The sequence below is a fragment of the Miniopterus natalensis genome, chromosome X (assembly GCF_054644295.1).
Source record: "Miniopterus natalensis isolate mMinNat1 chromosome X, mMinNat1.hap1, whole genome shotgun sequence".
NCBI classification, from domain to species: Eukaryota; Metazoa; Chordata; class Mammalia; order Chiroptera; family Miniopteridae; genus Miniopterus; species Miniopterus natalensis.
In genome coordinates this window covers 68020560-68150912 of record NC_142103.1, presented here as the reverse complement: position 1 = coordinate 68150912, position 130353 = coordinate 68020560, and the positions used below count along the sequence as shown (strand labels likewise).

Here is a 130353-nt window from a genome sequence, read left to right as displayed (position 1 = left end):
TGGCAAAGGGTGGATGAAAGAGGAAGGGCACTCTAGAAGGAGATGAAGGATAAGGATGGGGAAAACATGGGTGAAGAGCAGCAGGAGAAACAGGAGAGGCCCTCCACTGTGCCCCCATCTCCCTCCTTTGTTGCCAGCTGGGGCTGCCTGGCCAGGCTGGAAGATAAGATGGCCAATTTGTCTAATCCGACTACTCCTAAGTGACTGGGAGGGGCCATGATTAGGAGCCCTGGGAGCTGACTGTCACCTTGGTCCAGCTTTGGTTCTGGCCAGCAGTCAGTGGCTGCTACAACTACAAAGCAAGGAAACACTTGCCAATTTGTCTTTGACTTTTTTTATTGTAATAAAATATACATAACATCAAATTTACCATCTGAGCCACTTTTAAATTTTACTTTTCAATTAAAGTTTGCATTCAATATCATTTTATATTTGTTTCAGGTGTACAGCATAATCTTTAGACAATCATATACTTTACAAATTGTTCCCCTTGATAATTCTAGTACCCACCTGGTATTCTTGGCTATATTCCCTATGCTGTTCTTTACATCCCTGTGACTGTTTTTTAACTAGCCATTTGTTCTTCTTAATCTCTTCACCTCTTTTCACCCACTCCGCAATCCCCCTCACCTCTGGGAACCATCACTTTGTTCTCTGTATCTATGAGTCTGTTTCTGTTTTGTTTGTTCATTTATATTGTTTTTCAGGTTTCACATACAAGTGAAATGATATGGTATTTGTCTTTCTCTGACTGACTTATTTCACATAACATAATACCCTCTGAGTCCATCCATGCTGCCACAAACAGTAAGATTTCATTCTTTTTTATGGCCAAGTAATACTGCATTGTCCATATGTACCACAGCTTCTTTAACCACTGGAAATAGATATCCACTATTCATGGCACTTGGGCTGCTTCCATATCTCTGCTATTGTAAATAACACTGCCATGAACATAGGGGTGCATATATTCTTTCAAATTAGTGTTTTGGGTTTCTTCGGAAGTGGAATTGATTTTGAGGAACCACCACACTGTTTTCCATAGTGGCTGCTGCACCAGTCTGCATTCCCACCAGCAGTGCACCAGGGTTCCTCTTTCTCCACCCCTCACCCACGCCTGTTGTTTGTTGATTTATTTATTTATTATTGTTCAAAATATTACAGATGTCCCCTTTTCTCCCCATTGACCCCTTCCACTCCCCACCCACTCCCCTCCCCAGGCCTTCACCACACTATTGTCTGTGTCCATGGATTATGCACATATGCATATAAATTCTTTGGTTACTCTCTCCCCCTCCACCCACCCCCACTGTCCCTCTGAGATTCTTCAGTCTGATCCTTGCTTCCATGTCACTGAATCTATTTTGTTCATCGGTTTATTAAGTTCTTTAGATTCCACATATAAGCGAGATCATGTAATGTTTGTCTTTGTCTGCCTGGCTTATTTCACTTAGCATAATACTCTCCAGGTCCATCCATGCTGTCCCAAAGGGTAAGGGATCCTTCTTCTTTACAGCTGCATAGTATTCCACGGTTTCCATGGTGTAAATGTCCCACAACTTTTTTATCCACTCATCTACTGATGGGCACTTGGGCTGTTTCCAGGTCTTAGCTACTGTAAATAGTACTGCTATGAACATAGGGGTGAATGTGTTCTTTCTGATTGGTGTTTTGGGATTCTTAGAATATATTCTTAGAACTGGGATCACTGAGTCAAATGGCAGTTTTGTTTTTAATTTTTTGAGGAACCTCCATACTGTTTTCCATAGTGGCTGCACTAGTATGCATTCCCACCAGCAGTGTGCCAGGGTTCCCCTTTCTCCACATCTTCGCCAGCACGTGTCAGTCGTTGATTTGTTGACAGGTGTGAAGTGATACCTCATTGTGGGGTTTTTTTTTTGTTTTTTTTTAAATATATCTTTATTGATTTCAGAGAGAGGAAAGGAGATGGAGAGAGAGATATAGAAACATCAATTATGAGAGAGTCATTGATCGGCTGCAGCACGCAACCTGGGCATGTGCCCTGACCAGGAATCGAACCCTGATCGCCTAAATCTTAGGTTGACGCTCAACCGCTGAGCCACGCCCGGTCGGGCTCATTGTGGTTTTAATTTGCATGTCTCTGATGATTAGTGATCTTGAGCATTTTTTCATATGTCTTGGCCATCTGTATGTCCTCTTTGGAGAAGTGTCTATTTAGGTCCTTTGACCATTTTTTAATTGGATTGTTTGTCTTCCTCTTGTTGAGTTGTATGAGTTCTTTGTACACTTTGGAAATTAGCCCCTTATCAAATGCATTGCTGGGAAATATCTTCTCCCATACCGTGGGGTTCCTTTGTATTTTGAGGCTGTTTTCTTTTGCTGTGCAGAGGCATTTTAGTTTGATGTAGTCCCATCTGTTTATTTTTTCTTTTGTTTCTCTTGCCCTAGGAGATGTATTGGTGAAAATCCCACTACCTCAGATGTCTGTGACTTTACTGTCTATGTTTTCTTCCACGATTTTTATGCTTTCTGGGCTTACATTTAAATCTTTTATCCATTTTGAATTTATTCTTGTGTATGGAGTAAGTTGGTGATCTAGTTTCATTTTTTGCATGTACCTGTCCAATTTTCCCAGCGCCATTTATTAAAGAGAATGTCTTTACTCCATCGTATGCTCTTGCCTCCCTTGTCAAATATTAACTGACCATAATGGCGTGGGTCTATTTCTGGGGTCTCTGTTCTGTTTCATTGATCTATATGTCTGTTGTACCAATACCAGGCTGTTTTGATTATAATGGTTTTGTAATACAGTTTGATATTTGGTATAGTGATCCCTCCAACTCTGTTCTTTCTCAAGATGGCTACAGCTATTCAGGGCTTTTTTGGTTCTATATAAATTTTTGGAACAAAACAAATGTTCTCTATCTATGAAATATGTTGTTGGTATTTTAATAGGGATTGCATTGAATCTACAGATTGCTTTGGGTAGTATGGACTTTTTAATATTAATTCTTCTAATCCACAAACATGGTATATTCTTCCATTTTTTTTGTATCTTCCTTTATTTTTTTTTTCAGTGACTTGTAGTTTTTTAAGTACAGGTTTTTTACATCCTTGGTTAGGTTTTTCCAAGGTATCTTACTTTTTTAGTTTGCAAACTAAATGGTATTGTTTTTTAATTTCTCTTTCTGAGTTCATTTTCAGTGTATGAAAATGCTGTCAGTGTTAATTTTGTATCCAGCTACCTTGTTGAATTCATTAATCAAATGTAGTAGTACTCGGCGGAGTCTTTAGGGTTTTCTACGTACAATATCATATTACCTGCAAATAATGACAGTTTTACTTCCTCTTTCCAATTTGGATACCTTTTATGTTTTCTTCCTGTCTGATGGCTGTGGCAAGGACTTCCAGTACTGTGTTGAATAAGAGTGATGAAAGTGGACATCCCTGTCTTGTTCTTGTTTTTAAGGGAAATGGTTTTAGTTTTTGACCATTGAGGATGATGTTGGCTGTAGGTTTGTCATATATGGCCTTTATTATGTTGAGGTGTATTCCCTGTATTCCCACTTTGCTGAGAGTTTTTATCAAAAATGGGTACTGGGTTTTGTCGAATGTTTTTCTGCATCTATTGATATGATATGATTTTTGTCCTTCATTTTGTTTATGTGTTTATTGATTTGTGAATATTATACCAGCTTTACATCCCCGAAATAAATCTGACTTGGTCGTGTTGTATGATCTTTTTAACATATTGCTGGATCCAGTTTGCTACTATTTTGTTGAGAATTTTAGCATCTATGTTCATCAGGGATATTGGCCTGTGATTTTCTTTCTTTGTAGTGTCTTTATCTGGATTTGGGATTAGGATGATGGTGGCCTCATATAAAGAGCTTGGGAGTTTTCTCTCCTCTTGAATTTTCTGGACTAGTTTGAGGAGAATAAGTGTTAATTCTTCTTTGAATGTTTGGTAAAACTCACCTGTAAATCCATGTGCTCCGGGACTTTTGTTTGCTGGGAGTTTTTAAATTACCGCTTCAATTTCATTAGTTGTTATCTGATTTATTGATGGTAGCCATTCTGAGAGGTGTGAAGTGTTATCTCATTGTGGTTTTAATTTGCATTTCTCTGATGATTACTGATGTTGAACGTCTTTTCATTTGCCTATTGGCCATCTGCATGTCTTCTTTGGAGAAGTGTTTATTCAGATCCTTTGTCCATTTTTTAATTGGATTACTTGGTTTTTTTGGTGTTGAGTTGCATGAGTTCTTTATAAATTTTTGATATTAACCCGTTATCAGATGTATCATTGGCGAATATCTTCTCATTCAGTAGGATGCTTTTCATTTTGTTGATGGTTTCCTTTGCTGTGAAAACATTTTTAAATTTGATGTAGTCCCATTTGTTTATTTTTTCTTTTGTTTCCCTTACCCAAGGAGATATGCCATAAAAAATATTGCTAAGATAAATATCAGAAATTTTATTGCCTATGTTTCCTTCTAGTAGTTTTATGGTTTCAAGTCTTACATTTAAGTCTTTAATCCAGTTTGAGTTTATTCTTGTATATGGTGTGAGAAGGTGGTCTAACTTCTTTTTTTTTGCATGGATTTGTTCAAGTTTCCCAACACCATTTATTAAATAGACTCTCTTTACCGTTGTATGTTCCTGAATACTTTGTCAAATATTAAGTGAGCATGTAGGCATGGATTTATTTCTGGGCTCTCTATTCTGTTCTATTGATCTATATATCTGTCTTTATCCCAGTACCATGCTAATTTGATTACAATGGCCTTAATAGTCAAGTTTCATATCAAGTAGCGTGATTCCTCCAACTTTGTTTCTCTTTCTTAAGATTGCTGTGGCTATTTGGGATCTTTTGTGGTTCCATATAAATTTTTGGATTACTTGTTCTGGTTTTGTGAAATATGCCATTGGCATCTTGATAGGAATTGTGTTGAATCTATAGATTGCTTTGGGTAGTATGGACATTTTAATGATGTTAATTTTCCTACCCATGAACACGGTATATGCTTCCATTTATTTGTATCTTCTGAAGAAGATACTCCCAAGCTCTTTATATGAGGCCACCACCATCCTAATCCCAAACCCAGATAAAGACACTACAAAGGAAGAAAATCACAAGCCAATATCCCTGATGAACATAGATGCTAATTTCTTCCTTCAGTGTCTTAAAATTTTCTGAGTACAGGTTTTTTACCTCCTTGGTTAAATTTATTCCTAGGTATTTTAATTTTTTTATGCAATTGTAAATGGGATTATTTTCTTAGTTTCCATTTCAGTACTGGTGTATAATAACGATTTTTAAGTGTACAGTTCAGCAGCATTAAGCACGTTCACATTGTTGCACAACCATCACCACTATACATCTCCAGAACTTTTCATCTTCCCCCAAGGGAAACTCTGTCCCCATTAGACGTTATCTCCCCATTTTCCCTTCCCCAGTCCCTGGCACCAACCATTCCACTTTCTGTCTCTATGAGTTTGCCTATTCCAGGGACCTCATATAAGGGGAATCATATACTATTTGTCATTTTGTGTCTGACTTCTTTCACTTAGCATAATGTTTTAAAAGATCATTCATTGCCTTTGACTTTGTATTTGGAATAAATTTACATACATTGAATTTTAATTTTAATGTGATCAAATATGACTCCATTTCTGGCCTTCTTACCTTATTGGAAAAGTTCTCTCATCCTAAGTTCTTCAGAGATCCATAAATATGCACCATATATATAAAGTCCAAAAACAAGAGTTGGACTGTTTCCCCTTTTTGTGACTGTCCTATCACATCCCAAATGGCTCACCTCAGAACCTGACCACCATCAGATTTTCCTCACCTCTCCAACTGACCACTGTTCCCTCCTCATTATAGTCTCCATATTCCCAGTTTGGTCCCATCATCTCACTTCATCTGTTGCAAGCTTTCTGAAGTTCCACCATGTCTGCACTCTGTGACCTTGAACAAGTCAGTCACCACTCCTAGAACACGTGTCCTCATCAGGAAGATGGGGGTAACTTGCAGTGAGTCAATACTTGCTGTAAGGCTTGAATGAGGTCATCCTTTTAAAAAGTTCTAGCACAGTATTTGGTACAGAAAATCCAGTCAACAATTCATTCCACAGATACTCATTAAGTACCTACTGTGGCCAGAGATTCTTCTAGGCCTCCCTTGAATAAATAGATGGAGATCCCTGCCCTCTTGCAGTTGCCATTCTAATGTGTGTGTGGGGGGGGGGGAGCAACAGGAACACCAGAAAAGTGATATGATGTGACTTAGGTGCTAACAAACTCCCTCTGGGTTGTTCTTCTGAGAATGGTAAGGGTCAGGGGGGAAGCAGGGGACCAGATAAAAGGTACTGTAGTAATCCATGTGAGAGACGGCAACAGCACCCACTAAGGAGGGGCCAGAGGCTGGTGAGGAGTGTCAGATGCTGGGTAGCTTTTGTAGGTAGAGTCAACAGGATTTTTTGGTGGCTTAGGTGGAAGCAGTTAGAGAAAGGGAGGAGTAAAGGTCCACTTCAAGGTTTGGGGCCTGAGCAACTAGAAAGATGAAGTTGTTCTCAGCCAAGAAGTCAGGACTGTGGGCATTGGGTGTTTGGCTGGTGGGGGAGGGTGTGAGCATCAGGAATCCAGGCATAAACAGCCAACATGAGGAATAAAAGGGGCCATCACCTTGACCTACAGACATTCAAAGAGAATTTGCTGAACAACTTTATCTCAATCAATGTGAAATTTTGGATTAAATGGAGAAATTCCTAGAAAAACACAGCTTTACAAAATGCTTCAAGAAGAAATGGAACATTTGAAGAGTTTTGTATCTACTAAAAACCCCACTTTAAACCTTCCCACAAAGAAGGTCTCTGTTCCATTTCTGACCCACACAAGGCTTTAGTTGATTTTTAGACTGGATATACCTTTTTTGTATCATCTTAACTAGGAATTCTCAGACCTTTGCAGCATATCCCCAGAGGTCTTTAGTCTCACAGGAACAAACTGAATCAACAAGTAATAGAGCCGAGCCGGCCTGGCTCAGCAGTTGAGCATCGACCCATGATCCAGGAGATCGAGGTTTGATTCCCCGTCAGGGCACATGCCCGAGTTGCCGGCTCGATCCTCAGTCAGGAGCGTGCGGGGGGCAGCCGATCAGGAACTCTCATCATTGATGTTTCTATCTCTCCCTCTCCCTTTCTCTCTCTGAAATCAATAAAGATACATTTAAAAACAAATAAACAGACAAGTAATAGAAAGTTTGGGTGCAAATATCTGAAATTTGAATGGATTAAAACTCATCATACCTCCACCCCCAATTCTGTTTGCTGTGGTAGCCACCATGATCACCAAAGAAGAACTACAGTTTTGTTCGTTTATGGTATTATGGAATTTTACTCCAGAAAAACCTGTTGGGCTTTTGTTGCTTTGTGTACTTTTTTTGTCTCTTTTTCCTATAATTATAAAATCAATTTTTCTTCTTTTTACTTGAAAAAAAAGTGTCATTGATGAAAGTGGACATCCCTGTCTTGTTCTCGTTTTTAAGGGAAATGGTTTTAGTTTTTGCCCATTGAGTATGATGTTGGCTGCAGGTTTGTCATATATGGCCTTTATTATGTTGAGGTATGATCCCTCTATTCCCACTTTGCTGAGAGTTTTTATCAGAAATGGGTGCTGGATTTTGTCGAATGCTTTTTCGGCGTCTATTGATATGATCATATGATTTTTGGCCTTCATTTTGTTTATGTGATGTATCACATTTATTGATTTGCAGATGTTGTACCAGCCTTGCATCCCCGGAATAAATCCCACTTGGTCGTGATGCATGATCTTTTTAATGTATTGCTGGATCTGGTTTGCTAGTATTTTAGTGAAGATTTTAGCATCTGTGTTCATCAGGGATATTGGCCTGTAATTTTCTTTCTTTGTAGTGTCTTTGTTATACACCAACAATGAACTTTCAGAGAGAGAAACTAAAAAAACAATACCACTTACTACTGCAACTAAAAAAATAAGATACCTAGGAATAAACTTAACCAAGGATGTAAAAGATCTGTACTCAGAAAACTACGTGACACTGAAAAAAGAAATAGAGGAAGATTTAAACAAGTGGAAGAAGATACCATGCTCATGGATTGGAAGAATTAACATCATTAAAATGCCCATACTACCCAAAGCAATTTATAAATTCAATGCAATTCCTATTAAAATACCAGCAGCATATTTCACAGACCTAAAACAAACATTTCGAAAATTTATATGGAACCAAAAAAGACCCCGAATAGCTGCAGCCATCTTGAGAAAAAAGAACATAGTGGGAGGAATCACATTATCGGATTTCAAACTGTATTACAAAGCCACTGTAATCAAAACGGCCTGGTATTAGTACAACAACAGGCTTATAGATCAATGAAACAGAACAGAGTCCCCAGAAATAGACCCAGGCCATTATGGTCAGTTAATATTTGACAAAAGAGGCAAGAGTATCCAATGGAGTAAGAACAGTCTCTTCAATAAGTGGTGCTGGGAAAATTGGACAGATACATGCAAAAAAAATGAGACTAGACTACCAACGTTCACCATACACAAAAATAAACTCAAAATGGATGAAAGACTTAAATGTAAGTCACAAAACCATAAAATCCTGGAAAAAAAACATAGGCAGTAAAGTCACAGACATCCCACGTAGTAGAATTTTCACTGATACATCTCCTAGGGCAAGAGAAATAAAAGAAAAAATAAACATATGGGACTACATCAAACTAAAAAGCTTCTGCACAGCAAAAGAAAACAGCCTCAAAATACAGAGGAACCCCACAGTCTGGGAAAACATGTTTGCCAAGGATGCATCTGATAAGGAGCTAATTTCCAAAGTGTACAAAGAACTCATATTACTCATCAAGAGGAAGACAAACAACCCAATTAAGAAATGGGCAAAGGACCTGAATAGACACTTCTCCAAAGAGGACATAGGGATGACCAAGAGACACATGAGAAAATGCTCAACGTCGCTAATCATCAGAGAGATGCAAATTAAAACCACAATGAGGTATCACTTCACACCTGTCAGAATGGCTGCCATCAACAAATCAACAAACGACATGTGCTGGTGAGGGTGTGGAGAAAGGGGAACCCTAGGACACTGCTGGTGGGAATGCAGACTGGGGCAGCCACTATGGAAAACAGCATGGAGGTTCCTCAAAAAATTAGAAATGGAGCTGCCTTTTGACCCAGTGATCCCACTCCTAGGAATGTATCCTAAGAATCCTGAAACATTAATCAGAAAGGATATATGCACCCCGATGTTCATAGCAGCACAGTTTACAATAGCTAAGATCTGGAAACAGCCCAAGTGCCCATCAGTAGATGAGTGGATAAAAAAGCTGTGGGACATTTATACCATGGAATACTACGCAGCTGTAAAAAAGAAGGATCTCTTGCCCTTTGGGACAGCATGGATGGACCTGGAGAACATTATGCTAAGTGAAATAAGCCAGGCAGAGAAAGACAAACATCACATGATCTCGCTTATATGTGGAATCTAAAGAACTTAAAAAACTGATGAGCAGAATAGATTCAATGACATGGAAGCATAGATGAGACTGATGAATATTAGAAGGATGGAGGAGGGTGGGTGGGTGTAGGGGGAGAGAGTAACCAAAGAATTTATATGCATATATACACAACCCAAGGACATGGACAATGGTGGGGAGAGGGACTGGGGGGGGGATGGGGCGGGGTGGGACGGATCATTGGGGAGAAAAAGAGACATCTGTAATATTTTAAACAAAAATAAAATTTAAAAATTAAAAAAAAAGAAAAAAAAGTGTCTTATTTCCATTCTGACCCATAGTTACAATCTAGTTCAGATCCAAGCCTTAAACTGGGCAGAAATTTGTACTGTAATTAAACTATGTAGTGTTTGCCTCATGCAGGGACACGTGCTCAAGTAGGGGAGGACCAGCTCGGAAGCTGCCATCTCATTCTGCATCTGCCTCCCCACCACAGGCTTTTTTCTTTTCGCATTAGTTATCATTATGTCAAAACTGGCTTCTTTGTATCCTGGGACAAAGACAAAACGAAATTTGCTTCACAAATCCCAATCTTCAAGAGTAAGAGGAAGAAGAGAGTTGTAATACCGCTTGCTAATTGGAAATTTTGATCTCAACTCATTGTTTTAAATACACATGTATAGATTGATATATTTTATGCATATTTCCTGTATTTCCCTGTCTATGAGAAGTACAAAGTGAGACTGGTACATCTGTGTTGCTCCAGAAACTGTGAGGAATGGCAAAAGGACGCGAGAGCCAGCTTGAGGGGGCTCCCACTGGCCAAACTTGTGGCAAACTGAGCAATCAAAAATAATTCCTGACAGGAATGGAGTCTATGCAAACCTCTGACTCCGTACTGGCCTGCAAAATGTTTCGCTGTGTTTGAACGACTTGGGTTTTCCCGCCAGCTTTTTGCCGGCTCTTAGCGCAGGCATCCTTGGGGAGCAGGAAGGGGCCACCGCTAGGCCTGCGCGCTAGCTGTTGGGCGCCCTCTTCTGGCACCGCGGTGCCTCTCGCCCAGCTAGATGACACTGCGTGGCCTCTCCGGGCCGCTTTCGCTTTCTTCGCCTCTTTTATCCCTCCTCCAGCACAGATCTCTGTCCTGATTCTTCTCAGATCCGCCCACAGCTGTCCCCACGCAGGATCCACCTGCGGGGTCATCCTGGTCAGTGCGTTCTGGGTACCGCTGGGACCCTCTGTACCACCCCACCTCCGTGCCACACCCTAGCAGCTTCTGGTCCTACAGACTCTTCTGGTTACCAGTTGTCTGCTTCCTGGTTTCAGAAAACATGTAGATTGGGGTGGGGTGGGAGGTGTCACGCATTCTTCTTGTGTTTTTGTGATTTTAGAAGTGGGGAACTTGGAGGCTTCGCTGCCTTCCTACTCCTACCTGAACCCAGAAATCTCTTCATTATTTGTTTTTTCTTTTAAAAGGTTGATTTTTAAATTGTGGTAAAATACACATAATGTTAAATTCACCATCGCAACCATTTTCAGGTGTGCAACTCAGTGGTCTTAGTACACTCTCATTGTCTTCAATTACATTTGTGGTCCAGGTAATTTTTCTATTTTCTCTCTCACAGATAGTGGAAATTGGACAAAATCGTACACAATATATATGCAACTAACATTATCAACAAGATGTGCACATGCAATAGGATTCCCTTTGACTGTCCACCACTGTCAGGGAAGAAAATCGAAACAGAAGCCCAGGGCGAATCTGTTTTAGCAGTAGTATTTCCTGCAGCTGAGGGCCAGGTGTTTTCATTGTGTGTATTCCCCTTATCTGTTATGTGTGTTCCTTTTATCCGTCCCATCCTTTTTACACAGTGCAACAAGAGATGCGCTTTGTTTCCATTGTTCTAGAAATGCTTTTACTGCCTTTGATTCAGGAACAGAAAGCTTGTCCCCACTGGGTCCAAATGCAGGGTGCCACTCCCTCTCTGGGTGAGTGACTTACTTGCCTCTCTATAAGGCTGTGACCCTCCATGTTAGGGATGGCTCCAGGCCATTTCCTGCGAGGTCCAGCCTTGTTCGGTAAGGCTGGGTGTCTGAATCTGAGCTTTACCTTTTTTACAAGTGACGTTTCTGGTGAGGTTGTGATTACAAATTCAATGTATCCAGTTATAGTCTGGGAGGCAAGAGGACCCGGTTGGGATTGACCAATGCAAGTAACTGCTTTGCTCTGAAGCCCAGCAGCCCCAGGGAAGAGGTACAGCGTACTGTTGCCACCACATTGCTCAGGGACAAGCCAACTGTCTTCAGTCCAGTTCTCCACTGATTTGTTATAAACTGCACCTGAAGTTAGGTATAAATGAACTATGATTTTGCTATAGTCTCAATGTTTGTGTCCCCCCAAATTCATTGTTGAAATCCTGATGCTGGTATAAGGAAGTGAGACCTTTGGGAAGTGGTTAAATCATGAGGGCAGAGCCCTCGTGAATAAGATTATGCTATTATAAAAGAGGCCCGAGAGAGACCCCTTCCCCTTCTGCCACATGAGGATACAATGAGAAGTCCTCAGTGACCCAGAAGAGGGCCCTCACCCAACCATGCTGGCACCCTGATCTTGGACCTCCAGCTTCCAGAACTGTGAGAAATAAATGTCTATTGTTCATAAGCCACCCAGTCTATGGTATTTTGTTACAGTAGCCCAAACAGACTAAGACATTAAACTGGTACCAAATAGTGGGGGTGCTGCTGTAACAAACACCTAAAAACGTGGAAGCGGCTTTGAACCTCGGTAATGAGCAGAGGCTTGGAAGAGTTTGGAGGCATGTTCTAGAAAAAGTGTACATTGCTATGAATGGGCCTTTAAAAGCAATTCTGGTGAGGATCCAGAAGATAAAGAGGAAAGTTGTAGAGAAAGCTTCAATCTTCTTAGGGAATACCTAAGGGGTCATGAGCAGAATGTTAGCAGAAACATGCACTGTAACAGCCATTCTGATGCAGTCTCAGATTGAAATGAGGAGTGTTATTGGAAATTGGAGGAAAGGCCATTCTTGTTATAAAGTGGCAATTCTGAATTTGGCTGAATTTTGTTCATGTGCTAGTGTTTTGTGGTAGAATTTGTGAGCAATGAAATTGGGCATTTGGTTGAGGAACTATTTAAAGTGGTGAAGGTGTGGCTTGGCTTCACTTGAATGCTTGCAGTAAAATGTGAGAAGAGAAAAGTGACTTAAAGATGAAATGGTTAATCAAAAAGGAAACAACTTAAAATTTTGGAAAAATTTCAGCCTATTCATATTGCAAAAAATGAGAAAGCATGTTTTGAAGAGAATACTGAAGGTGTATGTCATCAAGCAACCCTTCAGTAAAGAAAGTAATACCTAAATACCTAAAAACAGCCATCCTAGCAGGAAAACCGCCAATTTGAACTGAAGGGGAAGGAGTGAAGGAAGACTGTGGGACTTAGATTGTACAGAACTGGTCCATAGAACTATTCTTCAAGACAAGGGAAGGACCCCAAAGGCTATTCAGAGATCATCAGCGCTGCTTCCTCAGTTTCAAAGGTGGGGGGGGGGGCATTGCCTGTTTCATCAGGCTAGACAACTCCCACCCAGAGCTGTGGGGAGAGAGTCTCCCAAAGCCCTGGGGGTGGTGCTCCCCAAAGTGTGGGGACCAATTCCTGCCCAGCAGAGTTCAAGGGAATGGCTCCTTCCACCTGGACCTTGAAGGAAGAAGCCACCTGGAGCTGGGACCCAGGTAGAGGGCCTTAGCTACAACAATGCCTAGCAGAGTGTGGGGTAGGGGGAACCCCTGGGGGTCCCAGACTGGTAGAAACACTTGTGTGTGATTCCAGCCTGGGAGCCACAGGCATGCAACTCCAATCCGTGAGAACTGCCACACGGGCTAGACCTAGCAAAGCAATGGGGACAGGGATGCCCTAGTGTGTCCAGAAGGTAGGCCCCCTGCCCCAGTGGGCCTGATGGGCAGAGCATCGAGTTCAAGAAAAGGATTCTCAAGCATTTAGATTTGATGCTGTTTTCCCTGTTGGGACTTGTTGGGACCTGTTAGTCTTTTCTTTCCAATTTCTTCATTTTGGAATGGGAGTGTTTACCCTCTGCCTGTTCCGTCATTGTATTTTGGCAGCACAGAACTTATTTGATTTACAGGTTCACAGCTGGAGAGAAATTTGTCTCACAATGAATCAGACCTTGAGTCTCACTCTGATCTGATTTAGGTGACATTTAAATGAGACTTTAGACTTTTGAGTCAATGCTGGAACTGGTTAAGAAGACTTTGGGGCTTGTTGGGATGGAATGAATTTATTTTGTACATGAGGAGGACATAAATTTTGGGAGTCCAGGGGCAGAATGCTAAGATAAATTTGAATGCATGAAAGTTCAGCTTAATATGGCCTCAACCTGAATTCCTCTATCAAAAGCTAGTTGTGGGTTTTCGAATCATTTGTTATGCAAGCATCTGAATCTTGCTCTGTGCTCATTGTCTTCAGGTTTTCTTAAGCATTTTCTGCATTGCAATACTTCCCTTTCCGATGGTGGCATCTATGAAATCTAATGTGATCCTGATGTCAGTGGACTGTGCAGTCCAGTCTGCAGAGGTATAACCTGTTATAATAGAGAAAAAGAGAAAGAGCAAGGAGAAAAGCTTTCATTGCATGACTATTAGAAAATGGGACGCTAAGGACAATGTCGAGAGTATTGCATTTGTCCTAGGAGTCCTGAGCTTTAGTTCTTTACAGGTTGAGGTAGGTTTTTCAGGTAGTTTCAGGTACTTGTTTACATAGTCTCTGTGATTTTGTCTGGATTCAGTATATCTGCTGTCAGGTGCTGCATAGCAAGCCACTCCAAAAGTTAGTGGACTAAAATTACAAAGATTTGTTATTTTTTATGAGTTTCTGTGTTGACTGAGCTCTGGGGGGTGGTTCCTAGCTCTTCATGGTGTTGGTTGGGGTCTCTCCTGTGACGTCACTGGGAGCTTAGCCAAAGCTGGAACATCAAAGAGACTTTGGCCCCATGTCTAGGCAGTGCCTGCTTTGGCTGGCTTCTGTTACTCTCTTCCACACGGCATCTCACCCTCCAGGGCCTCCGAGCCAGGCCTCTTCTTTCTGTGGTACTGGCTTCCAAGAGGACACATATGGAAACTGGCTTAGGCCTGGCATCTACCCAGTGTAAATTCTGTCACATTCTGTTAGTCACAGCAAATCACAGGGCCAACTCTGATCAACGGAAGGGGAAATAGACTCTACCTCTTGTTGGGAGGAGGAGTGGCCAAGTTATATTATAAAAAGACATGCAGAATGGGAGTGATTGTGATGACTCTCTTTAGAAACAGTCCACCCATTCAGTGAGAAGTGCTGTGTCAGTCCCCAGATCTCAGAGAAAACCCAAGGGACAAGAAAAAGTTGTTAAACAGTTGGCACTGAAGTTTCTGATAGGGGAAACTGTGGCCCCTTCCCAGGTAATGGTGTCCACGTTGCCACCACTTGACAAACCTTGATGTGGGTACAGTAGCCAGGTTGTACACCATGACACTGTGCTACTGAGCCATTTGTTTTAAGCCACCTTGGAACTAACAATCTGTCCATTTTGTGTGTCACTAAAAGCTATTAATAAACAAGGGGATTTCAATCTTGGAATATGACCTTTCAGAAGGTATTAAAGTTATTGTGCTGAGAGTGCATGTGTTAGCTCTCACATAAAATATAAGCATTTTAAAATTCATCCTCAGAAGTTATACAATTATTAAGACATTTTACTTATTAATTTAATTTATTTTACTTTAGTTTAGTTTAAAATATTACAGATGTCCCTTTTTCTCCCCATTGACCCATTCCACCCTGTCCCATCCCCCTCCCCAGTCGTATCCTCACTATTGTCCGTGTCCTTGGGTTGTGCATACATGCATAAATTCTTTGGTTACTCTCTCCCCCTACACCCACCTTCCCCTCCTTCTCTCTGAGATTCGTCAGTCTGATCCATGCTTCCATGTCATTGAATCTATTCTGTTCATCAGTTTATTAAGTTCTTTAGATTCCACATATAAGCGAGATCATGTGATGTTTGTCTTTCGCTGCCTGGCTTATTTCACTCAGCATAATATTCTCCAGGTCCATCCATACTGTCCCAAAGGGTACGAGATTCTTCTTCTTTACAGCTGCGTAGTATTCCATGGTGTAAATGTCCCACAGCTTTTTTTTTTTTTTTAATTTTATTTTTGTTTAAAATATTACAGATGTCCCTTTTTCTCCCCAATGGCCCGTTCCACCCCATCCCATCCCCCTCCCCAGTCCCTCTCCCCACCATTGTCCCTGTCCTTGGGTTGTGCATATATGCATATAAATTCTTTGGTTATTCTCTCCCCCTCCACCCACCCGCCCTCCTCCATCCCTCTGACATTCGTCAGTCTGATCTATGCTTCCATGTCATTGAATCTATTCCGTTCATCAGTTTATTAAGTTCTTTAGATTCCACGTATAAGCGAGGTCATGTGATGTTTGTCTTTCTCTGCCTGGCTTATTTCACTTAGCATAATGTTCTCCAGGTCCATCCATACTGTCCCAAAGGGTACGAGATCCTTCTTCTTTACAGCTGCATAGTATTCCATGGTGTAAATGTCCCACAGCTTTTTTATCCACTCATCTACTGATGGGCACTTGGGCTGTTTCCAGATCTTAGCTACTGTAAACTGTGCTGCTATGAACATCGGGGTACATATATTCTTTCTGATAAGTGTTTCAGGATTCTTAGGATACATTCCTAGGAGTGGGATCACTGGGTCAAAAGGCAGCTCCATTTTTAATTTTTTGAGGAACCTCCATACTGTTTTCCATAGTGGCTACACCAGTCTGCATTCCCACCAGCAGTGTACTAGGGTTCCCCTTTCTCCACGCCCTCTCCAGCACATGTTGTTTGTTGATTTGTTGATGGCAGCCATTCTGACAGGTGTGAAGTGATACCTCATTGTGGTTTTAATCTGCATCTCTCTGATGAGCATTTTCTCATGTGTCTCTTGGCCATCTGTATGTCCTCTTTGGAGAAGTGTCTATTCAGGTCTTTTGCCCATTTCTTAACTGGGTTGTTTGTCTTCTTCTTGCTGAGTAGTATGAGTTCTTTGTGCACTTTGGAAATTAGCCCCTTATCAGATACATCCTTGGCAAACATGTTTTCCCAGACCGTGGGGTTCCTTTGTATTTTTGTTTTTTAGCATGAATATTACAATTTATTCAATAATTTTTCTATTGATACATATTCAGATTGTTTACAGGGTTTTTGTAACTATAAAGAGTGATGCAATAAATAGTTTAATGGAAGTCCAGTTGCTCAAATAGGATCAATTCCCAAATATTATAGGAATCAAAGATATCAAGTAGCTGCCCACCTCTGGTATATCGTCAAATACACTCTTAACACAAGTTTGAGTGAACTGTTTAGCCCTGCACCACTCTGGTCAAAGGCCACTCTGGCCACTCCAGCAAACTCTTACATTATATAATCCTGTTGCCCTTGCCTCTCAGAGATGCCCAACTTTAAAACAACATCAACAAAAACAACAAGACCCACTTTGTTTTTAATCAAAAACTAAAATGATTCCACAGGATACCAGCAGCATAAATACTGACTTTTGTTTTTACCCTCATCTCATTGTCAGCTAGGGTAGAAAATTTAGAAGGGTCATAACAACTGTGGCCATGGCCTCTGCCTCGACTTCCAAGGTTTAATTTATGCAGGTCTGTGGCTGATTTACTAGCATTGTCAGTTCCCTGGTGATGTGATGCTTTCATTGGTTTCACAAATCTAACACCTGTTCGCTTCTCTTAAGCAGTGAGTGGATTCAGCCACAAACCAGTTATTGCTTGACCCTGAATATCCTATCTGTTATTTTCCATCCTGTTTCTTCCCTTCCCCTCTGCCCTCAATTTTAATGCCTTTTCTTTATCATAATCATGTTTTAATTGAAAGAGTTGTATTTTTTTTCTTTCCAAAGATTTAATTCTATGACCTATGCCATCAGTGAATGCCAAATAGCTTCTGTTTTCCACCACCATTAAATTGTTACTAGTGAATAAAAACTAATTTTTTTTTTAATATATCTTTATTGATTTGAGAGGAAAGGAGAGGGAGAGACAGAGATAGAAACATCAATGATGAGAGTCACTGATTGGCTAGCCCGCAACGACCGGGAATCAAACCCTGATCGCCTGGATCCTAGGTCAACGCTCAACCGCTGAGCCACGCCCGGCCGGGCAAAACTAAATTATTAAGACAATAGTAGTAGTATTACTAAGTCTTAAGCACTCGTCTGGCGTGGGTCCTCAGATTGTGCGACAAACCAGTATTTCAGCATCCACATCTCAGAATATTCAAGTAGATGGAAGTTCTGCGACACTGTCTTAGAGTGCAACTTGGCCCCTCGCCAGCACAGGAAGTCCTGTGGAGACCGTGGCAAACTGTGGATTGCTTGGAGCTTCAAACACGTTGCTGAAATTGGGGCGAGAGCTGGAGGGGCAGCTTTCTCCCTGACAGAAGAGCTGTTTGAGGCCGTTGTTCCTTTGGTGAGCCCTCCCCGAGCATAGCCGGCAGGCAGGCACCATATTTGAATCTTCAGCACCTTGTTCCTTTGTATTTTGGGGCTGTTTTCTTTTGCTGTGCAAAAGCTTTTTAATTTGATGTAGTCCCATATGTTTATTTTTTTCTTTTGTTTCTCTTGCCCTAGATGTATCAGTGAAGACATTTTATTTTTTTAATTGAAGTAAAATTCATGTAATATAAAATTAACCATCTTAAAGTGCATAGTTCAATTCAGCGGAGCTTAATACACGAACAGTGCTGTGCAGTCATCACCACTATCTAATGCCAGAGCATTTTCAGCATCCCAAATGGAAACCCCACACCCATTGGCAGTCACTTGCCATCCTCTGTTCCCCTGCCCTGGCAAGCCTTAATCTGTTTTCCATCCATGGATTTGCCTGTTCTGGACATTTCATGTAAATGGAATCATACAATATATGACCTTTTGTGTCTGTGTTCTTTCCTTAGCATAATGTTTTTAAGATTCATCCACAATGTAGCCTGGATCAGTGTTTCATTTCTTTTTACCAAAACAAATTTAAATTAATGACATTTTAATAAATTTATAGGGTAGCTTTTAAAATCCCATTAAGTTGTTTTTAATAGCAGGCACATTCTGATCATACCTCGCTATTTCTGTTACCTCCCCCCGCTTTATTCACATGTGCCTTATAGTGGATCACCCAGGCCAGGCGAAGGGGCAAACCTTGGCACTACCGAGCAGCCATCTACCAAGGACAGTGGCGTGGAGAAGACCCTTTTCAGCACTGTTATTAATTTGAGGACTGATCTTGGAGAAGGCCAGTATCAAAGAGAGTTGTGAGAGAAAAATGGTCAGTTGCTTGATAACTGTTCTACACCCAGAACTGCCCATGGCCTTGACAGTGTAACCAGAGTCACAATATTTGATAACAACCCAGAGGAGAAAGTAACATGATAACCAGTAGGAATTTTAGCTCCTCCACTAGGGACGAACCTTGGCTGCTTGTTTTGTTTGTTTGCTTATTTTCTTATAATTGGCCTCAGTTGTGAAGTAACCATGCCTAGCACCTCTGTTGACAGAAATTTTAAGGGGCCAGTTCCTACCAGGGTGAGAAAAAGTTTCTGCCCTCTGGGTAGAATACCTGTGTTGAAAAGATATTGATTACTTAAAGACCCTTTTTCTTCTGAGCACCCAGGCCTCTACTGTATTATACATAAGCTTTTAAAACATATATTGACTTATTACACCTTCATTTGTATTATGCAAATTTACACTTATATACAGTCACAGCAAAATATATTCAGATGGCAATATTATTTAAAGCTCTAAGACTTTTAGCTCTTAAGGTTTTAAAATATAATTAAAACAATCAGGCAGAGTACAAAACAATGTTATACTACAGTGATTTTCTGAATTTAATTTGAATGTTATGAGGGGCAATTATGTTTATATACAGACAAGGATATATAAGTAAAAAGTAACTATGTACTTCTGTATTCTCTGTCTCTATGAATTGTAATTCCTTCGGAAATTGTTCAGATAGAGCTTACTTGCTAATTACCTCAGTTTATTATTCACCCAAGGTCTCAAAATCAATGGATTAGGAAATCTTGGAAGTTATAGTAGGTCGGCAGTGAAAAACAATATGATCATAGCTCATGAATGAAAATTACTCACTTTACAAAGGGAGTATTTTTGTAGGACTTAATAATTACTGCTATTGTTGGAAATTTAAAGGGATCAATTTTTAAAATAAAGACATTCATTATTTTAACTCAATTTAGTTTGACTCACATGTTTACATTTTCATAATCATAGATATTTAGTGTAAGAAATAATGTATCTGATCTATAGGATAAGTATCACAAGTTTAAAATTTTCCATTTGGTAAAGTTTTTTGTAAGAAATTAATAATAAATAAATCTCAAATCTTGCAAAAACCCAAATGTAGAGTTTGCGTGATATTTTATACTGTGATAAAATTGGGGAGAAGAAAGCTTTTTAAAAAATGAATATTAACAAGACAATTTAATTGTTCAAGGATTTACCTTGCATAGAAATGTTGAAGGAACTTGGAGTTTTAGGATATTTTCTTGGCTTTATTTTACCAAGTAGAGTACAACTAAGGCCGCAACTTGATAAGTGGGGTTCAAAAACTTTATCACAAAAAATGAGTTGTGTGCGTCATTTGGCAATGAATGCAATGACCAGGGCCTTTGCAACCCAAGGCCACCCAGTTCCCAGCTTAAGTGGCCATAGAATCCTGTGACTGGAGGGGATTTGAGGAGTCTCCCAACTGTTGACATTGGATCCTTGGTCCATGGATGCACATAGGGCAGAGTAAACCTCAGGGGTCAGGGTCTTCCTCTCTGTTTTTCCATTCCCATCAGGCTCACTGACTACTTCCTCCTTTGTTTCTTGTATGTTGCTAAAGCCCTTGAAATAGTGTAAGAGTGTGTAATACAGAAAGGGTTCTTGAAGCTTCTTTATAACTGTTAATATTTGGACTAATAGCAAAGTGCCTCTCTTTGTTTCTTATCCTGTAACTTACCAACCAGGACGTCACAGCAATTAAAGAAAAAATTTCCAGTTTTTCATTTTCTCCTCATACAAAAACTTTTTTAGAGAGAAAAGGAGTGTATGAAGGAAACAGGACTACTGTTTAGACTTTTACTAATAGCCTGGTTGGTTTTATATGGTTATTTACACATATTTTATTTTTACTTATTAGAACAGCAATTTTCAACCAGTGTGCTGCAAGAATTTTTAAAACATGCAATACCTGACTATTTAGTCAGGGGCACTGATCTCTTTTCCCTTAGATTGTCAAATAAAAAAATGACAACAGTCAACACAACAATAGCCATCTGGTGTGGATGAATCAAAATTATACCCTTTTTTTTTTCAGACTGGCAAAAAATATAACATATTTTTTGGTGTGCTGCAGAATTTTAGTAGTTTATGTGCCATGAGATGAAAAAGGTTGAAAATCATTGTATTAGAGTGTAATAACCAAAAATTCTATGATTTTATTGATTTTTTTCTTTTCCTTTTTGAGTATTTAGAAATTACCTTTGTGCACAGAAGATATTGTCCCCACAAGATTAATTTTTAAAATTCATCTAATATCTAAACACATACACCAGAGAGCAGAACCATATTGTATGGGGACTGAAGTTTACACAATTTAAGTTGATCTTTAAGAAAAAGAATACAAAGTTCCAAAAGTGTATATTGATTTAAAAAAAGAAAATAAATCACAACAAATTACAAATTTTAAAAAGCTGACAAATACCACAAAAATAACAAAAATCAACAAAACACTATTGTTGTTATATTTTCTACTTGACATACTTGTATTCTCTTTTTCTTCCAACATTTTGGATGCATACTCTGATCACACCATCATATGACAATGATTTTGAAACATAGTTTCTATAGAAGGATAAAGCAGCCTTTCTTTCAGCATGCTTGGTTGAAATGTCTTACTGTTGATGCTTTAAAACAGTCTCTTTCTGTTTCACAAGTCCTTATCAGAAAAGCTACCTCAGGAACTTCCTCGGCAGTTTCTTGCTCAGACCCACCTCCTTGCTCTGAGATCAGCCCTTTGGATGTGGCCTGGGGCATGGGTGTAGAAGGCCCATTTCCCTCCATATGGTGGCTGTCACTCAGCTTGGCCAGATTCTTCCTGTCCCAACTCTCACCACCCTAAGACCATCCTGATGACTTTGAAGTCTGGTTGCAGCCTCCCTTATCCACCTGCCCTTAACAGAGCAGAGCTCCTGAGGCTCCCTCTCTTCAAGGTCAAAGAGAAGTCATGTTTTTTGATCAGGCCTTCCAGCCCTGGGATCTCCTCCAACCAGGATGTGCGAGTAGCCCAGGGCTCTGGTGCCAGCTCCAAGTCGCTGGGGAAAGCCCCCTGAGATAGAAGGAGACTGGGAATGAGGGCTTTGCTGAAGAAACCTGCCTGGGCTCTGACCCAGCCTGTGGTTTCTTCTGTTTCCTAACCCTGAGGGATGAGCACTTTACAGGACCAAAGATGAGGGCTTAAAATTTTTTAATGTTTTCCTCCTGGGAGTCTTTGGAACCAATCAAAGTAGGAGTTTCATCAGCTCTGAGAATCTCAGTGTGTGCATTTTTTCATTTGCTCCAGAAGTGTGCAAAGATAATTTGCAAGGAAAATTCCTCCAACTGATATGCATACAGAGAAAAAAAGTCTTGCCATCACCCCACAGAAGAAACTTCTCTAAGTCTCCTGCATGCTGGAAACTGTCAAAGAAACCTCCTGTGAGGACAGAAGTCCCCTCCACCACTGTGACTGTGCCCAAACTGAAGATCTTTGTTGGGCATAGAGTTTTAGGGTCTCTTTGGCTGTGTTTTGATAAGCTTTGAGATCTCCTGGGTGTGGATTGACAGGTGGGTGGAGACTGCTCCTGTTTCCTGCAACACTACAAAAAGTCTGTACTTTGTTGTGAAACTGAACAACAGTGGGTCAGGGCTGCTTGTCACCACTTGAATCAACTAAGCAGAGATAGAGTTCAATCATATATGTGCATTTATTCCAATGTTGCTGACAATATGAGAGAGCAGTAAGGGTCATCCAGGAAAATCTGCTCTGTTGCCCCACATAAGCTAGCTTAGAAAAAGATTACATGGGAAAGTAGGAATTACAAGCATGAGGAAGTAGGCAAGGTGGGCTGAGGGTGACAAAGGGCAGGCATCTCTAGAGCTCCAGGATTTCATTGTTTTGGGGAACAAGGTTGTTTTTTTTGTTTGTTTTGTTTTTGTTTTTGTTTTAAAGAAGCTTATATATCTTTTTTTATTGATTTCAGAGAGAGGAAGGGAGAGAGAGAGAAACATCAATGATGAGAGCCTCATCATTGATCAGCTGCCTCCTGCATGCTCCCGACTGGGTATCTAGCCTGCAACCCGAGCATGTGCCCTGACCGGGAATAGAACCACGATCTCCTGGATCCTAGGTCAATGCTCAACCACTGAGCCACACCCGGCCGGTTGGGAACAAGGTTGTTAATCTTTCCGTGATAATAGGCAGTTCCTTGAAAATAAGAATGGACCAAATTTCAAGGGTAATTCCCATGTCCTGGGATGTACAACTCCCAGGCAGGTTAGAAAGTGCTCTTTCTAATTAGAACAGAACAATCACAGTTAACAGAACATAATATTTCTTATAATTACAGCTAACCATCATGGTCAACAGAGCATGATCAACATTTCGGCAGCCAATCAATGTGTCTCTCTCACATCCATGTTTCTCTCTCTCTCTCTCTCTCTCTGACTGTCTCTCTCCCTTCCACTCTCTCTGAAAAGCAATGGAAAGAATATCTTCAGGTGAGGATAAAAAAAAGAATAATAAGAAGAAAGATAGAGAGTAAGAAACATAGACATAAAGGGGAAAAATGTTAAATAAGCACATATCAATAATAACCTTAAATGTAAACGGATGAAATGCTCCAAACAAAAGACATAGTGTAGCTGAATGGATAATAAAACGTGACCCATATATATGCTATCTATAAGAAACCCACCTCAGAACAAAAGATTCACACAGACTGAAAGTGAAGGGATAGAAAAAATATTCCATGAAAATGTCAACAGAAAAAAAAGCTGGGGTAGCAATACTTATTTCTGACAAAAAAGACTTCAAAAGAAAAGACCATAAGAGACAAAGAAGGTCACTACATAATACTAAAGGGATCAATCCAACAGAAGGAAATAACTCTTATAAACATATATGCACCCAACATAGGAGCACCTAAATATATTTTTTTAAATTGTGGTGGACTTTAAGGGTGAGATCGACAGCAACACAATCATAGCAGGAGACTTTAACACCCCACTGTCATCTTTGGATAGATCATGAAGACAAAAAGTCAACAGGGAAACAGACATTAAATGATACACTAGATCTAATGGATTTCAATGGCATTTACAGAACGTTTCATTCCAAAGCAGCACAATATACATTCTTCTCAAGTGCAAATGGGACATTCTCAAAGATAGACCACATGTTAGGGCATAAAACAAGTCTCTACAAGTTCAAGAAGACTGAAATCATATCAAGCATCTTCTCAGATCACAATGGCATGGCACTAGAAATCAACCACTATATAAAAAAAAACTCCAAAGTATTCAAACACATGGAGGCTAAATAGCATGTTATTAAACAATGCATAGGTTACCAATGAGATCAAGGAAGAAATAAATAACTTTCTGGAAACAAACAAAAATGAACAGACAACAAGCCAAAATCTCTAGGACACAGTGAAAGCAGTCCTGAGAGGAAAGTTCATAGCATTACAGGCCTATCTCAAAGAAAAAGAAAAAACTCTAATAAACTAACACTACAACTAAAAGAATTAGAAAGAGAACAGCAAGAAAAGCCCCAAGGAAGGAGAAGGAAGGAAATAATAAAGATCAGAGCACAAATTAGTGACATAGAGACTAAAAAAAATACAAAAAAATCAATGAAACCAAGAGCTGGTACTTTGAAAAGATAAATAAGATTGATGAGCCTTTAGCCAGATTCACCAAAAAACAAAGAGAGAGGAGCCAAATAAATAAAATTAGAAGTGAAAGAGAGGACATAACAACCTACCCAACAGAAATACAAAGGATATCAAGAAAATACTATGTGCAACTATATGCCAAAAAACTGGGCAACATGGGTGAAATGGACAAATTCCTAGAAGCATACAATCTTCCAAAGCTGAATCAGGAAGAGTCAGAAAACCTGAATAGGCTGATAACAATTAATGAAATTGAAGCATTAATCATAAAATTCTCATCATACAAAAGTCCTGGATGAGATGGATTTACAGGCAAGTTTTACCAAACATTCAAAGAAGAATTAACACCTATTCTCCTCAAACTATTCCAGAAAATCCAAGAGGAGGGAAAACTCCCAAGCTCTTTTTATGAGGCCAGCATCATTCTAACCCCAAAACCAGACAAAGACACTACAAAAAAAGAAAATTACAGGCTAATACCCCTGATGAGCATAGATGCTAAAATCCTCAACAAAATATTAGCAAATCAGATCCAGCAATTCATTAAAAAGATCATACAACTTGACCAAGTGGGATTTATACTGGGGATGCAAGGATGGTATAATATTTGCAAATCAATAAATAAATGTGACACATCACATAAATAAATGAAAGACAAAAATCATATGATCATATCAATAGATGCAGAAAAAGCATTTGACAAAATCCAGTACCCATTTTTTGATAAAAACTCTCAGCAAAGTGGGAATAGAGGGATCATACCTCAACATAATAAAGGCCATATACGACCCACCTACAGCCAACATCACTCAGTGGTCAAAAACTAAAACCATTTCCCTTAAAAACAGGAACAAAACAGGGATGTCCGCTTTCACCACTCTTATTCAACATAGTATTGGAAGTCCTTGCCACAGCCATCAGACAGGAAGAAAACATAAAAGGCATCTAAATTGGAAAGGAGGAAGTAAAACTGTCATTATTTGCAGGTGACATGATATTGTACATAGAAAACCCTAAAGACTCCATCAAAATACGACTAGATTTGATAAACAAATTTGGCAAAGTAGCAGGATACAAAATTAACATCCAAAAATCAGTGGTGCCTGGCTGGACGTGGCTCAGTGGTTGAGCATTGACCTAGGATCCGCAGCTGAGATATCCATCTAGACCTTCAGCTGTTGCCTGTGGGAGCCTAGCCAGCACTTCTCAGCGGTCTCTATGTGGTCTCCACTTTTTCTCCTTGGTTATGAGGGTGCTCTCCAGCTAGTCTTCAGTTGATTATTCAGGATGTTTTTTCTTTATTTTAGTTGTAATTCCAGTTTTGTCCTGGGAGAGTGTTAGTGTAGCTTCCACTCAATATGCCTCCATTTTGGAATTCCCTGCAATAACATTTAAAAAAACACAAAGTACCTAGAAATAAATTTACAAAAGATTTGCAAGCTTATTGTGGAGGAATTTGTAAAACTTTAATGAGAGATCTGAAGAAAGACCTAAATCAATGAGATACATTCATGTCCATGAATTGGAAGACTCAGTATTGTAAAGGTGTCAATTTTCCCCAAGTTGATTTTTCAATTCAATGCGATACTTATCAAAATCATAACACAACAAGCTGATTCTAAAATTAATATGGAAATGCATAGCTCCAAGAATAGAATTGGCACTCGTAAAGATGAAGGACAAGGGGGAAGAGTTGCTCTCCCAGATATGGAGCATATTCTAGAGCTATGGCAGTTAGTACAGGGTAGTCTGGGACCAGGAACAGACAAATGGACCAGTGGGTTTGAATAGAGAGCCTAGAAATAGCCTCCTTGCTTATGTGGACTCTTGAATTCATGACAGAGGTGGTACTTAGGGCAATGGGAAAAGGATGAACCTTTAAATAAATTGTGCCAGAACAACTGTATTCATATGCCGATACAAATGAAACTATAAAAATAAGGAAAAAAAAGAGAGCAAACAAAAGAAGAAATTGTACCTCTACCTTACATCCTATACAAAAATTAATTTCTCATAGATTAGAAACCCAAATATGAAGGACAAACCATAAGTCTTTTAGAAAAAACATATCAAAGTATATTCATTACTAGAAGTAAGCAAGGGTTCTTTACACAAGATGAGAGAAGCACTAACCACAAAGGAAAAAACTGGCAAACATTAAAATCACGTACTTGGATTCATCAGAAATCTCATAAAATGAATGAAAAAACAAGCTACATGGTGAGATGATTGCCACGTATGTACCCAACCAAGGACTCATATACAGAATAAAAAATTCCAATTCAATAACAAAAGACCAACAACTCCATTTAAAAATAAGCAAGAGACTTGAATAGGCACCTCAAAGAGCAGAACTTTTTATAAATATACAAAAAGGTGCTTAACTGCTATAGTAATCACGGAAGTGAAATAACTAACCCACAATAAGATACTACTGCACATCCACCAGATAGGTAATAATTAAAAATCTCAGCTCTGACAATACCAAGTGTTGGCAAGGACATGAAGTAAGTAACAGGAATGCTCAGACATTGCTGGTGAAACTGTAACTTGGTGCAATCACTTTAAGAAACTGTTTGATGCTGGGCCAGGCATGGCTCAGGGGTTGAACATTGACCTAGGATCCAGGAGATCAAGGTTTGGTTCCCAGTCAGGGCACATGCCCAGGTTGCAGGCTCGATCCCCAGTAGGGGGTTGCAGGGGGCAGCCGATCAATGACGACTCTCTCATCATTGATGTTTCAACGCTCTCTCTCCTTCTCCCTTCCTTTCTCTGAAATCAATAAAGATATTTTTTTAAAAAAAGGAAATTGTTTGGTATTACCTACTTAAGTTGAATATACACATACCCTGTGGCCCAGTAATTTCCCTCCTGGGTGTATGGATATGCCCAACAGAAAGGTGGGCACACAGGCTCAAGAGGAGCCAAATGTTTGGCTCTTCAGAATGAGCAAAAACTGGAAAGCACCTACATGCCCATCAATAGTGGAATGGATAAATAAACTGTGGTATATTCACACATTGAAATATCAAACAGGAATGAAAATGAATTAACTCTAGCTATATTTAATAACAGAGGTAAATCTCATAAACATAACGGTGAACAGTAAAAGAGAGACACACCCCAAGTAGCCGCAGCCATCTTGAGAAAGAACAAAGTTGGAGGGATTACAATACCTAATATGAAGCTATACTACAAAGCCACTGCAATCAAAACAGCCTGGTTCTGGTACAAGAACAGGCATATAGATCAGTGGAACAGAACAGAGACCCCAGAAATAGACCCAAGCCATCACACTCAATTAATATTTGACAAAGAAGGCAAGAACATACAATGGAGTAAAAACAGTCTCTTCAATAGATGGTGTTGGGAAAATTGACAAGTACATACAAAAAAATGAAACTAGATCACCAACTTACACCATACACAAGAATAAACTCAAAACTGGTAAAAGACTTAAATATAAGACCTGAAACCATAAAAATCCTAGAAGAAAACGTAGGCAGCAAAATCTCAGACATCTTTTGTAGCAATACGTTTGCTGATACATCTCCTAGGGCAAGAGAAACAAAGGAGAAAATAAACAAATGGGACTACATAGAAATCAAAAGCTTCTGCACAACAAAAGAAACCATCAACAAAACAAAAGGAAGTCTACTGTATGGGAGAACATACTTGCCAATGACACATCTGATAAAGGGTTAATATCCAAAATATATAAGGAACTCATACAATTTAACAAAAGGAAGACAAACAATCTAATTAAAAAATGGCCAAAGGACCTAAATAGACACTTCTCCAAAGAGGACATACAGATGGCCTATGGATATATGAAAAAATGCTCAAAGTCACTAATCATCAGAGAGATGGGAGTTAAAACCACAATGAGGTATCACTTCACACCTGTCAGAATGGCTACCATCAACAAATCAACAAATGACATGTGCTGGCGAGGATGTGGAGAAAGGGGACCCTAGTACACTGCTGGTGGGAATGCAGACTGGTGCAGCCACTATGGAAAACAGTGTGGAGGTTCCTCAAAAAATTAAATATGGAGCTCCCTTTTAACCCAGTGAACCCACTTCTAGGAATATATCCTAAGAAACCTGAAACACCAATCAGAAAGAATTTTGCCTTGCCAGGCGTGTCTCAGAGGTTGAGCGTCGCCCTAGGATCCAGGCGATTGGGGTTCGATTCCCAGTCAGGGCACATGCCCGGGTTGTGGGCTTGATCAATGACTCTCTCATCATTGATGTTTCTATCTCTTTCTCTCCCTCTCCTTTCCTCTCTCTGAAATCAATAAAGATATAATAAATAAATAAATAAATAAATAAATAAATAAATAAATAAATAAATAAAAAGAAAGAAAGAAAGAATTTATGCACCCCTATGTTCATAGCAGCACAATTACAATAGCTAAGATCTGGAAACAGTTCAAGTGCCCATGAATAGATGAGTGGATAAAATAGCTGTGGTACATTTACACCATGGAATACTATGCTACTATAAAAAAGAAGGATCTCTTACCCTTTGGGACAGCATGGAGGGAACTGGAGAGTATTATGCTAAGAGAAATAAGCCAGGCAGAGAAAGACAAGTACCACATGATCTCACTCATATGTGGAACATAATGAACAAAATAAACTAATGAACAAAATAGATCCAGAGACATAGAAGCATGGAACAGATTGAGGGATCTCAGAGGGAAGGTGGGGGTGGGGGTGGGGGAGTGAGTGGGCAGAGATTATTCAAAGAACTTATATGTTTATAATCATAACCCATGGACACAGACATTGGTATAGAGAAGGCCTGAGGGGTGGTAGATTCCAGGTGGAGGGGATCAGTGGGGGAAAAAAGGGAACATCTGTAACACTTTCAACAATAAAGATAAATTTAAAGAGAGAGAGAGAGAGAGAGAGAGAGAGAGAGAGAGAGCCTTAGCCAGTTTTGCTCAGTGGTTAGAGCATCGGCCTGTGGACTGAAAGGTCCTAGGTTCAATTCTGGCCAAGGGCATGTACCTCGGTTTCAGGCTCAATCTCCGGCTCTGGTGGGGGCGCGTGCAGGAGGCAACCAGTCGATATGTCTCTCTCACATTGATGATTCTCTCTCTCTCTCTCTCTCCCCCTTCCACTCTCTCTGAAAAGCAATGGAAAAAATATCCTCAAGTGAGGATTTTTAAAAAACAGACACACACACACAAACTGATATATACTGCATTATTCCATTTATATAAAGTTCAAATATCAGAGAAACTAAACTCTTGTTTGGGGACTCTTCTGTAGGAGGTAAAATGCTATAGAAAAATGAGGATAAGATGATCACAAAAATGGAGACAGGAGTGACAGCTGGTTTTGGGAAGAGGACTGTGCCTGAGGAAGGGCACTTGGCCTGGCAATGTTGATTTATTGAGCTGTGAAGTGGTTACACAGTGTTTCTTTCAGAATTATTCTATAAACTGTACAATAAAGTATTTGATGTGCTTTATTTGAAACAGCTTTATAGAGGTATAACTTACATACAACAAAGTGTATTGTTTAAAGTATACAATTTGGAACATTTTAGCACATGTGATATACACCTATAAAACTACCACATCAAGATAATGAACATAGCCATCACCCCCCAAAGTTTCTTATGCCCCTCTATAAATCCTCCCTTCCACCACTCCCCGTAGTCCAATCCCTTGGCAACCCCTGATCTGCTTTCTATCACCATGTGTTAGTTTGCGTTCCTAGAGTTCTATATAAATGGAATCACGCAGTATGTACTATTTTTGCGTCTGGCTGCTTTCACTCAGAATGATTACTTTGAGATTCATCCAAGTTGTTGCATTTTTTGATATTTCCTTCCTTTTCGTCATTGAGTAGTATTCCTTTGCATGGATGTACCACAGTGCATTTCTCATTCATCCTCTGAAAGACATTTGAATTTTTTCCAGGTAAAACTATTACAAATAAAGCTGCCCTGAATATTAAAAATGCACAGAGAGGTTCATTTCAGGTTGAATAGCAGATTGAACATCTGTATCTAATTCTGTGCCTCAGTAAAGCTATAGTAAAGCAACTCTTGGGAGAAAAATCTATTACACAAAAGGGGACAGCAGAGGGTGAGATCACAGCAACAAAGATTTGGGAGCTGGGAAAACAGGTGGCTGAATGGAAACTGACTTCACTAACCAGAAAGTCAGATTGCAGGCTGGCAGGGAGGGAGCTGAGGATGCAGGGACTGGAGTTGGGGGAAATTAGGAGCTATATTTTCTGGAGAGGGAAAAACAAGGGGTCAGTGGACTGTGAGACACCAGGTGCAACTGAGGGCAGTGAAATTCTATCTGGAACAGGGTGATCCTGTAAATGTCTGCAGTTTGCATGCTTAGATCCCTTCCTCTGCACCTTGATCCAGGCCCCCAGACAGGGTGTCAGAAGTGTCTTTTCTGTGGGATCAGGGTGAGACTGTGCCTCCCCAGAACTGAAGGACAGGAGCTGCCAAACTGAGAAGGACCACCAAATGCCTAGAACATGGGTGAAACAGACCCTAATATTTTAGAGCACTGAGGACAAAGGGAAGATTCAACAAGCTTCCAGATAGAGGAGCCAGAGTTCAGTATAAAGAGCCTGGAATCAGAATGGCCAACCTTGGAACAAGAAGCTAATGCAGTAATTCCTTCTAGTTGCTGGAAGAAAATCATTTCCAACCTAGAATTCTATAAGTAGCCAAATTATCACTGATATCTAAAGGCAGAATGGAGACTTTATCAGACATACAAGTTCTCAAAAATTTCCCTCACATGCTTTCTCTGGGAGAGGCTGGAAAATATGTCCCCCTCCTCTGAACTGTGAGGTAAGCTTAATAGAGGAAGACGAGGGCCACAGGGCCACAAGCTCCAAGAGAGGAGAGAGGGGAGGGCTCCCAAAAGGAGGGTCAGGCCTGACTGCAGGTCCCAGGCTTGGGGGCAGCCAGTCTGGATTGGAAAAGTGTGACGCAAAGGACAGACACATGTGGTCCCTGGTCCCCATCCCAGCCCTGCCAGATACCCCACTGGGGAGCCCTGTTTCCCAACAGCCTTGCAACCTTGTCCACTGGTTTCCCCAGAAGGGAAGTCCCTAAGGCCAGACTATGACCCAGAAATTCTGTCTAAGCTTCTTTTCTCTGGGGACTCTATAGTGCTGAGGTCACCCTCTCCTTACGAACCACTGTGGTTGTATGTTCATCTTTCTTGTGCATTTCTATGAATTGGGCCACCTGTCACCCTGTTTAAAATTACAACCGTCCTACTGCCTGTCATTCTAGATTTGATCTATAACAGTGAAGAAATCTGACAAAGACACTATTTCCTTCTTGACACTGATAACAAAGGCAGTAGAGGTGCAAGTGTGGTTTGGGAATTTATTCATTAAATCAACTGACATTTGAGTGCTGACAATAGGCCAAGCACTTTTCAAGCACTGGATAGAGCAGAGGACAAGGTATATCCCTGCCCTCATGGCGCTCACCTTTCAGCGGAAGAGACAAAAGCTAACACGCCCCTAGAATCTGTAACGTTGGAGAGAGGTACCCTGAAGGGAGGCAGAGTCAAAGTGTAGAGTGGCACAGTGCAGCAGTGCCAGCTGTTATTTTAGGTGCAGTAAATAGGGAGGGCTTCTCTGAGTCTGGGACACTTGAGCAATTGATTGATTCCAGTTTCCTTTGCAGTGTAATCTATTATCAGTTTTTGTTGTTGTTGTTTTTGTTTTACTAGAAACTTAACTGTTTACTTGCCAAATAGTTGGAAAGAATTATCAGTTTATGGAAAAAAAAAAAAAACCCAAATCAATACAAGGCTTTTATTGCATCTTTAAAACATCACAAAAAGTGTGACAAATCATTTGGCATCTTCGTGTTTCTATAGCTGGACAACTTAGATCTTATTGGTCAGCCTGCTGAACTGTTCCTTTTTCAGAAACATAGGCACCATTCCAAAATGTTCCGATATACTTGTTTTAACTACTGTGGCTTGTTGAATCAAAGCAGCTGAATTGGATACAAGATCAATGTCGTTTCCCTCAAGAATCAACTCATCTTTCTCGGCTTGAGATACTGAACAAGCAACGTCTGTTCTCATCTGAACTCTGTGGATGTATTTTTCACCCAAGAAATTTCTGATTTCAACAAGAACCATTCTCCTGAATAATGACGTTGATGGGAAGTGAGCGTACACAGACTTCATCTTGTAACGGAAGCCCCGTGTAACATCCTTGATCATGTTCTGTACATGACTGCAGATAGTGCAAACCGTGGCCAGTTCCTTTCTATTTCCCCACCATTTGTCATCATGGAGCCTCTTCTTTTTCTTTCCAGGGAGACTGAGTTCTACATTGATGTGGTTGAAATCCCTCCGCAGGGTGCCTCTGAGGCCCTTCACAGTAAGTGTGCGTCCCTTCAGAGTGATGTCAACATTTTCCAGGATGTCAACAGTCTGATTGCTGAGAATGGTCTTTATCCTCTCAGTAGATGCAGCAAAGAGCCATTAGCAGGTGTGTGTTTTTTAAATTTATCTTTATTGTTGAAAGTATTACAGGTGTCCCATTTTTCCCCCCAATTGACCCCCTCCACCTTGCTCCCACCCCCTCCCCAGGCCTTCACCCCTTTATTGACTGTACCCAGGGGTTATGCTTATATGCATATAACTTCTTTGGTTAATCTCTTCCCACTCACCACCCTCCTTTCCTCTTTCCTCTGAAGTATGATGGTCTGTTGCATGCGTCAATGTCTCTGGATCTATTTAGTTCGTCAGATTCTTTTGTTCATTAGCTTCTTCTTAAAGAAGACCCTTCAACATTTCCTGTAGTGCTGGTCTGGTGGTGATGAACTCCTTTAGCTTTTCCTTGTCTGAGAAGCTCTTTATCTGACCTTCAATCCTAAATGATAGCTTTGCTGGGTAGAGCAATCTTGGTTGTAGTTCCATGTTTTTCATCACTTTGAATATTTCTTGCTACTCTCTTCTGGCCTACAAAATTTCTGTTGAGAAATCAGCTGACAGTGGTATGGGTGCTCCCTTGTAGGTAATGAACTGCTTTTCTCTTGCTGCTTTTAAGATTCTCTCTTTGTCTTTAACCTTTGGCATTTTAATTATGATGTGTCTTGCTGTGGGCCACTTTGGGTTCTCTTGTTTGGGACCTTCTGTGCTTCCTGGACTTGTAAGTCTATTTCTTTCCCCAGGCAGGGGAAGTTTTCTGTAATTATTTTTTCAAATAGGTTTTCAATTCCTTGGTCTCTTTCTTCCCCTTCTGGCACCCCAATAATATGAATGTTGGGCCTCTTGAAGTAGTCCCAGAGGCTCCTTATACTATCTTCATATTTCTGGATTTTTTCTTTTTGCTCTTCTAGTTGGTGTTTTTTGTTTCCTCATGTTCCAAATTGCTGATTTGATTCTCAGTGTCCTCTACTCTACTGTTGATTCCCTGTAAATTATTCTTCATTTCAGTTCGTGTAGCCTTCATTTCAAATTGGTACTTTATCATGTCATCAATTTTCTGTTATTTTCATAAAACTCTTACTAATATGGTTGAGCATCCTTATAAACAAAATTCTGAACTCTGTATCTGTTAGCTTGCTTGGATATATTTCATTTAGTTTCTCTTCTAGAGATTTCTTCTGTTCTTTCCTTTGTGACATGTTTCTTTGCCTCTACATTTTGGCTGCTTCCAGGTGTTTGTTTCTGTGTATTAGGTAGAGTTGCTATGTCTCCTGTAATTTGTAGAGTGGCTTTGTGTAGTAGGTGTCCTGTAGGGTCCAGTGGTTCAGCCTCCCCAGTCACCTGAACTGGGCCTTCTAGGTGCTCCCCTGTGTGGGCTGTGTGTACTGTCCTGTTGTAGTTGAGCCTTGGTTGCTGTTGGCATCACTGGGAGGAATTGACCCCCCAGGCCAGTCGGCTGTGAGGGCCAGCTAGCAGCAGCTACAGCCAAAGAGCTGCTGTGCTGGAGACACCCCTATGGAGCAGGATTTACTTCAGTGAGGCTTTGGTGTTCACCAAGTGTGCCCCTTGAGTGTGTCACTCGTGGATGTGGTAGGGTTGTAATCCAGTGTGGTTGAGTCTGACCACCGGGTGCACTGTCTCTGGGGCCTCCCAGGAGGTGCAAAGTCAGCCTCTGCCAGCGTCTTGCCCAGGGACACCCAGCATGAGCTACACAGCAAACCGTAGTTTGCTGCTACTTGTGCTGGGCTTGGAGGTGTCCAGGAGAGGCCAAGCTATGAACCAATGCAGGCTGCTGCTAGTGCCAGGCCTGGGGCCACTTATCAAGCCATATGGGGTACGCTGCTGCTTGTTTGTGAGATTTTAGGAAAGTCCTAAGCATGAGGCTCGAGAGGCCACTTGCACAGAAAAGCCACTGGAAATGGCCTGGATGAGCTTGCAGGTGGGGCGGGGCGGGGCCTCCGGGAATCATGGGGTGGGGCCAAAGGTGTGAGTCAGGTGGTAGAGATTCAAATATGGTGCCTGCCTTCTGGCTGTGTGTGGGGAGGGCTTACCAAAGGAGCAATGGCCTCTGCCAGCTCTTCTGCTTGGGAGAAAGCTGCCCCTATAGCGCTCGCCCCAACTTCAGGCAGGTTAGTTCCTCCCCAAGTGTCCCAGGTTTCTTTCAAGCTGCTGCTCGGCGCTGGGGCTCAGAGGGAGTGGGTCTGAGTGAGTCCGGCAGGGGCCTTTTAAGAGGAGCTCCTGGGGCTCCCGCACCCTCCTCAACCCTCAGAAACAGTCCCCGCTGGTTTCACAGCCCAAAGGTGTGGGGATTTCTCTTCCCAGCCCTGGGCTGGGGGCCTGCTGTGGGGCTGGGACCCCTCCCTCCTCTGGGAAACCTCCAGAGCTGAGATTCCCTCCTGGGTTTAAACTGAGGCACCGGGTGTGGGCCCGAGGCCAAGTCTCCAGGATTCAGCCCCAATCTGCCCGCATCTGCACCCCTCCTACTGGTCTCAGTGCTTCTTCAGCTCCCTGGTTGTAGGGCTTCTGTTCAGCCAGATTTCAGGAGGTTCTGAGTGATGGTGGTTCTGTATTTTAGTTGTAATTTTGGTGTGGTTGTGGGAGGCAGCGGGTGCAGCTGTTACCTAAGCCGTCATATTGTTTCCCCCCATTATCAGTTTTTTAAAAATATGTTTTTATTGATTTTTTTTAGAGAGACAGAGTAAGGGAGGGGGTTAGAAAGACAGAAACATGGATGAGAGAGAACCTGTCTGCCTCTTGCACACCCACTATAGGGAATGGAACACACAACTCAGGCTTGTGCCCTGACCAGGACTTGAACTATGATCTCTAGGTTTATGGGTTGAGGCTCACCCACTGAGCCACATCGACTGGGCTATTATCACTTTTTGTAAATTTCTCATTGGAACTAAAAAACATGTCTTCTCTGTAGTGTACACAGTTTGATAGTTAGAAAACCAATGTCATAGATTATAGTTTTAGCCAACTGTATTGTAAATATTTTTATGTTTTCTGTATATTATGATGTTTGACATCCTAAAAATACTTTTCTGGCTGAGGTGAAATTGTCCTTCCCAGGGCTAGCCAATTCTCCAAGATAACAGACAGCAAAGGGGCAGCCTAGGAGCATGTCTTTGATATGCTAACTGATCAGTCCAGTGCCATACATCCTCTAGCAGGCCCCCACAACCCAGAAGGCAATATTCTTCTGCCTTAATCATCAAACTGCCAAGTGTCATGCCACTAGAGACACCCCTATAGCCCAGAGCCTGCAGAGACTATTTAAACTAGCCAATCTCAGACTGTTCTCCCTGTCATGCATGCCTTTCCCATGGAAACTCCAGTAAAGGTTCTGGCCTAAATCTTCTCCTTGTTCTTCACCTCCTGACCACCCTGGAACTTCCCTGTGTAGCCCTGCATGGTGTGCTTCCTGTCTCTAGGACTCATGAGTGTAATAAACTTTCTTTTCTTGAGCCTGTGCTCTGTCTCCTCTGGTGGCTGCACCTGACTGGTCATCCCATAAAAGAATACAAAACACCAACTTGTGTCCTCTTCATTTTGGCCCAAGAATAAGACTGTTAAATCTCTGCCCATTTCTTCTTCACACATTTCTAGCAAATTGTGCTTTCTGTGTTTCAATGAAATACTGCTCAATTCATAAAGATTCATTATAGTGACTTCTTTATTGTAAGGTGCTCTCCTTATTGACATAAAATGATACTTTGGATTACCATTTAATATTCTGTTAATTCTCTTTTGGCACACAATAGCATTATTTTTTCCATGAATTTAGGAAGGAGACTGCTGAGAGCAGATATGTCTCTGAAGAGTTCAGCCAGTGCATAGGATGTTCAAATTAACTGGCACATCTAAGGGACAAACCAGTGAGCCTTAGCTTGGGGTGGCAGGCCCATAGGGTATAAGTAGGCCGAGGGTTGTCTTCAGTAACTGGTTCAAATGGAATCATCCCATTTTGGAAATGAGTAATTCTCTGAAAGGAAACATTCTGAAACCTGAAACCTATGCCAAAATACTTGATGACAAAGTCTAGTAAACCCAGACACAAGATGCAACAATGTTCTGAAGAATGACGGTGAGCATTAAATCTATGAACATTGAGAACTGTAAGAAAGCCAAGCATCTGTGGAGCATTTCCAAAATGGAATGGAAATATCCAGAACTGCGAGGATTCAGAAATAATTCAAAGAATGAAATCAGGGATAGAGGGAAAAAAGGTGAAAGTTCAAGTGGGATGATTTCCTTATCTTTGAATAAAAATTGGTCTTATCAATAGGTATTGTCTGATGTTGATCAATCAAGTAATAAAGCTTTAAATATATTATTTAAAGGTTTAAATAAAACCACTAAAAGAGGAGCAGAGGTCAGGGAAGGAGGGGAGGTGGCAAGGAGGATGAGCCTACTAATTTCCTAGTCTTTTAAGTAGAGAGTTCACCAATGGGCTTGCTCCAGGCCTGTTTGTCCTCAGATCCATTCCTCACCTTTCCCTCACCCTGCAGAGTGAGGCTTTGCTACCTGCCTTTCCCAGGCTCCTGGCTCAGCTGGTTTCAGGCTGGGATTGACAGTGAGAGGCAAGCACAAGAGATAGAGGTTGGAGGAAGGAACAGCCAGGGTATTGCTTCTCTTCCTCTCTGCCCCAGGGACAGAAGCTGCAGCTCCCACTGAGAGGCCCTCGATGATTCTAGGTCTTCTCCCTGTGTCCCTCCAGCCTAGGGGTGGCAGCAACTTCCTGCTGATGATCTCTTAGCTGTCTCACTATCCCCATCAACCTCCCAGTGGTCTTAGGTGCCCTGTTCCTGGCATTCAATGCCTTTAGTTGAACTGTTTTCTGTTTTCCTGGGAGGATTCTAATGGATAAAAGAGTCATTTTGAGGACACAATAAGGAACATCCCATACTGGGCACCATGGCAGAGGCCAGTGTTGAATGAACCACTGACCATATATTAACCTGGAAAGGGTCCTCAAGAAATTTCAAAAAATAGAAAAGAAAATAATACAGAATGCATTCTTGGATTAAAATATTAACAACAAAAATGGAAAAGAGAAGAAAGCAAAAGCCTAGCTTTAAAATTTAGAACTTCCTTTAAAAAAATCTTTGATTTGGCTCAGTGGTTAGAGCATTGGCCCATAGACTGAAGGATCTTGGGTTCGATTCAAGCCAAGGGCATGTACCTCAGTTGCAGGCTCACTCCTTAGCCCCAGTTGGTGCGTGAGCAGGAAGCAACCAATCGATGTCTCTCTCTCACATCCCTCTCTCTCTCTCTCTCTCCCCCTCTTCCACTCTCTCTGAAGAGCAATGGAAAAAATCCAGTGAAGATTAAAAAAATTTTTTTTAATATTTGGTAAGAAAAAGTCAAAGAAAATTTCAGAACATCTAGAAAACAGGAACAATGAGAACAGAAAGCAACTAGTTGGAACACAGAGAAACCAGAGAACTAAGTCAATCCTGAAACTCATTCTTTGAGAACCCCAAAACAAGACAAGAAGACAAAACAGTAGCCAACCTAAGAAAAGGAAAAAATAACACAAAATTAAAACCCCAATCTGGGAAATAACAATGAATACTGATGAAGTCTCTAATCTCCCAAGACCTCATAGAAGTGGCCTTAAGCACACATGCACACACCCCGGGGGATCACAAGCAACTTGTGATCAACAGAAAAAGTAGTTATGGCAGGGGAACCCTTAACCACAGAGAGAGTTCTCATAAAGAGAGCCCTGATGCCTGATTGAGCTACTGCCACTATTTTCAAATGTCACCTTCAGACCCAACCCAGTTTGGAGGAATAGAAGGGCTGCGGCTTCCCAGAAGCCCTTGGAGGATTTGCCTGAACTTCTCATTGGTCAAAACTATGTCACCAGTCATCACAGTTCACCACAGCAGGATTTCTTCCTAAATCACACACAAAAAAACAATGGGAGCCAAAATATAACCAGGGCTCTACAGACAAGGCAGAAGGGAGATCTACCCCGACTGTATTTGGGTCTCTTCAAGACCACTCAGTTTCATTGATCATTTGTCTCTTTTGAAATCAAAGTTGCACTATTTCCATCAATGTCATTTCAGAGTTTCTTTTGATGTCTGGTAAAGCAAGTCTTCCCTTGAGTCAACATATTCTTAACCCATCTTGTGTATTTTTACTCTGATGAAACAGAATCATATTGTCAAGTTCCATGACATTCAGGGAGAAAATGGATATTATTTATTGGGCCCCTTCAAACCCCAATATGCTTTTGTTCCCCCTTTCTCCACTCTCCCACCTCTCCCTTGATGATTATCTTTTAATCTTTATCAGGATGGGATATAAATGATAACTCTGACAATATAAAAGTAAAGTGTAGCTGATATCAAGTTGTCAAAGATATGTTACTATTGAAAGTTAATGGAACAAGAGGTTTGAGTGTGTTATTTAAACTTACAAAGAACTAAAGATAGTATGAATACCCAATATGGTGTATCAGGGGTCCCCAAGACCACCCTCAGGAACACCCAGATCTGCTGAGTTAACCCTTTACTACATATAAGGGGAAGAGGGTTATGTTCCAAAAACCTATCCCTCCATGTTTTGTGCATAGGTTGACTCTAAAAGTTGAAAATCAAAGACAAAAATTAACATTATGATGTTCATGTAAATATTTTGTAATGCAAGATCAAGAAGAGGTGTGTTAGGATTACATTTCCTTCTTATAAGGCTAATTTGATGATCTCTGGGCCGTTTGAAAAGGAGAATTTTCTTAACATCAAGATCCAATGGATTCTCTTTTCTTACACATCATCAGTTGGTAAAATTATAATATATTTTATACTTTGCTTATTTTTATCATAACTTTCTTGTCCAGTTCTTTTCCCTCTGCTGTTTCTAATTTCTCCCCTTATTTTCTTGTACTAATTACCATAATATTCAGTTTTCTTCAAACTCATAATCACATCATCTAATGTTTAGTTCACATACACTCAGACTTTTTTTTTAATCCTCACCCTAGGATATTTTTTCCATTGCTTTTCAGAGAGAGTGGGAGAGAGAGACAGAGAGAGACAGAGAGAGACAGAGACAGAGAGAAATACCGATCTGAGAGAGACACGTCGACTGGTTGCCTCCTGCTCACTCTCGGACCAGGCCGAGGATTGAGTCTGCAACCAAGGTACATGCCCTTGGTCTGAATTGAACCCAGGACCTTTCAGTCAGCCAGCCAATGCTCTAACCACTGAACCAAACTGGCTAGAGCAGACTTTTTTTTTTTAATTCTTGGAGTCTTCCTTCTCAGATCCTGCCTTTCTCCTACTCCAATCAGGACTGATTGCCAATCAGGCCTTCTGCCCAGTTGGCATTCTTGTTATTTCCTGTCATTACTCTCCTGGATTAGATCCACTGTGTTGTGGATCCCATATCTTCTTTTTTCTTGGCTTACACCCTTATTTTGCTGGAGAACACCCTCAAGTAGCTTCCTAAGAAAGTATATTTGAGTTGTAAAATTTCTTAGTTCTTGTATATCTAAAAATATCTTTATTCCATTGTCACACTTGATGAGAATTTTGGCTGGTATAGAATTCTAAATTGAAAGTCATTGTCTCTTGGAAGTTTGAAAGCATTGTCGTATTATCTTTTTTTTAATTGTTGTTGTATTATCTTTTATCATCCAATGTGGTTATGAAGTCTGATGTTATTTATTCTGATTCTTATTCACTTTTCTGGGTTTTATTTCTCAAGAACTCTTCTTAGTTGCATTCTGGATTTCCTAGATCACTCTTTAAAGTCCTAATATTTTCTTTCATATTTTTGTCTATATTGTTTAGTTCTGTTTTCTAGGAGACTTCTTCAGTTTTATCTTTCAATATTTCTATGGAAATTTGAACTTCAATAGTCACATTTAATTTCCAATAATTCTTTCTTGTTCTCCACTCTTTTTACATAATATTCTGTTCTTGTCTTGTGGATGCAATATTATTTCTTAGTTCTCTGAATAAGCTAATTAAATTAAAATTTGCTTTCCCATATGTTCCCTGCATTTTCTGGGATTTCTTCTAGTTCATTTTCCCCCTATAGGTTATACTTGATATTTTTTTTAATCCTCATCTGAAAATATTTTCCCCCCATTGCTCTTCAGAGAGAGTGGAAGGGAGAGAGAGAGAGAGACCGGCCAGACATGGCTCAGTTGTTGAGCATCAACCTAGGATCCAGGAGATCGGGGTTTGATTCCCTGTCAGGGCACATGTCTGGGTTGCGGGCTAGGCAGCCGATCAATGACTCTCTCATCATTGATGTTTCTGTCTCTCTCTCTCCCCTTCTTTTCCTCTCTCTGAAATCAATAAAGATATGTTAAAAAAAAAAAAAAAAAAAAAAAAAAGGAGAGAGAGAGAGACATTGATGTGAGAGAGACACATCGATTGGCTGCCTCCTGCACTCATCTGGACCAGGGCCGGGGATCGAGCCTGCAGCAGAGGCACATGCCCTTGACCTGAATCAAACCCGGGACCCTTCAGTCCGTGGGCCGATGTTCTAACCACTGAGCTGAACTGGCTAGGGCAATATAATTGACTATTTTTAATGTTGAGGGCCTTATTCAAATTTCTGGTGATACTTAGTGGTTGTTTTATATTTAATAAAGGACTGGGAACTATTATGGATTTAATCTGCTTTAGGGCAAATAGGTCCATTTTCCTGCTTTAACTTTTCTTTGTAGGGCAGAGAGCTGAGGAACAGAGTCTACATTCCACGAATGCTAGAATGAGGAGAAAATTGTTCAGGGGTTGCCAACATCCATGCTGGAAGCCCTAGCCCTCTACAGACATTTCATTCAATTTCTTTAGAGAATTGTCAGGTATTTTCACTGCAGGCCTGCACCAGCTGCCAGCTCAGCTGTCTGTTGGAGGAGAGGAGGTTCCAACTGGTGCAGTCATTCTGCATTGGGGCCTTCGATCAATCCCAAGTGTTCAGTCCCATTTAATTCTATTTCCTTCCACCATATGCCTGCTGATTCTGAGCTTACTCTCTGGTGTTATATCTGGCAAACTGGCTCCCACCTTCTCTGTAGCTCCCTTGTCAAATATTCTAGGCTGGATTTTTCCTGCCTATTTTGTTCAAGTAATTCCCATCTGTTTTCCAAAAACAGTGCTGAAATCTGTCCATTAAGGATAACCTCCCATTCTTGCCACATTCTCTTCACTTTGATGGGTTTATTCCTTTCTTTTCCTCAATACTTTTCTTGTAGTGAGCTTCTAAGGGTAAAGAAGGAAAACCCTTTTTCTATGTTTGTGTGTAAGCATATCAGAATCAATTCATTTTTCATCTATCTTCTTATTTCTAATAAATGTATTTAAGGCTATTACTTTTCCTAGATGACTTCTTTGGCCACATAGCATAGGTTTTAATATGTACGGCTCTCATTGTCAGTCATTAATGAAGTGTTTATAATTTAAGTTTTTGTTTCCTCTTTAACCAAAAAGTTATTTTGAAGTCTGTTTTAAAACTTCCAAATGGAGAGTGGTGTTTTTGTTTGCTTTGTTTTATTTTTGCCCATTCTTTTGTTCCTAAGTTTTAATTTCATTGTATTGCTGCCGGAGACTGAACTGCAGAATTTCTACATTCTGGAGAATACTGAGATTGTTTTTGGTTTCTTTTGAGCCTACATGCAGATTAATTTTTTTCTCTAACAAGTTTACATCAGTGTATAACAGTTACAGACATTTATTTCATAATAAGTACAAGCATATTTATTAAACTTGAGATGAGGACAGTAGGGAAGAGGGAGGAAAGAACATTCAGGAATGAGTTCTCAAACTAAAGCTCAGAACTGGTGTCCAAAATGACACAGACACCACCTTCCCAAATGGCAGAGCCTTTCCTTTCCTTAGGATGAGTGGTAGAGGGAGCAGTGGTCACAGCAGTGCTCCTGTTAACTTCTTCTCTAGTCTCACTTTCTGTTTCCATTCTTGGCTGTCAGATGGCATTCTGGGAACCAGGAGTTATTACTATCACCTATAAGTTATTTATAGAGTTGAGAGTTATATCTATAAGCAAAAAAGATGAATATGAGGAGTAGTTACTCACATTGTAGGGCAGGAAGATGGGATCAAGGGCTGCAGAACAACACAAATCCATGGTAAGGAATCTCACTCTTGTACCCAGATAATTTCTTCATAAGTCAACCACTATTTCTGTCTTTTTTTTTTTTTTTTTAATCCTCACCCGAGGATATTTTTTCCTTGCTTTTCAGAGAGAGCGGAAGGGAGGGAGGGGGCGAGAGAGAGAGAGAGAAACATCGATGTGTAAGAGACACATCGATTGGTTGCTTCCTACATGTGCCCCAACCGGGGACGGGGATAAAACCTGCAAAGGAGGTACATGCCCTTGGCCAGAGTCGAACCCGGGACCCTTCAGTCTATGGGCCGATGCTTTAACCACTGAGCCAAACCGGTTAGGGCTTAACCATTATTTATTTATTTATTTTTAATTTATATTTACTGCCCGGCCGGGCGTGGCTCAGCGGTTGAGCCTTGACCTAGGATCCAGGCGATCAGGGTTCGATTCCCGGTCAGGGCACATGCCCAAGTTGCGGGCTGCAGCCGATCAATGACTCTCTCGTCGTTGATGTTTCTATCCCTCTCTCTCCCTCTCCTTTCCTCTCTCTGAAATCAATAAAGATATATTTTTTTAAAAAAATTATATTTACTGTTGAAAGTATTACAAATGTCCTCTTTTTCCCCCCATTGATCTCCTCCCCCCTGCATCCCTCCCCCCAGGCCTTCACTACATTATTGTCTGTGTCCATGAGCTTATGCTTATTTAACCATTCTTTCTTTTTTTTTCTTTTTTTTTTAATATATCTTTATTGATTTCAGAGAGAGGAAAGGAGAGGGAGAGAGAGAGATAGAAACATCAATGATGAGATTCATTGATCGGCTGCCTCCTGCACGCCCCCGACTTGGGATCAAGCCGGCAACCAGAGCATGTGCCCTGACCGGGAATCGAACCCCAATCGCCTGGATCCTAGGCCGATGCTCAACCGCTGAGCCACGCCCGGCCGGGCTTAACCATTTTTTCTTAACTTAAAAATATGGGCAGCCTTGGCCAGTGTGGCTTAGTTGGTTGGAGCATCGTCCCGTGCTCCAAAGGGTCACAAGTTCAATTCCCTGTCAGGGCACAAACCCAGGTTTTGGGTTTGATCCCTCGTCGGGGCATGTATGGGAGGCAACCGATCCATGTGTCTCTCTCACATTGGCGTTTCTCTCTCTCTTCCTCTCCCTTCCACTCTCCCTCTCTCTCCCTCTCCCTTCCACTCTCTCTAAAATCAATTAAAAAATTTTAAATAAGGGTAAAATTATGATGGGAAGGTATGTAAGACTAGTCCTTGAAAATTAAATAGAAAAACCCAAGGGATGTGTTTTATCTTTCATTTTCTCCTTTACCTTCATTCTTTCCTCTTTCAAGATATACATAAAAATCTCCACCACCATTAAGGTATTGATTTATACTATTAAACTGATTCTGTCTTTATTCTTTTGGGTTCTAAGATATCAGGGGTTTTTTTAGTCCAACAATTCTTGCGCTTCATACTGCAGGTAAAGGGAAAGGAGGGGAAACACCAATTTTTTTTTAAAAAAAGCTTGGAATGCAGGCTCAAGCTGACACTGAGCAAGTTCCTTCATAGTACAAGTAACAACATTATAACTATTAAATGATATTTTAGTAACTGTGGCATTTCTGGTTTCCATGCACTTATTCTGCCTTTTTCTTTGCAATTCCAGGTAGGTTTGCTTGGATTTTTTCAACAGTTGACTTGAACTGATCATGGGCGATGCCAACATTAGTGATCAGTCTGGGTCTTGTACATCTCATAGACAATGGGAACACTGAAATGAGCAGTTCAGCATGAATCAGAAGGGTGAATTCATTGAAAATGGCACCAACATTTCAGTCACATGAAGACAGCCAGCTTCAAGAAGTCAATGAAATCTTCTACCAGAAAGACAGGATAATGAGTTTCAGGGCCCTGCTGGTGTGCACCATAGCAGCATTCACGCAATTATGGAAAGCTTCTGAGGACAGAGTAATATCTACATTCCGGTAGGTTGTGAATGGATGGCCTTCTTCTGACTTCTGTACAGCTTGGATGACAGACTTATATACCCTGAAGCTGACGGTGACAGAGAGAAGATCCAAGATGAGATAAGAAACCACACTGATGACACTGAAAGCTGCCAGGGAAAGCAGCATGATCAGCGTGGTGCCAAAGACAGATAAACCCAGTCTTCTTCACATCCCGCCAGAAAATCGTATCATGCACTTAATAATGTTATATTGAGACAGATGTAATATCAATGTTTGTTGGTCACTTCCTGACAGGGTGGATTTCAGTGGATCTCTGTTGGTAGCCCTATGGCCCTGGCCAGCTTTAAATACCAAAACCACCTCAACCACAGCTGGTAAAGGTTTGAAGCTGCTTATCCCAAGGGCTCGATTCCAGGCCAGGTCTCAAGGCCAGGCTCCAGGTAGAACCTGAGACTGTTTTTGAGGGTCATAATTCATAATCAATTTTAGGAAATGTTCCATAGTGTTTGAAATAAATGTGTGTTTTTTCTTGTGTGTGGTATCATTGGGGATGTTCTAAAAACTTGGGCCATCTGTTTTAGCCTTCTCATTTTACATTGTCATATTGGATTTGCTCTTCTAAAAAATGTATATCTTTGCCTGGCCAGTGTGGCTCAGCAGTTGAGCATTGACCTATGATCCAGGAGATCGCAGTTTGATTCCTGGTCAGGGCACATTCCCGGGTTGTGGGTTCGATCCCCCGCAGGGAGCGGGCAGGAGGCAGCCGATCAATGACTCTCATCATTGATGTTTCTATCTCTCCCTCTCCCATCCTCTCTCTGAAATCAATAAAAATATATATATTTTTTAAATGTCTTAACTTCTAGTCTTGTACACTTACTCTTCCCGATCTAGCATTAACTTGTTACAGTCTATAAAAACTCCTGGATTTTAACTCAGGCAAAGAATTTCCAGATTAATTTATGAAGAATTGACATCTTTATTATGTTGACTTTTCCCTTGGTAGTTTCTCTCTCTTTTTTTCAGCTCTTCTTCTTTTTTTTTTTTTTTTTTTAATATATCTTTATTGATTTCAGAGAGAGGAAAGGAGAGGGAGAGAGAGAGACAGAAACATCAATGATGAGAGAGTCATTGATCGAGCCCACAACCCGGGCATGTGCCCTGACTGGGAATCGAACCTTGATCGCCTGGATCCTAGGTTGATGCTCAACCGCTGAGCCACGCCCGGCTGGGCTCAGCTTTTCTTTTGTTTTCAGTAAAGTTTTATAGTTTTTTAATAGAGATCTTTAGCTTTTCTTATTAAATTTATTCCCACTGTTTTATAATTTTTGTAGCTAGTTTGAGTTGAATCTTTTTTCCCCTCATTACTTTTTCCAGCTTTTCATTACTAGCTGGATTTCCATGTCTGCATCCTAACAACAAGGGAATCGACTTGGGATTAATGGGCCTTTCTCCTCACCGTGAAACTCCAAGGATGAAGTTTAAAAGAAAGTGGGAGCAAAACACACATGTGCTTTATTTTACATGAATGATATTGGACTGTAGATCTTGTTCTGTTTCTTGCTTTATTTCCACTTAATGCCATTAAATATGATGTTTGCTCTAAGTCTTTTATAGATACCTTTGATTAGATTAAGAAAGTTCCCTTCTATTCAGTTCTCTAAGTTGCTGGGTTTTTTAAAAAATCATAAGTAGGTGTTGAATTTTATCAAATATTTTTTCTGCATCTATTGGAATAATCATGTAATTTGTTACCCTTAAATCTCTTAAGGTTGACTTTCTACTTTTAAATCATTCTTGCCCAGCCGAGTGGCTCAGTGGTTGAGCGTTGACCTATAGACCAGGAGGTCATGGTTCTATTCCTGGTCAGGGAATGGGCCCCGGTTGCAGGCTCAGATCCCCAGTAGGGGGCATGTGGGAGGCAGTTGATCAATGACTCTCTCATCATTGATGTTTCTATCTATCTTTCTCTCTCTCCCTTCCTCTCTCTGAAATCAATTAAAAAAACACATCTTTAAACCATCCTTGCATTCTTAGGGTAAAATTCAATTTGGTTATGATATATCATTATATACTGCTGGATTCAGTTTGTCTAGGATTTTTACCCCTATTTCCATATCCTGTGTTATACCTTCATTGCCTTGTTAGTTATTTAGTCTCATAAAAGTTTGGAGAGGTTTATTTCTTTTCTGCCTATGATTGGAATTACCCATTCATTAAAGATCTGGTAGAACTCATCATAAAGCTCTCTGAATTTTCTTTTGGTGGGGTAAATTTTTAAAATACGGAGTCAATTTCTTTGTGGTTATAGAGGGCCTATCCAGGTTTTCTGTTTCTAGAGTCAGTTTTGGTAAGCTGGTAAGCTGTGCTTTTCTAAGAATTTATTCCTTGTGCTTATATTTTCCAATTTACTGACATACAGTTGTTCATAATATCCTTTAAAAATGTGTCTGTGTTATCTGTCATCTATTGTATAATCTAGTGTATCTGTAGGCTATGTCTCCTTTTCATTTCTAATATAATTGACTTGTCTTTTCTCTCCTTATATCTAGCTTTTGAGGGTTCGTTTTTGTTTTTCAGCTTTTCAAAGAATCAGCTTTTGATGTTCTCAATCCTCTCTGTCACTTGTTTCTGCTCCATCAATGTCTGCTCATCCTATTTTTCTTCTACTTTTTCTAGGTTTACTATGCTGTTCTTTTATAGCTTCTTGACTTGGATGTTCAGTTTGCTGACTTGTTGACTGCTTGTTGACCCAACCACCTACTCAACATCTCCACTTGCACATTTAATAGGTATCCCAAGCTTAACATGGCCAAAACAAAATTCTTGATCTGTACCTCCAAAAATGTGCTTTCCCTACAGTTTTCCCAATCGTGGTGAAAGGCATCCCTTTACTCAGTTGTTCAGGCCCAAAACTCAGGAACTATCCTGTTTCTTCTCTTTCTTTATACCCTACAGCCAATCCTTTCTGCTTGATTTTGAACATATAGCTTGAATCTCACAACTTCTCAGAACCTTCACTACTACCACCCTAGTTAAAGCCACTATCACCTTTCCTAGACCATGTCAGAGTCTCCTGATTGGGCTCTTGCTCAGTTCTGTCCTAGCATGGATAGTTTTCCACACTGCACTTACAACATAGATCTTATGATGTCAGTTCTCAGTTCAAAATTCTCCAAGGGTTTCTCATCTCAGAATAAGCTCCCAGTTCCCATGGTGGCTCCAGCTTCCTCTCCAACTGCACACCCCACCCCTCTCTAGCCACATAAGCTTCCTTGTTAGTCCCCAGCATGTCAGGCATAGTCTTTCCTCAGGACTGTTGAACTTGCCTGAAATGTTCTCTCCCCAGATATTCATATGGGGACTAAAATGAGGACAAAAACCTGTGGATATCTAAATAGCATCCCCTTCACCCTTGTTTTATCTATGTCAAAGCCCTTAGCACTATGTAACATTATATTATACACTTATTTGTATGTTTAGTATGAATCTTCCACATAATGTTAGTTTCCTGTCTTGTTCAGTACTGTGCATCCAGAGCCTGGAACAGTGCCTGGCACATAGTAGCTGTTTAATAAATGAATGGGTTGGAGCTAAATCAGAATCAGAAGGTTCCTTATTAATCATAGAACTAGCATAAAGAGCATTGGATGAATTGGATAATGGCTGGAATCAGAGTAAGGTGGCCTTGACAAGCAGTCTTGTCCTGAACACCCCATTGGCTAAAACTTTTCTCATACTCAAGTATTTTTCCAAAACAGAATTGCTGGATCTTAGCTCCCAAATCTCTTAGACCTCTTCTAGGAAGTCTTCCCTCTCCCCTCCAGGCAGAGTTTAGTGCTGTTCCTTTGTGCTTTCACTGTCCCTTCTTCACAGCTCCACCAAACCATCTGATCCAACAATGACAGGTCTCATGCAGCTTTGGCATGTACCCTCTTCCCCCACGAGAGTTTCACCAAGGCCAAGGCTGTGATTTGCTGTCAGTTTATTCCCTGCCTCTATGAAAGTGTGACTCATGGCAAGCTCAGATCAAAGAAGCAATGGGCCTATTAAATCAAGGTCCCTCGGCTGGAACAACGTCAGGGTCCAGAGCAGGCAACTTTGCTGCTTCTATTGAAGGTGGTGGTACTGAGAAAACGTAGGTGCAGAGGAACACTTATTGCAGCGTACTTGGAGCATTTGTGGACAGCACGTCAACAGCCGAGGAAGGCCGCGCAACCAGGAGTCTGGAGCCTAGGCCCTCACTTGCCCAGCATCCGCAAGGGCCCATTAATCCTTAATATTCAAATACCGCCCACTAAACCAGCCCCTTCAAGCCGAAGCCTCCTCTTTTCCCCAAATGACGGCCAACGGCAGCCAATCGGCAGCGGGACAGGGTACCCGCCCCCTTTTCCCTGGCCAAAATAGACACAAACTCCCGCCAATTGGCTGCTCGGCCTCCGAGGCCCCGCCCTACCCCGGCTATAGCACCCAATTGCTGGCGGGCTCGCTGCGGCACCGTGGGCGGGACGCGAGCGCGCAGGTGCAGCTGCGCGCCTGCCGGCTGGGAGGGCGGGGCGCGACGTCCGCCGTGCGGGGTCCCGGCGTCGGAGGCGCGCGCTCCCTCCTATCGGAGAGAGGGCTGTGGTAAAAGCCGTGCGGAAAATGGCCGCCACCGCTGCTGCCGCGCCAAGCGGAGGAGGAGGAGGAGGCGAGGAGGAGAGACTGTGAGTGGGACCGCCGCAGCCGCGGGCGGGGACCCTTGCCGAGGGGCGGGGGGTAGGGGCGGGACGTGGCGCGGGAGGGGCCCGCGGGGTCGGCGACACGGCTGGCGGATGGCGTCCCTCCTCTCTACCCCCCCCCCCCGCCGCCGGTGACGGCTCCCCCCGGCCCGTCACCCACACTTGCGGGTGCCAGTTCTCTACACGGCCTCGGAGGGCCGCCTTCGCCTGGCGCCCCGCTTCCTCCCGCCTTCGGCGCGCATCCTGGCCCCCAGGCCCGCGGGCGCCTCTTTCGCCGGGGCTTCACTTGTCCGGGCTGCGCGCGCGTCGTGCCCTTCTAGGGGCTTCGGGCTCGCGGCGCCGTCGCGCGCCCGCGGCCCCGGCCTCTCCCTGGATCGCGCTCTCCCCTCTCCCTTCCTCGCGCGCCCCCTCTCCCGTTACTCGGCACCCCCATCGGCGCGCGTGCGCAGTCCGCCTCCTGTCGGGAGAGTGCGCCACAAGGGCTCTTGCGCTCTCACCCCCATCTCCAGGCTTTTCCTCCCCCTCCTTCTCGCCCATTTCATGAATTTCTGCCCCCCATTGTGAGCAAGTCGTCCACCATCTCCTTTCCTGTCTAGCAGGAACAAGTAGGTGGGAATTATTGTCCACCCACAAAAGGGACTAGATATTGTACCCCTGGTCCCACAACTCATCCTAAAGAGGTTGTTCTAGTTCCCATCAGGATTGTGTGTCCGACAGCACCTGAGGCTCTTCAGTGGAAACGCGCCCCCGGGGTCTTTGGAGGTGCTCTGGCCCCAGAATATGAGCGCCCTCCCATCCTCCCCCCTTCGCCGGCGATCTTCCAGTTACATAAGTGGAGTGGGACATAGTATGTAACGGGCTCCCATAGTCCTGGAGCACGAAGATCACCAGTACCAGATGGGGCAAGTTCATCGCATCGCTGTGGTTTCTGTCACTTGTCCCTGAAAGTTTATTTTCTTTTTAGTTAGTTTGGTTATGACTGAATCACCCAAACTGAAACTCAGGTGACTTTTACGTGGGGTGGCAATGTGTCTGTGGTTTTGCACTGAAGACTTAAGGTCATTGTGAAGTCTAAAAAGAGTGCTCTCACAGAGGAGACCGTTTATGACATTGCTAAGTATGGACCCGAGAGGGGAACGCTCTGTGTGTTGGGTGTGGATTGGTCACAGCAGAAATGGGCTCCACCACAAAATTGATATTCCTGACTCATGGTCAGGCAGATGTGTGCTTCTGATCATTTTTCCAGGAACAGGAATGGGCTTTGCAGAGCCATTCACATGTTGTGTCTGCTGTGTGGGATCAGTATCCTAAATTGTGAGGTGATAGGGTCAAATTCAGGGGGTGGTTGGTGATCTTGAAGCCAAACCAACCGTGTGTGATGCTAAGTGGCTTAGACTTTGTAGGACTCACAAGTTGTAGGCATTTTGGTTATATTAGAAAAATGAAGCATGTTCTGATCTTGGTAGTAAAATTCGCTGTTAAATTCGCTGTTAATAGGCAGTTACTACTCTAGAGGAGAAAATTGGGTTTTGTAGCTGGAATTTTCATCTGGATCTCAGTGATTGCAGTTAATAACAAAATTGAGCTGACCTCTTGGGTCTTTTGAAATATGCTGGATCCTTATAAAAAATACAGGGTCTGGATTTTTAGGTCTTTTGGGAATTTCCCTCGGAATTCAGAGAAATGGGCTTTTTTTCAGACTTCTACTTCAAATCCCAGTCAGGAAGCCTAGGAAACACTTCTTTTTATTTTCTTACTTACACTTGTCAGAACCTTAAAGGGCACAATCAATCTAGTAGAAGTACAGTTGCTTAAGTAAGTCGCCACAGAGCACCCATTTGTGGCACGTCAGCTAGGTGGCTGATCACTGAGGTACATCCTGTCCACACGCACAGACACACAAGCCTCACTTGACAAAGATTCGAAGGTATGCACTTCTGAACTTGAGATGTGACAGGACAGGGGCTCTGCTTTGTTTTGCCATTGTTGGCAATGTGTTTGCTTCCTCAGATGCCCTCCAGCTAGCTGTTTGTTATACCCCAGCCCTTAAACAGCACAGGCAGCTTCCAGAATATAGTTTCTGTGCAAAATTCCTGGTGGCATCTGAAGTCAGCATGTCCTGACAGCTTGAAGAAACCTAAGGCTTTCTTGCTCATACTGGCTTATCACACTGTCCTATTTCTTGTTGTTACAAATTTGCCTGGAATGCTTTAAACCTAGAGTACTTTGTTTCACCTGACAGAGCATGATGCAGTCAAACCCTGCTCCGACTTTTGTGCTGTTCTGTGTATTGGTGGGGTTAGAATACAGTTTTTGCATTCTATTTGCAATTCCCAGCCAGAGTCATTGTTTGCCTTGCCTGCCAGGCTGAATCTAGTGGGATGGGGAAGCAAGCTGTGGAGTTTGACAAAAAACTAGCTAGATGACTGCAGTATGATGTTTCCCCCACCCAAATACTCCTTCTCCCACATAGATACGGAATGAGAATCTCACTTCTTTAACTTACAATAAAGAGCAGAGGTAAAATTGTTAGTTCCTGTCTCAAGGCCAGTTTCCACCACTAATGTACCTGCCTGGAACTATTTGCATGATAAATGATGTGTCCTGGAACCAGTAATCTTTTATAAAGGTGAATATCAGTGGAAATCTTTTAATTGGCTAAGAGCAGTTTGTTGGCAGGCTGCCTGAGTATCTGTGAGGAGGGGAGAATCACAGAAAATGTTTGATGTTTTAGTTTGATGTTTGTAGTAACTAGTGTTTTAAATGCACAGGGGTAAAGAACAGTCCTAGACTGAGGACGAGTTCCAGACACTTAGGCAGAACACTTGCTTGTATTCACTGCCCTCTGTTATGGCGACATGAGACCAGTCTCCTGTGGCTGAGGGACACAACATTTTTTTCTTGGGTAGAGCATTATTGCCACTTCAACAGAAGGACCTTGTCCTCAATGCTTCTGTACCAGCCCTGTTCAGGCAAACTGCCATTGTCACCACTGTGCTTCTACCTTGTTTTGGATAGGACAGATATAAATGCGTTCCTCTTATTTGGGTTCACTTACACGAAGATTGGGCTCCTCTGCCTTTGCTTGTTCTCTTCTGCCTTTTTCTTGCAAGAAACCTTTACCTATGAAAACTTGATTTGCATGCCATTGCTTAAAAACTTGGTTCCACCACTCTGATGGTGTGTAGGGGACCTGAGTGGAAATGAGAATTTGGGGATGGGTAGGGCATCCCCACTCAAAGGGTGAAGTGGCCATTCTGTTAGAGAATAAAGCCTTGGCCTTTATAGCTTTTTCAAGGCACGTTTGTGTTGGGTCTGCTGGCATATGGATGTATTCTCACTATAGCTGTTTTGCTGTTACTGCAGAAGTCTGGACTCTCAGGAGCAAGCCTGAGGAAGCGGTCACTTGTCTTCTTGCCTAAGAGCTGGGGGTGTTATATATATGGACCTGCAAATCACTGATTTATTGGGTTTTCACCTAACTTCTCTCATTTGCTGGCTCTTTTATTTCCCCCATGAAATCTTGGATTAATTAAAGATCTTAAACTTTCAGAGCTAGAAGGGACCTTAGTCCAGCTCCCTCAGTTTATAAGTAAAAAACATTTGTGGCTGTGAGAAGTTGTGGCTTTTCCAGGGCCTCCCAGCCAAGATACCAGTTTGATTTTTATTATATAGCTAACTAGTAATACTGTTACCTTGACTTTGGGGATTTCAGAGCATTCTATGACTCGACTGCTTAAGGGAATTGTAAGGCCTCACTGCACCTCAATAGATAATTTTAGGTACCGTCCTGGTAGTTACAGACCAGCCATAGGTAAAAGACTTGGTTGGTGTTGCCCTTCCTCTGCGTTATTTGAATAGTCTCTAAGTTGTACATGCTAGGCTTTTTTAGTCTAAAGAAGAAAATGCTACTTTTGGGCCAGCGAGGTATCAGAGATTAGCTAATATGGGCCAGTTTAGGTTTTAACAGGGAACGATAGTTATCTTAATGATGAAAAGTTTGATGACAAAAGTCCTTTTTTGAACATGTGTTCAAAAGCAAAAGAAAAACTGTCAAACTAATAACTCAGTTTGTTGAACGTTCGAACATTACAATTTACTGATCTGAGAGGCTTTTAAGAAGTGATTGCTCTGAGTCAGACTTGTGTATTTTGGAGGATGGCTTTGAATCTCCCAGGATACATGGTTTCTGTTGGTACTGCTTTTTTCTCTTAGGGTTAAAGCCCCTTTATGTGACGTTACAGCAGCTTGTTGTAGCTTCAGCTTGAAAAAGAAGAGAGACTTTGCCTCTGGATTTTATGTGTTCTTTTGGGGATGAGATATTAATGTTGCATGTTCTCTTGAACATGCATTCTATCCCTGAGTATTTCTGTATGATATAGTACAAGAAATACTTACCAGAGATCACCACTAACGATATGCTTTATAGTGTCTAAGTGTGCTTCAGAGGTGACAAGACCTGTGATAGTGTTGATTCTAACATGCATGAATCTTTTCTTTATTTTAGCACTGTGTGTTATGTGCCAGTAATTTGCAGTTTATCCTTTGTTTCTAGCTAGGTAAGCCGGGAAATAGCATAGTACTTTGTCTATATGTTTATCTTCAAAATGTCCCAAATAGCCCTGGGAAAAAGGTCGTGCAGCACAATGGGGGCTTTCAACTTACAATTTTCTTTGTTTTAGGCTCCATAAAAATACAGACTCACCAGTTCCTGCTTTGATGTGACATGTGACTCCCCAGAATACATCTTGCTTCTGTAGACCAGCTCCAACAGGATTCCATGGTAGCTGGAATGTTAGGGCTCAGGTAAGTAACCTTCCCTTTTTTTTTTTTAGTATATGTCCTGGTTTGGCCATCTGTTTTTAAAGAAAAAAGGAAAAAAAAACAAGATATACTACTCTTGGACAGTATAAAAGTACCCCAAAGACTAAAGACATAACTGTGCCAAACTGTGCCATATAATAAAAAAAAGTCACTTCCCTGAGCCCTGAAAGGTCAGTTTGGGTAGGATTACTTGGTAGCCACAGCGTGATCTGGGGGCGGGCGTCAGATTAGAGCCGGAACTGGTGATCTGCAACTTCAGTTCACCTTGAAGCAGGTCAGCTGAGCTGAAAGCGCTTTGGCTGAGCTTTTCACCTGCTGCTGCTGCTGTTGCCCAGTGGTCTTCAGCATGGTGCTTTGTTTGCTTTGGTTTTGGGTAAATGACTTCCTGGTTAACATTAGTGAGCAGTGGTGATGTATTTTCAGATATGGGAACTGCTGTGTGGTCCCCTGGAAGGATAGCCTTCTGAAAGCTGTCACAGAACAGTGGAGTCCATGGCTAATGGCATGTACTTGCCGCACTCCTTCTGTGGGAACTAAAGAGAACACACAGACACACGTCTGGCTCTTGATACTCTAGAGCAGAATGTATGCCTTTTGAAAAGCTGGGGCTCCAAGCTGTTGGAGGTCTGACACTCAGGTGCTCAGTCAGCCACACTTTTGGCTACTTTGTTACCGTTGTGTGTAAAAATGAGTTGCTCCTTAATTTCTCAGTTGTCAGGCTCAATATCTCAAGCTTTTAAAAAATCAGTGGCTACTCCACATTTGATGTTTTGACACCTGGATTTCAAACATTCCGTGTGGTAAGGCAAAACATTCTAATTGATTTTTTTCCATTTCTTAAGAAAAAAATGTGAGTTTACACATATGCTACCACTGTGATTCCAGATGAGACTCCCAAGTAGCACTTTGTTGTATCTCTAGTGGTTTCTGACATCTCAGTATAGAGCTGTTTGGACATCCATAGTACATGGCCTGTTTAGAGACTATGTGATGGGCAGTGTTTGGGCAGAGGAGAATAGATGGTGTGGAAGGGAAGGGAAGAGCATCACACTGCCGCCAAGTCCCAAATTTGGTTTCACTCCTGATCCTATGACTCAAATCGTCATTTCCCTTTGCTGTGGGGTGTGCCCTGGGCCCTGCTGACAGGACATTCTTTGTACTCTGCGTATTTATGCTGGTGGGAGTTGTGTGGCTGGCGCTTTGTGCATTGTCTCAGAAATTGTGTGGACTAAATGTAATATGGGCAATAAATGGGTTTTTTCTGGTAGATGGTAGGCCAGGGAGGTGGTTTATGTTTTTGTTGTTGTTGTTAATCCTCACCCAAGGATGTTTTTTCCATTGATTTTTTTTTTTTTTTTTTTTAGAGAGAGTGGAAGTGGGGGGAGACAGAGAAAGAGAGAAAAACATCAGTGTGAGAGACACATTGATTGGTTGCCTCCTGCACATGCCCCAACCGGGCTAGGGCTCAAACCTGCAACTGAGGAATGTGCCCTTGACCAGACTTGAGCCCGAGACCCTTCAGTCCTTGGGCGGACGCTCTAACCACTGAGCAAAACCAGCTAGGGTGTGGTTTATGGTTTCAATAAAGTCTTTTTCTAAGATTACAAATGGGTTCTATAAAACAGGCAGTGGTGACTCTCTACAATTTCTCCTAAAAAATATAGAAAGGAAGGAGATGTTTTAAAAATATCTCTCATTACTTATGAATGGGAAAGATATGGCCATTTGAGCAACAAGGAACGTTGAAGGGAATACATGTACTCAAAGGACAGAACCTGTCTTTAGTAGATGAGTGCTTGTATCTTACTAGTTTTCTTTTTTAAGAAACTATAAAAATAATACATATTATTACAGAAAATTCAAGCATTTTAAAGTATATCAAGTAAAAAAGTGAAAGTTTTCTGTTACTATCTGTGTCCACTACCCAGAGTAACCACATTAATAGCTTAGCATACATCCTTCAAAATCTTCTCAGGCTATACAAATATGCTCCTTTTGTGTTTTTAACAAAACGAGGTCTGTATTATACATATTTAGTATCTATCTCTGTGATACGTTTCTCTCTGTCTCATCTTTGTTAAATAAGCACCATGGTCTGGTACTAACTTACTATCAAGCATTGTCCCCCTATTGGTTTTCCCAATGGTTCCCTATTAAAGATACTAGTGGGTTGAACTTCCTCATGTGTCAGTCTTTTTGAAGAACAACTGCTTAGACTTGAAGTTGCTGGTAGGTACTACCACATTGCCTTCTTAAGTGGCTATTCCAGTTTCCATGACAATCTGAGAAAGTACCACTTCCCCTACCCTCCCAGAATTGGCTAGCCATTATTTAAATTTGTGCTCCTTGGGCTGAACCTCAGTGATCACTGGCCATTTTTATTGGGTCCTTCTATATTTTCTTTCTTCATAAAACACTTGAGCCCTGACCGATGTGGCTCTGTTGGTTGAGCATCGTCCTGTGCACCAGAAGGTCACTGGTTCGATTCCCAGTCAGGGCACATGCCCAGGGTTATGGGCTCGGTCCCTGGTGGGGGAGGGGGCGGTGTGCGGGAGACAGCCAATCGATGATTCTCTCTCATCATTGATGTTTTTCTCTCACTCCCTCTCTGAAATCAGTAAAAACATATTTTTTAAAAAAAAATAACTGTAGTCTGGCTGGCATGGCTCAGTGGTTGAGCATCAACCCATGGACCGGGCAATCACAGTTTGATTCCCAGTCAGGGCACACGCCTGGGTTTCGGGCTGGGTCCCCAGTAGGAGCGTGCAGGAGGCTGCTGATCGATGATTCTCTCTCATCATTGATGTTTCTCTCTCTCTCTCTCTCCCTTTCTCTCTCTGAAATCAATAAAAAAACACACCTGTATTTGTAATTAACTTCAGAATAGGATGAGGTCTAGAGCCCACTTAGCCTGTTGTGTCATAGCTATTTGGTGAACCAGTGATATGGTCTTCACCTTATCATGTGCTGACTTCAAGTAAACAAGGCATCTCTTTTTTCTTTCTGAATTTTTTCTTTGTGAGGCTTGGTGGCAAGCCTGTCAGCAGATAATCATTTATTCATTCACCCAACAAATATTTGAGCCCCTGCTTTGAGCCAGGGGTGGTACTGGATCCTGCAAGTGCTGCCTTCTTCTTGACTGGGGGCAGGGTTACAGAAGTTGTGATGCCAGTGGCATAGCTGCAGCGCTCATTCTGGAAGATTCAAGAAAATAGTGGATCTTCACAAAAGTAGGTTTTAGATAATATAGGAGGAATTCAGAGGCGGTGTTTGTGTGTGTGTTTAATTCTAATATGTAAGTTTTAGCTTTAGGATAGACTGCAACATAAAGCATAGTTTGTTTTATAACTCATGTAATTGCAGACTGATTTTTGTCTTGAATTATGATGAGGGCTTTTTGCTGTTTAAATAGTTCTATATTCAGCCAGCTTGATTGTTATGATAGAATAAAAGTTACATACTGATAAAAATGGTAATTTTCTTCTATGATGATTTTGAAGCTTTTCTGTAAAGGCTGATAAATATAAAGACAGGCTTTGGGTGAATATAATCTTAGGGGGAACAAGTGTAATTTTTTATAACTTGCATCATTTAAATCTAATAAATACCCACAAAACTGAAATGGAATCCTGATTTGGATTGAAAATATTTTTTATTTAAAAAGGGATATAGCCCAGCCGGGCGTAGCTCAGCAGTTGAGCGTCAACCTAGGATCCAGGTGATCGGGGGTTCAATTCCCAGTCAGGGCACATGCCTGGGTTGCGGGCTCGATCCCCAGGAGGCAGCCAATCAATAACTCTCTCATCATTGATGTTTCTATCTCTCTCTCTCCCTCTCCTTTCCTCTCTCTAAAATCAATAAAGATATATTTAAAAAATAAAACAAAAAGGAATATAAATGACTAAGGAAAAGGCTTCTTGTATAAGACTGTGTTTTTTTAAATGATTTTTGGATAGTTGGGTATATAGTACAGAATGAAAAACGAGGTATTAAAGGTTATATGATAAAAGATCTCCTTGCCACCCTGTCCCCAGATATCCATTTCTCTCCCTGGAGGCAGCCATCATTACCAGTTTCTTCTTAGTCTGTGTGTGTGTGTAATTTTTAAATTATGGTATAATACATAATGTCAAATTTACCATTTTATACATTTTCAGTATACCATTATACACTTAATTGTACACATTTTAAGTGTACAATTTAGTGACCTTAAGTACATTCTCATTGTTGTGCAGCCATCACCACTATGCATCTCCAGAATCCTTTTCATCTTTCAGAAGTGAAACTGTCTCCATTAAACCATTACTCCCCGTTTCTCCCTCCCTCTCCCAGCCCCTGACAATCACCCTTATACTTTCTGTCTCTAGGAAATTGGATACCTCATATTGGAAACACATATATAATATATGTGTTTATGTACATATTTTGTTTGTGTATTTTTACACTGTAAATACTATGCACATTTGCGATTGCTCTTTATCAGTTCCTATAGACCTGTATCATTCTTATTTTTTTTAATCCTCACCCGGGGATATTTTTTTCCATTGATTTTTAGAGAGAGTGGAAGAGAGGGAGAGAGGAAGAAAGAGAGAGAGACAGAGACAGAGAGACAGAGAACAACCCATGTGAGAGAGACACATCCATTGGTCGCTTCCCACATGCACCCGTACTGGGCCCAGGGATCAAACCTGGGACCCTTCAGTGCTTGGTCCAATGCCCGTATCATTCTTTTTAAGGGTTGGGTTAGTGGTCCATTATATGGATGGGCTATAATTTATTTAAGTAGTTTTCTATTGTTGGATATTTATGTTTCCAGTGTTTTTAACTTCATTAATGCCGTAATGAATAGTCTTTTACATATACCATTTTGCTTCCAGCCGTGTGTGTGTGTCTGTATGAGAAATTCCTAGAGATGGGACTTGCTGGATCAAAGGGTATATGCTTTTTGTAAAATCCTCACCTTAGGATATTTTTTTCCATTGCTTTTCAGAGAGAATGGAAGGGGGGGAGAGATTGAACCTGGGACCCTTCGGTCTGTGGACCGATGTTCTAACCACTGAGCAAAACTAGCTAGGGCAAGGGTATATGCATTTTAAACTTAGATAGATATTGCTAAATCAAGGGTAGCCTTTTTTATCTTTTCTAAAGATTTATTTTATTATCAGTATTGCAGATGTCCCCATCCTCCCCTCCCCCCAAGGGTAGCCTTTTAATTGTACAATTTTAAAGAAAAGACTATATATAAGGAGATAAGCATTCAAATTTATGACTGCATGGCTATTTGTAGAGATTAGAGAGCTATTAATTAGTCTAGGGTGACAGTTTTTAACAGCCCTAGAAAACAAAAGTTCAGAAGCTTCCATTTCATCAAATGTGAGCAGAACCTGTGAGGCAGGACTCTTTTGTTGGCAAGAGAAGCTTCAGCCAGTTCTCGTTTGTGAATCTTGAAGAAAATGGAGCATTTTAATTTTGGTACTGTTCTAAGTTGCAGTGGCTCTTTGGGGCTCAGGGTTGAAGAGTCTTCGTGGCTGCTGGACCAGATTGCTGTTGCTTCGTTTCTCTTTCACTATTGTACTCTATATAACAACACTGTATTCATTTAGCCTATACTAATCGAGCATATATTAGGTGTCAGTTACTCTCCTAGATGCTAGGGGCCGTCTCTAACCTTAAGTAAACTTAATGGTCTAAAGGAATATCCAGACAGGCAAACAGGCCACTGCTTTACAAGGGGCTAAATGCCACAATGGAGAAGTACTGGCCATGGAGTGAGCACATAAACTTGAGGGGTCCCACCTGGACATGGGGGTGGAGTGGAGGAAGTGACTTCTTTGAAAAGTGACCCCCAAGACATTAGCTAGTTCTGGAGAAAGTAGGAATGGAGGAGAGACCAGCATACATGGAGGCTTGGGCAAGAGATAACTGTTTGGTCGGGTCTGAGGAGTTTGGAGTGTGGAGGTGAGTGAGAAAGGCAGAGCAAGTCAGGCTGCAGGACTGGGAGTGGTTCTGTTTGCAGTGAGCTGGTAGGAAATCAGACACAGCCTTACCAGCTATGCTGAATAGTCTCAGCTTTCCTCCAAGCTGCATCATACTCGAAGATGTTCCCGAGCCTCAGAAGGTAATGCAAGGTGCTCTGGCCATCCATCGTGTCCCCTTTCCACCCCTCACTGCTCTGGAGGCCGTCTGCCCTGAGCTGATACTCCACCCATCCATCAGGCCCTGAGGGCTTCCACTCCAGGTCCCTTCATGGAACCTTCCTTCCCTCTACTTTTGCCCCAGGAGACCCTGGAAGACCCTTGAAAGAGGCCTTCCCCTTCTCCAACACACTTTATTCTCTCATACTCAGTACTGACAGGAGGGCAGGAGCTTGCATGGTGTGTGCGAGTCAACTGTGGTACCAAACTCACTGCTTAGTTTTTCGGTTTTCTAAATTTTTTATTTTTTATTTTACCAAGACTTTTATTGTGAAGGAAGCAGTGCATAAGCAGGCTTGCTCCTGGCTTGTCGAGGATCAGGTTCACCCTAACAAGCCACTGTGGATGGCCCACTGTAATCCCTGCAAGCCTGGGCTAAGGAGGAGAGCCTTCCTCGTTGCCTCTTCATGTGCATGCCTTTGAAGTCCTGCTTTCCTGCAGTCCTCCCTGGCCTCTGTACTCTGCTCGTGTGGTAGCTACTCGGGTGCTTTCCACTTGGACTTCTGAAATATTAACAGTTTGTCCAATTTACATCAGCCTCCTTTTACAAAACTCAAATGTGACAGCTCCAGTGAAATCCCAGCCTGTGGTTGCACTTGCTGCCCTGCCTCCCCAAGGTAGCCTGCTCCCCAAAGGTAATGGGGATAATCTCCCTACTCCATGCAAGCTTTATGCTGTGTTACACATGACCAATACATAACATTCAAAAGTATTTTTGCAAATTTACAGGGTGGTATTGTGAATGTAACGTTCTGCAACTTACTCTTTTCACTCAGTACTTGCCTTTTGAGCCTGGTCCATGTTGCTCTATGCACACCTTCATTCATTCAGTATGTCTCCTTGCTATAGAAACATCTTTACAGCAGAAGCCCCACCAGAGCCCTGAGGGAGAATGGAATTGTAGAGAAATGAAGATTGACATCTGGTTTGTTTACATCCTTTGGTCCTATTAACCAAGAAGATATTTTTATTTCTGTGTTTGTTAAAGCTTTCCTCAAAAAAGGCATCCATTTTCTAGACTTATTAATAGGGCAGTTTGAAGGTTTTATTTTTAGATTTGAAAGAAAGCAAAGCTGCTTCTAAGATATAAACATTTCTCTGTTTCTATCTCCTTTGCAACATTTCACATCACTACTAAAATATGAATTGAGCACTTTTAAGCATGATCTGACTTCTGTGTGTAAGTGGGTTTTTTTAAAATATTAGGGTATTTTTGGTTTTTGGGGCTTCTAGTAGTGTTTAAGTTTTTGTTTTATTTTAAAATACACTTTTATTGATTTTGAGAGAGAGAGAAACATCAATGTCAGAGAGAAACATCGATCGGTGGCCTTCCGCATACACCCCAAACAGGGATTGAACCCACAACCTGGCCCTGTGCCCTGACCTGGAATCTAACCGGCAACCTTTCAATGCACGGGATGATGCTGAACCAACTTAGCCACACCAGCCATGGCAAGTTTTGACATTACTTTGATAAGTTGTATTTTAAATTTGTCCACACATATTTACTAACTTATTTTTTAAATATAAATTTTCATGTGCTTCTGGTTTTTGTGTTTTTTGTAAACAACAGAAGGTATCAGTCCATATTTAAGTACTAATTTGCTCTAATATTTTCAGCTGTTTTTGGAATTACACTTGGCAAAAAAAAAATAGACAAATGTCTGCAGTTGTGACAGTTTGCCTTTTTGTTCCTTTTTAACTCCAGAGTAAATAATTCTAGTGAATTTTTTTCTAGAATTGTAAGAATATGGGAAGGATTAAAGTCGTCAATACTTAAGTGGTTAAGGAAGGTTGAAAGTCTTTTTTCAGTTGTATCACCCTATAAAAAAAGTTAATGTAGTCCTTGCTGGTTTGGCTCAGTAGTGAGAGCATCAGTCTGCAGACTGAAGGGTCTCAGGTTCAATTCCAGCCAAGGGCACATACCTCAGTTGCAGGCTCAATCCCCAGCCCCTGTTAGGGCATGTGCAGGTGGCAACCAATTGATGTGTCTCTCTCACATCAATGTTTCTTCCCCCCCCCCCCCCGAAAAGCAGTGGAGAAAATATCCTCGGGTGAGGGTTAAAAATAAAAAGAGAATTTGGGGATTCTGTGACCTTGGATGAGGATAACACTCCATCTTTATTTTCACCAACCTCTCACTGAGGTACATGCCCTTGGCCGGAATTGAACCTGGGACTCTTCAGTCCGTGGGCTGATGCTCTAACCACTGAGCAACACAGGTTAGGGCTAGATCTGATTATTTAATGGTTTACCAAAGAAGCACATATTACTCTAGCTCCAATATTCAAAGTATGTTGTTACTCAATTTCTCTACATTTTGTTTAATGCATTTCAAAACATTCTTCTGGGGGTGACATTCCAGAGGGCCAAAAGGGTCTATGGCAGAAAAAGATTAATGCCTGTTGTATACATTATACCATGCAACTACAAATAGAACAGCCAGCACTAAGTATGTGGGGAAAAGCGACCAAGGAAAGCCCTAAAGCACAGGTGCAATAAAGGGAGATAAGATGACATTTAAAGCTTAGTTCAAATTATTGTATCAAATATTTTTATGACCACATTTATTGTTTTACAGATACCATGTAAAGTGTAATGCAACTAGAATTGTTTAAGGATTCTTAATATGCATACATATGTTTTAGATTAATGGGATCATATATGTGGTTGTAACTTGGCTTCTTTACTCAATGATATGTTGTAGATATCTGTCCATGTCAGTAAAAATAGGCTTATATTATCATTTTTCCTAAAAGGAAAATAACTTAATTGTATTTTCTAATTACAATAGTAATATCTGTTCAATGAAAAAAAATTAGAAAATACAGGAAGAAGAAAAGTAAGAATTGCTCATAAGCCCAGCCAGTGTGGCTAAGCGGTTAAGCATTGACCTATGATCCAGGAGATCACAGTTTGATTCCCAGTTGGGTCACATGCCTGGGTTTCAGGCTTATCCCCAGCAGGGGGTGTGTAGGAGGCAGCCAATCAGTGACTCACTATCATCATTGATATTTCTATCTCTCTCTCCCTCTCCCTTCCTCTCTCTGAAATCAATGAAGATATATTTTTTTAAAAACAAGAATTGCTCATAAATCTGCTACCTACATACAGATAGATAACATCTGGATAATGTCTTTACACCGTCATTTTTAATGACCACATGACATTTCATTGATGGTTATGCCTTGATTTAATTAGAAGCTTTTTCATTGCTCTGAATGACAGGTACAATTGTGTGCTGACGATTTCACTTTGTGCCTGCATCTCTCACCTCCCTCTTAAGCCCCACGTGACATTGGATGGCCTCTTCAGTATTTCTGCTTGAATTGCTCATAGACATCTCAGACTTAACAAGTCCCAAACAGAACTCTTGCTTTTTTCCCATTTAAATCTGCTTCCTCTCCTGTGTCTTTTCTATCTCAGTAAACATCGACATCCACCCAGTTACCAATAAAAAAATTCTAGTTGTCCTTGATTCTGCTCTTTCCTTTACATTCCTCTAATTCACCGGCAAACCCTGTGGGGCTTTACCTTCAAAAGGTACTCCAGAACCATCTCCACTGCTAAGACCTCCATCCAAGCCACCTCTCAGATGGATGCAGCAGGACTTTGGGTGATATACATTTCCTAAGACTATTTGTAAAATGACAATTCCAAATAATGGGATTGTTCCACATTTAGCAACTTGTCATCTGGCCAATACAGTTTAGTTTGAGTACTGAATTCCTTGCTGTTCCATGCCAAAGGATCTGCAGTTTATCAGGCTGTCATTCAGGCGTTCATTCCATGATAAAGTCAGGTGCCTGTGGTACCCCAGGCCCTGAGGCAGATTGGTGGTACCTTTCCTCTTGGGGCATAAGTTTGGCAGAAGCAACAGACTTTGAATAAGTAATTATGTAATTACAGTGGGTTAAGTGCTCTAAAGGATAAATCTGGGGTGCTCGCTGTGATCATGTGTAATTGGGAACAGCCCAGCCTTGGGAGGAATGAGGCAATGCCAAAGCTGGAAACCAGGGGGTGACCAGAAGTGTTGGGCAAGGTGCAGAGTGGATGAGGGGGTTTTCCCAAAGGAGAAAAGCATGTATGAAGTGCCCTCTCCCCCAACTCTGACAGGAGCTTAGCCATCTGAGGCAATTAAGAAGCCCTATCTGGCCCTAGCTGGTTTTGCTCAGTGGTTAGAGCACTAGCCCACGGACTGAAGGGTCCAGGGTTCAGTTCCAGCCAAGGGCACATTCATGGTTGCAGGCTCGATCCCTGGCCCTGGTCAGGAAGTGTGCAGTAGGCAACCAATCGATGTGCCTCTCTCACATTGATGTCTGTCTGTATGTCTCTCTCTCTGAAAAAGCAATGGAAAAATATCCTCAGGTGAGGATTTTAAAAAAAAAGCACTGGATGGCTGGAACAGAGCAGGCTTTGGGGTGGGGGTGACATGCAGGCAGTGGTTAACAGTCTGGGTGCAGGATTTTTAATGTTAATGTCAGAGCAGTAGGAAACTATTGAGGGTTAGATTTGGATTTTGAGTTTTTATCAAAATACTACAGTCACTCAGTAGCAACAGAATCTCTCTCAAAAGAGGTTGTGGTGAAAACAACAGTCTACCCCTTCCCCTTCCTGTTCCATGACCCAGAGATGACAGCTTTTAACCGTTTTCTACTTTTAGTTTCTTTTATGGTTACCTTCAAAACTAAATCATATGCATATACGTTTTTCTTGATTTGCCAACTTTGGGGCATTATGTTAACTCCCTGAAACAAAAGAGGGTGATTTAGCTTACATCACCTCCCATGTTGAGATTCATAATTACATTTTCTTTATAACTTTAAACAGTGGCTCCTGTTCCATAAATTTTAGTCCATATGGCACTTCCCCTCTGTATAAGATGAGGATATTAATGACCCTGCTTTTCCTTCCCCAAACCCCCATTTCTAAAGTTGAAAGCCAGTCAACATCATTGACATTATTACAAATATGTAAACACTGTTCACCACAAGGCCTAGTAACGAATGCAAGGATTACATTTCCTTTTTTATATATCTAGAATCATAATTGCTCAACCACTCATAGGAGAATGACCAAGTTCAAAAGGATTATCTTTTCTTAGACTCTACCACCTGCTTAAAATTCTTGCCAGAATTTAACCTGCTTTATATTTGAACCTTAGCTTTCTTGTACAGCTCTTTGTTTTTTCCATTGTTTCTGGTTGCTTTTCACTTTTGTTTAATACTATTTCCTGGTCTCGTAAAATCCTCTCAGCCATGTTCTTTCTTTCCTGCTGTTCTGCATTTCTCACCTTTAAAGGCCTTCCTCTTAGAGCTCTCTGTTATCCTGCAATCTGGACTAGTACTTGGTCTCTAAGGTTGTATACACTGCCATCTGGATCTTCCCTTCACTGAGCTCTTGGGTTTAAGCTACTGTTTCACAGAATCCATATCTTTTACTTGGTGTACTCCTTGTTTTCTGGAATACATCTTTAAATTACTTGCTAAGAGGGTGTGTGGGTAGCAGACTGTAGTGGACACTGTCGTTGCTTACCCGTACCCAGTGTCTATAGAACCCTGGAACTACTCCCCTTTCTACATTATTCCCAACTCCAGCAAGGATCTTGCAGTCATTCCACACATTGCATTCCCTTGGCAAGGAAGTGTTTACTGATCAAAGCTGGACCTATGATCTCAGTCGGTCCACTCAGACAAGGGAAGGGCTTGAGTGGCATGTTCAGGGGAGACAGTCTTTCTTTCCCTCACTGTATGTAAATAAGGAAGGTGCTGCTGGCAGCTCTGGTGTAACCTCAGACTGAGGAACCAACCCTAAGGACAGCACTTCTCACCAAGGATGGTGGAGAAGGGAGAAGCCTGGGGCCTGCCCCAGCTCTCAGCTTCTAGTAATGTGAGAGAATACACTTTTTTTTTTTTTTTTTTTTTGTAAGCCAGTTTGAATTGGCTTTTCTCTTACTTTCGGTGAAGAGCATTATAACAGACATGCCTTCTGAGTAACTGCATGTCTGAAATGCCTTTCTTTTGCTCTTCTACTTGATTGGCTAAAAATAGGATTCCAAGGTTAATTGTTATTTTCCCTAACTTTGAAGGCATTGCTCCCATTGTCTTCTAGCATGCAGAGTCACTAATGAAACAAACTAATGCCAATCTAGTTGTGGTAGGTGGTTTTCTTTACTCTCTTCTTCCCTGCAAAATTTTTAGAATTTTTTCTTTTTCTTTAGTGTCCTGAAATTTCATGAGAATGTGTCTAGAGTTGTGTCTTTTTCATTCACTATGCTGGGGTCATTCAATCAGAATATTTTTGTCTATCGTCAAGTCTTCTTAAAAATATGTTAGCTCTCATTCTTTCATTTTCTTTCTTATGGAGACCCTGCTCACTTAATTTTGGACTTCTTATATTGGTCCTCTGTCTTGATCCTCCCTCATATTTTCCATTATTTTTTTGCTTTGAATTTTGTAATATCTCCTAGAGTTTCTTTTTATTTTTTAATAATAATGCTCTGTTCATTCTTTTTTAAAAATATGTTTTTATTGATTTTAGAGAGAGAGGAAGGGAGAAGGATAGAGAGATAGAAACATCAATGAGAGAAATGCTGCCTCCTGCATGCCACCTACTGGGGATGAGCCCCCATCCTGGGCATGTCCCCTGACCGGGAATCGAGCCAGTGACTTCTTGGTTCATGGTTCGATGCTCAACCACTGAGCCACAGTGGCTGGGCTAGACTTTATTTTCTATCCTTTCTGTTAAATTCTTTTCAGTAAAATCTTTTTCTCTAACTTACTATAAATCCTGTTTGTCCACTACGTAGATTCAGCAATTGTTGACATTTTGACATATTTGCTTGGTCTGCATTGCTATGTGCATTTTTATATCCTTTTACTGGACCATTTGAAAGAAATTCGCAGACAGCATGACATTTCATCCCTGAGTACTTCAGCAAACATCTAAAAATCAGGACCTTTTCCAATATAAGCACAATGTCCCGAGCACATCTCGAAAAATTAACAATAATTCTCTAATGTTATCAAACAGCCATTCAAAATTGTGATTTCCCCCAAATGTCTTTTATAGCTGTTGGGGGGGGGGGCAGGTAGTAAGCAATTAAGATTTATACTTTGTATTTGCATTTGCTTCCTTTGTCTATTTTAACATGAACAGCCTCCTCACCTCCAGTCCACCTGTAACACTGACTTTTTGAAGCAACCAGTCCCAGTTGTCTTATAGAAGGCCCACATTCTAGATATGTCTCTCTTCCTGTTTATCCCTTAGATCAGTTGTAAATGAGAGGTTATATATGTGGGCTTGTTAGGTAAACATTTGGGGTAAGAATATTTTGTATTAGCATCAGACTGGCTAGTTCTCCTATGGTTCCTGGTGCTACATTTTACCACTTGATTGAAGAAGGATGTGACTGCCAAGTCTCTCCATTGCGGATGTACAGTTTTCCTGTTGTAATTGATAAGTAATCTGTGGTGTGATGCTTTGGCACCATATTAAGATCCTGTTGCCCAACCACCATTTACCTAATGATTTAAGCATTCATTGATGATCCTTGTCCGCATCTGTGATTACATTGGGGGTTACAAAATGATGGGTTTTCTAATTCTGTCATCTCTTCTACTTTTAATACTGGTATTCAGTAAAGAACTTTCCTTCATCATGTGAGGAGGAACTGTATTTCCTTCTAAAAAGTATAAATGCTAAACCTTTGCCTTTAATTACTAAATTAATTACCAGATTATATAAGGAGTTGGTATAATGAACACCTCAGATGGTGGCAAAGTATTTGCTCTTGTGTTTTCTCTTTCATGTCAATATGGACTTATGGAGTTTTATTAAATGTTTTACAATTCAGCTACAGTCACTATTTTTTGATCAAATTATTCCAGATTTGGTCAGTGAGAGTTGCTTCATGCTGGCACCTGTGTCTCTTCTTGGCATACTCATAAATTAGTATTTGAGTGATTCTTTGCTTTTTGGCATAAGGCATTTCATTTGGCTTTTCCTGCTTCAGAACTGGTTCCAAGAGCTCTGGTTCCTTTTAGTGGGAAATGCTGTTTAGAATCCAAGAATTAGTTAGATGTGCTCATCCTTAGTGGGGTGACATTGAGTCTAGACCCTTTCAGCGGACAAAGCTAGAAAATATATTGAAAAAAACTTTCTAAAGTCATGGATACGTAATGATATTTTCGATGGAAATTTAACATTAGACGGTTTGTCTTTAACTTTTATTTTATCCTTATATATCTTGCACTGAAAATGTTGACTCTTAATTAACATACTTCCTTTGTCTTGTAATATACATAAAATAGTTATAAGATAATAATACCAGTGTTACTACTAGCAATAAAAATACTGAATGAAGCTTAATATTTCTTTTTGTCCTTAGGATGTATCTCACTAAGAATGTAAAATCAAGATTATTGTGTTCAAAAGTTACCTGGGTAATTTGCTTCTGGTAGTAGTGAAGTAGCTCATGTTGGATTACCCCTCTTGCAGATAACAGCTAAAAACTCTAGACAAAAATTTTTAAAAATAAGTATTTAAAGGTATTAGAGAGTGACCAAAAGCAGGCAGTAACTGGAGGGAAGTTGATATTTGGAAGAAGGGAATTTCATTAGGTGAATTTCCTGTCTGTCAAGGCTTTTTTTTGCCTGAGGGCAGTCCTAGTCAGGGAGGCTAAGACTTACTTGGAGATCCTGCCTCTGGAGTTGAGGAATCAGAGGACAGAGTTCAGAGCAACCACGACAATGGGAAACTGAGGGCAAAAATCCTGGAAAGCAGATAGCCACAGGCAGAGGGCCCAGATTCTTTATGTAAGCTCTGCTAAACACCAGCTAAGGCAAAAGAAATGAACAGAGGTTTCAGCTGCCCAGCATAAGGAAGACAGTTTGGAGTTTGAGTTATACCATGTTTACTGCCTTCTAAAAATTAAAAAAAAAAAAAAAATCAGTATTCTTCATTGGAACATAACAGAATACAAAGTCTGACAGTGTATCATTCATAATGTCTAGGCATTTGTAGAAATAAAATGTGACTCTTACTCAAGAGCAAGGTTAAATAAATTTTTTCTTAACACATCATTTTTTTAAAATATATCTTTATTGATTGCAGAGAGAGGAAAGGAGAGCGAGAGAGAGAGAGAGAGAGAGAGAGAGAGAGAAACATCAATGATGAGAGAGTCATTGATCGAGCCCACAACCCGGGCATGTGCCCTGACCGGGAATCGAACCCCAATTGCCTGGATCCCAAGTCGACGCTCAACCGCTGAGCCACGCCCAGCCGGCAATAAATTTTTTCTTAAAGAGTAAGTATTTTAGGCCTTGCAGGCTGTACAGTTTCTGTCACAACTGCTGCACAACTCTGTTGTTGTAGTGAGAAAGCAGCCATAGACAGTACATAAACAAATGGGCATGGCTGTATTCCAGTAAAATTTTACATGCAAAAACAGGCAAGCCTTGGCTGAGTACCTCAGTTGGTTAGAGCATCGTCCCAATATGCCAAGGTTGCTGGTTTGATCCCTAGTCAGGGCACATACAAGAATCAACCAGCGAGTGCATGAATGAGTAGAACAACAAAATCAATATTTCTCTCTCCCTCTCCCACCTTCCCTCCCTCCCTCTCTCTCTCCCTAAAAACAAACAAACAAACAAAAAATTAAAAAATAATAATAAAGCAATTAGTGGGTCAGATTGGGCCTGCAGGTTGCCCACCCCCATTCAAGAGAAAAGGTAATCGATGGCAGTCTACCTCAAGATGTCCCATATGTTGGAATTAGCAAAAGATTGTAAAGTAGCTGTTGTAACTATGCTCAGGGACATAAAAGAAGATGTGGTCATAATGAAAGAGCAAATCATTAGTCCTAAATTTAATAATGTCAATAATTACATTAAATATAAATAGACTAAACATTTCAGTTAATTGGAAGAAATTATAGGCTAATGAAAAAGCAAGACCTTACTATATGTTGTCTATAAAATAGACAGTTTAAATATAAAGACACAGCTAGGTTGGAAATTAAAGGATGGGAAAAGATATACCCTGAAAACAGTAAGCATAGGAAAGCTGGAGTGGCAATATTAACGTCTAAAAAAGCAGACTTCAAAGCAAAGCATATTGCCAGAGATAAAGAGACACATTTCCTAATAATAAAAGAGTCTTTTCATCGCAAAGGCATTATCAGTCATAAATGTATATGTGCCTAATTACAGACCTTCAAAATACATTAAGAAAAATTGGCAAAATTAGAGAAATAGATAAATTCATAATCATATTTGGCAATTTTAATACTCTTCTCTCAATAATTGATAGAACTAGACCAAAAAAAAAATCAGTAAGTATGTAGAAGATCTGAACATTACTAGCCACATTGACCTACTTGACATTTGCAGAATAATACACTTAACAATTGCAGAACACACATTCTTTTCAAGTGTACATGATACAGTTTAACAGCCTATCATTTGCTGGACCATAAAACAAGTCTCAGTAAATGTCAGAAGCTTGAAATCTTACAGATTATGTTCTATGATTAGACTGGAATTAAGTTAGAAATCATAACAATAAGATCTAGGGAAAAATGTTTGAACATTAAACAACAGATTTCTAAATAACTCATGGGTCAAAAAAGAAATCAAGAAAAATCAGAAACAATCTCAAGCAATAATGAATTATAATGAAAATACAACATAATTAAGATTTATAGAATGCAGCTAAAGGAGTACTTAAAGGGAAACTTACACCTTCAAATGCATTGATTAGAAAAGAAGAAAAGTATAAAAGTATTGTTCTGAGATTCCGCCTTAAGAAATTGGAAAAAGAAGAGCAAAGTAATCCCAAAGTAAGTGGAAGAAAGGAATTGATAAAGGTAAGTGCAGAAAACCATGAGCTGGAAAACAAAGAATAGAGAAAACAAAGCCAAAGTTGGATCATTAAATATATCAACAAAATTGATAATCTCCTGCCCACACTAATGATAAGAGAAGGATGTAAGTTACCAATATCAGCATAAAAGGGGGCTATTACTAAAGCTTCTTCAGACATAAAAGGATTACAGTGAATGCTATTAATGAATGTTAGGATTATACTGAAGTTGACAACTTGGATGAAATGGGCAAATTTGTTGAAAAACAGTACATGTCAAAGCTGACATCATATGAAATAGAAAATATTAATTGCCCTTTAGTAAAAATACTTAATTCATTATAAAAAAAATTTTCACAAATTTTTCCACAAAGAATACTCTAGGCCTAGATGGTTTTACTGGTTATTTTTATCAGACATTTAAGAAATAATACCAGTCTGCCCGGCCGGGCATGGCTCAGCGGTTGAGCATCGACCTGGGATCCAGGCAATCGGGGTTCGATTCCCAGTCAGGGCACATGCCTGGGTTGCAGGCTCGATCCCCAGTGGGAGGTGTGCAGGAGGCAGCCAATGACTCTCTCATCATTGATGTTTCTATCTCTCTCTCCTCTCCCTTCCTCTCTCTGAAATCAATAAAGATATATTAATAAAGAAAAAAAAAGAAATAACACCAATCTTACATAAACATAAGCTTTTAGACCATGGAGGAGGAAGAAGAAACACTTCATAGCTTGTTTTATGAGTCCAGCATAACCCTGATACCAAATCTTACAAAGACATTACATAAAAAGAAAATTGTGCACCAGTATCCCTAGTGGACATAAATGTAAAAATTTTAATATAACACAATTATACCACATAACCTTTTGGTCAGTGATGGGCCACATATATGGTATGCCATATAGCCTAGGTTTGTCTAAGTGTACTCTATGATGTTTGCATAATGATGAAATTGCTTAAGGATACATTTCTTGTTCAGTAGCACATGACTGTATTAGCAAATCAGATCTAACTATATAAAAAAGATGATATATCACAACTAAAAGAGGCTTTTCACAGTAATACAAATGTGGTTTCACTTTCAAAAACGAGTCATAATTCACCATATATATTTTTTTAAACAAGATTTTGGCAGTTTATTTTTTGACAAAAAGTTGAAACATTCTTAAGTCACCTTGCAGGTAAGCTTGTGTATGCCAAAGTTGACTCCCTTTGAAGTAGGTTCCTTTATTTAACTCTGGGTTGATACTCTGCTATCTATACCAGTATGGTGAATTACTAACCCAGCTGTGTTCTGGGTTAATAATTCAACATATTAAGAGAATAAAGAAGAAAAACCATACAATTATCTCAATAAATATAGGAAAAACATTTGATAAAATTCAGTGCTAATTCATAATAGAAACTTGGCAGATTAGGAATAGAAGGGGGAACTTCCTCATCTGAGAAAGTACATTATAACAGAGCTACAGATGAATTGTTTTTAATAGTAAAATATTAAACATGTTATCCCTAAAATCAGGAAAAAGGCAAAGATGTCCACTCTTAGTACTTATATTCAACATTATACTCAAGGTTCTAGTCAGTATGATAAGGCAAGAAAAAAGGTACTAGGCATTAGTATTAAAAGGAAGTAAGACTGTTTCTTTTTGGAGGTAATGTGGAAAATTTGCAAGAATCTATTATAAAGAAGGAATGAAAGAGAAAGAAAATACCTTACTAGAACTAAAAAGTGAATTCAGCAAGGTCTCAGGATACAAGGTCAACTATACAAAAATTAATTGGATAAGAAATTTACACTGCAGTATCATTAGGAATAATTTAATGAAAAATGTACAAGGTCTATACACTGAAACTGAAAACATTGCTGAAAGAAATTAAAGACCTAAATAAACAGAAAGATGACCATGTTCATGTATTGGAAGACTAAATAACCGTTACAGTGTCAGGTTTTATATTATTAGTTGTAGATTAAACATATAATAACCCCAAACATAACTACAGGCTTTTTTATGGAAGTTGACATGCTGGTTCTAAAATGTATAGAAAAAAATAAAAGCAACCAAAAAATTGAAGGAATATCACCAATAAATAAATAAAATGTCTATGGATATGCAAAGTACGTCAAATATCTAAAGCAATCTTGAAAGAAAACAAAATTGGAACACTTACACTACCTGACTGACTTACTGTAAATCTACAGTAATCAAAACCACCTAGTACTTGTATAAGGATAAACACACAGTTCAGTGGAATAGAATAGAGAGCCCAAAAATTGATGTAATTTCTGTGATTGTTTGATTTTTGACAGAGATGCCAGAGCAATTCAGTGGGAGAAGGGAAAGCCTTTTCAGCAAATGGTTCTGGATGATAGCAAATGATGTCCATACTAGACAAAAATGAACCTTGACCCTACCATATCAGTTTCCTAGGGCTGCCATAACAGAACCACAAACTGGGTGGCTTAAAACTCAAGGTGCCTGTCTGCAGGGCTTTGCTCCCTCTAAAACCTGCAGGGAAATCCTTTCTTAACTCTTCCTAGCTTCTGGTGGTTTGCTAGCAATCTTGATGTTCCTTGACTTGCAGCTGCATCATTCGTCTTCTCGTATCTGCCTTCCTCATCATGTGGCATTCTCTGTGTCTGTCTTCACATAGCTATCTTTTTATAAGGACACCAGTCGTATTGGAATATGGGCCCACCCTACTCCAGGATAACCTAATCTTAACTGATTATCTTCAAGGACCTTATTTCCAAATAAGCTCACATTCTTAGGCATGTACTAGGGATTAAGACTTCAACATATCTTTTTTGAGGAAGACACAATTTAACATATAACACTATTTCATACCATACATAAAAATTAATTCAAGTCCTGGCTGGTGTGGCTCTATTGTTTGGGTGTCATTCTCTGCACAGGAAGGTTACCAGTTCCATTCCTTTCCCAATCAAGGGCACATGCCCAGGTTTCAGGTTCAATCCCCAGTAGAGGGCATGCAGGAGACAGCTGATAGATATTGCACTCTCACATTGATGTTTCTCTCTCCCCCTCTCCCTTTCTTGCTCTCTAAAAAAGTCAATGCACTATTCTTTTGTTGTTGTTAATCCTCACCTGAGGATATTTTTTCCATTGCTTTTTCGGGGGGGGGGGGACAGAGGAAGGGAGGGAAATATCGATGTGAGAGGGACACATCTATTGGTTGCCTCCTACACATGCCCCAACCAGGGGAGGGGAGAACTGCAACCCAGGTACATGTCCTTGACTGGTAATCGAACCTGTGACTCTTCAGTCTGTGGGCCGACACTCTAACCACTGAGCCAAACCAGCCAGGACAATACAGTATTCTTTTTAAAAATGAAAAATTCAAAGTGGATTATAGACCTAAATGTGTGTTTTTTAATGTTTTTTTATTTATTTCAGGGAGGAAGGGAGAGGGAAAGAGAGAGAAACATCAATGATGAGGGAGAGTCATTGATCAGCTGTCTCCAGCATGCCCCCTGCTGAGGATTGAGCCCACAACCCTGGCCATGTGCCCTGAAGGGGAATTGAACTGTGACCTCCTGTGTCATAGATCGATGCTCAACCACTTAGCCACACCAGCCAGGCTAGACCTAAATATTTTAAAAGCTAAAATGTAAAGCTTCTGGAAGCAAACATAGGAGAATATCTTTACAATCTGAAGATTACAGATTCTTAGGCTGCAGAAAGCAATAAGTATGAAAGGGAAAATGGGTAAATTGAACTTAATTAAAATTTAAAACTTTTGTTCTTCAAAAGAGATCATTAAGAAAATGAAAAGACAGCCCTGGATGGTGTGGCTCAGTTGGTTGAGCATCGTCCCGTGCACCAAAAGGTCACTGATTCGATTCCCAATCCAGGCACATGCCCAGGTTACAGGCTCAATCCCCGGTAGGGATGTGTGCAGAAGGCAAATGATTGATGTTCCTCTCTCAGAACAATGTTTCTCTCTCCATTCCTCTCTCTCTAAGAAGTAAATAAAAACATATAAAAAAATAAAATGAAAAGACAAGTCACTGAGAAGATAGTTGAGATAAGTCAAAGAGAAAATAGAAAGTCATATCTGGCAAAGGACTTCTATCAGAATAAAGAACTCATGTAAGTCAATAGTAAAAAGACAACCTATTTTTAAAAAGTGAAAAGATTTTAATAGATACTGTAGTCATGAGAAAGTATTCAACATTAGTCATCAAAGAAATACAAATTAAAACCACAATGAAATACCAGTATACACCTACCATATTGGCCAAAACTGACAACACCAAATGTTGGGGATATGGAGTGGGGCTTACTGGGAAGTGGTACCAGGGAACTTTCTGTGGCCATGGTGACATCTATCTGGATAGGAGTTTAGCCTATACAGGTGCATGCAGTTGGCAGAACTCATCAGATTATACACTTAAGATTTGTCATTTCACTGGATGTAAATTTCACCTAAAAAAAAAAAAGGGAAATGAGTTTTCAACTCTAGTTAATGATTATGCATGCCTAAGTGTTTAGGAATGAAATGTACTGGTGTGTGAACTTTGAAACATCAAAAATAAGATGAATTCATGGAGGGATGTCAACAATGGTAGAATCTAGGTGATGAGTATGTGTGTGTTCTTTATACAGTTCGTTCAATTTTTCTGGGTGTTTGAATTTTTCTTTACAATATGTTGGGGAAAAGTCACCTGGAATAATTCTTTTCTGTATTGTTATGTTATTGATTTGATATATTGTTAAGTTTATTACTTTGTGGTTTGCTTTTTTCCCCTCTATTTTAGGAATACATAAAGTATTTAATGGTTCAAAAGTAAAGCCTAATTTAATACAGGGGAATTGCTATTTCAATTATCTTTGTTTAGTTTGACTGTGGAATAACAAAGTTAAGATTCTGGTAGTGATTCTTTATATTAATGAAATAATAAAAAGTTACGATTGTGGTATTGATTCTTTATAATAATGGCCTATATGCAAATTTTACATACACATAAACATGTATGCTTTTGTAATTATCTTTTGTTACACTTGTTCTGATTATATTTATTGAAATGCAATTTGATGTCTTAGTATAATTGTCCTGAATTATTTTTAAAAAACCAAGCCTAGAAAACACACCCAGCCCCAGAAGAGGGAACCACAAGCTGTGGAGTGTGAAAAACTTCAAACAGGGTACTCAAGGCCAGTCAAAAACAGTGTCTGACATTGGCCTGCACCAGAGACCATCCAAAAGACTGGGATCCTAGCAGATCTACCTAATACATAGAAACAAATTCAAACAGGCAGCTAAAATGGGGAGGAAAAAAATCAAGCCTCAAATGAAAGAACAAAAGTATTCTCCAGAAGAGCTAAATGAAATGGAGATAAGCAATCTATCAGATACAGATGATAAGGATGCTCAACAGCATGGGAAGAGAAATGGAAACTGTGAAGGAAATTAAGAATGACATAGTAAAAATTTAAAAAAAAAAAAAACACAAAACAGTGGAAAGACTAAATAGCAGATTAGAGGAAGCTGAGAATCAGATCAGCGAATTAGAAGACAGGGTAGGAAAAAATTACTCAGAGAACCAAAAAGAAAAAACAATTAAAAAACAGGACAGTCTAAGGGAGCTATGGGACAATATGAAATGTAACAATATTTGCATCATAGGAGTACCAGAAGGAGAAGATAATAAGCAAGGATAGAGAATCTGTCTGAAGAAATAATGGCAGAAAACTTCCCTAACCTGGTGAAGGAAAAAGTCACACAAGTTCAAGAGACACAGAGAGTCCAAAGCAAGAACACAAAGAGGCTCATACCCAGACCCATGTCGTAATTGAAATGCCAAAAATTCAAGACAAAGAGAGAATATTAAAGGCAGCTAGAGAAAAGCAATCTGTTACTTACAAAGGAGCTCCCATAAGTCTTCCAGCTGACTTCTCATCAGAAACTCTACAGGCCAGAAGGGAATGGCACGAAGTTTTCAAGCTAGTGCAAAACGAGGATCTGAAACCAAGACTATTCTATCCAGCAAGGCTACCATTCAAAACAGATGGTGAAATAAGCTTCCCAGGCAAAAAAAAAAAAAAAAAGGCCAAAGGAGTTTATCACCACCAAACCAGCACTGCAGGAAATGTTAAAGGGACTGCTGTAAAAAGAAGTTGAAATAGAAGGAGAAACATAGGCATAAAGAAATAAAATGGCAATAGATAAGTTCCTATCAATAATAACCTTAAATGTAAATGAATTAAATACTCCAATCAAAGAGCATAGGGTAGCTGAATGGATAAGAAAATAAGACCCAAATATATGCTGTCTGCAAGAGATCCACCTCAGAACAAAAGACTCACACAGGCTAAAAAAACAAACAAACAAACAAAAAAACAACTTCATGAGGACTTTAAAGAAGAGATAGACAGCAATACAGTCATAGTAGAGTACTTTTAGTACCCCACTGACTTTACTGGTTAGGTCTTACAGACAGAAAATCAACAAGGTAAACAGACTCTAAATGACACACTAGATCAGATGGATGTAATTGACATTTCCAGAACATTTCACCCCAAAACTGTAGAATATGCTTTCTCCTCAAATGCACATGGGACATTCTCAAAGATAGGCCACATGTTAGGACACAAAACAAGTCTCTACAAGTTCAAGAAGATTGAAATCATATCAAGCATCTTTTCGGGCATTTACATCATGGAATACTATGCAGCTGTAAAAACGAAGGATCCCTTACCCTATAAGACATCGTGGTGGGACCTGGAGAGTATTATGCTAAGTGAAAAAGTCAGAGAAAGACAAGTATCAAATGATCTTACTCATGTAGAATCTAAAGAACAAAGAAAACCGATGAACAAAATAGATCCAGTGACATAGAAGCATGGAACAGACTGACAAATCTCAGAGGGAGGGCAGGGGTGGGTGGGTGGGGAGAAATTAACCTAAGAACTTATGCATGTATGTATAACCCATTGACACGGACAGTAGTGTGGTGAAGGCCTGGGGGGTTGGGTGCAGAGTGGAAGGGATCAATGGGGAGAAAAAGAGGACATTTGTAATATTCAACAATAAAGATACATTTTGAAAAAATTAAAAACCAAGCCTAGCCCTGGCCAGTGTAGTTCAGTGGTTAGAGCATTGGCCCATGCACCAAAGGGTCACAGATTCTATTACTGGTCAAGGGCACATACCTGGGTTGCAGGTTTGATCCCTGACCCTGGTCAGGGTGCATGCAGGAGGCTACCAATGTTCCTCCCATCGATATTTCTCTCCCTTCCCCTTCCACTCTCTAAAATAAAATCAATAGGCCTGGCCGGGCGTGGTTCAGCGATTGAGCGTCAACCTGGGATCCAGGGGATCGGGGTTCAATTCCCGGTCAGGGCACATACCCGGGTTGCGGGCTCGATCAATGACTCTCTCATCATTGATGTTTCTCTCTCTCTCTCTCCCTCTCCTTTCCTTTCTCTGATAAATAAATAAATAAATAAATAAATAAATAAATAAATAAATAAATAAATAAATAAATAAAATCAATAGGAAAAATTAAAAAACCAAGCCTATATGGAAAGGTATACTCAGAAGTCACATTTCCACTTCTCTCCACTTGATCCTGTTTCCCTTACCCCTTATAGGTGACTATTATTGGTTTCTTGCTCATCCTTCTAATGTTTCTTCTTGCAAAGATAAGCCAATAGAGGTATGTGGTTTTTAAAAAATATGTTTTTATTGATTTCAGAGAGGGTGAGGGAGAGGGAGAGAGAGAAACATCAATGAGAATCATGGATCAGCTGCCTCCTGCACGCCCGCTACTGTGAATCTAGCCCGAAACCCTGACATGTGCCCTGACTGGGAATGGAACCATGACCTCCTGGTTCATAGGTCGATGCTCAACCAGTTAGCCACACTGGCTGGGCTAAATGTATGTATTTTTATTTCTCCTTTCTTACACAAAAAGTTAGCATGCTGGATATACTGTTTCGCGTCTTGTTTTTAGTTTATTCTCACTTCATCTATGCTGAAGGTCACTCCCTGATGACATTGATACACTCATTATGGCAGTGTAGAGCTTTCCCTTCTGTAATTCTTTTTGTTCCTGCTGCACAGACTCTGTTGTGTAGATGAACCGTGCTTTAGTCAAGCAGCTCCCTGTGGATGGACATTTGGGTCCTTTTCAGCCTTTTCCTATTGTAAATAGTACCCCACAGTTTCTTTGTATTTGTAGCTAACCCGTTTTTAGTTACTGACCTTCTTTATCATTTGTCTGTTTCTTGTGGACTTTTTTTTTTTTTTTCCTGGTTTTATGGCTGTATTCTAGAATTTCTCCTCCAGGGACAGAATTGGTGTGTCTTCCATGTTGCTGGGTCTCTTCTTCTGATCCTGAAGAGCCATTTGGGTTGGAGAGAAGAAGCCTGGGTATCTGGCATGCTGCCCCTGATGGAGTTGCCCGTTTCTTGCACAGTCCCTTCCCTGTGTTATGAGGGGAGCAGGGCAGGGCAGGTTGACCAACAGACTTGACTTTGAGGTGTAGCAGACGGGTTAGCTCTCGTGCCGTGGACCCTCAAAGGCCAGAAAGGGGTGAGCTTCACCTGGGCTGCTGCCAGCCACATCAGGAGTCTTGGGAGGAAGGGAAGGTTCCAGCCATTGATTTAGAAAAGACCCTTTGGTTTCTTGCCTGTGGGAGGAAGTGGCACATTACCACTCAAAGTGCGCTCCACTGACTAGCGCCAGTACCATCAGCCTCACCTGGGAGCTTGCTGGAAGTGCCCCCTGCCAAGCCTACTGGGTCAGAATCTGATGGTCAACAGAGCTTTCCAGGTAACTAGTATGCACATGAGAGAGTCTGAGGGGCACTGCTTACCCCTGTTCTGCTCTGCTGTGATCTGAGAACCTCTTTGGGGTTCTCATCTCCTTTGTAGCTCCCTTGTAGTACATTCTGCTCTGCTTGTAGTACATTCTGCTCTGTTTGGTTAGTCAACATGTTCTTCTTACTTCCAGCATCTAGAAATTTGTGAAATATCTCATCTGTTCACAAGTCCCCTCCTGCTATCTCTATGGGATGTTTCTTCCTCTTTATACATCTGTACTTTGTTTCTTTGATGTTTGAAGATTAAGGTCGTAAATGCATATATACAGTTGATCATCCTCTAGTGAAAGATTTTAAGCAGGGAATTAGCTGTAATGTGGTGAACTTTATCAGAGGTGATGGGGACAGAAGCCAGCTTGAAGTGGGTAAGTGGGAGTTGAGGAAATGAGACTGGGTGTAGACAACTCTTTTTGAAAAGTTTTGCTGTGATGAGGACCAGAGAAATGGGAGTGGGGTTGAGGGCAATGTAGGGTTGCAGAGAATCTTCAGGTGGGTGGCTGTGAGAGCATGTTTGGATAAGGAGGAGGAAAAAGAGGAAGAGATGGGGCCCTGTGAAGGAGTAGATTTCTTGCATGGAGAGTGACCACCTGAGGGTGGGTTTGGGGCAGGCACTTCGTCTTTGGTAAAAGCAAGAGAGTAGAAGGCGCATGGATCCTTAAAGCTCAGGGTTCTAATGAGAATTAGAGCTCAAGTAGAAGCTGATGAGTTTATGGGACAGCTTACAACAAAGTATCCCAAACTCAGTGGCTTACATCGATAGCAAACATATTCTTGCACATGCTGGATGCCAGATGTCCAAAATCAAGGTGTCACAGGGCCCACTCACTCCTAAGGCTCTAGCGGAGAATCCTTCCTTGACACTTTTAGCAGCTGGCAGCTGTCTGGCAATCCTAGACATTCCTTGGCTTGTGGTTGCATCACTCCAATCTTTGCTTCCCTCTTCACTTAGCCTTCTCTTATGTGTGTTTTCTCACCCTAAATTTAAGGTGGTCTTCACTTAATTGCATCTGCAAAGACCCTTTTTCCAAATAAGGTAGCATTCATAGGTCTGAGGATTAAGACATTACATACCTTTTTGGGTATACCATAGAAGCCTGTCTATCTGCAGGATAGAAGGGCCAGGGAAGGCCAGGATCCCCACCGAATGGTTGTTTTCAGTGGAATCCAGGCTATAAGTTGATGGGCAGTGGCATGTAGCATGACCACAGTAGTTCAGCTAAAGGAGTTCACAGTAGACTTAATGAGATGCTCATCTTGTCTTAAGTAGCACCCACATAACTTCTGTCTGGTTGCCACGGTTTGGCAGCTGTAATAAGGACACCCCTTGTCATTCACTGGAAAGTTTGTGTAGTTAAAATTAAGTGTTGCCTTACTCAGCCATTAAAAAAAAAAAAAAAAGAAGGAGAAGGAAATCTTACCTTTTGCGACAGCATCGATGGGCCTTGGGGTTATTATGCTAAGTGAAACAAGCCAGTCAGAGAAAAACGAATATCATATGATCTCACTTATATGTGGAATCTAATGAACAAAATAAACTGACAGACAAAATAATAACAAAGTTATGGATACATGGACAGACTGGCAGCTAGCTGTCAGAGGGGAGAGTGGTTGGAGGGCTACATGAAAGAAGGTGAAGGGATTAAGCAGAAAAAAGAAAATGTGTATAAAACACATAGCCACAAACAACAGTGTAGTGATAGCCAGAAGGAAAAGGGGGTGGGGTAGGTGGAGGTGGGCAAAGGGAGGATAAATGGGGACAGAAAGAGACTTTGCTTTATGGGATGGACGCATGATGCAGTGTGCAGATATGTTTTGTTGAGTTGTACACTTGAAATCTGTATAGTTCTGTGAACCAGTGTTACCCCAATAAATTCAATTTAAAAAAATTTAGCCTGGCCGGGCATGGCTCAGCGGTTGAGTGTCGACCTAGGATCCAGGCAATCGGGGTTCAGTTCCCAGTCAGGGCACATGCCCGGGTTGTGGGCTCAATCTCCAGTCGGGGGACTTGCAGGAGGCAGCCAATCAATGACTCATCATTGATGTTTCTATCTCTCTCTCTTCCTCTCTTTTCCTCTCTCTGAAATCAATAAAAGATTTTTTTTTTTAATTTTTTAAAGTAAAAAAGGGGAGAAGAAATTCAATGTTCCCTTAAGTTCATTCTGTACTTCTGTACCTTGTTCTATGACTAGACATGGAAGTGAAACATTTTTAAAAGTTAAAGTACTTAAAACTGCGCTCTTCAGGACTTTTTTTTTTAATCCTCACCCAAGGATATTTTTTCCATTGTTTTTCAGAGAGAGTGGAAGGGAGAGAGAGAGAAAGAGAAACATCGATGTGAGAGAGACACATTAATTGGTCACCTCCCGCACTCTCCCCGACCGGTGCCAGGGATCAGGGTACGTGCCCTTGGCTGAAATCAAACCCAGGACCCTTCAGTCCGAGGGCCAATTCTCTAACCTCTGAGCCAAACAGACTAGGGTTTCAAGACAACTTTTTAAAGATGCACGTGCTCTGGCGACTAGTCACATCTTATTCATTCTTCCTCAAAGTCAAACAACTTTTACAATGGCTGGTGCTGGTGCCAGAAAATTTAGCCCTAGTCATTTTTATCATCTGCAAAAGAAGAGATTCTCCTGTATGTTCAGCTCACAGCCTCTATACCCAACTCCATAATCCTTTCCCTTCACTGGCACTCAAACGCCATTGATGGTTCCATCTTCTCTCTGGCCCTTGCCGCCCTTATACCCTCACTCATCTCCTTCCCAGGCAATCATGAGTACTCCCTGGCATACCACCTCCACAGCCTCGCCGCATTCTTACTTTGTCATATTCAACCGGCAAAGCCCCAACCCTGGTGAAATTCAGTCATCTGTGTGCCCCATTCCTGCTCTGCCATACAGCTGAATGTTGCCCCCTGACTGCTCTCATTTCAAGTTCACATCCACTTCAGGAGAAATTCACACTTCTCAGCCATCCTACTGCAATTCCCCAGTCTCTCCTTGCTTCTCCCACCCTCCTCATCAGTTGTCACACCATCTTGCAGCTGATATCTCATTTCCTAGTTCCCAAAAAGCAGGAAAGCAATCTGAAGAGAACATCTGCAGGCCCCGCATCTCCTTACCAGCATCTGCCCCCACTCTGTCTCCCCAGTCCTCTCCTGGGCCCTCACTCCTGCTCCTGTTCTGGACCATCTCTCCAGCCCTCACCTGCATCAGAAATTCCTCCCTCAAAGTAGGTCCTTCCTATCCCCCCAAAAGCCTGCTGTTTCTCCCACCTTGACAGAAGCTTCTCTTTGCCCCCCAACCCTTCTAGCTTCTCTGCTTCCCTTTTCCAGCAAGGCTCCACTCTTTCTCTCCATATGCTCTCTTGAGCCCTTTCCAGTCAGTCCTTTGCTGACACAAATGATGACCTTTTGTATTGTTACACCTGGAGGCCAGTTGTCACTTTTCCTCTTCCCCAGCCTGTCAGCATCAGTGATCTCAGTATCCATATGAGTCCGTCCCTTCTCTCCCATGAGGCTTTGCACCAATGTGCATATTCTCAGTAGGGCCTACCCAGAATGCCCTGTTTTTTTCCAAACCACAGCTTTGGTCCCTTTCTAACAGATCATGTTTATCTTAACCGTCTTGTCCCTGCTGGGGCAGAACTCTATAGGGAATGGTTGTTCACTGTATTCACAGAGGTAGCTCAGGCACGTAGAACGGTGCCTGGATCTTCCTCAGTGCCCCACATGGTGTTGGAGGGCCTCAGGCTGAGACTTCTCCACCCTCACTTCCAAGGTGATCTTATCCAGCCTCATAGCTTTCTATTCTATCTGCAAGCCACTGGCAGTTGTCTTCATGCTGACCAGGTACCCTGAACTCCAGACCTGTACTCCCAGTGCCAACTTAACATCTCTGCTCAGCTTCTCACAAGCTTCTCCAACTGTACCTGTTTAAACCTGAGCTCCTGCCCAGCCGGGCAGGGCTCAGCGGTTGAGCGTCGACCTAGGATCCAGGTGATTGGGGTTTGATTCCCAGTTGGGGCACATGACTGGGTTGCAGGCTCGATCCCCAGTCAGAGGCATGCGGGAGGCAGCTGATCAATGACTCTCTCATCATTGATGTTTCTATCTCTCCCTCTCCCTTCCTCTCTCTGAAATCAATAAAGATATATATATATATATATATATATATATATATATATATATATATATATATATATATATATAAATAAATAAATAAAAATAAACCTGAGCTCCCAACCCCCCACACCTTCTCTTTCCCTGGTCTTCCCCTTCCCATTAAACAGCAACTCTATCTTCCTACTACTTAGGCCAGAAACCTGTTGCTGGTTATCTAGAATGCTTTGTCGCACACCACATCCATTTATCCACAAACCCTGTTCATTCTCCCTAATGAGTTCTCCCCATCTTCATTGGTCTCATCCTGGTCTGAGCACCCAGCCTCACCACCTGCCGCCTGCCTCTGCCCTTGCCCCCTGCGTCTCTGTTCAGTCCTGCAACATTTGGGCTGGAACGTGGTGCTTTTCTGTTCAGAACCGTCCAGCGGGCTCCCCTCTCAGTCAGAGTCAAAGCCAAAGTCCTTACCTCTCCTGTTGCTGCTCTCCTGTCACTCATCCATTGAGGTTTCCCTGGCCTCCTTGCTTTTCCCTGGACCCTCCAGGTACACCCCTGCCTCAGGGTCTTGGCCTCGGGGTCCTTCCCTCTGTTAGGGACATTCTTGCCCTGCTTCAAGTCTGCTGAAGTGTGGCCCTCCCTGAAGATTGATGCTGGCTTCTACCCCACCACTTCCCCCTGCCTGGCCTAGCACTTGTCATCATATGCTGTATGCTATTTTACTCAGTTTGATTTGTGTTCCCTCCCTCCCTTTCCCCCTCTCTCTTCCACTTGAATCTAAGCCCTATGAAGGAAGAAATTTTTTTTCACCTCTTGTCTGCTGTATCTCCAGTTCCTAAAATTGGCATGGTGGATGGATGGATGGATGGATGGATGGATGGATGGATGGATGGATGGATGGATGGATGGATGAATTCTGAAGTGGGACCTTGCCCTAAGATTTTGTCGTATGCTAATAGGGGCAGAGTAGACTGCAGCCTGCTCTGCTGTTGATCCATTAGCTTTTATGTGGCCAAGAGGAACAATATTGTTTATGGGTTAATCAAACCTGCAGTCAAGTCAGAAGGTACACATAAGGACCAGATATGTGAGGTTAAAGTTTGTGTTACTTTTTGGGGATTTGCAGTTAATCAGAGAACACGGAATAAATTGATAAGAGTCTAAATAGCACCTACACAGTTGCCCTACTTTTTAAACACAAATCCTTTATGAGTTATAATTGAACAACATGATTTCCCAATGCAGCTTTGCAAAACAGGAGAAATGAATTTTAAAGGCTGTCAGGTGCCTTTGCAAGCTGTGGCTTGGTATTTGTGTAACAACATTTGTGTTTTGCCAACAGATGTGTTGCTTAAAGTACCCATGAGAATGGCCTTTGTGGTTTTCCGCCTGACTGGATGAAACCTCAGGAACTGATTCCTGAGAAGAGGCTGATACTGCCCATCCCAGCTCCCAGGCCTGAGGGACCTGACCACTCTGCCCTTGGGCCTTTAGTGATCCTTGCAGACATCTGGTGCAGCTCCTGTAGCCAGAAAGGACAATAGTTTTCTCACATGTTGTTCTTTCCCTAGTGGTAAAGAGCTTCTGGAACAGAGACCCCATGCAACTTCTGAGGGCCTTCCCCTGCATAGTACAGCACCTGGCATGAGTGGCTGATGGAGTCTCTCCTGGGAGCAGTAAGGGGCAGGGTTTCTGGCTCACCACCTGGCTTGCGCTCATGCCTCCACTATCTGGACCTGATGTTCCAGGATCATTCAGAAGGCTTGGACCACTTGTCTCCCTGCTTGGAGGCTGTAGTTTAGGGAGAGCAAAATTCTCTGGCTAATTTACTGAACTTTCTGAGTCTCAGCAGTTCAAACAATGTTTTGTTTTGTTCTGGTCAGGTTATCACACCCATACTATGAAGGAAAGGAAAGCAATCTGGTATTTTAGGAGGTGGTGTGTTGTGTCATTGTTTTGCTTTTAAGTTTTGTTTTTTTTATATTTTTGTAGTGAGGCAAGTTTTCTTTGAATAAAAAATCCTGGGAGCTTATCACATAGAAGGCATATGTGTTGTCCTCAGTACATTCTGAATTATGTGGGTTTACTTTTGTCTCTTGAATTAATTTATAAACAACTCAAAGGCTGCATTTTTAGCCAACAGAAATAGGAAGAAGCTCAGAATTTATTTTGTCATTTTTCAGTAGCTTGAGTTACAGTGATTGTGATAACTTAATGAAAAAGCTGTATAGCGAGTAAACCTCATATATGCTTTATCATGAACTTTTTTTTTTTTTTTTTTTTGCTTTTTTTTGCTTCTAAGCACCTTGGTACTTTTTCTGTGTTAAAAGAATCCCACAGATTTACTCCAGGGATGCAAGACTGGTACAATATTCACAAATCAATAAATGTGATACATCACATAAACAAAATGAAGGATAAAAATCTTATGATCATATCAATAGACACCAAAAAAGCATTCATCAAAATCCAGCACCCATTTTTGATAAAAAGCAAAGTGAGAATAGAGGGATCATACCTCAACTTAATAAAGGCCATATATGGCAAACCTACAGCCAGCACCATACTCAGTGGGCAAAAAGTAAAAGTGTTTCCCTTAAGAACAGAAACGAGACAGGGATGTCCGCTTTCAGCACTCTTATTCAGCATAGTACTGGAAGTCCTGGCCACAGTGATCAGACAAGAAGAAAACATAAAAGTCACCCAAATTGGAAAGGAGGAAGTAAAACTCATTATCCACAGGTGACATAATAGTGTACATAGAAAACCCTAAAGACTCCACCAAAAACTGCTAGATTTAATAAATGAATTTGGCACAGTAGCAGGATACAAAATTAACATCCAGAAATGAATGGCATTTTTATACACCAATAATGAACTCTCAGAGAAACTAAAAAACAATCCCATTTACCATTGCAACTAAAAAAATAAGATACCTAGGAATAAAATTAACCAAGGAGGTAAAAGACCTATACTCGGAAAATTATAGGACATTGAAAAAAGAAATAGAAGAAGATACAAACAAGTGGAAGCATATACTGTGTTCATGATTTGAAAGCATTGACATCATTAAAATGTACCATTTTGGGGGGTGGGAGGTGAGCCTAATATATGGTGACGGAAGATGATTTGACTTTGGGTGGTGAGCATACAGTGCAATATATAGGTCTTGTAACCTAGAAATCCACACCTGAAACCTATGTGATCCTATTAACCAATGTCACCCCAGTAAATTTAATGATAAAATGTCCATACTATCCAAAGCAGTCTATAGACTCAACATAATCCCTATTAAAATACCAATGGCATATTTCACAGATCTAGAACAAATATTCCAAAATTTTATATGGAACCAAAAAAGACCCTGAATAGCCACAGCCATCTTGAGAACAAAGAACAAAGTTGGAGCGATCACAATACCCCATATCAAGTTATACTACAAAGCCATTGTAATCAAAACAGCCTGGTACTGGCACAAGAACAGGCATATAGTTCAGTGGAACAGAACAGAGACCCCAGAAATCAACCCAAGCCATTATGGTCAGTTAATATTTGACAAAGGAGGTAAGAGCATACATTGGAGAAAAGATAGTCTTCTTCAATAAATGGTGTTGGGTCCGGCCGGGTGTGGCTCAGCGGTTGAGCATCGACCTAGGATTCAGGCGATTGGGGTTCAATTCCCAGTCAGGGACATGCCCGGGTTGTGGGCGCGATCAATGACTCTCTCATCATTGATGTTTCTGTCTCTCTCCCTCTCCTTTCCTCTCTCTGAAATCAATAAAGATATATTTAAAAAAAACAAAACGGTGTTGGGAAAATTGGACAGGTAAATGCAAAAAAAATGAAACTAGACCACCAACTTAAACCACACACAAGAGTAAACTCAAAATGCATAAAAGATTTAAATAATTAAGTCTCAAAACCATAAAAATCCTAGAAGAAAACATAGGCAGTAAAGTCACAGACATCTTGTGTAGCAGAATTTTCACCAGTACATCTACGGCAAGAGAAACAAAGGAAAAAATAAATGGGACTAAGTCAAAGTAAAAAACTTCTGCACAGCAAAAGAAACCATCATCAAAATGCAAAGGGACCCTCACCGGTATGGCTCAGAGGTTTGAGCATCGACCTATGATCCAAGATATTGCGGTTCGATTTCTGGTCAGGGTACATGCCTGGGTTGCAGGCTTGACCCCCGGTGGGGGGACGTGCAGGAGGCAGCTGATCAGTGACTCTAATCATTGATGTTTCTATATCTCTCTCTCCCTTCCTCTCTCTGAAATCAATAGTAATTTAAAAAAAAGGTCTAAATACAGGTTGGAGACTTGTGGTGTCTTTTTTTCTCATGTGCCCTGAAGTCTGGAGGCAGGCTATCCATGGCCACTGCAGTGGTTCTGTAAGTAACAGGGAGCCAGAACCCCTCAATCTTTTTCCTCCATCACCCTGAGCAAGAGACTTCCATTCTCAAGGTTGTCTGTGGTCACAAGATGACAGTTGCAGCTCTAAGGATTGTATCCTCCTCTCCAGGTAGAAAAAAGAAGGACATGGGGAAAGGGCAAAGGGGCACTTGCCAGCTTACCCTATAGTCCCATTCAATAATTTCCATTTCCATCTCCATGTCTGTTGTTTTTTTTATACTGAGAAACAAATAGTGGCTATAACAAGCAGTTACTTTTCACTAATGGGTCTGGATCACTGCAAGATGGGGTTCAGATTTCTTCTCAAGCCTACGGTTCTAGGACCCAGGAAGAGAACGCAACTGCCAGGGACAGTCTCTTCTTAGATGAACAGTTTATTCTCAGGAGCCCAAGAGGAGTGAGCAGAGACACAGAGGCCTTTTAAAGTCTTATCCTCCTTAATCTCACCAGAGAAAACCAGAGCAAGTGTGAGCAAGTGCAGAGCCAGTGGGCAGGAAGGTGTGCTCTGTCCACAGCCCATGGGGCAAGAGCCAGCCAGAAGAAGAATGGAAGGGGCAGCACACTCTGCCTCTGTCTCATTGGCCAGAGCATTGTTCCAGCTCTGCTGGGAAGCTGGGAAATATCTTTCCTCAGCTGAGCACAGGGTCCTGTTAGGAAGGCAGATGGAGAAATCTGGGTGTCGGGGGCAGCTGGTAGTGCCTACCACAGGGGACAGTATCCCCTCCCCTTGTTCCCTATACGAGCTAGGTGATAGTGATGAGACTAAGTCTTGATGAAACCCATTTTGCCTTCAGGGACTTTGACTCTTGAGGGATGGTGAAATATAAGTCATGGTAGTGGCATATGCATCAGAAAGCAAGCAGTGGTGGCTAATGTCCAGTGATGAGGTGATAGTGATGCCCAGGATGGGTTTCCCAACTAGATGGTCCCTTTAGTACACCTCAGCTGTGTTTTCAGTTGTGCGGCTGCTTTTCTGAGCTTAGTTCTTTTAGTTTTCAGTTATGTGACCATTTTTCTGGTCTTGACTCTTTAGTCTTCTTTCCATTTCCAGATCTGCCAAAAACACACACACAAAAAAAACTCCTTTGTAATTGCAGTTAGCTAGAGTTGGTTTCTGTTGCTTGTAGCCCAGGTCCTTGATATATGGGCAAGGAAAAAACATGCTTTCATAATTTTATCTCAAGATAGTAGGGGAGCTTAGGCTTTTTGAGCCATTTTGCCTTAGGATTAAATCTCAGCTTTTATGCCTACTAGTTGTCAAGTCCCTTTTCTGTCCTTGAGCCTGTGTTGCCTTTGGTTAAATGCTGCTTTGGTGTCTTGTCGAGCATTCAGTGAGACTATGTAAAGCAGTGGTTGTGAAAGTATTGGGAAGTTGTCTTTGTCTGAGCTTTTGGATTGATTATATATCATTTGAGTAATGGGTTGGTAACTTAGGAGTACTGATAGCAGCTAAAAGGGCCCTCTGGAAAAGGGGTAAAGAAGGATGAGAAGTGCTGCTGGTGCCCACTGAGCAAGACTCTCCAGTAAACCTTGGCCTCCATCAAAGCACAGTGCTTGACAAACAGAGACTGTTCAGTGAATGAATGAATAAATGAATGCTTGGGTGTAATACCATGGGATTTAGGTGAGTCTGAAGTGTTTGAATTGGGGAAAATAATTTGAGCTACATACCACCATCCAACAAATTATCCTAGGCTTAATGCCTCTGACCTGGCATTGAGACAGTTATCTTGGACTATTCAAAGGTCACTTATTGTGAGTGTACTTGGGAAGATTCTTTTATTTCCTTTTTAGTCTAGATTTGAATGCAAGTCTTTATTGCTGACTTTACCGCTAGTCACCACTAATGAACTAAGAATACGAACAAGAAATTCATTAAAAAAAAAGAGAGATACAGGTGGCTAAGAAAGATAGGAAAAGAGTTCTGTCTCAGTGATAATCAAAGAGACACAAATGAAAACAAACTAGATGCAGTTATCACATTCCAAATTTGTAAAGATTAAAAGGACAAAAAGAAATACCTAGTGCCAGCTAATACTGGGATCTGCTCCTGCTGCACAGCTTGCTCCCCACCTACTGAACCAGCCTACACACGCAGCTAGGTGAGACCTTTCCTTGTCTATGGGCACATATGGATCCACTGTTGAGCAGGTGACTCGCCCACACGGTTCACAATTCGGGAAGTGCAAACTTATTTTTTCAGAGACAGTGGAAGGGGGAGAGACGGAGACAGAGACATTGATGTGAGGGAGAGACATCAGTTGGTTGCCTCCCACACGTGCCCTGACCGGACTGGGGAGCAAGCCCACAACCAAGGTGCGTGCCCTTGACCGGAATCGAACCCAGGACCTTTCAGTCCATGGGCCAATGTTCTAATCACTAAACCAAACCTGCTAGGGCAGGAAGTGCAAACTCTCGAGTGATTCTTGGTCTGTGAGTGTCCCTGCTACCACCCAGGCCCTTCTGTAGGGAACGACTGCTTTCAGGGTCCTGTATATGTTCTTTGATGTGGTCTGTGCACATACATACACTTGGAAACCTATTTTTATTTTCCCTGCACCTGCTCGGGTCAGGTATATTTCTGTCCATTTTGTCTAGGTTACTAAATTCATTAGCATGAAGTTGTGCGTACCTTTTTATAAACCTCTGCAATATCTGTATTTATGTCTACTTTTTCATTCTAGAATTGTTTGCTTGTACCTTCTCCCTTTTTCCTTGTCTTGGTAGAACTTTGCTGATTTTATTAGTCTTTCAAAGAGCGACCTTTTGGGCATTGTCCTGTATTACTGTATTTCTGCTTTCTAGTTCATTAAGTTCTGCTTTTATCTGTATTATATCTTGTACTTTCTTGGGGTATGTTCTCTGGTTTTCTTTTTCTCACTTCTTAAATTGTAAACTTAGCTCATTGATTTCCAACCTTCTTTTCAAAGATAAGCATTTAAAGCTGACCCTCAAACTATTTCAGCTGCATCCAGCAAGTTTTTGATGTATAGTACTACCACTTTAAGTCACCTTGAAGGGTTTTAAAAATGTTCATGATTCTTCCTTTGAACCACAAATTATTTAGAAATGCATTTTTTAAATTTCTTAGCACATGGCTTTGTGGTCTTTTCCTAGTTACTGTTTTAAAAACTCAAGTTCTAGCTAAACTGCACTGTGGTCCAAGAACTTGGTATTTGTGACACCAGCCCTCCCAGCTTGTTGAGAAGTATGTGACTGCTTGAATAGAGCATGCAGCTGTCAGGCAGGGATGCAGAAGCTAATCACCTCAGTCTTGTCCACTGGGTTATGAAAGAGAGTTCACTGTTATTTTGTCCGCTTGAGTTACCCACTGCTGGGGAACCTTTGTTTCCTGCCATGCTGGTGGTCACGTCATTTTCTCCGTAGGCTCTTGTTAATTTTGGTGTTATTTATTTTGAAGCCTTTTAGAAGGTATTTTATTTTCCTGGTAAATTGAACTTTTGGCATTATGAAGTGATCCTCTTTATAATTAACAGTGCTTTTGCTTTGAATTTTACTTTGTTTGATAGCAATGGCACTGTACCACCTGTGTTTTGGTCAGTACTGCCACTTTTCATTTTCCTCCCTTTTGTGTCTTTATGGGTTGGATGTAACTCTTGAAAAGTGGCAAATAGCTAGGTTTTTTAAAAAATCCATTCTGTCTGTTTCATCCATTAACATCTATTTAATTACTGATGCATTTAGATTTGTTTATACCATTTTACTTTGTGTGTTCCAGTTTTTCTACATTTTCTGTTCCTCCTTTCTTGCCTTAGATTGATTTTTAAAAATTTTGGTAAGATACACATAACATAAAATTTACCTTCTTAAACATTTTTAAGTATACAGTTTAGTGGCATTAAATAAATTCAAATTGTTATACTACCATCTTTTGGATTGAGTTTTAATTTGTTTCACGTAGTATATGTAGTGCCCTACCCTTCGTTTATATTTTTCATTTGCCAGTAGAACATTGTTATGGACTAAAGTGTTCGTGTTCCCCCAAAATTCACATGTTGATGCCCTAACCCCCAATGGGACGATATTTGGGGATGAGGCCTTTGGGAGATTATTAGGGCTATATGAGCTCACTCACTGTCTGTCATGTGCCATGAGTACATGGTAAGAAGGCAGCTGTCTGCAAGCCAGGAAGAGGGCCCTCACCAAACAGCGAATCTGTCAGCACCTTGATCTTGGACTTCCTGCCGCTAGAACTGTGAGAAATAAATTTATAATGTTTAATCCACTCAGCCTGTGGTATTTAGTTATGGCAACCCAAGAAGACTAATACATCCGTGTTATGAAAAACATACACCTTTTAAATATACCTTACTTTGCATTGCAAACTTAGCATATCTTCTATCTTGGCCTTCTATTGGCTCCCTACCCCTTGCCTCTGGACACCCTGCATCTTCTCTGTGCCAAGCTTTCCAAAAGAGTAGTTTATATTCACGATCTCCACCTCCCCATTGGTCAGCCCATAGGATCGCTTCTCTACTCTGTCCTTCCACGTGCAGTGGTTCTGGACGAGCTGCTGTCTGCCTGATCAGGATCCACTCATGGAATCCACACCAGCTCAAGAGGCAGTCTCGTCCTTACCCACACTCTACAGGTGAGAACTTACCAGACTCAAGCATTTACCTTAGTGGCCTTTCCATGGCATGTGAAAATGTTGATTTCCTTCTTGCAGCTCTTCACTGGCAAAAAAGGGGAGTTAAACCAGGTCATGCTTTTTGACCCTCAGCTCTTTGTCCCCTCCCCTGCACTGGGCTCTGTGTCCTGCATTGAGGCTCCTGTGAACTTCTCTCCAAGCAGTGCCAGATGACGGTGAAGTTACCTATTGCTGCATGCGCCCTCTGCTCTGCTGAAGCCACTGAGAGCAGTGACTGCCTCTGCTCACCCACCACAGCTTCCCCTTGTTACCTATGGTATGGCACTTGTTACACCTCTTGTTCAGTGTATAACATTTGTAGGTATGCTGGAACTGTGGAAGGAAGACAGCAGCCAAGGAGTAAGTCCGCCTAGATCTAGAGGTGGCACATTAAATACTAGAACCAAAAACTGAGCTCAACTAGGTTCGTGTCCCAGAGTTTTTGTCCCACCAAATAACAGTGGTGGATCCCTGAGCATGACTTAGTTTGATGGTTGGTCCTAGGAGTACAGAGAAGTAAAGGTTGAAGTATGTCTGCAGAAAATGATCTTAAGTTGAATGAGAGATTAATGAATGAATGTCTCTGTTAGCTCCAGGAGCCTCTGATCTTCCAGAAGATGCTCCCGTGGACCCTAGAGGTGTTATCAGATGTCTGAAGTCAGCAGGACAGGTCCTTCTCCACCCAGGCATTGTCCCATTCCCCCACTACCACCTGGGTGGCTGCTCTGTCAGGAGTGTTCCATTGCCCACCTGACAGTCCATGGATGAGTCTTCAGGTTTAAGCTGGCATCCCATTAGGTGGCGCCAGCACTAAAATGAAGTATGAACTTGTTTTGCTTCGTGTTAGAAAAAGGCTCATGGGGTGTATGTACAACTTAGTCAGATTTTACTGTGCAAAGCATTTGAAGGTTTTTGCCCTTTTCTCTCCTTCTCATCCTCCTTAACTCACTGTTTGCCTTTCCACATCCCTGCTTCCCCCCATATAAGGTACTTAGATCAAAAGACCAATCACCCAAACCCCATGTCCTCTGGTCTATGTCACACTTGATAGCAGCACCAGTCATGCAAGCTGGGAACCCTAGAGTCTCTTGCCCTGCCTATCACTGCCCACATACCAGGAGCCAGCCAGCCCTGCCCTATGTTTCCTTTATTTCTCCAACCTCTCTCTTCATCCCTCCTCCACTAACCTGGTTCAAGGCCTCATCTCTCTCTCTAGGACTTCTACAATAACTTGCTAACTCTCCTGCACATTTCTATCGTCCATGCATTCCCTAGAGTCAAATATCACTCCCCTGCTTTAAACCTGAGAATGGTACCCCTGTCTTCAAATGGTGTTGAGGCCCCTAATGTGACCCCTGCCTCTTTATGGCTTCTGTTGCCACCCCTTTTCTCGTAGGTGTACCCCTCAGCCATACAGTACTGCTCTCTCTCTGTGTTTCCCCTGCTGCATTTCCTTCTCCTATTTATTCTTGAAAACTCAGCTCAGGTATTCCTTCCTGTGGAAAGCCCTCCCTAAGCCCCCAGGGCCCATCTGGGTTAGATCCCTCCTCTTGCTCCCACTTCATACCAAGAGAGCAGCCTGTTAACTGTCATGCCCATGTATCCCAGGCAAGAGGAGGAGCTGTGTCTTCCACATTCATGATCCACGCTCTCAAAAAAGCATGCTGAGCTCTGGCCAGGTGGCTCAGTTGATTGGAGCATCGTCCTGTGTACCAGAAGGTCACTGGTTCCATTCCCAGTCAGGGCACATACCTAGGTTGCAGGTTCAATTCCAAGTTGGGCGAGTACAGAAGGCAACTGCTGTGATGTGATGTTTCTCTCACATCGCTGTTTCTCTCTCTTTCTGTCCCCTTCCTCCTTCCTCCCTCTCTAAAATCAATAAAATTTTAAAAAGCATGCTGAGATGCTCGTTCCACTCAGCTTTCCAAGCCCACACACTCCCTGTCTTAGGCTTGCTCACCACCCCAAACAGTCCCCCTCCGTTGAGGATTCATTGGCAGGCCCACAGTCTTTGTCTCTCTGACCCAGTTTTTCCATTCCACAGGTGACTTAAGTGTGCACATAGATGACCCTCCTAGTGCCTGTCTGTCATCTCCTTAACCACCTCTCCTCCAGTGACCTCAGCCACCCACTGCCACGGTCACAGCCTGGACTTTGTCATCACTGGAAACTGCTCCACCCACGGAGCCGTAACAGCTCTGCTGGTGACAAAGACTTCCTGTGCTCCTAGCTCGCAGGTTCCACGTTCCCCGGGACTCTGTCAGTATTCCCTCCTATCATGAATCATGCCCATCACCCTACAAACATTTTAGAATTTCCTGCCTTCACTGAGCACTCCCTCCTCCACTCCTGCCCTATTCTCTGTTCCCCCTTTGGCCAAGCTCTTCAAGAGTTGTCTACTCACCATCCCATCTCCTCACTTCCCACTGTTGCTCAGCCCACTCCACAGAGGCTTTCTTCCCCACATTCCACGGAACAGTCACAGCCCTCAGTGGATGTCCACATTGCCATGGCCATTGGCAAGTCCTCCTTTTGACATGGTTATTCCCTCCTGGAAACTTTGTATCTCCTCTGGGACCTCACCCTCTCCCTGTACAGCATCACTGGCATAGTCAATTTTCTTTTCCTTGGCCACCTTATCTCATCTCTGAGCCCCCTTCTGTGTTTGGAGGAATTCTCATCCCACCTTATGAGTTTGATGAGAGGCCAAATGACCTCTGACTGTAGTCTCTGATGCTTCTTTTCCTAGGTTCTCTTTCAGCTGGGGCAGCTGTTGGCAAACTACATCCCAAGGCCAAATCTGGCCCACTGCCTGTTTTTGTAAACAAAATTTTATTGCAGTCCAGTCCCACCCCTTCCTTTATGCATTGTCTGTGGCTGCTCTTCCACTACACCGGCAAGTTGAGTGGTTGTGACAAAGACCATGTGATCCACAAAGCAGAAAATATTTGCTGTCTGGTCCTTTACCCAAAAAATGGCCTGAGTCCTGTCAGGAGGGTATGGGCATGTGTTCGGGCTCCACCACTCAGACCTGCCTGGGGAGAGGGGGGTGGGCAGCAGGAGAAGCCCTTGCTCAGTGCCAGGGCTGCCAGTAGGACCCCAGTGGCCTGTGGCCAGTGCTGCCTCCTGCAGGGTGGCAGAGGCAGTGCTGGCTGCCCTATGCCAACCTGGCAACAGGATTTGGAATATTGTTCCTGGCCAACTAAACTCAAAACCTTTTCCTCCAACCCTCTAGGGATTCTCTGGCAACCCAGTGAGCCGTTTTCCCCAGTTTTTGTTATTATGGTAAAATTTTACACATGACATAAAATTTACCATTTCTAAGTGTACAGTTTTGTAGTATTAAGTACATTCATATTGTGCAAACATCACCACCTTCTATCTTCCAGTAGCCTTTTAATCAAGTCCTTGTCTGTGTAGATCAGTTAGAGTTGGTCTCCTTTGCTTGCCACCAATGATCTGAACAGATATACCTGGATTGTCCTGCTACCACCTCACTCCTCTTCCTCTTTCTCCTTTGCTGACTCTTCTCACCAGGACTCCAGATAGTGAAGGCACGGTTGTTCACACTCACATCTGAGGTGCCCTCACTCACTCGCCTGGCTCTTCAGACCTCTGTGCTGAGAACTGAATATCTGGCTCTAGCCCAGACCTCTCCCCTGAACTCTAGGCTCATATATCTGACTGCCCTTTAGACTTCTAGAAGGCAAAATATCTCAACATTAAAAACATAAAATATGGAAATCATAACCCTTGATCGGCATCACTCCTGCCCTCAGCAAATTGCCCTCCACTGACAGCAGCACCTAGACCAGCCACCGCATCATCCATCTAGACTATGCAATAGCTCGTACAGCATAGAGGTCACCGGCAGATCCCCAGCTGGAGGTATGGTCAGCAGAAAGCCTCCAACTGCCTGTTCCTTTGAGTGAGAGCCTTCTCACCTGGTCACACTGTTTCCAGGACAGCGCCTAGGTGACTGAGTGAGGGGGTGTATAAAAACCCTTGCCTTGTCATCTCTGCCCAAGGTAGGCCAAAGCTTTGTTGGGCCTACATTACACTTTGGCTCCTTCCTCTACCCAGATCTACTTCCTCCCCCATTCACGGTGTCAATCTCTAATAAACATTTAACACCCCAAATTGTGAGCCTGCCCTGCAGCACCTTGAGTCTCCCTGTCCCCTCACCCACACACACTCTACATCTTCACATAGTGAGCTTTTTAAAACTGTTTATCTGATTATGTCACTACTCTGAGAAGAAACCCTCTGGGAACCGCTCATCCCTCTCAGAATAAAATCTAAAGTCTACTGCCTGGAAGCAGGACTGGCTTCTTGAGCATGTAACCTATATAATGCCCAGGGCTTAGAAGAACTGTGCTTGGCGTAATGCTCTACTGTGGCCATCTCAAAATTCTCCATTTTTAAAAAAATATATGTGTTTATTGATTTTAGAGAGAGAGAGGAAAGGAGAGGGAGAGAGAGAAACATCAATGAGAGAGAACCATCAATTTGCTGCCTCCTGCACTCACCCCCACCCCCAGCCCCACTGGGGATCAAGCCCACAACCCAGGCATGTGCCCTGACCGGGAATTGAACTGGCAACTTCTCAGTGCACAGGACAATGCTCAACCAACTGAGCCACACCAGCCAGGGCTCAAAACTCTCCATTTTTAAACAAGGGTCCCTGCTTTTTCATGTTGCACTGGGCCCTGAAAATTGTGTAGTCAGCTCCGCCTTATTTTGAGCTCATTTTCTCTGCCTTGCTCATGTGGCTCCAGCCCATCGCTCTTGCTTTTCCTGGAACATGCCAGATTGTACCTGGGGTCAGGGCCTTGGCTCTTGCTTCTCCTTATGCCTAGGCCCCTCTTTATAAACCCAGGCATAGGGCCTCCCTCCATCTCTTAGACCTCACCTCTGACCTCGTGTGTGCGGACGCACGGAGACCCATAATGGCTATGCCAGAATTTGAGCTCATGGCTTGCTGGCTTTAGAGCTTATGCCCCTTACCACTGCACTAAACTGTCTTCTGATGTTCTCCCCCACCCCCCTGGAAATCATTTGCTTTTTCCTCCCTCAGGGTGCCTGAAGAATTCTTTTTTTATTCTTAAAGTTGGGGAGGTTGACCAGAGTCTTACTGTTGAGTGTTTTTTATTACATTTTCATGGGAACACAGTGTATTCTTTCAAGCTACATATGTAGTTTGTCTTCATTTCAGGTCAGTTCTCTTACAATATATCTTTGATGACATATTTTCCATTTTGGGGGTTCCCTACTATGGCGGCACAAGTTCTCCTGTTAGATTGGCTTTGTCTCATTTCCAGTGCTATTAGTTTTGCTCTAATTGCTTTAGCTTTTGTCTTTTTCATTTGCATTCAATTTGTTTAATTTGATTTTCAGTTATGTATATGCTGTTTTGGGCTCTTTTTAAATATATTTATGAGTTTCATAATGATGTGGTTTCGTCTGCAGTTTATTTCTCTAGATTGGGAATTTGCCCTTTCACCTTACTATTTTATCATTTCTTCTTTGAACTTCTATTGAGAACGTGTTCTTATAAAGTTGTGAGGGCTTTCCTTCTTGTGCTTGTGGTATATTCTCTTCTTGGTGGAGGACTTTGCCTTTCCTGAGCCATCTCCTTCCCTGTCTTCTTTTTTTTCCTTTTGGCCATAATGTTTGCAGTTACCATGTCATTTCTTGTCATCTTGGCTCAGGCTTGGATGGCTCCATGCAGTCATTCTGTTTGCTTTGGTACAGTGGGGGAATTCTTGGCCCTTTCTTCCCAGTCTCTTGGCATCCACTCTCACTGCTTTCCCCTCTGGGCTATGATGAGCTCTTCATCCTATGGTCAGAGAGAAGTTGCACACTAGGGAGGCTGTAGCGGGGAATAGTCTTTGGCAGTATCTAGATTCTTCTCTCTGTCCTAAGAATTGTGTTAAATATCTTATACCAAGGCTCACGCCAACTGCTTGAAGAACATGTATGCCACTCCTTTAAGGATGCAGAAGGGGAACTGGCACCTCGGGCTCCAGGTGGTTCCCTGAGTCCATGTGTACCCCAGAGTAGTTTTTTCCCACAGAGCCAACCTGGCTCACTGGCACTTTACCTGTTTGTCCTGCATCTCCCAGCAGGAACTTCTATAGCTTCTGGACCTAAAAGGAAAAAGTTACTGATTCCCACCCAGTTGCTTCTTTCCACCTTGTTGGCTGAGAGGCCTTGGGGTATTGTTGACTCCCCAACATTGCTTCTGGGGATGAGGCAAGGACAGGAGCTCATTCTTGTTGCTGCTTTGTCCTCTGGACTGCTGGGTTTTAAAATGTACTGCATTTGATTTTATGTGCCTTTCCTATGTGTGATGAATTCTTCCCTTCACATTCCTCCTCCCCACCTTTGTTTTGTTTCTTATTTTATTAGGGATTGGGAGAGAGCAATTCTGTGGGAAGTTGTAAAACTGCCATTTGATTCTAATTCTCTGATCCATGTGAAATCAAGTTTGTTGTGTGGTGTGTGATGCAGTGGCCACAAGAAGCAATTCACGCCCCCCCACAATATGTTCTTTGGCTGTTCGCAGATGCTTACTCTAGGTAAATGTCAAGTTCCAAAGCGAATTCCATTGGGATTTTTATTGGAAGGACAGTATTCAATCTTCTTATTGTATTTTCTACCCAATTACTCTTTGTACACAGGGAAGTGACCGATTTGTTGGTATTTGTCTTGTCGCCAGCCTTGTTACTTATTTTTTAGTCAGTCCCCAGAGTTGTGGGATAGAGACCTAGTCCCTCCTTCTTGCCTACTGCTTCCTGATGGCTTTGAACCCCTGTTGTCAGAAGCTGGGTTGGGAGTAGGGTAGATTCCCAGGGAGTTTGCTAAGTGGGATCTCCATTCATATCTGTGTATCTCTTTCTGGGTGTTCCAGTAGTGCAGAGTCACTGGAGCACCATAGCTCTTCTCTGCCCCTCCCCTGCTCTCAGCAGTGCTCAAGGGAATCCTTCAGCCTGTCACCAACCTTTCCATGTATGGTACTATTGGACTCCAGGCCCTTCTTTTGTCACCAGCAAATTGCATTTCAACCAGCCTAGCTCCAAGGTCCTGTTGTTCTGACCTTGAAGATTTCCTAGGGCTCTGATAGGAATCCTGTCCCTAGACCTCCCTGATGGGTCCACCCCCGCCCCCCATATTTGAGTGTGGTAGAACTGTTGGGGCAGAACTTTTCTCACAGTGACTCCAACTGCACCACATCTACGGCAGTTTCTCAAAAGTGCCTCAGCCAGCCCTGGCTGGCAGGGCTCAGTTGTTAGAGCGTCAGCCTGTGGACCAAAGGGTCTCAAATTGGATTCCCAGTCAGGAGCATGTACCTGGGTTGCAGGTTCATCCCCTGGCCCTGGTTGGGGCGCATGCAGGAGGCAATCAATCTATGTGTCTCTCTCACATTGATGTTTCTGTCTGTCCCTCCCTCCCTCCCTCCCTCTCTCCCTCCCTCCCTCCCTCCCTCCCTTCTTTCCACTCTCTCTAAAAAATAATCAATGCAAAAATGTCTTTGGGTGAGGATTAACAACAACAACAAAAAAGTGCCTCAGCCATTGGTGGCACCCTTCTTGTTTGCCAACACTGATAGAGATTTCCTCTTTTTTCTATTTTGTTGGTCATTTCAGTGGGCTCAGATGTCATCATTAGAAAACAAAAGTTTGTCAGGCATGCAGATGTAGGGTGACCTACACTAGTTAGAGGCACAGTAATGAGAACAAGGCCATTCACTTCCAATTAGTTATGAGATATTCAGACAGAGTGAGTTAACTCTTATGCAGAGTTCTCTCTTCTGTTACTAGAGATCTCCTTTCTGCCCCTTCCCTCCCCCACCCCCCCAAATATGTTGCCTCTGTGTTAAAATTTGATTTTGACAAATATTCTGTTCTTCAGTAAAAGCAGCTGATATTTGATAAAAGTCTGTGAAACTGACTTTTACATAAAAGAATACAAAGGTAAGAAGAAAACAGTATCAACAGAAAACGGTAGGAGGGAGAAGCAGCTGTGGTAATGTATTGCTGGGGACCAAAAAGGCAGGCATAATGTAAGTGCCTATGGAGACCTGCTGTTGGGACCTTGAAGACTAGATATTTATCATGGGGGCACTGGAGGCCGACTTTGCCCTGGCGAGTGTCCAACCACTCATGCAAAGAATCTCCATGAGCATGCTGAAGGATGTTGGAGCAAAGGCACTGAGGAACATGATGGAAGAGAAATTTCCGGGTGGGAGGCTAGAGAATGGAGAGTGAATTCTGACAATACAGGCCTTCCAGGGGGAGAGATGAAATAACACAGAAATCAGTAATAAGGATTGGGTTCTTGATTTCTTTCCATTTGGCCAGCTCCCTTTAACAGTCACCTTCATGAGGATAGCTGGTGAAGCCACTCTGCTTGGGTTTTGGTTGTGGTCCACAAATTTATCAGCTTTACCACTTTGGGCCTGATCCTTTTCCCACCCCCAGTGGCCCCACATCCTCTGGTCGCAGTGTCACCATCGCATTCATATTCTGGGGCCCTGGCTCGGCTCCTTGTTGGGTCTCCTCTAGCTCTTAGTATCTCCCCTTTCACAACATTCATCAAAATAGCTATGATTTCATTATTGACTGTCTGCCTTAGAAGAGTGACCACACCAGGAGAAAGAAGAAATGGATGCAGGTAGAAAGCATGCCTTGTTGCTGTAGCACCCCTGGCCCTAGCACATCTCTTGCATGGTACCTAGAAGGTACTTGAGGAATGTTAGCTACTAAATGAATGAGTAGGTGAAGTGAAACACTCTGCACTGTTCCCAGCATTCTTGCTGTGATAACTTCTGTTTAAAGCTTTCCCCTATCTACTAAGCATTCCAGAGTGAAAGCAGTTTCTGCCACCCCACTTTACTCCTGTCTAGTTCCAGAACATTTTCATCACCCCCAAAGGAAGCCCCATGGGAAACAATCTGGCAGTTCCTCAAAAAGTTAAAGGGTTCCCATATGACCCAGCAATTCCACTCCCAGGTATATACCCAAGAGAATTGAAAACATACATCTGTGCAAAATCTTGTGCACAAATTTCCATAGGAAACAACCCAGATGTTGTTCATCAGCAGATGACTGGATAAAAAAGTGTGGTGTTTCCATACAGTGGAATGTTATTCAGCCATAAAAAGGGATAATGTTCTGCCCGGCCGGTGTGGCTCAGCAGTTGAGCATCAACCCATGAACCAAGAGGTCTCAGGTTCAGTTCCTGGTCAGGGCACATGCCCGGGTTGGGCCTCGATCCCCAGTATTGGGGGTGTGCAGGAGGCAGCTGATAGATGTTTCTCTCATTGATATTTCTCTCATTGATGTTCCTCCCCCCCATCCCTTCCACTCTCTCTAAAAATCAATGGAAATTAGTACAACTATCACCTCTATCTAGTTCTAGGACATTTTCATCACCCCTAAAAAAAAAAGTCCTGTACCCCGCTAGCAGTCACTCCCTGTTATCTACTATCCCTAACCCTTGGCAATGACTAATCTATTTTTCTGTGTGGATTTGCCTATTCTAGATAAATGGAATCATTCAATGCCTGGCCGTCATGGCTCGGTGGTTAAGCATCGACCTATGAACCAGGAGGTCATGGTTTGATTCCTGGTCAGGGCACATGCCCGGGTTGCAGGCTCCATCCCGGGGGGGGGGGGGGGGGGCATGCAGGAGGCAGCCAATCAATGACTGTCTCTCATCATTCATGTTTCTATCTCTCCCTGTCCCTTCCTCTCTCTGAAATCAATAAAAAAATATATATTTAAAAATAATAATAAATGGAATCATTCAGTATGCCTTTTTGTGAGGGGTTTATTTCACTGAGCATAATGTCTCCCAAGATTCATCCATGTTGTAGCATGTGTCAGAATTTCCTTTTGTATGGCTGAATTACATTCCATTGCATGGATAGACCACATTTGTTCCTCCATTTATCTGTCAATGTGCACTTGGGTTGTTTCCACCATTTAGCTACTGTAAATCATTCCTTTCTGAACATTGGCATGCAAGTATCTATCTGTTCCAGTCCCTGTTTTCAATTCTCTTGGGTCTGTAGGTAGGAGTGAAATTACTTGTTCATATGGAAACTCTGTGTTTAACCTTTTGAGGAACTGTCTGACTATTCTCCACATCAACAATGTTTGTTTAAACCTGCTTTTCTTTCCCTGTGTGTGGTGGACTCGTGCTATAAAGATAAGGCTTACTATATGGCGCTGGTTGCCTTCATTTGGGGAGGGACCTACCTTTGGGTGGCAAAAACTGTGTTTTATTTAGCTTTTTAAAATGTAGACAGTTTCTTGCATCTTCTTAAAACTGGGGTATTAAAAAATACACTGAATTCAGAGCAGGGCCACTGAATTTCAGGTTCTATCACTAGCCTTTGAGCTGAAACCCCATCTCCTCTTTTACTTCCAAGAGACCACTGAGACTCTGTCAGTGCAGTTTGATTTCTCTCAGATCTTTAAAGGGGCCAAAGCTGGCATCTCAAAGTGCTGCCGCCTTTATTGATATGTGCAGAGAAGCTTCCTTGATTCTGAGATTCTGCAGTTCATACTGGAGGTAGAAAGAATTGGAAGCACTAAGTGAATGACACTTCAGGATGGAAGTAGCCACTGTAAGGAGGCCATTTCTCTCCTCTGGTCCCTGACCATTGACCTGGGGAAGTAGCCACCGACCTGCCCTTGCATTTCATTACCTTGTTGTGGTACTTGGGCTCCTGATGCAGCTCTGTGGGATGGATGACTGGATATGAAAGGTGCTGAGAAATAACATTTGGAATTGGCATGATGCAAACATGAGTGGAATTGGGAAAGGTCAGCATATTGCTGGGACTGTGGAAGGTTCTCTGAAGCTCACTCTGGGAGGGGCTAGATTCCAATTCAAGTGAAAAACTTTCAGCTGCTGCTTTCACCTGCCTTTGTAGCCTTTTTATTTTTTTAATCTGAAGATCTTTGGGATTGAGTGGTCCCTCCTCCCACACTTGTCTGGACAGCTGTACCTGCCAGCTGTTGGTTGCCTGCTCCCCTGTAATGTACAGTAGCCTTGGGTCTAATGAGCACCAGGTACAGCCTCCCATGACCGCCTTCTACAGGATTACTGTAGGTTACTTTCATTATTAAAATACAGGCAGTTCTCACATCAAACCCCTTGAGATAAAATTATTTGGCCCAAAAACAAGCTTCCTGCAACTCTAATTTTTCCCTGCTAGATCAAAGGAAAGATTTGGTCTAATGTTTGCGGTCTAGCAGCAGAATCACTGAATGATGTTTTATTACCAAGAGCCTTTTCTCATGCTTCGTAGATGTTTAAGATTTGTGAATACCTTTCTGCTTGAATGCAATATGTACATTCCGGGGGGGGGAAGGGGGATCTTGTGTCCTAGGAATCACACAATAAAATACAGGAGTTGTTAAAGGAAAAATAGGTGGAGTAGACCGTGCCAAATATATGTGATTTGGTAACCAGAGCTCACTAACAAAACCCGTGACAATTCTATTTAAAAAATAGAACACCAGGCCACTGAAATCTCTCTTGGCATTTGCACCCAGCATCTCCATCAGCCAGCCATTTTTCACCATAACCCCTATTTGTGCTTCCTCCCACATAATGCAGAGATGAGTTGTTCCATTGACATTAAAAGTCAGGTCCCAGGCAAGGCTTCCTTCAGCAATGATTGTATTTTAAACACAGGAAAATATCTGGACACCTTAATTCACACTCACAACTTCACCATATAGAACATTGTGGAAGATAATTATGGTTCTTTGAGCCACTAAAGAAGGCACTTCTGCAAGGTTTCCAGCTTTTTCTCTTAATATAGTTGTGTAAGGTAAAGATGCTCTCTTTAATTGTTAGAAAGCTTTCCTGAAACTGCTTCAAAATATTACTGTCAACTAGCACAGCTTCCAGTTATATTGATGTCATCTTCCCCCTTTTAAACATATGTTTCCCATGAACCCTTTACCATTGGAGGGTTAGTTGCAGTCACTGGAAGGAACATTGCATTGCTAAGAGCACGGGATGCAGTTATAACATTCAGAGAGTTTAACGTTGAGCTAACGTGGAACCATATTTACATTCCCCAAATGCCCCATTACTGCCTCTTTTAGCACCTTCGAACCCGGGAGCCAGTCCGGGATTGCATGTTGCTTTTGGTGATTCTGTCTCTTTGGTCTCCGCTAACCAGAAGCAGTCCCCAGCCCTTTTTTTCTTTAATCCTCACCCAAGGATATTTTTTTCCATTGCTTTTCAGAGAGAATGGAAGGGGATGGGGAGAGAAACATCAATGTGAGAGAGACACATGGACTGGTTGCCTCCCACACAAGCCCCAACCTGGGCCTGCAACCAAGGTACATGCCCTTGGCTGGACTTGAACCTGTGACCCTTCAGTCTGCAGGCCAGTGCTCTTAACCACTGAGCCAAACCGGCCAGGACACAGCAGACCATTTTGAAGAGTCCAGGACCATTGTTATGTGGAAAGGAGCCTCTCTTTGAACTCTTCCAGTTGTTTCCTCATGGCCTCAGTTACCCCTTCCTGCAAGATGGGGTGGTGCTGATGCTCCTGCTCCTCCACAGCACTTCTGCAGGCTGGCCACAGTCAGTAGTGCTCAGTTTGATCTCTTGTTAAGGGGACACTTGCCAGATTTCTTCACCAAACAGAACACCTTCCCTTATTAACTTTAACCTATGTATGCCTTAATTTCTTGCTAGCTTGTCCGTGTAGGTAGAGGTTTTAAACAGTCTTCTATAGCATCTTCTAGAAGATGTTCAGTCCAGCCTTTTTAGTAGTGTTAGCAGGAGGAGTATCTATGGACCTGACCATCTCATTGCTGGAATCCAATCTGTGGAAGCCTAGAACCAATCCTCCCAGTGTAACCATCCCTCATACTGCTGCCCTCGTGACCCCTCCCTCCTTCCCCATCACCGTAGATATCGCTGTCTGTACTTCTGGGCGAGCATGACACCAAGGCCCTCAGTGACGGCCCCAGCCTCATCTCCTGCCAATCCCAAACCACCACTGACCGCCAGACTCCTGGTAGCACCCAAACTCGTTATTTAGTCACTCAGAGCCTGCTTGCTTTAGGTGCTAAGCTAGAGTCTGCTCCTTGAAGCTAATGGCCACAGGGATACAGCCATCAAAAGAAGGAAAGGTAGCACAGTATCTGAGCTGTAATTGCCACTTGGCACATGATTATTAAGCACTGTTCCTGTACGTGGCACTGTGTGTTGAGCAGGGAGGTGACAGTAAAGAAGTGATACAACATCTGGGGGAAGTTGCCCATGATGGTGGTATATTCAAAGTACACTGTTGGGCTCCTGCTCATGGAAAGTGGGAGGCAAGTGTAGGGAAGGCTTCTCAGAAGCACCATCTTAACCCAAATGAAGATGGGAGAGGCGGCTGGCCCAGAGCCTCTGGTCTCTCAGGAAGGGCATCATAGTGGGGACAGGATGGGGCTATTGATGTTGCTGCCTCTGCTCACCTGGCCTTGCCTGCCTTGAGCCCTCCTGACCAGCCTGTGAAACATCTCGAGTCTTAAAAACCAAACTTAGGACTTCCTCCAGGGAATCTCCATCTCTGGGTTTCCTCTCTGCCTGGAACAAGGAAAGTTGTCACTATTTCTTTGTTACCTCTTTGTGTCACACACACACACACACACACACACACTAAAGTGGGAGCTCTTTGTGTCACACACACACACACACACACACACACACACAAAAGTGGGAGCTCTAAAAGACCAAAAAATGATGCCAATTCTGCCCTTAGCAGAGTCTGATTCAGGGCAAGGGCATCAATGAAAACATTGGCTCAACCATGACCTCAGACAAGTTCCCCTGTCTGGTTGTACTTCCTTTTCTTTTCATATGTGACACTGAAAAATTGAATAGGTGGTTTTTCTGAGGGTGATCCCAACTCTAAAATACACAAACTTGTGAACTAGGTGCTCAGTTCTCCTCATACTCAGGATTATGTATGTGTGCACACGCATGCACACGTACACATATATGTGCTGTGATCAGAGGGAGGATCAAGAGGACTGTTTGGCAAACCCCATAACCTCCGTGGGGGGGGGCTTCTTAGGGAGTTGCCAGACCTCCTTCAAGGTCACCCTGGGACTGAGCAGGCACCAGGGCCCGGGGTAAATTCATTTGGATTACCTATTTTGCATCATTTTTACCTCCACACCCAGCAGAATGGCTTCCAGGCTTTGGGGCTTTTGTTATTTAAGTAACAAACACCTGTGTATCCATTGATGCACAGAATTGAAATCACCATATTGTCATAGTAGTTTCGAGTAATTTCAATTTAAAGAACTAGAATATTACAGATAGAATTAAAGGTCCTTTTATTCCCCATCATCTTTAGTGCTATTGAAAGTTCATTTATTGCCCTGGCTGGTGTGGCTCAGTTGGTTGGGCATCATCTCGTGTACCAAGAGGTTGCCAGTTCAGCTCCCAGTCAGGGCACATGCCCCAGTTGCCGGCTGGATCCCCGGTAGGGGGTATACAGGAGGCAGCCGATCGATGTCTCTCTCATCGATGTTTCTCTTTCCCCCTCTCCCTCTCTCTCTAAAAATCAATTAAAAATATTTAACAACAACAAAAAAAGTTCATTTATTGTACACTTAGGAACAATTAAAAGGCTATATTTTATGTTATGTACATTTTATCACAATCAAAAACTTTTTTAAAACAAACAGTTCATTTAGGCCCAAGTCGGAGTTTGGGTACAGCTGGATATCCCACCTTTATAGTTAGTAGCCAAAGATCTATTTTCTCCTCTCCTTGAACTCTATCCTCTCAGGCTTTGGCTGAGGTCCTTAACTCATCCCTGCCTCTCACCCCAACACCAGTCCATCAGCCAGCAGTGTCGCTTCACCTCCTGGTCATGTCCCCAATCGTCTGCTGTCCCCATCCTGGGCCACACCAAGGCTACTGCAAGAGGCTTCTAATGGGTCCTCCCTGCTTTCCTCTTGGGTTTCCTGCAGTTCGTTTAGACTAAGGTTGGGGAACCTCTTTTCTGACAAGGGCCATTTGGATATTTATAACATCATTCGTGGGCCATACAAAAGGTAATTTTCATAGCTTAAAAATTAGCTATGAAAAAAGCTCCTAGATTTATTGAATTTCGAGTCCCGCCTGTGGTTGCCTTGGCAGGGCCAGACCTATACAGCCCGCAGGCCGGACACTCCCTACCCCTGCTTTAGGGTGATCCTTTGAAGATAAGAGCCCTTGTCCCTGCCTCCTGCTCAAAGCTTCCCATCACACTTCCAATAAAACCCGACAAAGCCCTCCATGTTCCCCCTTGAGGCCTCTCTGCTGTCCTGAACCTTTTTCCCCTTCAACAGCCACATGGCTTGCCCCTTCACTTCATTTAGGTCTTTCTCTCTTTTCTCCTCTAATATCACCATGTGGATTTTTTTCTTCATTGTGTTCTAATCAGTTCTTTCTTTTGAACACTCACCTGGTCACAGCATTCGCCAATGAGAGGAACCCTTTCAGCCAGCGCCGGTGTCCTTTTGACTCTCCCTATTAACCTCTACATGCTCCCACTTTCTGCCTCCGCAGGCGACCCCAGAACCAAAACCACCCACTTCTCCCAGGGGCCAGCCTGGTTCCCTTCCATGGACACTAGGCATGTTCCCTGCCCCTGGGGTGCCATCATTGGCCTTAGAATATGTCCCACCAAGGGTGTACAGAGCACTGTGGTCAGACGTATTTGAAATAAATCTTTTCTCTATGGTATGTTATCAATTTGATATAATTATTCATTTGTTTCTGTTTACATTCAATGTAATGAGGTTTTGTTACGTTCTGTTCCCATTTTATTTGGGGTTATGTAAACTTTTACCTGATTTAGAAGTTGAAATTATGCTCTGGTGTACCCAGAGAGACCTCAGTAGTTCTATTAGTTTCTCCTTTGTGCTTCCTAAAGTCTGCTCCTTTTTCACACAAAAGACAGCGTACGATATACATTTTTTACCTTACAGTAGATCCTGGGGATCTCTTTCCATGGTGTGGGAGTGCTGTCATCTAGTCAGCAGTTCCCTGGTGGCAGCTGAGTTGTCCACAGTCCTGGGCTAGTAAAAACAGTGGTGTTGTAAATAACATCATCCTCTGTTGTTTTGCATTTCTGGAGGTGTCTCTTCAGGGTAGATCTATAGAATGGATTGCCCTAGATTGCAAAAACACCCTTGATTGTATCCTGGGTCATATGGCTTATGCTTGACCTCATGATGGTGAAAGTATTTGGAGAATGCAAATGAGAGTTCTGAAGAAGCCAGACCTTTTCCATTGGTGCAGTATTTTTCTCTGCCTCCAGGAGCAGCCCTTGACTTCAGCAGTGCCACTGTGGACTGTTTGGAAATGGTGATTCCAGTCTGTCCACCACTTTGCTGCTGGCAGAGCTCCCCTTCTCCCTCTGTGATGGTGGGCCTTGGGCCACACCCAACTTCCCAGGGTTCTTCCTCATTTCCTGCTGAGAAGCTAAGACTGGGAGAATTGAAAAGTAAGCTCTGCTGGAACAGGTTAGGGACCCCAACTTTTACAGCAAGAAAAGGTCTCCTTTGAGCCAAGGGCTGAATCTGGGTGACACTGGCAGCCATGCTCAGGGCCCTAAATTTCCGGAGAAGATCCAGGAAACCTAGGGTAAGCCCGAGGAGGGCTGGGACACACCCTCACCACAATCTTTTACCGCACGCCTGACCTGAGCTGTTTAGGAAAGCCGTGTCTTCATGGCACCAAGTGAGTCCTGGTACTAACCTGCTTTCAGTGACTTACCCATGTCATTTGAGTCATTTCTAGTGCACACCACAGTGCCTTCATTGAAGTCGCCACAGTGTGGACAGAAAAGGAAGTCACTTGGGATATACCAACCACAGGACAGTGATCGATGTGGACAAGAGCTATATAAGATAGGACAGCTCTAGGGCTGAGGTATAGACGACAGGAATAGTCTATATCCCTTCCATAATGAGCTATGCCCTTTCATTATGGAAAAGGGCATAGACATCTGAGGGTCTAGCAGATGGCTAATTCTGAGCCCACAGTTCTTTCTAAGCCTCCCCTGGCCCCAGTTGTTTTCTTGTCCTCTTAGCCCAGCCATAAGAGCATTATGGTCAGATTCTGATCCCAGGGTCCAGGGCCTGACAGTGAGCATTTCTGAAGTATACAAGGAAGGGACCCTACCAGATGTAACTGATGTATAGGGAAGCAGCTGCTCTGTCAGTGTGAAAGAATGGGCAAGTGCCCACCCTGGACCAGTGTCGAGGGTGCTCCTCTGTGCCTTTCTCCTTCCTCTTTCCTTCCACCAGCAAGGCCGTGTCCTTGCCTTGTGTTGTAAGGGAGTTGTAAGGGAGCATCTGGTGATAAAAGCTTACCCGACCTGGGATCGCTTTTCTTCTTATGTGAGAACCCTGCGCAGCGGTTTCTGGTTGCCCAAGTTAGCCAGGATTTATATAGTGCCGTTGTGACTTTTCTTCCTCTGGGGTGTTGGTACCCATTGTTGAGATGAGGAAACAGGCATGAGATGTTGCTGTCACTTGCTCGGGTCCGTGTTTGGAAATGGCAAAGTCAGGATTTGAACTCAGGTTGGCTGGCTCCAAACCTATGTGCTCTTTCTACAGTGCTGCGCTGTGTGCCACCTCCCAAGGGAGTAGTGCAGGGCTGTGTTCCTGTCAGCAAGTTGTACTGTGCCCCATAGCAGCTCTTTGTCCAGTACACATATGAGAAAACCCAAAATACAGAAGCTATAGTAACACCCAAGTCAAGCCATTGTGAAAAGGAGTTTCACCCTCGTTTTGGGTGGACAGCTCCCTCTCCAGCAGTCAAGTCAGCCCTCGGGTGCAGCTTATACGTAAAGTGGCCTCTGCCAAGGCAGCATGCTGAGAAGCCACATAGTGTTTCTACTCAGAAAAAATGCCACCTATACAGGCCACTTCTTTCTCCTGCACACTAGGAATGGGACTTGAGGTGGTCACAGTGCAGGCAGAGTTCGGTTGGCTACCACCATCAGCACCCCAAAGCCCCTAAAGAAATCTGTGAAGGGAAGAATATCAAGCCTGGGTGAGCATCAGTGGGGTAACCCTGGCTCCCAGAGCCCTGCCTGTGCTGGGTGACCTGAAGCCTGCCAATTCTCACTTTTTCTGCAAACCAGTGTGTCCTCTGTGATACTTACATACTTGTTTAACACTTCAGGGAAGAAAAGTCAGAAGACCAGGATCTCCAGGGCCTCAAGGACAAACCCCTGAAGTTTAAAAAGGTGAAGAAAGATAAGAAAGAAGACAAAGAGGGCAAGCATGAGCCCCTGCAGCCACCAGCCCACCACTCTGCTGAGCCAGCAGAGGCAGGCAAAGCGGAGACCTCGGAAGGGTCAGGCTCAGCCCCAGCCGTCCCAGAAGCTTCTGCCTCCCCCAAACAGCGGCGCTCCATCATTCGTGACCGGGGACCCATGTATGATGACCCCACTTTGCCTGAAGGTTGGACCCGGAAGCTTAAGCAAAGGAAATCTGGCCGCTCCGCTGGGAAGTATGATGTGTATTTGATCAAGTAAGTAAGGGCAACTCCTGTCTCTCTCGAGCTGGGAGGCCTGGGTAGGCAGGAAGTCAGGGATAGGCACTGAAAACTAATAAGGCTCCCTTGGAGTAGGAGCTCCTTGCTGCTAATCAAGAAAATGTGTGTGCATAACCCAACCTGGGGCCAAGGTGGCTTCAGTAATGAGTATCGCTTGCAAGCATGAGTAGGTATGCTTAGAATGACTGTGTATGGAAGTCACTGCCCTAAGTGAGACATGCACAGGGTAACAGTGTGCTTTACCCTACCAGCCCTTGAGGCCTCGTTTAGAGATGGAATAGCAGTAGGGCCTACCCAGGGTCACAATGAGAATGCCAGGAGAGGTCACCTGGGAAGCACTGAGGCCACAGGGCCTGCCATGTGCAGTGGCCTGGGCTCGGGAGGCAAGTGGATCTCCCTGGGGTTCCTGCCATTCCTCAGCTGGAGAATATCCAGCTGAGTGGCTCTTCTCAGAACCTGTTAACCTCATCTTCTTTCTGGGAGAGTTGTTTTGTGACATTGCTTTATGAACCAGAAAAAATAAAACAGGAGTTCATAGAGCTCAGTCCACTCTTTGAATTGTGCTGGGAAAGGTGAGGTCTCGGACAAGGCCTCTGGGGAAAGACACGAATAGGCCTCATGTGCCTTTCCAACTGTCCCTTTTGCATTTGTCCAGCCTTGGGAGAGGGTCACTGGGAGTTTTTTTTTAAAAATGATTTTTTAATTGATTATAGAGAGAGGAAGGGAGGGAGAAATAGCGATGTGAGAAAGAAACATCGATCGGTTGCCTCCTGCACACGCCTGACTGGGGATCAAACTGGAAACCTGGGTATGTGCCTTGTCTGGGAATCGAACCCACCATCTTTCAGTGTAATGGGACAATGCTCCAACCAACTGAACCACACCGGTCAGGGCATGAGTGTTTTCTATTGAAACAGTAACTTCCAAGCCTGAGCTTCAGAGGAGGAATGAATAAGTACATTTCAGTTCGGCCCCTTAGACAATGCCTAAAAGGTGAGCAGTTTTCAAAGGACATTTGCAGCCTCGTTTGGTCCCAGCAAGTCTGAGAAGGGTGAGCAAAGCATTATCTTATATACATATGAGGAACCCAGTTCCCAGAGATGCTAAACTGCACAGGTTCAGACAGAGGGTGCTCTACTGGTGGATCAGGCCCAGGCGCTAAGCAGCAGAATGGGCCTGATGGCTAGACAGGGTCCCCAGGTCATACCCCTTCAGGGGCCAGAGGGGGCTTCAGTGGCAGGCAGGTCCTCGGGGGCATCCAGGTGACAGCTGTGGAGCAGCTAGCACCAAACTATTCTGGTATAGTAGCAGGCCATATAGATGCCCACCACTGCCTGGCGACCTGATTACTTCATGTATAACTGGCTGTGCCCCTCAAGTTTTAGCTCATGTTGGCTTTTCTTAAATGTGACTCTGGTTCACTATCAGCTGCAGAACATCTTGTGTCAAAGTTCATCATCACCTGTTCTGCCCCGTCTCCAACATTGCTGTGGAAGCTTCTAATCATTTTTTTATGTCTCTCCATTTGTTCCCACAGTCCCCAGGGAAAAGCCTTTCGATCTAAAGTGGAGTTGATTGCGTACTTCGAAAAGGTAGGCGACACCTCCCTGGACCCTAATGATTTTGACTTCACGGTAACTGGGAGAGGGAGCCCCTCCCGGCGAGAGCAGAAACCACCTAAGAAGCCCAAATCTCCCAAAGCTCCAGGAACTGGCAGAGGTCGGGGACGCCCCAAAGGGAGCGGCACCGCGAGACCCAAGGCATCAGAGGGCGTGCAGGTGAAAAGGGTCCTGGAGAAAAGTCCTGGGAAGCTGCTCGTCAAGATGCCTTTTCAAACTTCACCAGGGAGCAAGGCCGAAGGGGCTGGGGCCACCACATCAGCCCAGGTCATGGTTATCAAACGTCCCGGCAGGAAGCGAAAAGCCGAGGCCGACCCCCAGGCCATTCCCAAGAAACGGGGCCGAAAGCCAGGCAGTGTGGTGGCAGCTGCTGCCACTGAGGCCAAGAAGAAAGCCGTGAAGGAGTCATCCATCCGGTCTGTGCAAGAGACCGTGCTCCCCATCAAGAAGCGTAAGACCCGAGAGACAGTCAGCATTGAGGTGAAGGAGGTGGTGAAGCCTCTGCTGGTGTCCACCCTCGGTGAGAAGAGTGGGAAGGGACTGAAGACCTGCAAGAGCCCTGGGCGGAAAAGCAAGGAGAGCAGCCCTAAAGGGCGCAGCAGCAGTGCCTCCTCACCCCCCAAGAAGGAGCACCACCACCACCACCACCACTCAGAGTCCCCAAAGGCACCTGCACCACTGCTCCCGCCCCCACCCCCACCCCCGCCTGAGCCCCAGAGCTCTGAGGACCCCGCCAGCCCCCCTGAGCCCCAGGACTTGAGCAGCAGCATCTGCAAAGAGGAGAAGATGCCGAGAGGAGGCTCGCTGGAGAGCGATGGCTGCACCAAGGAGCCAGCTAAGACTCAGCCCACGGTCGCAACCGCCACCACAGCCGCAGAAAAGTACAAACACCGAGGGGAGGGAGAGCGGAAAGACATTGTTTCATCCTCCATGCCAAGGCCAAACAGAGAGGAGCCTGTGGACAGCCGGACGCCCGTGACCGAGAGAGTTAGCTGACTTTACACAGTGTGGATTGCAAAGCAAACCAACAAGAATAAAGGCAGCTGTTGTCTCTTCTCCTTATGGGTAGGGCTCTGACAAAGCTTCCCGATTAACTGAAATAAAAAATATTTTTTTTTCTTTCAGTAAACTTAGAGTTTCGTGGCTTCAGGGTGGGAGTAGTTGGAGCATTGGGGATGTTTTTCTTACCGACAAGCACAGTCAGGTTGAAGACCTAACCAGGGCCAGAAGTAGCTTTGCACTTTTCTAAACTAGGCTTCTTCAACAAGGCTTGCTGCAGATACTACTGACCAGACAAGCTGTTGACCAGGCTTCTTAGGGTATGCCTGCACCTCCCCTCCCACCCAGGCCTCCCCCAATGTGGTCGTTAAGGACAGAGAGCACTTAAGAGGACACTCCCATTTTCGGTGCCATTGGTACCCCAGTCTCAGCTCTCCTCTCCCTCCACCCTGCCCCCAGCTTCCCTACCTCCCCCACTCCCACCATGTTGGGACAAGGAGGTGTGAGGCAGAAGAGACAGTTGGATTCTTTAGAGAAGACGACGGAGATGGCCAGTGGCTACAGCCCGTGTGATTCTGCAGTGGCACAAATCTGGCCCCACTCCAGCCCCAATCCAAAACGGACAAGGACATTTTACAGGACAGGAAAGTAACACCTGTTCACTCCAGTTCTGGCATGGCTTGGAGAGAGTCATCCTTTGAGCTGCTAGGTGTAGACTGGCCTGAGCCAGAGGAGAGTATGGCGCAGGGCCAGCCTCCAGTGGATGGCACTAGAGAGAGGCCATGGAGGCAGCAGGACGAGGTGCAGGCAAGCTGGCCCAGCTCCGGACCAGCAGAGCACAGCGGGGCAGGAGGGACTCCTAGTCACTTAGAGCAGTCTGACTGGCAGTTAGAGGCTCAGTGGGGCAGGGGCCAAGGGGAAGGAGGGGAGAATGTTCTTTCAAAACTTTCCAATTCTACTCCTTAGGGACAGCTTAGAACTATTTGCACTATTGAGTCTTCATGTTCCCACTTCAAAACAAACATGCTCTGAGAGCAAAATGGCTTGAATTGGTGGCATTTTGTCCCTCAAGCCACCAGACATGATGGTGTTTAAACTGCCTGGATCTGTAGATACCTGCGCTTGTTTTAAAGTGGGCTCAGCACATAGGGTTCCCACGAAGCTCCGAAACTCTAAGTGTTTGCTGCAATTTTATAAGGACTTCCTGATTGCTTTCTCTTCTCTCCCATTTCTGCCTTCTGTCATTTCATACTTTCATTTCTTCCCCTCCTTCTTCCTCCTCATTCATCCCTTCTGTTCCAAGCAGCCACAGTGCTCAGCTGTACCCCAAACTGATTCTGGTTAGCTCATGCCCCCAGAACTCACTTTGCCCTTGGCCTTCCCGACACCAACCCAGCCCAGCCTCACCCCATTCTAAGCCCTGAGGAAGCCCTGGGCTCTGCTGAGTCCACCTGACCCTAGCACCTCAGCCTCTCTGAAGGGCAAGAGAATAGCAAGGTCTCGCTCTCCTAGGCCAGAACCCAGACACCGAGCCTCCTCAACCTTCCACTCGAGAGAAGTGGATGGGAGAAATTGGACCAGATTTGGATTTGGGAGCTGAGGGCAGAACAGAGGCACCCCATGGTCTGCCACACAGTCATCAAGCAGCCCAGCCCTGGCCTTGGCCTCTGCCAGGCCTGGCTAGCTCAGTGCAATGCAGCAGGGCAGCAGGCAGAACAAATGCAGATGCCCCCAGACCTGACCTGGGACAAGTGCCTAGGACCCCCTTTTTTGCCCCCCAGGCTCCTCCATTAACCACAAGTTCTTTTTTAATGGAAAACATTTGACTTTTGCTTATTGGAGACTGGGTAGGGTCAGTGTAGCACACATTTCCACGTCTGTGCCAGGGTTATGGTGTAGGGGCTTAGAGGCTTGGGTTTGCTGTGGGATCCCATCCTTTCAACCTCTCTGTTCAGGAAGTCCTTATCTAGCTGCATATCTTCATCATATTGGTATATCCTTTTCTGTGTTTACAGAGATGTCTCTTATATCTAAATCTGTCCAACTGAGAAGTACCTTATCAAAGTAGCAAATGAGACAGCAGTCTTATGCTTCCAGAAACACCCACAAGCACGTCCCATGTGAGCTGCTGCCATGAACTGTCAAGTGCGTGTTGTCTCGTGTATTTTAGTTATTGTCCCCTGGCTTCCTTACTGCGGTGTAACCATGAAGGAGTGAAACATCCTAGAAACTGTCTAGCACTTCCTTGTCAGTCCTTAGTGATCAGGAACCATAGTTGACAGTTCCGATCAGTAGCTTAAGAAAAAACCGTGTCTGTCTCTTCCGGAATGGTTAGAAGCAAGGGAGTTTGCCCATTCTGTTTGTAGAGTCATAGTTGGCCTTTCTAGCATTTTTGTATCCATTTCCTTATGCTGCAAAGTCCCACAAGCAACTCCACTCTGCTGTTAATTCTCTGGGCTTTACTTCTGACACCTCCCCAGGAGGAGAGGGGGGTCGGAGGAAGAAGCAAGTCCTTTGGGACCCCTCTTCCTCCAAGGACAAAAGGCTCCTGACCCCGCAGTGGCCTTGCACTCCTGGCATCCCCAAAAGACACCTATCCATGTGAGCTTTGCATTCAGCCAGTTTGTCATAGAGATGCTGTCCATTTTGGTTGGCTGGGTTTTTTTGTGTTATATACCTAGTCCAGTGAAATGTGGCTCCTGGGACCAATGTCAGGAGCTGGCTGGCCTCCCCATCGGCTCATTACCATCTGGTCCTGGGAAGAGGAGTGCGGGACCCACCAGACCGACTTTTTACCCATGACCGTTTATTCAGGGTTCTGACTGGGCATTGATGGTCAAGAACACAGCATCTCAAGGGTTGTTTTCTTTCTCTCCGGCTCAACCCGCAGCCCCTTAGCTCCCCAGCTTCCTCCCCTAGAGTTCCAAAGCTGCAGGCGATGCCTGAGACTCCTTATGGTCCCCCCTCTTTCTTCCACATTCCCTTCTCTTCCCCAAATAAAGGCATCATGAGTGAGTCACCTTTAAGCAGGCCACCTTGGTGGTTTGTCCCCCTGATGGGCTGGTGCCCTATAGCTTCCATGCTGCCTCTGTTCCTGGAGTCAGGTTGATGGGAGGTTGGAGGGAAAGCCTGGAATTCTCACCAGCTGTGTTCCGCCCAGTTTGGGGTGTGACCTTGATTTTGTATGTACTTGAACACCACGAAGATTGGGGGACATCTTTTAGGGTCTGAAGAATACAGGAATTGACCAGCGACATTCAGATCCCCATGGGTCTAGGTCACAGAGTCACATTCAATCTCCCCAACCATCATTCTAGTTGTTAGTTACTACCTCCTTTCTTTACAGAATTCTGTATGTCCTCGAGCTCCTTTCACAATGCCAGCGCCAGCCCTGCCCTACCTATCCGCCCATTGGTGAGCTTGTCCTTACCAGTGGGATTGCTAGCTTTGACACTTCAGTGAACTGGGGAACTGGGCCACAACCAGGCTCTAGTACAGTTCCCTTCTGCTGGCATAGGAGACACCTAAAAATGCCACGTCCCCAGTCCATCAGTGCCAAACTAGCCAAGGACCCCAGCCCCTCAGCTCCCTGGAATGTGAAAGTCATGGTGGTGGCCTGTGGACACTGGGCACAGCCAGCACCTGGCTTCTACTGAGACCCCATGCAGATGTGGACAACAGTCTGTTCAGTGGCATGTTCCAGGCTAGAAGCCAAAAACAGTGGCAGTGAGACCTGCAACAGCCCCAAGTTGTTGCCTGCTCCTCTGCCCAGTTTGTCATTGCTGTGACAGCCATCATGAAAGGGCACTAGCCAGAAACAAACTTCCATGTTTGGTGGGAAAGGAGGCAGGCCCTCTGGATTTTAAGTAACTCTTAATAAGCAGCCCAAGCCCAGGAGGGGGCAAAGGTTATGAACTAAACTCACAAGAGGGCCAGCTGGATCTTGTGGAGCATTCCCACTGGGCTCTCTGGACTAACGTGGTCAGGGGAGGTCACAGGTACTGGTTCTTGGAGACCTTTGTACACCCATTCCTAGCTGGAGCCATTGCCCTGAATTGCTTCCTGATGCGAGTTTTGTGCACAGAGTCTAGGACCAATGGCCCAGACCTCAGGAAGCAAGCCATGTCTAGAGCCGTATGGGTGTTTGCCTAGCCAGTCCCCCAAGTGCCAGCCGCTGGCCCATGGGCAAGCACAGCAACATTACCAGGCCTGTGGCTATGTCCCTGCTTTGTTGGATTCCTGCTCTTACTGTACTTTCTGCAAGAATCCATCTTTGCTCTTGGTCAGTGAGCCCTTCCACTCTGGAGGGGTTTGTTGAATCTCCAGTTTTGTGTCTTTTTCTTTTAGACCAATCTTTAGAAAAGGCCTAATTGTTATAAATTGCTAGGATACTGCCTCCCCCAGGGTCTGTAGTTACATATTAAAAGGGAAAAAAAGTGAACATTGAAACCCACTCTCAATAATTCAGAAGAAAAACCTAGAAAATATTTGGCAAAAAATTACATTTTAATGTTTCTGAACAAACAAGAGCAAGCTTTTGCAAAAATTGTGATCTAAAAATACTTGGAGCTTGGCCTGATGTGTGGTGAGTGCTGCAGGCAAGGGGGATTCTAGCCCAAAGCTGCTGGATCTGAGACTCAGAGCCATCCTGTCATTAGAGAGTCCATCTCCCCTTGGGTAGCAGTCCCTGAGGACTTGGCTCTGCCCCCATCCTCTGGGGTGGCCTGGAGGTTAGTGGCCCACCTGATCCCAAACCTACAGGAGCCTAGCTCTTGGTGTGGGAAGCAGAGTGGTCACCAGGGACTTGTGAAGGCCTGCATCATTCTCACGCCAGCACCACCTGTTTCTTGCTCCATTCTCATCTCCATAGGGCCTACCAGAAGCTCTGATTTGTCAAGAAAAAATGAGTTCTAACTAGGGCCCAGGTAACTAGAAAAGAGTGATGTCTCCCACTTGGCCTCTGCCTGTGGCACAGCCTGTCCCCTGAGGACATTCCCGTGCTCTGTTCTCCTTGGGGTCTATGGCCTGGTGAAGTGGCGTCCCCTTCTGAACTCGGAGGTGACGACAGAAGCCTGAGCACTCACTGTAGTGTGTGCCCCACTAGCTCCTCACCCTTGAGAGCTGAGGCAGAGGGAGGGTGAGTGTAAGGATAGGTGCCCCCACCTCCAGCACAGCTGAGACCCTCACAGGGGAAATCTGGCCTTGAGTTTCAGAGCATTTGGGAAACTTGCAAATTGTCTTTGCTCCTCTAGCTCCCCTTCTATCTTACCTTTTCTCAGGTCCTGCTTAGCAGCAAGAGAAAATAAGATGAAAATGCCAAGAGGTTTGGCTCCTGTCCACTGGTAGTCCCTCTCCCCGCAGTGTTTGTGTGTCAAGTGACAAAGCTGTTTTTCCTGGTGACCCTGATTATATCCGGTATCTTATAGACTATATGCATAGGCCTGCTTGGTCTTCTCTGTCCTGGGCTTTTGTTTTGCTTTTTAATTTTGCTTTTTGTTTTTTCTGTCCCTTTTATTTAATGCACCAACTAGACACACAAAGCAGTTGAATTTTTATATATATATCTGTATATTGCACAATTATAAACTCATTTTGCTTGTGGCTCCACACACACACACACACACACACACACAAAGACCTGTTAAAATTATACCTGTTGCTTAATTACAATATTTCTGATAACCGTAGCATAGGACAAGGGAAAAAAAAACAAAAACAAAAAAAAAACAACACACCGACAAATCTGTCTGCTGGTCACTTCTTCTGTCCAAGCAGATCTGTGGTCTTTCCTCGCTTCTTTCAAGGGCTTCCCTGTGCCAAGCTAAGGAGGCTCCAGGCAGCACCCGGGTTTTGCACTGTTTCTCCAGTGCTTGTGAGAGAGGTCCCAGGATACTGGTGCAGGACAGTTCACCTCAATGGGTGGGTGCAAGAGCGCTCCCTTACCCTGGCGAAGTCCAGAATGTAGTTGGCACCACCTGGTCCCCTTCCACCTCTGGGTAGGGCAGCTGGAGTCCATGGGGGTGGCCTGATCCCCCACCCCTTCCAGTGACCCAGTCAGAGTGATCATGTGTGGAGAGTCAGCTCAGCAGGCCTCCCCACTAGTAGGGCTCCCACTTTGCTGAGTCCAGGAGCTGGAGGGAAGATACGAGGCCTGTTGTGTCTCTGAACATGTGAGCCGCACCAAGTAGAGTGCCAGGGACCCCACAACCACATAGAGAGTCCAGTCTCCTCTAGGAGGTGGCAAAGACTCCAGAAATGCCCCTTTTTCTTCTCCCACATCCTGCGAGTAATTGCATTTGCTTTTGTAATTCTTAATGAGCAATATCTGCTAGAGAGTTTAGCTGTAACAATTCTTTTTGATCCTTTTTTTAAGTAATTAAAAACACCAAAAAAAAATTCAGAAACTTGTTCTTCCAAAGCAGAGAGCATTATAATCACCAGGGCCAAAAGCTTCCCTTCCAGCATCAATACTTCTTCTGAGGCCTGAATCCAAAAGAGAAACACTTGTAGGCTCTTTGGGCGGCTGGGCTACCCTTGGGCCCCTCGGAGGACCTGGTCTGGGGCCCACTCCAGCCTGCATTCAGTATTAGCAGTGGGCCATGATGTCCTTGCCCACCCTGCCTGGAATGGGGCCGAGGAGGTGAGGAGGCCGTTGCCACTGATGCTTGGCCACTAACAGGTGGGTGTCCGCATGTGTCCACGTGCATGCTTTCTGATGGAAGTAGGAAATCAGCACCCGAGTTAGCCTCACCCAGTGACCTCTCGCCCTGCTGGGCCGGAACGGGGCCCGCCCAGTTCAGTGTTTCTGGGGAGCTGGACAGTGGAGTGCACAAGGCTTGCAGAACTTGAAGCCTGCTCCTTCCTTTGCTACCAAGGCCTCCTTTTCCGTTTGATTTGTCACTGCTTCAATCAATAACAGCCGCTCCAGAGTCAGTAGTTGATGAATATATGACCAAATATCACCAGGACTGTTACTCAATGTGTGCCGAGCCCTTTTATCGCGCTGGGCTCCTGTGTACCCGGACACTGTAATGTGTGCTGTGTTAGCTCTCCTCCCCTTCCTTCTCACCCCTTGTTTTTCTGGGGGTTTTCTGTTTGGGTTTGGTTTGGTTTTTATTTCCCCTTTTGTGTTCCAAACATGAGGTTCTCTCTACTGGTCCTCTTAACTGTGGTGTTGAGGCTTATATTTGTGTAATTGGTGGGTGAAAGGAACTTTGCTAAGTAAATCTCTTCTGTGTTTGAACTGAAGTTTGTATTGTAACCATGTTTAAAGTAATTGTTCCAGAGACAAATGCTTCTAGACACCTTTTCTTTACAAACAAACGAATTCAGAGGGAGGGGATGGTGACTGAGATGAGAGGGGCTGTCCTATTTCCCCAAGAGGGGAGACCCAAAGAGATGACCCCTGTTCAGATCAGCCAGAAGCCACCCAAGAAGTTAAATCTAAGCCAACAGACTGAATAGCTGACTTGTTGCCATTTTCAAAGTCAGAGCAAAACCAGATCTTGTTCCACCCAGTAGATTCTTTTGCGCCCCCCCCCCCAAGATTATTAGCATCATTGTTATTTTTAAGGACAGACGAGGTTTATGTTCCTGTGAGGGGAGCCAGGAGGTGTGTGAGCAGGGCCAACCTGGGGCAGGCCTGAACCAAGTGGCTCAGACAAAAGGTAGGCATCTCCCTGGAGATCTCCACTGTGGCCATAGGTCAGGTATATGTTGACAGGGCAGATTGGCCACTCTTCACCTGATGCAGCTCTTTCTAGACAGGTCGGGCAGTGGGCATTAACCATTTAGGACACCTCCATCACATCCCGCTCCTTACCCCAGTGCGTAACACTAATGTGACCTCTCAATTCCCAACCATCCCAGGCCATAAGATGATGGTGGGGTAGGAGGATATGCTCCCTTTGCTGTCATCAGATTCCCAGAAAAATTTGGGTGTGAGAAACCCCCTTCCCTTTCCATGGCAAAACCAGGTCCTCAGAGAAGCCGTTACCCCCACCAGACATTGTTTTGGGTTCACAAAACAGGGACAGATGTGTGCTCCCTTAGCGCCTGGCAACCCTTCTTCTGAAAGGTGAGGACAGTGCTGATTGTAGTGACCATTTGCACATGGGGTTTAGTAGTGGGAACCAGGCAGGGTGGCTGCCCCCTCCCGAGCTGCAGTGACACAGGCCAGCCACCCTGTGCAGAGAATGGGAGAGGTAAACATGGGGTACAGGGAGCTGCCCAGGACAGACTTGGCTGGAGATGTCTCTAAAAGCCCTCTATTGCATTCACCTTCAGTTTTTGTGTTTTGGGACAATTACTTTAGGAAATAAGTAGGTCGTTTTAAAAACAAAAAAAATATTGATTGCTTTTTTGTAGTGTTCAAAAAAAGGTTCTTTGTGTATAGCCAAATGACTGAAAGCACTGATATATTTAAAAACAAAAGGCAATTTATTAAGGAAATTTGTACCATTTCAGTAAACCTGTCTGAATGTACCTGTATACGTTTCAAAAACACCCCCCACTGAATTCCCTGTAACCTATTTATTATATAAAGAGTTTGCCTTATAAATTTACATAAAAATGTCCGTTTGTGTCTTTTGTTGTAAAATTAAGTGATTTTTTCATAAGGTTCTTTTACTATTTGAAAAGATGGGCAGCACGCAGTTTTATTTTATTTTTGTAAGTTTTTTAATACGTGTGAAAGCAAAGACTACTCAGCATGCCTTTCTAAGTGACGCGTTTGCACCTTTTGTTGGGAAGTACTGTATCCTTTGCTGTTAGCATTCTCGATAAATCTCTCTGTGAAAGTGACTAAAGGTCTGGGCTTTCATTACCTGACAGCTCACAGGACAGCATGGTGGTGTGTTTCCTGATTCGGTCTGGTGTCCCTGAACACAGGAGAGCCAGCTGCTTTCAGGACTGCCTTGGGAGGAAAGGGCAGCCCGCTCCATACACTGCCTCCCTTTGGGTGCCCCAAGGCCACACTTTCCAGGCACACTGCTCTGCATGTGTGAGGAAACTCTGGAGTGGCAAGCTGGAAAGGACCTGGCACAAATCTGTCTGCTGTGCCCTAGGTCCAGAGACAGGTAGGCTGCAGGCCTTCTGCACAGCAGCACAACTTCCCTATTTCTCAGGGCCATGATAGGGGCACCTCTTCAGTTTGGATGTGCTGAGGTGCTTTTGCAAATACACACCACCACCACCCCCAGCTCCCGCTCCTGTGCCTACCACCTAAGACCCTCCCATGGCCTCTGCTGAACTGACTCCCTGCCCAAAGGGGGTGCTGTTGTCACTTCGGTTTGTAGGTGTCACACCCTGCCTATGCTGCTTGGTTTCCATGTAAGGCTATGAGCTCTCAAGAGCTACCTGCCCCACCACAGTCATCCTCACCAAGCTGTTGCTGGGCTGGAGGGGACAACAACTGCTCAGTGTCCAGCTTCACACGCAAATGTGGACATAGCTATTAGAAGGTGCATTTGTAAGTGCTGGACTTGATCATTAAGACAAAGGGTTGAAATTCAACCTGTGTGTAGTGAGCATCTCTTGTGTGCCAGGCCTGTCTGGGGTGCTGCAGTCCAGCAGTGAGCAAGTAGGACCAAGTGCCTGTTCCTTTATAGAGCTTGGTGTGTGCGTGCATGATAATTTCCCATACTCAGGGTGTGGCTGGCATCCTCTTTGGGAGTGACTGTGGCTTCTGGGAAGAGGTTCCAATGGAGGTCTATATTTGGGTGGACCTGGTTTCTGGAAACAGCCCTAAGTCCCTGGGAGGACAGCTTGGGGTGGCAGAAGCCCTCTGGGGTCAGGATCAAGAGGACAAGGGGGATGGTGAGGGAAGTAGACCTGTTGCCTTGCAAACATGCATAGCTGGAGAAACAAAGGAGAAAGGCACCTGGTGCTGCTTGTGGGGTCTTCCCCCATCTAGTGGAGGAGGCTCAAGAAGGATACACCAGAGATGCCAGACATACCAAGGGCTGCAGGCAGCTATGCCAGAGGGGCCTAGGGAGCTTTAACCCTAGCTTCCACCTAGGGAGCTGTTTGAGCGAGCTCAACCTTGTCACATGAGGGCCAGGAAACTGCAAAGTGCAAACTCTGCAGAAGCCCTGGCCCATTCTTGGAACACTAAAGAGTTCTGGATGGCTTAAGGCTGCTGACATGTACAGAGAGTTAGACATGAGGTGGGAGGGCAGGCGCCACATTGTGACAGCATTGGAGGATGCATTGAAGAGCTGGAACCCATCAGAGGGCTTCAGAAAGCATGGGAAGGTCTTAAGCAGGAAAGTATGTGGCTTAATTTGTGCCTGAGGAAGAGCACCAGGATGGAGACTAGGCAGGGAAGCCGCCAGGAAGCCAGCGCATTCGTCCAGGTAAGAGGTAGTATAGTAGTGAGGGCAGTGGGCCAGTGGGGAGGAGATGGACTCCAGAGATGTTCAGGGAGACAACAGGAAAATAGTGGCTGCTGATGTGGGGTGGAGGAATGGAGGCTACAGAGCATTGTGGGAATGAACAAGAGAGACAATGTGCCCAAGACGTCAACCAGACCGAGAACTGAGCTTGGTGCCTGTCCACTGCTGTAGAAAAGAGGGTGGGAGAAGCCATCCTCACAGGAGTGAATGCAAACTGAGCCAGAAACGTGATGAGGGAGGAGGGACAGCAGGCGCTGAAACCCTTTTATTTAAAGAGAGAAACCCAGTTTATGTGCTAGTGGGAAGGAGCCAGCAAAGAAGGAAAAGTGGAAGATATTGGGAACACTTGCTATTGCAGGTTCCTGAAGGAGCAGAAAAGATGGTATCCAGGCACAGGAGGTGGATGAAAATGCTCAAAGCTGGGGCAGGCTGCTGTACAAGTTTCCATACTGTTCTCCCTGCACCCAGCCACACGGCCAGCTGACAGGAGCCAGGGGCCTTTGTGTATGTAACCCACATCTGACCCAGTTCTACCAGCATCTCTCTCGACTCTCCATGCCTCCCAAATAAAGCCAAAACGTCTAAAGGGGGCCTCCCTATGACTGTCAACAAGGCCCTGCTCCAGCCCTTTCTCGGACGCCCCATACCTTCGCCATAGCCACCGTCCTCCGTGCTGGGAACCGCTCCCCTCCATCCCTCGGAGCCCCACTCTGATGGCCCCTCCTCCTGGAAGCCCGCCTAGCCCTCCCGGCCCCGCGCAGACGAGCTGCTTTCGCGGTAAGGGACCACGTGCAGCGCCCCCGTGTGGCCGAGGGCCGCTGCGGTGGCGCCAGCAGCAAGCAAGATGGTGGAGTCCCGGGGCACCGCCCCTTCCGCCTAGGCGGGCGTCGCACGAGGCTGGCTTAAAGGGGAAGTGAGTCAGTGTCCGCGGACCCGGCCGGCCGAGGCCCCAAGAGGCCCCGGCCTGGCGGCGGCGACAGCGGCGGCGGCGGCCATGGCTGGGGGCCCAGGCCCGGGGGACCCCGCCGCTCCCGGCGCCCAGCACTTCTTGTACGAGGTGCCACCCTGGGTCATGTGTCGCTTCTACAAAGTGATGGACGCCCTGGAGCCCAGCGACTGGTGCCAATTCGGTAGGTGGCGGCGGGCCGGCTCGGGAGGGAAGGGGCGGGGCGGGGGGGGGTGCGCCGGCCCCAGCGCCTAGGCCTGACGCCCCTTGCCCCGCAGCCGCCCTGATTGTGCGTGACCAGACCGAGCTACGGCTGTGCGAACGCTCTGGGCAGCGAACGGCCAGCGTCCTGTGGCCCTGGATCAACCGAAACGCCCGCGTGTCTGACCTCGTGCACATCCTCACGCACTTGCAGCTGCTCCGCGCCAGGGACATCATTACGGCCTGTGAGCATGCAGCCCTGGGACCTGGGACCCTAGAGCTGGAGGCCTCTCACGGGGCTCCTCCCCCTGCCAAGGCGTAACCATACTTTCCTTCCTTAACGTCCCAGGGCACCCTCCTGCCCCCCTCCCACCCTCCAGCACCACCGCCCCGAGGACTAGCAGCATCTCTGCACCCTTTGAGGCCAAGGCCCCCAGCCCCCCAAACTTGCAGTTGTCAGCTTCCACCCTCCTCTCCCCAGGTAAGAGGGCTCTGGTGTTGGGCTTGATGGACCTGAAGAAAAGGCCACCTTGACCATGGCTCCAGACCCTGCCATAGACCCCGCCGCTGGTCTCTACCTACCTCTCACTAGTGTGTTTATGAAGCTTTTCCAGGCTCCCAGACCCATTCTGGGCCTGAGTGCGGCCCTGTCCCAAGCCCTGCTGTCTGGCCACCAGCACCATCTCTAGGCTTTTCTTCTACCAAGGTATGTGGGTCCTGCCCCCCCCTCCCCCCCCAAAGGTTCCAGACAAGGAACAAGAAACCCAGGCTTTGGTATACCGGGGAGCCCCAGCTGGTCCAGCAGGGCCAGCTGGGAGGTACCTGGGCTGGGGAGAGCTTGTGGCCAGGGCTGAGGGAAGAAGACAGGACCTCACCTGATTGGGGTCTCTTTCTACAGCAGAGCCCAGAGAACGCAGTGTCCTTCCTGCAAGGGAACCACCCCTCTTCATTCTGCTGGCCTCTCCATGAGATTTCCCAGGGCACCCACAACTTCTCAGAGGAGCTGAAAATCGGGGAGGGCGGCTTTGGGTGTGTGTACCGGGCCGTACTGAGGAACACAGTGTATGCTGTGAAGAAACTGAAGGAGGTGGGTGTAGCATCCTTCTGAGGGTCCTGGAAGGCCGGCAGCAGACCCTCACCTTTCTGGTCTTCCCCCTTGCTTCCCACACAGCTCCTTCAGCCCTCTGATTCCCCAGCTAAAGTCCCCAACCCCTTGGTTGTTCTGGGCCCAGGACAGATGGCACTGGGAGTGGCCATCAAGCCTTGGCTTCAAGAGCCTCATGCTGCCCCCCCATTTTCCCTGGGGGCTACAGGAGGCAGACCTGGAGTGGACCACTGTCAAGCAGAGCTTCCTGACCGAAGTGGAGCAGCTATCACGGTGAGCCTGGGACATCCCTCCAGGACCACACACCATGGGACCTAGCTCCCTCGGATACCGAAGCCTGCCAGGCCCAGCCTAGCTGAGGGACCAGTAGGCACTGGTCACTCCCACAACAGCAAGATGGAAAGCATGGTGGAGGCTGGGGGCCAGAGCACTGAGGCCCCACTTTTCCAAGCAGGTTTCGTCACCCAAACATCGTGGACTTTGCTGGCTACTGTGCTCAGAGTGGCTACTACTGCCTTGTCTATGGCTTCCTGCCCAATGGCTCCCTGGAAGACCGCCTCCACTTCCAGGTAGTCTTACCTGGCCTGACACGCTTCCCCAGACCTGCAGCACCTGGGAGGAGTGGGGCAGGGGGCCTGGGCTCTGAGCCTCGATGAGTGGGTCCCACCAGCAGGCAGTACTGGGCTTAGCATTTGGCCAAGGTGGGCCACCGTTTTCTGTGGCCTCTCCCTGACTATTCCTGCACGCCCAGGAGCCTGGGTTGTGGTGCCTCTAAAAAGGGGGTTATTGACTGAAGCTTCTCCTCTCTGCAAACAGAGTAGCTGAAAGGTGTCGTCAGTATTGCTCTTGAGGAAAGGGGGCAGTGGGCAACAGGCTGCACTATCTGGACCCACATTTGGGCCCTGTCTAGTGAGGTGCCCACAAGACACAGGGGTGAACTGCACACGTTGTTGGGGGAAATAGGGAGAAAGCCTCCAGTGATGTCCTGATCACCCTGAGATGAATGAACTTCAGGAACTGAGGACCTCTGAATTATATGATGACTCCAGAAAGCACGGTCCTAGCCATTCCCAGTATGCTTTATAAAGTGGTAGCATAGCTTAGTCTCAATTCTCGTGTGAAGTAGCTCATGGGTATTTTGCTCCTCATTTTCCAGAAGGGGAAACTAAGGCCCAGAGAGTGAAGTGCTTGTCCAGATCCCACAGTGACAGGTGGAGGGAGGGTCAGGATCAAGGAACAGTGGTCCCCAGCCTCCCCTGTGCCCCTTTGCTCTCTCTCTACTCCAGACCCAGGCCTGCTCTCCTCTCTCCTGGCCTCAGCGCCTGGACATCCTTCTGGGCACAGCCCGGGCTATTCAGTTTTTACATCAGGACAGCCCTAGCCTCATCCATGGAGATGTCAAGAGGTAAGAAGGGGGCACAGCCAGGCCCCTGGGTCCCCTGAGAGCTGCAGGAGTGGAGGCTATGGCAAGGCAATGGTGCTCCCAAACTTTCCACCAGCAGGGAGCCTTGTCCAGAGGAGCCCTGCCCTGAGTGCCCCTCATGAGGTTAGGCCTGGCCCCCTGCTCAAGGCAGAGATGGTGGGCAAGGTGCAGCCCCAAGGCCTGGGACATCAGAGCGGGACCCAGGGTCACTGAGTACCTGGCATGGGACAGATGTGGAAGCAGAAGCCAAGGACAGGGCCCACTGCTGTGTAGGGGCTGAACTGTGCAAGGGTGCTCTAGGTGCTGCTTGCAAGCGCCCAGGTAGCTGGACTGTTCTAACAGTACCAGCCACTCTCTGTAGGCAGGGTGTAGTGTGGGGTCTTCAAGTCCAGTTATGTCAGGGCCAGGCAGGTGTGGGGGGCAGAGTGAGCTGGGGCCAGGGCCAGGCTGACATCCGTCCTTTCTCCCCTAAGTTCCAACGTCCTTCTGGATGATAGACTGATGCCCAAACTGGGAGACTTTGGCCTGGCTCGTCTCAGCCGTTTTGCAGCAGCCAATCCTGGTCAGAGCAGCACCGTGGCCCGGACTCAGACCGTGCGCGGCACCCTGGCCTACCTGCCCGAGGAATACATCAAGACCGGGAGGCTGGCCGTGGACACTGACACCTTCAGCTTTGGCGTGGTGAGCCACAGTCCCCTCTACTGGCTGGAGGGCTGGGAAGCTGTGGCCAGCCAAGTCAAGAGGGCCTGCAGAATTCCATATAGAGCCGGAGGCCAACCCGGCAGGAAGTTAACAGAGCCTCAGCTGCAGGCCCCTCCCTCCCTGGCATGGGCCCCTTCCTTGGCCCTGCACCTCATTTCATATTTGTCATTTTGCATTCTTTTTCTTCAAGTCGGTGCTCCAAACTGCCAAAGCTTCATTCCCCTGACATCTGGCTCTGTCCCTGCAGGGAGGTGATCCTGATCTGCCTAAGGACTGGGCCACTCTGTCTACCCCACAAACCTCCTCTGCTTGTGGCCTCCCCACCAAGGCCTGGGACAGCACCATCCCAGAAGCCACTGCTATGCTCTCCATCTGCTCTCTCTCCAGGTAGTTCTGGAGACCCTAGCTGGCCAGAGGGCTGTGAGGACACATGGTGCCAAGACCAAGTACCTGGTGAGCCTCCTGAGGCGGGGCAGGGAGGGAGGCAGACAGGAAGGGAGAGAGGCAGACAGGGAAGGAGAGAGAGGGGCAGGGAGGCACTACTCCTGACAACCAACAGGTGCAGCCCTGGAGGGTGGAAAGATCTGGAATGCCACACTCCACAGCAGCCAGCCTTTGCTGCTGCTG

At 43.6% G+C, this 130353-nt stretch overlaps 2 protein-coding genes and 2 pseudogenes across 4 annotated transcripts in view; 2 read left to right on the top strand and 2 right to left on the bottom strand.

Annotated features, from left to right (window-relative positions):
- Window positions 1-32487: 32487 nt before the first annotated feature.
- Window positions 32488-33086, bottom strand: LOC107538798 (large ribosomal subunit protein uL6 pseudogene; annotated as a pseudogene).
- An 11685-nt stretch (window positions 33087-44771) lies between these two features.
- Window positions 44772-50362, bottom strand: LOC107538797 (reticulon-3-like; annotated as a pseudogene).
- MECP2 (methyl-CpG binding protein 2) lies at window positions 49739-115075 on the top strand. Of its 2 annotated transcripts, XM_087813413.1 has the most exons (4): window positions 49739-49810; window positions 54508-54631; window positions 111963-112313; window positions 113875-115075. In XM_087813413.1, the coding sequence occupies exons 2-4, from the start codon at window positions 54606-54608 to the stop codon at window positions 114950-114952; spliced, it is 1455 nt and encodes a 484-aa protein (XP_087669539.1). In that variant the 5' UTR covers window positions 49739-49810; window positions 54508-54605; the 3' UTR covers window positions 114953-115075. The 2 variants fall into 2 exon arrangements, with proteins under 2 accessions (XP_087669539.1, XP_087669540.1); XM_087813414.1 differs by lacking the exons at window positions 49739-49810; window positions 54508-54631 and adding an exon at window positions 105357-105376 and having other exon boundaries at window positions 111960-112313; window positions 113875-115046.
- An 11253-nt stretch (window positions 115076-126328) lies between these two features.
- The window catches only part of IRAK1 (interleukin 1 receptor associated kinase 1), a 9030-nt gene continuing 5005 nt past the window's right edge, over window positions 126329-130353 (top strand). Inside the window, exons 1-10 of one of the 2 annotated variants that reach the window (XM_087829288.1) lie at window positions 126329-126479; window positions 126574-126741; window positions 126846-126977; window positions 127102-127202; window positions 127395-127583; window positions 127810-127874; window positions 128056-128170; window positions 128888-129006; window positions 129498-129705; window positions 130114-130179. In XM_087829288.1, coding sequence (XP_087685414.1) covers window positions 126344-126479; window positions 126574-126741; window positions 126846-126977; window positions 127102-127202; window positions 127395-127583; window positions 127810-127874; window positions 128056-128170; window positions 128888-129006; window positions 129498-129705; window positions 130114-130179 — 1299 coding nt within the window. In that variant the 5' untranslated portion in view covers window positions 126329-126343. The remainder of the gene's footprint in view (window positions 126480-126573; window positions 126742-126845; window positions 126978-127101; window positions 127203-127394; window positions 127584-127809; window positions 127875-128055; window positions 128171-128887; window positions 129007-129497; window positions 129706-130113; window positions 130180-130353) is intronic. The other variant, XM_087829287.1, reaches the window with a different exon arrangement.

What these genes read in the sequence shown, in the direction of transcription:
- MECP2 (XM_087813413.1), top strand. Translation starts at nt 54,606, where the DNA reads ATGGTAGCTGGAATGTTAGGGCTCAG. An exon ending in GCTGGAATGTTAGGGCTCAG is followed by an intron (nt 54,632 to 111,962) that starts GTAAGTAACCTT and finishes TTAACACTTCAG; the next exon opens with GGAAGAAAAGTCAGAAGACC. An exon ending in TATGATGTGTATTTGATCAA is followed by an intron (nt 112,314 to 113,874) that starts GTAAGTAAGGGC and finishes TTGTTCCCACAG; the next exon opens with TCCCCAGGGAAAAGCCTTTC.